The following is a 115,131-nucleotide window of genomic DNA, read 5'->3' on the forward strand; positions in this document are numbered from 1 at the left end:
CACAAAAAAAAAATATGAGCGGGAAACCTGATTTTGTTTGTGATTTGGAAAATGTTGAATTCATGTTTCAGTTTTGTGCAATATAATTTTAAACGTGTTTACATTTTTGATTCACGCTTATTACTTTTCGATCCGTGACCGCGTTGTTTGTTATTCAAATTTTTTTTGCATTTGTTTTTCAGTTTTTTGCGCTATTATTTTACACGTGCTTTTATTTTTTTATTTACGCTTATTATTTTTCAAACCATGACCACAATAGTTGTGGCGGGAATCTGATCCCATACGAGTGCTCTGGCTGCTGGGAGAGATAGCGACAGAACAACAGGCCAGAGAGTTTAGCTGGTAAACTGGCGTGTGCATATTACTACAAAAATAAACGCTTCGCGCATATAATTATATATTTTCTCATCTGGCAAGATTTGATTGATAACATCTTCAGTTTGGCGAAGGAGTAATGCTGTTGGATAAAAAATAATCTGGAATTGTGTCTGTGTGTATGTTATGTGTGTTTGTGCGTAGCCACGTGAAGGAAACCAATAAGTTACTGAAGTGAGCTGAAAGAAAATGAAATAACAGGTAAGACTTTTAAAGAGTTTTAATGGATAAGACATTTCATATACTTTATAAGATCCATTGCAGGACAAGCTGCAGCAACCAATGTCTGAGAATAACGGGGGCTTTGTGCAAAAAATGCCCTTAAAATTCAACATAAAAGGCCAAAAAATGCCCTTGAATAATACAACTAAAAGTGTTATAACTGTTACAATTAAAATGAAATGTGAATAAAGTATCTTATTACATCTGATCACTGTGCATATTTCTTTTACATGTGTTATTTACAGCGGTGAGAACCTGTCATAGTACGGCGCAAAACGTAATGGCCAATCAGAAGTTTAGATGAGTCACCGCTTGCTTATAAAAACAACAGGTCGCAGATACGATGTAAGTAGGATTCATGTATTACAATGGAAGTTTAATGCAGTCAACCTCATTCATTATAACACGAGATTATAACTGTAGTCATTTACTTTTTCAGTTATGAGTTTTTAAGTTTTGTTTATTCCCAGTTTGAAAAAAAAATGTAGCGCCCTACTCCCTTAAGGTAAATTGGAATGGGCCTTAGGTTCTTTAAGTTTTAGATCTCTCTACAATCTTATAGATATTATGGCATTTGTATTAACAAACCTTCTTGTTCTGGGATACCCTCAAGTATAGCAACTGCTAAATTACAAGTAAACCCACATGCAATAGTAAATCCAAACAGGATTTAATAAACAAATGTATAAAATAAATAATAAAGCAGAAAAATGATAATACACTACTACATGAAATACTTGGTTTTGGATTAAATAAGTAAGTAACACTAGACTGCTTATCAAACCCTCTCAAACTATATTATTTCAGCACAAACCTTGTAGTCAGTGAATCCTAAACAATACTTCAAACGTGCACACCCCACCTTTAACTGTTAGTAGGATGTGAAATAAAATGGTTACCATTTTACAGCATCTCAACAATATTCAAAACAGTGTTTAACCGTTGTATTCAAACACCCAGTAATACCAGATATACCCACGTCTCTTCTTTCAAATTCAAGCGTAACGTCCATGTAAATGTCCCAGGAGTCGCTCAATGTTCAAAAATGCAAACGAAAAATAACGTAAATGTTGCAGGCCTGATACGACGCTGGCGTGCGGTGATGCCTTACAACGTGCCGCTTCACTCAATGGGCAACATAAACAAGATGGTGGTTACCTTTGCAGATGAACGTTCAGGCCGTACACTTAACCACGTCTCCGCAGAACGAGAGCAACCCGTTCAATAAATCCAACAGCGGTTCAGCGCACATGTCCCCGAAGACAGAGGAACCACTGAGAATCTCCGGTATCTCAGGGCGTTATCTGGCTACTTATCTCCGCAGAACGTCCGGTAAGAGACTCGATACACTTTTGTGTTTCACTGCAGCGAACTCGAATGTCTCTCACGTCCTTCTCAGCTCCGTTTCGTAAAAAGCAGAATCAATTACAAATTACGTTAAGATCAACAGGAGAAATTGCTATCTCCTACATCTTACTTAATAGTTATACCAACTTTTAAGTAGTTATCTTGTCGACAACCGTAAGATTGGCACTATTTCATTACATCACAGCGTCTCTCTCTTCGCAGCTAGCTCTCGTCCCGCCCTCCGAACAGTTCAACCAATCCTGACCTTCAACAGCAGGCACGTAAATTAAAGCAACAGTACAATGTCTTCATAAACTTACACTTAATACATTTTCTCTTCAACCCCTCAAAGGAACATATACATATTTTAACCCAGGAAACAAACAATATACATTGAAAATAAATTATTGTTTGTTTAACACCCCACTGTATAAGAAGTATAGCCACACTCAGGGCAACAAAAACTTTTTATGCTACTAAAAGATGTATTTATGCAAAAACAGCAATATCACCCATAAACTATTTGTCTTTATTGTCAATAAGAATGAAGTGTAACAATGGCATGCTAAACAATTTTAACATATTATATTATTTGACAATAATCATGATTAAAATATCAACAGTAATATTAAGATAATGTTTTTAATATTTCAGTCCACTGTAAAGAGTGCCTGTTTCTAATATTTATTACATGTGATATGCTCCTCTAACTGAGTTTAAAGACAGCATCAGCCTTAAACTTTGTTTTTGTCTTTTCTTATCTTTTATCTTTTCATAATGTATTCAGATGCATTTAAAATTACATTAATCTTTATTGGGCTGTGGTGTAAATACAGTTAAATACATGTACACTGTAAAAAAATTAGACGTAAAATAATGGTGAAATGCATGGCAGCACAGGGTGCCAAAGGCTTACCATTAACAGAAATAGCGGTACACCCTGAACTGAGGTCACGTGTTTTAACTGTGAACATAAGAAAACGTTTGTGTACCATACAATAAAATAACATGTTTTCACTGTAGTATGAATTGATTCGTCTGTTAAATAAAAAAATGACTTTAATTAAAATGGTTGAATTTATATATATCGGTAAAATGAAAAAGCAACAGTATTCAAACTATAAAAGTACACTGACAAAGCTTTATGTGTGTGTTTTACTACTTTTAAACAAGTACTTTGTTAATTGAGTTGTTTACTCAACTGCTAATATTATTCTATTTTGTTTAATTGTGTACAAAGCAAGCAAAGACTATGAGGTGACAGACTGCACAACCACATGAAGACTCAAAAGTGGACAGACCATAGAGCTTTAACTCTCTTATATAGAGATGTGTTCTGTGTCATATACACAAACACAAAACACCATCAGGGTAACACACGTTACGGGACAATTATAGTATAAACATTAACTAAACAACTTATAATGTTAAAAAACACTCTAATGTACACAGCTGCTAAAACAAATATATAAAGAAACTAAGTGATTAATGAAATATGACATGTTGTGCAGAGTTAAACAGGGAATTGTGGGAAAGTCCTTTACAGTTTTTCACAGTATATATGAAGGTTATTTACAATTTAATTCTACAGAGATGTCAGTGTAAAGAAATAGTGAACTGCACGGCAGCACAGGGTGCCAAACATTGACCATCAACAGAAATAACGTCTGTACACTGTGAACTGAAGTGACGTGATCTGAACAAACTGACTGTGAAATTAACAGAGAAATTCTGTAGTTCTAACAGAAGTATTCTGGCAACCAGTGTTTTCTGTAAGAAATCCTCATTAAACTCCACAAACACCATCACCACCTTCACTTATTACAACACCATCACTTTATTTCTGTTGTGCATTTACAAAAGAACTTATTGACAATAAACACACGTTTAGATGTTGACGGTTGTTGTTTAGTCACCATTATGGAGAACAGTGTTTGCTTTACTTGGGCTCTTGACTTTACCTTCAGGTTTTCATTAGCTTTTATGGCTGAAAAAAGCTGAGAGAAAGTGTTTTCGTGTTCTTTCTGATGGTGAGAGTCATCATCTACTGGCCTGTCTCCATTCATGTATTCCCTGGTTTAAAGTGCTTTTGTGATGCTCCCAGACATTACAGTATTAAGTGATATTGTGAAGGACTTTAAAACACATCATGCACATTAAAAATGATAAACCATGAGATACACAGACATCAAGATTCAGCCTGTTCATCTCAACAATGGTGATAACTAACAAACTATTCAAATAAATGCAATGCATTCTGGGTTCCAATCATAGTACGAAACTCATCCATGATTCCCAGCATGCATTGCAACATGAAGCGTTTCATTTAAGGTCACCACTGTTGAGATTCATACATTGATTATTCATGTCTATGTGTGAAAAACCAGCTCCTGTATTTTAATGTACATTATGTTTTCAAAATCTGTTCATATGAATGTTATCACAAGAGATCTGTGCTTTCAGGCAAAGCTCATTCACACAGATATAACAAAAACCAAACAAAAACATGAATCACTTAAAACCAACACTCAACTAGATGAAGATTTAAATCATCATCAACCAGACAAATAAATCTGATCACTTTTTCTTTTGAGTGTCCTTCATTTTCCAGTCCAAAGCAAAAGCACAGTATATTAAATCAAGGGCGAAGAGCCCAACTAAAGTAAACACTGATCACATTAATGGTGACTTTAAATAACAATGAAACATCAAGTCATTCATGTCCTGTAGCATGTTGATTTGTGAAAGTCCCTGTGAAGCAGAAGTGGTGATTGTCTTCGGTTTTCTGACATATTTCACAATGAAACTAAATATCAAATGAGGAAGAATAGTGGGTGTGGCTCATGTTTTCTACTGTGATTGATTGGATGAATAAAAACAACATGTTCTGCTCAAGCCATCAAACTCACTTCATCAGAGAAAGATCACCACTAGAAGTGAATTTTCAGATTTCATGATAATTACTTTTGTTTAAAAGAAAACATAGTTTTTTTGAGTAACATGGAAAAATGTCAATTTGGTGTAAATGTATTGCGTTTTATGGAATTTTACTATTTTAATAAAAAAAATGTGAAAATACTGTTACGTTATACTGCATTTTCCCTGTAAAAATACATTTATTTTTTACAGTGTATAGATAGCATATAATTAATATTTACATTTATCACAAAGAACTGTGAATTCTACATGGTGTAAATAGAATATATAAGGCAAGTAGTACATGTAGCCGCTGCTAAATTCCACTGGGAAAATATAGACTATATTTGGTGTCAATGTGTGTTTTTTTAAATATTTTTTACAGTTATGATAAAAATGTGATATGGCTGTGAAATTCTAATGGATTTTCAGTAAAAACACACTTTATCCAACTCTGACAAAAAAATAAACATGAACATTTGTTAAAGGAAATGTCAGGTTAACAATACACAACAATGACTTTAATTTAAAGGAAATAGACGTTTTTTTTCCAGTAACATATTTAATCAGTTAAAGAACAGGCGACATGTACATTAGGTGTCAATGTATGCATTTTTATGGAATTTCACAGTTCTGATTAAAATGAGATGTTACTGTTAAATTCTACAGTTTTTTCTCTGTAAAAATACATTTATTTTTTACAGTGTACGACTTTTCCCCACATAAACTCCTAATTACTTGAATATTAATAGTTAGTAAGGTAGTTCTTAGGTTTAGGTATTGGGTAGGATTAGGGATGTTGTCAGAGCTCGGGTCTAGCACTACTGGTTTTTGTCTGTCTGGTCCTTTGTTTGTTTCTGTCGAGCATTTGACAGTTGCTATGTGCCCCAGGACCGCGTGTGGGTGGCCCCGCCCCCTTGTTACCTATCACCTACTCTTTGTTTGATTCACCTGGGTTCCTCGTTAACTCTCATTCTCCCCAACTGGTTTCTCATTTCATCTTCTGATTATCCCCCCTTTTTATTCCCTGTGTGTTCAAGCGTTCTGTGTCAGTCCGTTACAGTTTGTTTTGTGGCGATCGCTGGCTGTCTCATCCGGTGAGTCGGTCTAGTCTTGTTGTTTCCAGTTTTATTAATCACCGTGTCTTGTCCAGGCTCCAGTGCTGCTTTCACCCTGTCCTGTTCTTGCTGCTCCTGCTTTGATTATCTTCGCTACAGACATCAAGTGGCGGCTATCTGCCGAGGACGATCACCGAGGCGAGTCGAGCACTTCTTCTCCCGGGAAACCTCCGTCCTGGGATTGTATCGTTGCCATCAGCTAACGGACTGTGGCCTGGGTTCGTGACCGCTTTGTACGAATCCTCATCGGGGATTTACCATCGCTTACCTCTCTGGTTTCCCAGATGTGACTTTTTCACCGGGCAGCTAACTTTCCCTGGATGGACGGTTGTGGACTGCGCCAACTCCTTCAATCCCTGCTTGCTGCGGACGTTCAGTGGATTACAATTGGGGGTTCTCCGGTTGCTGCGGATGCTCTGTGAATTAACTTTTGTTTTTCCCCGCTTGCTGCGCACGTTCAGTGGATTACATCTTGGGGTTTCCCCGCTTGCTGCGGACACTCTGTGAATTAACTTTTGTTTTTCCCCGCTTGCTGCGGACGTTCAGTGGATTACAATTGGGGGTTCCCCGGTTGCTGCGGACACTCTGTGAATTAACTTTTGGTTTTCCCCACTTGCTGCGGACGTTCAGTGGAATTATTTTTGGGGTCTTCCCCCGCTTCCCCCTAACGGTCTATTGGCCGAGCGCTCGAGCCTTTGCCTTTTTCTTTTTTTGGATTTATTCTTTTGTCAGAGACTGTGTTCTGCCTTGTTCTTGAGTGAGGGATTGACTCATTAAAAACTTCTCGATCCTGCATCTGGCTCCAGTGTCTTACAGAACGGACTGACCAATGATGGAGTCAGCAGGATCGGACCCCCTACGCTCCGCCCTTGCCCAACAGGGCGCCTTGCTCGGGCAACAGTCCACGCGTTTAAACACCACTGTCCAGGAAATGGGGGCACTCAGCTCCCAGATGTCCGAGCTGTTTAGCCGCATGGAGGAGCTCCAGCGTGATCCCACAGCTCGTGCTATCTCTTCCGAACCATCATGCATAGCTTGGAGAACTGTGGCTTGAAACTTGGCAGGGAGTACTAGCTGGTATATTTCGGTGCCAGACATTTTTGTTATCCGCTGAAGTAATCCATCTAGCATCAACAGTCGTCCAGCTTCATGTTTCAGCGTGACTAACTCAGGGTCCACCACTTTGTGGGACCATCTTCTCTCCTTCACAGCAGCAATTGCCTGTCTCAACACTGGATCTTCATACTGAGCTTTTATCAATTCAGGTTTCGAGATCAGCTCCAATGACTTCAGCTCTAACCTTGTTGGATAAGCATAAGCCTCGGGGATAGATTCAGGTGGGGCACCTAGCTGTTCTACACACCGCTGACTTGCCTCGGTAGACAGATGGAGGCAAACTCTCTGACATATGGTTTTCACTCCAGGTGCAGGTATGTCTCTCCATTCACCAACTTTGTCATTCATGTATTTCCTGGACAGTAAATCAGCATCTGTGTTATTTCTTCCAGGCCGGTATTGAATGCTGAACTCATACGTTGCCAATTCTGCTAACCACCTGTGACCTGTGGCGTTCAACTTATAAGAATTTAAGACATACATAAGTGGGTTGTTGTCAGTTCTGACAGTGAACTTGGCTCCGTATAGATAATCGTGGTACTTGTCCACAACGGCCCATTTAAGTGCCAGAAATTCAAGTTAGTGTATGGTGTACTTCTGCTCCGAAGGTCTCAACTTTCGGCTAGCAAACGCCACAGGGCGTAGCCCCTCTGGATACTCCTGATAAAGTACTGCACCAAGGCCTGATGGCATCCACATGAAGAAAGTAGGGCTTGCTGGGGTCAGCGAATGCCAGAACAGGAGCGTTGGTAAGGCAGAGAATTATCTGATTAAATGCATTCGTATTAGCCTGGTCCCACCGTTCCCCAAACGGCTCAGACTCCTTAAGGTATGCAGTGTGCTTTTCTTTGACATGCTTCTTTCCTTTCTGTGTTGGTGCATATCCCTTGGTAAGCTCGGTCAATGGCCTTACAATTAGGGATGTAACGATTCACCATGAGCCGGTTTAAAATCGGTTATAATGAGTTACGATTCAAACCGGTTGAGGTGTGAACTGAATCGCAATACATTTTTTGAACAGCAGGGGCCGCTATTTTCACTGCAAATCTAAACGTGGACATGCTGCTATTTCTTAAATGCAAAAAATCCAAGAAAAGCTCAGACAGTATTAGTTTGTTTATATTAAAGAGAGTTTTTCTATTATTAATTTGTTATAAAATTGCAGTTTAGTTTTGTTATTTGAAATAAAACATTATTTTATTATACAAAGAAACGTGAAGCATTTAAGAAATAATGCAAGGGAAGTTGTTCATTTCTAATTTGTTTCAACTCATTTTGTAAAAATAAATCGTGAGTAAATCGTGAATAAATCGCATCGTGAGATCAGAATCGTGACTCACATCGCATCGTGAGCTGAGTGAATCGTTACATCCCTACTTACAATAGCTGAATAATTTGCAATAGATCGGCGATAATATCCACAGAAGCCAAGAAATGATCTCAGAGCCTTTAAGTTGGTTGGCTGAAGCCAACTAGTCACAGCTGCTACCTTTTCTGTGTCCGTTGCTATCCCTTCTTTAGACACAATGTGTCCAACATACTTAACACGGGGCAAGCAGAATTGACACTTATCCAGCGACACCTTTAACCCAGCCTCTTCCAGACGATCCAAGACTTTAAGAAGTCTTTCTTCGTGTTCCTCCAACGACCTCCCAAAGACTATGACATCATCCAAATAGACTAAGACTTGGAGTAGATTCATATCGCCGATGGCTTTCTCCATAAGCCGTTGAAAAGTCGCGGGAGCTCCCATGATTCCTTGTGGCATTCGTTCAAATTGGTAAAAGCCCAGTGGGCAGATAAAGCAGTCTTTTCCTTGTCCTCATTGGCCATGGCTATCTTCGCAAATCGAGGACCGAAAACCACTGACTACCAGCGTGACAGTCCAGAGCCTCATCAATCTTTGGAGTTGTGTATTGGTCAGGAACTGTTCTTGTATTAAGGGTCCTGTAATCGATACAATCCTAACAGCTCCGTTCCTCTTCCTTGCAATAACTATGGGGGATGTGTATGGACTGCGAGACTCACTGATAATACCTGCGGCATGCAGCTCTTGTAGATGCTTTCTGACATCATCTATGTCAGCGGGTGTGATCCTTCTAGAGCGCTCCCGAAAGGGTCTTGGATCAGAAAGGCGGATTCTATGCTCTACTCCTTTAGCAAGTCCTACATCCCACTCGTGACTGGAAAAGACATTTGTCCTTTTGCTCAGCTGTTTCCGCAACCTTTCCTTCCACTCCTCTGAAATCGGCGAATCCCCGAAGTTAAACAAGTTAGGGTCAAGTGTCTTGTCACAGCCCTCATTCACAGACACGGGGTTTACTGGATCAGCAGTGAACAAGTGACCAATAACAGTTCCCAAAGGTATGACCACCTCCTTTGGTGACTCATTCTGTACAGGCACAGCAAAGTTATTGTTTTTTAGTATATCACTTGATACTACTACCGACTGGACCAGAACTCCTGCTGGCAGTGAAGTTACAGAGGAGGCATCCATCATCAGAATCTCACGCCCTAATGGCTCTGTTGCTTCCACTTCACCCTTTACACAGCAACCACTCGTGGGTGGGAGAATCAAAGGGTCTGAACCTGACAACTTCACACATCCGACAGCATCATCTTCCCCACCAGAGGCATCAAGAGCTAGAGAGGAAGGTGTCTTTCCCATAACTGAGGTAGGTTTCACTTTAATACCCATGGTATGTGTGATATCGGTTCCAGTTGACTCTTTACACAATTGGGCCAAACGTGTGAACAACCTGGCATTGGTGCCAAGGATCACAGGAGTCTGATCGGGGCTCTTTGGGCCAGGACAAATCAGGGCGAGCACAGAAATGGTCTCAGAGTTTCCAGTAATCTCCGGGAATTCAACAGTTACAACAGCATATCCAAGGTATGGGTAGCTAGAGTCACTCAAACCCCACACAGCTAATCCCAACACAGGGTGAATGGGGACCTCTGATAAATATTTCTTGTACCAGTTTTCGAAGACTATGGTCATTTGAGAGCCACTATCTAGCAATGCAATGCATGGGTGGCCATTCATGCACAAATGTACAGTGGAGGGGGGACCTATAAGTCCTTCTGGAATCTGTTTTTCCATATCAGCATAAACAGCACTCTTTTTCGCTGAACAGACAGTGGTGCTCGCTTCAGGTGCTGGGTGTGATCCTTTTTGTCCACTCCTCATTTTCCGATTTGACCAAATCAATTTCTGAATTACTAGATTCTTGTTCTCGGGGTTTTGGCATTTTGTTGCTATGTGCCCTTCCTCTCCACAGTTGTAACAAACATACTCCTCTGGCCCATTACACTGTTTGGTTTTACCAGCTGATGATTGTCTGGCAGTAGAGGCATTCAGTGTAAGGGCTGAGGTGTCAACTTTGCGACTTTCCTTGTTAGCCACTTTCTGTAGACTTTTCACTTGTCTTTTCAAAGCAGAAATTTCTCCATCCTGTTGGGTGTCCCAGGAGGATCCTGTAGTATCTTGGGTGCTTTTATGATCTATCACTGTCTGTGGTTGGGCATTGGCCACCATAGTGGCAAACTGAGACTTTAACTCTTTTAATTCAGCTTTGAGGGTTAGAACTTCCTTATGCTTAACCTCCATATCCACATTAGTACAAGCCTTATGCACTCTTGCAGTCAACATTGCACGAGAAGATTCATATTCTTCTTCAGTACGAACTTCACTTAACAGATCTAGGAAGCTAGGCGGTTTGCTCTTTGTCTCCCGAAGTCTCAGTTGGAACAACATCATGTCAGCATTAACAGCCCCTCGAAGCAGTTGTTCAAGACGGACTTTATCTCTGTAGTCGCCTGGTATGCCCCCTCTCTGTACTACTTTATTCAGAGCATGTTCCAGCCTTCTTAGAAATTCTGAAAGTTTCTCCCCGGTGTGTTGCTGCATTAACCGGAAGGCAAAATAAAGATCATCTCCTGACTCGGCAGATCCAAAAGCTTGCTCGAGAGCGTGTAAGTACTCTTCTGGACTGACCTCAGCAGCCGCACCACACACAGCTTTGATGATTTCTAATGCAGGGCCTCGTAAGCTTTCAAAACTCTCCTCTTCTTCTCTTTTGCAGGGTCGTCGCTCTCCTCTACCATCAGCCAGGCCTGCTCTATCCAGTGTTCAAATTGTTCCTCACCAGCAGGAGTAGGTATAGTGCCTGAAAATACTCTCAATCTTCTGTAACCTCCACTCTCACCGATTTTGCCTGTTTTTTCTAACAGTATAATAATAGCATCAGGGGCGCTACTTTCAGTAGGAGAAGAGGTAAACAAAGCTTGTACTTTTTTGCTGAATTCTCCTGAATCCGTTGCATCCACACTAGAAACAATAATGTGCCAAAGAGTTGTTCCAGCAGCAAAGGTTACTTCAGGAGGCAGTTGTTTGGGGTCTATTTTCTCTTTGCATTCACATAGTACTAAGAAGCTATTAAGTTTGGTTTTGTACATCCTGCCTCTTACACGCACACGTCCAAGATATTTTATACACAGCATCGTGTCTTCAATTTGTGCTGTCTCCAAATCATCAGGTATGACAATCATCAGAGCGTATTCTTCTTGTAGTGCTTCTCCCTTGCACCAACCCCTGAGCTCTTCTCTAAACTGCTGCATTTTGACTCTGTACTTTTGATCTGTGTATCAACTTTTCACAAGATTGTTATATATACAATATAATCCAAAGTTTTCTTTCCAGATCCCAGCGGAGCCTCCATTTTATGTAGCGCCCTACTCCCTTAAGGTAAATTGGAATGGGCCTTAGGTTCTTTAAGTTTTAGATCTCTCTACAATCTTATAGATATTATGGCATTTGTATTAACAAACCTTCTTGTTCTGGGATACCCTCAAGTATAGCAACTGCTAAATTACAAGTAAACCCACATGCAATAGTAAATCCAAACAGGATTTAATAAACAATGTATAAAATAAATAATAAAGCAGAAAAATGATAATACACTACTACATGAAATACTTGGTTTTGGATTAAATAAGTAAGTAACACTAGACTGCTTATCAAACCCTCTCAAACTATATTATTTCAGCACAAACCTTGTAGTCAGTGAATCCTAAACAATACTTCAAACGTGCACACCCCACCTTTAACTGTTAGTAGGATGTGAAATAAAATGGTTACCATTTTACAGCATCTCAACAATATTCAAAACAGTGTTTAACCGTTGTATTCAAACACCCAGTAATTCCAGATATACCCATGTCTCTTCTTTCAAATTCAAGCTCAACGTCCATGTAAATGTCCCAGGAGTCGCTCAATGTTAAAAAATGCAACGAAAAATAAATAAATTAAAATGTTGCAGGCCTGATACGACGCTGGCGTGTGGTGAGGCCTTACAACGTGCCGCTTCACTCAATGAGCAACATAAACAAGATGGTGGTTACCTTTGCAGATGAACGTTCAGGCCGTACACTTAACCACGTCTCCGCAGAACGAGAGCAACCCGTTCAATAAATCCAACAGCGGTTCAGCGCACATGTCCCCGAAGACAGAGGAACCACTGAGAATCTCCGGTATCTCAGGGCGATATCTGGCTACTTATCTCCGCAGAACGTCCGGTAAGAGACTCGATACACTTTTGTGTTTCACTGCAGCGAACTCGAATGTCTCTCACGTCCTTCTCAGCTCCGTTTCGTAAAAAGCAGAATCAATTACAAATTACGTTAAGATCAACAGGAGAAATTGCTATCTCCTACATCTTACTTAATAGTTATACCAACTTTTAAGTAGTTATCTTGTCGACAACCGTAAGATTGGCACTATTTCATTACATCACAGCGTCTCTCTCTTCGCAGCTAGCTCTCGTCCCGCCCTCCGAACAGTTCAACCAATCCTGACCTTCAACAGCAGGCACGTAAATTAAAGCAACAGTACAATGTCTTCATAAACTTACACTTAATACATTTTCTCTTCAACCCCTCAAAGGAACATATACATATTTTAACCCAGGAAACAAACAATATACATTGAAAATAAATTATTGTTTGTTTAACACCCCACTGTATAAGAAGTATAGCCACACTCAGGGCAACAAAAACTTTTTATGCTACTAAAAGATGTATTTATGCAAAAACAGCAATATCACCCATAAACTATTTGTCTTTATTGTCAATAAGAATGAAGTGTAACAATGGCATGCTAAACAATTATCTTCAACAGATATCGAGCAATGGCATATTATCCCTGCACAACATCATAATGTCCATCAACTAAATAATCACCCGAGTACATATTAGATGATACTGTACTTAGATATATTCCGGCCATCTAGTAACAGAGTGCGCCTACCGTTTCTGAATCGAGTATTTATCTCATGTGTATGGTCCTCTAATGAGTTTAAAGACGCACCGAACTAAAGCCCTCCAACCGTACAACTCTCTGATTTCCAATAGCTCATACCATATCCTACTAATACTCTTGCCTCTCCTATCATGTAATGCATTTAATATTCTCAATTTACAGTTACTCGTTAATATTGGCATGTGAGTGAAATACAGTTAAAGTAGCAATGTACACGTGTTAGAAACAACTTAGACGTCCTAAATAGGGTGAAATAACAATCGGCAGCACCACCAGGACGGTTAGCAAAGGCGCGGACTTACCAAACAAGCGGAAGATCAGCGGGGGTAACACCGCTGACCTAGGGCGTCACATGTTTTAACTGTGAACATTAGAAGAAGATTTGGTGCTACATACAATTAATGATAAACGATGTGTGTGTCAAGAACCCCATGTAAGTGATAAGATGGCATCTCGTTGGGTTTAAATAAGAAAGAACAGATAACTTTAACCTTCCACAAATGTCGAATTTATAATATATCGCGAGTATAAAATGGAAAAAGTAAAGGCACAGTATCTTCAAACCTATGATAAGGACTGTAGCATACTCGACAAGCTTAGCCTTATAGTCGTGTGTTTTTACTAACTTTTAAACAACGTACTTGTAATTGATTGTTTACTCAACTGCGTGGTAAATCATTCTATTTGTTTAATTGGTACAAAAGCAGAACAAATACTAATGCAGGTGACAGACGCACCAACCACCATAGCAGACTCAAATCGTGGCACCCAGACCATAGAGCCTTAAGCTCTTCGTACTTATCACCTGAGAGGGAAATGTTGCTCTGTTCGTCATAATAGACAACACAAAACACCATCAAGGAACGGTCGCAGTCGTAACGCCGGTACCACCACGCTTACGGAGACAATAGTATTACATATAAAAAACATAAACTACTACAACTTAAATGTTACAAAAACCAACATCTAATGTATACACAGCTGCTTAAAACAAATATATAACAAGTGACACTAGGAGTGAAATTAATGAAATTAATGGCAACATGTTGGAGCCAGAGGATCGTGTAAACTAGGGAATGTGGGAAAGGTCCTTTATCTACAGTTGTTTCAACACCGTACTATCATGGAAGGTGAATTCATTACAATATTAATTTACAGAGAAGTCAAGGCTGTAAAGAATACCGTCAGAACTGCACGGCAGCACAGTAACAGAGCTCAGAACTCATGGCTGCCACCAACACTTGACCACACAGATGACGGAATAACAGGTCATGGTACGACTTGAACTGGCACAGTGACGTGATCTGAACAAACTGACTGTGAAATTAACAGAGAAATTCTGTAGTTCTAACAGAAGTATTCTGGCAACCAGTGTTTTCTGTAAGAAATCCTCATTAAACTCCACAAACACCATCACCACCTTCACTTATTACAACACCATCACTTTATTTCTGTTGTGCATTTACAAAAGAACTTATTGACAATAAACACACGTTTAGATGTTGACGGTTGTTGTTTAGTCACCATTATGGAGAACAGTGTTTGCTTTACTTGGGCTCTTGACTTTACCTTCAGGTTTTCATTAGCTTTTATGGCTGAAAAAAGCTGAGAGAAAGTGTTTTCGTGTTCTTTCTGATGGTGAGAGTCATCATCTACTGGCCTGTCTCCATTCATGTATTCCCTGGTTTAAAGTGCTTTTGTGATGCTCCCAGACATTACAGTATTAAGTGATATTGTGAAGGACTTTAAAACACATCATGCACATTAAAAATGATAAACCATGAGATACACAGACATCAAGATTCAGCCTGTTCATCTCAACAATGGTGATAACTAACAAACTATTCAAATAAATGCAATGCATTCTGGGTTCCAATCATAGTACGAAACTCATCCATGATTCCCAGCATGCATTGCAACATGAAGCGTTTCATTTAAGGTCACCACTGTTGAGATTCATACATTGATTATTCATGTCTATGTGTGAAAAACCAGCTCCTGTATTTTAATGTACATTATGTTTTCAAAATCTGTTCATATGAATGTTATCACAAGAGATCTGTGCTTTCAGGCAAAGCTCATTCACACAGATATAACAAAAACCAAACAAAAACATGAATCACTTAAAACCAACACTCAACTAGATGAAGATTTAAATCATCATAAAATTGCAGACTATGAATGGATGGAGTAAAAATTGTCAAATACTACTCCATTATCTTATCTTAAAATTATTGGCTGTCACTGATTGAAACAACATGTGCTTCTGTTGTCTATTTGTTCTTTCATGACTCATCTGTTGACAAGACAATTTCATGGTAATAAGTGGTCTAGTTTTTAAGGCAGTTTATGAAATTAAAATTTTTGTATAAGTTGTAATTTTTATATTGTTGCACTTTTATATTGGTGAATTGTTGTAATGATTAACTAATTGTTCTATTGATATATTGTCACAGTGCATTTATGATCTAATTTTCTATTGGTCCATTACTGTTTAAAAACAAGTTTTTTTTTATTAAAACCTGAAAAACTCAACTTGAGGCAAATTATTTGAATCGGTGATCTTATTGGTACTTTAATGGTTTCTACATAAATTCCCACAATATGTAAGTGAATCTTTAATCTTTAGATCTTAAATTTAACATTATAAAAGTCAAGAAGTACAAAAAAAATCTTGTTTAAAATTACAGTTAAAAACTGTAAAATTGTGTGTAAAATTACAGTTAAAAACTGTAAAACCTTGTGTAAAATTACAGTTAAAAACTGTATTTATAACTACGGAAAATTCCTGTAATTTAACGGATATTTTCTATTAATTTTACGGTTTTTTTCCGGCGCCCCAGCTGCCGGAAACTTTCCGTTTTTTTACGGGTTTTTTTTTTACAGTGTAGTTATCTTGTCGACAACCGTAAGATTAGCACTATTTCATTACATCACAGTGTCTCTCGCTTCCCAGCTAGCTCTCGTCCCGCTCTCCGAAAATAAAGGAAAAATAAATTATTGTTTGTTTAACACCCCACTGTATAAGAAGTATAGCCACACTCAGGCCCCCCACCCATTTAAACGTCTAGATGTCCCTATTCAGACTTTTACCTAAACTTTCCAGTCTAACGGCGGAATGGCTTTAATATCTCTCATGCCGGGAACCCTTTCCCAATCTGTATAACCACCCCTCTATGAACTATGGTTATTGGTTGACCTCTGGCTTTCCCTGGTTTATCATACGTGAGCTTAATGATTGGCTTTACTTTTCTCTTCTCTATATGTTCACTTATGTCCTCCATCTCTTCACTACTGTTCCGTGACTGCTCTGTGTCATTTTCATCAACATGACTGTTGGGGCTTGAATCATCACTTTCAACACTCTGCGAACCCACTGAGGAGCCTTCTTCATCCATATACACAGCCTCGGGTATCACTTGCTCTTCCTCAGCTGTTGGCTCTTGTAGCTTGGTCAAGGCACAACGTTTTTGTAACAGACACTCTAGGTAAGATCTGTAGGGTTTTTGCCCAACTTCACAATCAGACTGTGATGACATCTCTGAGGAGGATAAGTCTCTGTTTATAGTTCTGGGAAGAGTGGAGTTGGTTTTCCGCTTACCAATCTGATGGGTTTTTCTCTTCACAGGCTTATTCTCCAGCGCCTCCACAGTTGGCAGCCTCACCAGAATCCCTATTGGCACTTTCACCCCACCTTTCCCTGTTTCAGGTAGGACTTGGTAGACAGGCAGATTGGGAAGCTTTCTTTTGACAATGTATGGGACAGGACTCCACTTTGGTTGCAGTTTGTGTTTTCCTCTGATCCCCAGGTTCTTGATTAACACACGGTCTCCTGAGTCCACCGCTTGGAAAACCACTCTTTTGTCATAGGATCTTTTGTTACGCTGGTGAACCTTGTCAGCCTCTTTAGCAGCTAACCGGTAAGCACATTTCATGTTTTCTTTCAGCTTAGCAACATACTGTGAGTGAGTTATGTCACACATTCCATCAGGTGAGGTCCCAAAGCATATGTCCACTGGTAGTCTCGCCTCCCTACCGAACATAAGAAAGTAAGGGAAATAATTGGTGGCATAATTTCTGGTACTGTTGTATGCATGAACCAGATAAGGTATCTGCTGGCTACAGTTCCGTTTTTTTCTCAGCATTTAGTGTTCCAAGCATGGCTAGAAGGGTACGGTTAAACCGTTCTGGTTGAGGGTCACCCTGTGGATGATATGGTGATGTTCGTGACTTTTTTATACCTAGCAGGCTCAACATGTCTTTGATCAGTCTACTCTCAAAATCGCGACCTTGGTCGGAATGTATGCGCACAGGAAGTCCATAATGTATGAAGTACTTCTCAACCAGAATTTTCGCAACAGTGAGAGCTTTTTGGTGTTTACTTGGGAAAGCCTGGGTGTATCTAGTGAAATGGTCTGTGACTACTAGCACATTGCTTATACCCTTGGAGTCTGGCTCCACAGCTAAGAAATCAATACAGACCAAGTCCATAGGGCCACTACTTGCTATTTGTTGTAACGGAGCTGCTCTTTGACAGGGACTTTTGCGAGTGACACAGGGACCACAATTATTCACATATTCTTGCACATGAATAGCCATCTTTGGCCAATAAAACCGACTTCTCAAAAGATCTGTGATCCTCTCACTACCGAGGTGACCCAAGTCATCATGCATAGCTTGGAGAACTGTGGCTTGAAACTTGGCAGGGAGTACTAGCTGGTATATTTCGGTGCCAGACATTTTTGTTATCCGCTGAAGTAATCCATCTAGCATCAACAGTCGTCCAGCTTCATGTTTCAGCGTGACTAACTCAGGGTCCACCACTTTGTGGGACCATCTTCTCTCCTTCACAGCAGCAATTGCCTGTCTCAACACTGGATCTTCATACTGAGCTTTTATCAATTCAGGTTTCGAGATCAGCTCCAATGACTTCAGCTCTAACCTTGTTGGATAAGCATAAGCCTCGGGGATAGATTCAGGTGGGGCACCTAGCTGTTCTACACACCGCTGACTTGCCTCGGTAGACAGATGGAGGCAAACTCTCTGACATATGGTTTTCACTCCAGGTGCAGGTATGTCTCTCCAATCACCAACTTTGTCATCCATGTATTTCCTGGACAGTAAATCAGCATCTGTGTTATTTCTTCCAGGCCGGTATTGAATGCTGAACTCATACGTTGCCAATTCTGCTAACCACCTGTGACCTGTGGCGTTCAACTTATAAGAATTTAAGACATACATAAGTGGGTTGTTGTCAGTTCTGACAGTGAACTTTGCTCCGTATAGATAATCGTGGTACTTGTCCACAACGGCCCATTTAAGTGCCAGAAATTCAAGTTTGTGTATGGTGTACTTCTGCTCCGAAGGTCTCAACTTTCGGCTAGCAAACGCCACAGGGCGTAGCCCCTCTGGATACTCCTGATAAAGTACTGCACCAAGGCCTGATGGCATCCACATGAAGAAAGTAGGGCTTGCTGGGGTCAGCGAATGCCAGAACAGGAGCGTTGGTAAGGCAGAGAATTATCTGATTAAATGCATTCGTATTAGCCTGGTCCCACCGTTCCCCAAACGGCTCAGACTCCTTAAGGTATGCAGTGTGCTTTTCTTTGACATGCTTCTTTCCTTTCTGTGTTGGTGCATATCCCTTGGTAAGCTCGGTCAATGGCCTTACAATTAGGGATGTAACGATTCACCATGAGCCGGTTTAAAATCGGTTATAATGAGTTACGATTCAAACCGGTTGAGGTGTGAACTGAATCGCAATACATTTTTTGAACAGCAGGGGCCGCTATTTTCACTGCAAATCTAAACGTGGACATGCTGATATTTCTTAAATGCAAAAAATCCAAGAAAAGCTCAGACAGTATTAGTTTGTTTATATTAAAGAGAGTTTTTCTATTATTAATTTGTTATAAAATTGCAGTTTAGTTTTGTTATTTGAAATAAAACATTATTTTATTATACAAAGAAACGTGAAGCATTTAAGAAATAATGCAAGGGAAGTTGTTCATTTCTAATTTGTTTCAACTCATTTTGTAAAAATAAATCGTGAGTAAATCGTGAATAAATCGCATCGTGAGATCAGAATCGTGACTCACATCGCATCGTGAGCTGAGTGAATCGTTACATCCCTACTTACAATAGCTGAATAATTTGCAATAGATCGGCGATAATATCCACAGAAGCCAAGAAATGATCTCAGAGCCTTTAAGTTGGTTGGCTGAAGCCAACTAGTCACAGCTGCTACCTTTTCTGTGTCCGTTGCTATCCCTTCTTTAGACACAATGTGTCCAACATACTTAACACGGGGCAAGCAGAATTGACACTTATCCAGCGACACCTTTAACCCAGCCTCTTCCAGACGATCCAAGACTTTAAGAAGTCTTTCTTCGTGTTCCTCCAACGACCTCCCAAAGACTATGACATCATCCAAATAGACTAAGACTTGGAGTAGATTCATATCGCCGATGGCTTTCTCCATAAGCCGTTGAAAAGTCGCGGGAGCTCCCATGATTCCTTGTGGCATTCGTTCAAATTGGTAAAAGCCCAGTGGGCAGATAAAGCAGTCTTTTCCTTGTCCTCATTGGCCATGGCTATCTTCGCAAATCGAGGACCGAAAACCACTGACTACCAGCGTGACAGTCCAGAGCCTCATCAATCTTTGGAGTTGTGTATTGGTCAGGAACTGTTCTTGTATTAAGGGTCCTGTAATCGATACAATCCTAACAGCTCCGTTCCTCTTCCTTGCAATAACTATGGGGGATGTGTATGGACTGCGAGACTCACTGATAATACCTGCGGCATGCAGCTCTTGTAGATGCTTTCTGACATCATCTATGTCAGCGGGTGTGATCCTTCTAGAGCGCTCCCGAAAGGGTCTTGGATCAGAAAGGCGGATTCTATGCTCTACTCCTTTAGCAAGTCCTACATCCCACTCGTGACTGGAAAAGACATTTGTCCTTTTGCTCAGTTGTTTCTGCAATCTTTCCTTCCACTCCTCTGAAATCGGTGAATCCCCGAAGTTAAACAAGTTAGGGTCAAGTGTCTTGTCACAGCCCTCATTCACAGACACGGGGTTTACTGGATCAGCAGTGAACAAGTGACCAATAACAGTTCCCAAAGGTATGACCACCTCCTTTGGTGACTCATTCTGTACAGGCACAGCAAAGTTATTGTTTTTTAGTATATCACTTGATACTACTACCGACTGGACCAGAACTCCTGCTGGCAGTGAAGTTACAGAGGAGGCATCCATCATCAGAATCTCACGCCCTAATGGCTCTGTTGCTTCCACTTCACCCTTTACACAGCAACCACTCGTGGGTGGGAGAATCAAAGGGTCTGAACCTGACAACTTCACACATCCGACAGCATCATCTTCCCCACCAGAGGCATCAAGAGCTAGAGAGGAAGGTGTCTTTCCCATAACTGAGGTAGGTTTCACTTTAATACCCATGGTATGTGTGATATCGGTTCCAGTTGACTCTTTACACAATTGGGCCAAACGTGTGAACAACCTGGCATTGGTGCCAAGGATCACAGGAGTCTGATCGGGGCTCTTTGGGCCAGGACAAATCAGGGCGAGCACAGAAATGGTCTCAGAGTTTCCAGTAATCTCCGGGAATTCAACAGTTACAACAGCATATCCAAGGTATGGGTAGCTAGAGTCACTCAAACCCCACACAGCTAATCCCAACACAGGGTGAATGGGGACCTCTGATAAATATTTCTTGTACCAGTTTTCGAAGACTATGGTCATTTGAGAGCCACTATCTAGCAATGCAATGCATGGGTGGCCATTCATGCACAAATGTACAGTGGAGGGGGGACCTATAAGTCCTTCTGGAATCTGTTTTTCCATATCAGCATAAACAGCACTCTTTTTCGCTGAACAGACAGTGGTGCTCGCTTCAGGTGCTGGGTGTGATCCTTTTTGTCCACTCCTCATTTTCCGATTTGACCAAATCAATTTCTGAATTACTAGATTCTTGTTCTCGGGGTTTTGGCATTTTGTTGCTATGTGCCCTTCCTCTCCACAGTTGTAACAAACATACTCCTCTGGCCCATTACACTGTTTGGTTTTACCAGCTGATGATTGTCTGGCAGTAGAGGCATTCAGTGTAAGGGCTGAGGTGTCAACTTTGCGACTTTCCTTGTTAGCCACTTTCTGTAGACTTTTCACTTGTCTTTTCAAAGCAGAAATTTCTCCATCCTGTTGGGTGTCCCAGGAGGATCCTGTAGTATCTTGGGTGCTTTTATGATCTATCACTGTCTGTGGTTGGGCATTGGCCACCATAGTGGCAAACTGAGACTTTAACTCTTTTAATTCAGCTTTGAGGGTTAGAACTTCCTTATGCTTAACCTCCATATCCACATTAGTACAAGCCTTATGCACTCTTGCAGTCAACATTGCACGAGAAGATTCATATTCTTCTTCAGTACGAACTTCACTTAACAGATCTAGGAAGCTAGGCGGTTTGCTCTTTGTCTCCCGAAGTCTCAGTTGGAACATCATCATGTCAGCATTAACAGCCCCTCGAAGCAGTTGTTCAAGACGGACTTTATCTCTGTAGTCGCCTGGTATGCCCCCTCTCTGTACTACTTTATTCAGAGCATGTTCCAGCCTTCTTAGAAATTCTGAAAGTTTCTCCCCGGTGTGTTGCTGCTTTAACCGGAAGGCAAAATAAAGATCATCTCCTGACTCGGCAGATCCAAAAGCTTGCTCGAGAGCGTGTAAGTACTCTTCTGGACTGACCTCAGCAGCCGCACCACACACAGCTTTGATGATTTCTAATGCAGGGCCTCGTAAGCTTTCAAAACTCTCCTCTTCTTCTCTTTTGCAGGGTCGTCGCTCTCCTCTACCATCAGCCAGGCCTGCTCTATCCAGTGTTCAAATTGTTCCTCACCAGCAGGAGTAGGTATAGTGCCTGAAAATACTCTCAATCTTCTGTAACCTCCACTCTCACCGATTTTGCCTGTTTTTTCTAACAGTATAATAATAGCATCAGGGGCGCTACTTTCAGTAGGAGAAGAGGTAAACAAAGCTTGTACTTTTTTGCTGAATTCTCCTGAATCCGTTGCATCCACACTAGAAACAATAATGTGCCAAAGAGTTGTTCCAGCAGCAAAGGTTACTTCAGGAGGCAGTTGTTTGGGGTCTATTTTCTCTTTGCATTCACATAGTACTAAGAAGCTATTAAGTTTGGTTTTGTACATCCTGCCTCTTACACGCACACGTCCAAGATATTTTATACACAGCATCGTGTCTTCAATTTGTGCTGTCTCCAAATCATCAGGTATGACAATCATCAGAGCGTATTCTTCTTGTAGTGCTTCTCCCTTGCACCAACCCCTGAGCTCTTCTCTAATCTGCTGCATTTTGACTCTGTACTTTTGATCTGTGTATCAACTTTTCACAAGATTGTTATATATACAATATAATCCAAAGTTTTCTTTCCAGATCCCAGCGGAGCCTCCATTTTATGTAGCGCCCTACTCCCTTAAGGTAAATTGGAATGGGCCTTAGGTTCTTTAAGTTTTAGATCTCTCTACAATCTTATAGATATTATGGCATTTGTATTAACAAACCTTCTTGTTCTGGGATACCCTCAAGTATAGCAACTGCTAAATTACAAGTAAACCCACATGCAATAGTAAATCCAAACAGGATTTAATAAACAAATGTATAAAATAAATAATAAAGCAGAAAAATGATAATACACTACTACATGAAATACTTGGTTTTGGATTAAATAAGTAAGTAACACTAGACTGCTTATCAAACCCTCTCAAACTATATTATTTCAGCACAAACCTTGTAGTCAGTGAATCCTAAACAATACTTCAAACGTGCACACCCCACCTTTAACTGTTAGTAGGATGTGAAATAAAATGGTTACCATTTTACAGCATCTCAACAATATTCAAAACAGTGTTTAACCGTTGTATTCAAACACCCAGTAATACCAGATATACCCACGTCTCTTCTTTCAAATTCAAGCGTAACGTCCATGTAAATGTCCCAGGAGTCGCTCAATGTTCAAAAATGCAAACGAAAAATAACGTAAATGTTGCAGGCCTGATACGACGCTGGCGTGCGGTGATGCCTTACAACGTGCCGCTTCACTCAATGGGCAACATAAACAAGATGGTGGTTACCTTTGCAGATGAACGTTCAGGCCGTACACTTAACCACGTCTCCGCAGAACGAGAGCAACCCGTTCAATAAATCCAACAGCGGTTCAGCGCACATGTCCCCGAAGACAGAGGAACCACTGAGAATCTCCGGTATCTCAGGGCGTTATCTGGCTACTTATCTCCGCAGAACGTCCGGTAAGAGACTCGATACACTTTTGTGTTTCACTGCAGCGAACTCGAATGTCTCTCACGTCCTTCTCAGCTCCGTTTCGTAAAAAGCAGAATCAATTACAAATTACGTTAAGATCAACAGGAGAAATTGCTATCTCCTACATCTTACTTAATAGTTATACCAACTTTTAAGTAGTTATCTTGTCGACAACCGTAAGATTGGCACTATTTCATTACATCACAGCGTCTCTCTCTTCGCAGCTAGCTCTCGTCCCGCCCTCCGAACAGTTCAACCAATCCTGACCTTCAACAGCAGGCACGTAAATTAAAGCAACAGTACAATGTCTTCATAAACTTACACTTAATACATTTTCTCTTCAACCCCTCAAAGGAACATATACATATTTTAACCCAGGAAACAAACAATATACATTGAAAATAAATTATTGTTTGTTTAACACCCCACTGTATAAGAAGTATAGCCACACTCAGGGCAACAAAAACTTTTTATGCTACTAAAAGATGTATTTATGCAAAAACAGCAATATCACCCATAAACTATTTGTCTTTATTGTCAATAAGAATGAAGTGTAACAATGGCATGCTAAACAATTTTAACATATTATATTATTTGACAATAATCATGATTAAAATATCAACAGTAATATTAAGATAATGTTTTTAATATTTCAGTCCACTGTAAAGAGTGCCTGTTTCTAATATTTATTACATGTGATATGCTCCTCTAACTGAGTTTAAAGACAGCATCAGCCTTAAACTTTGTTTTTGTCTTTTCTTATCTTTTATCTTTTCATAATGTATTCAGATGCATTTAAAATTACATTAATCTTTATTGGGCTGTGGTGTAAATACAGTTAAATACATGTACACTGTAAAAAAATTAGACGTAAAATAATGGTGAAATGCATGGCAGCACAGGGTGCCAAAGGCTTACCATTAACAGAAATAGCGGTACACCCTGAACTGAGGTCACGTGTTTTAACTGTGAACATAAGAAAACGTTTGTGTACCATACAATAAAATAACATGTTTTCACTGTAGTATGAATTGATTCGTCTGTTAAATAAAAAAATGACTTTAATTAAAATGGTTGAATTTATATATATCGGTAAAATGAAAAAGCAACAGTATTCAAACTATAAAAGTACACTGACAAAGCTTTATGTGTGTGTTTTACTACTTTTAAACAAGTACTTTGTTAATTGAGTTGTTTACTCAACTGCTAATATTATTCTATTTTGTTTAATTGTGTACAAAGCAAGCAAAGACTATGAGGTGACAGACTGCACAACCACATGAAGACTCAAAAGTGGACAGACCATAGAGCTTTAACTCTCTTATATAGAGATGTGTTCTGTGTCATATACACAAACACAAAACACCATCAGGGTAACACACGTTACGGGACAATTATAGTATAAACATTAACTAAACAACTTATAATGTTAAAAAACACTCTAATGTACACAGCTGCTAAAACAAATATATAAAGAAACTAAGTGATTAATGAAATATGACATGTTGTGCAGAGTTAAACAGGGAATTGTGGGAAAGTCCTTTACAGTTTTTCACAGTATATATGAAGGTTATTTACAATTTAATTCTACAGAGATGTCAGTGTAAAGAAATAGTGAACTGCACGGCAGCACAGGGTGCCAAACATTGACCATCAACAGAAATAACGTCTGTACACTGTGAACTGAAGTGACGTGATCTGAACAAACTGACTGTGAAATTAACAGAGAAATTCTGTAGTTCTAACAGAAGTATTCTGGCAACCAGTGTTTTCTGTAAGAAATCCTCATTAAACTCCACAAACACCATCACCACCTTCACTTATTACAACACCATCACTTTATTTCTGTTGTGCATTTACAAAAGAACTTATTGACAATAAACACACGTTTAGATGTTGACGGTTGTTGTTTAGTCACCATTATGGAGAACAGTGTTTGCTTTACTTGGGCTCTTGACTTTACCTTCAGGTTTTCATTAGCTTTTATGGCTGAAAAAAGCTGAGAGAAAGTGTTTTCGTGTTCTTTCTGATGGTGAGAGTCATCATCTACTGGCCTGTCTCCATTCATGTATTCCCTGGTTTAAAGTGCTTTTGTGATGCTCCCAGACATTACAGTATTAAGTGATATTGTGAAGGACTTTAAAACACATCATGCACATTAAAAATGATAAACCATGAGATACACAGACATCAAGATTCAGCCTGTTCATCTCAACAATGGTGATAACTAACAAACTATTCAAATAAATGCAATGCATTCTGGGTTCCAATCATAGTACGAAACTCATCCATGATTCCCAGCATGCATTGCAACATGAAGCGTTTCATTTAAGGTCACCACTGTTGAGATTCATACATTGATTATTCATGTCTATGTGTGAAAAACCAGCTCCTGTATTTTAATGTACATTATGTTTTCAAAATCTGTTCATATGAATGTTATCACAAGAGATCTGTGCTTTCAGGCAAAGCTCATTCACACAGATATAACAAAAACCAAACAAAAACATGAATCACTTAAAACCAACACTCAACTAGATGAAGATTTAAATCATCATCAACCAGACAAATAAATCTGATCACTTTTTCTTTTGAGTGTCCTTCATTTTCCAGTCCAAAGCAAAAGCACAGTATATTAAATCAAGGGCGAAGAGCCCAACTAAAGTAAACACTGATCACATTAATGGTGACTTTAAATAACAATGAAACATCAAGTCATTCATGTCCTGTAGCATGTTGATTTGTGAAAGTCCCTGTGAAGCAGAAGTGGTGATTGTCTTCGGTTTTCTGACATATTTCACAATGAAACTAAATATCAAATGAGGAAGAATAGTGGGTGTGGCTCATGTTTTCTACTGTGATTGATTGGATGAATAAAAACAACATGTTCTGCTCAAGCCATCAAACTCACTTCATCAGAGAAAGATCACCACTAGAAGTGAATTTTCAGATTTCATGATAATTACTTTTGTTTAAAAGAAAACATAGTTTTTTTGAGTAACATGGAAAAATGTCAATTTGGTGTAAATGTATTGCGTTTTATGGAATTTTACTATTTTAATAAAAAAAATGTGAAAATACTGTTACGTTATACTGCATTTTCCCTGTAAAAATACATTTATTTTTTACAGTGTATAGATAGCATATAATTAATATTTACATTTATCACAAAGAACTGTGAATTCTACATGGTGTAAATAGAATATATAAGGCAAGTAGTACATGTAGCCGCTGCTAAATTCCACTGGGAAAATATAGACTATATTTGGTGTCAATGTGTGTTTTTTTAAATATTTTTTACAGTTATGATAAAAATGTGATATGGCTGTGAAATTCTAATGGATTTTCAGTAAAAATACACTTTATCCAACTCTGACAATAAAATAAACATGAACATTTGTTAAAGGATATGTCAGGTTAACAATACACAACAATGACTTTAATTTAAAGGAAATAGACGTTTTTTTTCCAGTAACATATTTAATCAGTTAAAGAACAGGCGACATGTACATTAGGTGTCAATGTATGCATTTTTATGGAATTTCACAGTTCTGATTAAAATGAGATGTTACTGTTAAATTCTACAGTTTTTTCTCTGTAAAAATACATTTATTTTTTACAGTGTACGACTTTTCCCCACATAAACTCCTAATTACTTGAATATTAATAGTTAGTAAGGTAGTTCTTAGGTTTAGGTATTGGGTAGGATTAGGGATGTTGTCAGAGCTCGGGTCTAGCACTACTGGTTTTTGTCTGTCTGGTCCTTTGTTTGTTTCTGTCGAGCATTTGACAGTTGCTATGTGCCCCAGGACCGCGTGTGGGTGGCCCCGCCCCCTTGTTACCTATCACCTACTCTTTGTTTGATTCACCTGGGTTCCTCGTTAACTCTCATTCTCCCCAACTGGTTTCTCATTTCATCTTCTGATTATCCCCCCTTTTTATTCCCTGTGTGTTCAAGCGTTCTGTGTCAGTCCGTTACTGTTTGTTTTGTGGCGATCGCTGGCTGTCTCATCCGGTGAGTCGGTCTAGTCTTGTTGTTTGTTGTTTCCAGTTTTATTAATCACCGTGTCTTGTCCAGGCTCCAGTGCTGCTTTCACCCTGTCCTGTTCTTGCTGCTCCTGCTTTGATTATCTTCGCTACAGACATCAAGTGGCGGCTATCTGCCGAGGATGATCACCGAGGCGAGTCGAGCACTTCTTCTCCCGGGAAACCTCCGTCCTGGGATTGTATCGTTGCCATCAGCTAACGGACTGTGGCCTGGGTTCGTGACCGCTTTGTACGAATCCTCATCGGGGATTTACCATCGCTTACCTCTCTGGTTTCCCAGATGTGACTTTTTCACCGGGCAGCTAACTTTCCCTGGATGGACGGTTGTGGACTGCGCCAACTCCTTCAATCCCTGCTTGCTGCGGACGTTCAGTGGATTACAATTGGGGGTTCCCCGGTTGCTGCGGACACTCTGTGAATTAACTTTTGGTTTTCCCCACTTGCTGCGGACGTTCAGTGGATTACAATTGGGGGTTCCCCGGTTGCTGCGGACACTCTGTGAATTAACTTTTGGTTTTCCCCACTTGCTGCGGACGTTCAGTGGAATTATTTTTGGGGTCTTCCCCCGCTTCCCCCTAACGGTCTATTGGCCGAGCGCTCGAGCCTTTGCCTTTTTCTTTTTTTGGATTTATTCTTTTGTCAGAGACTGTGTTCTGCCTTGTTCTTGAGTGAGGGATTGACTCATTAAAAACTTCTCGATCCTGCATCTGGCTCCAGTGTCTTACAGAACGGACTGACCAATGATGGAGTCAGCAGGATCGGACCCCCTACGCTCCGCCCTTGCCCAACAGGGCGCCTTGCTCGGGCAACAGTCCACGCGTTTAAACACCACTGTCCAGGAAATGGGGGCACTCAGCTCCCAGATGTCCGAGCTGTTTAGCCGCATGGAGGAGCTCCAGCGTGATCCCACAGCTCGTGCTATCTCTTCCGAACCCCATGCCAATAACCCCCCCCCCCCCCATTTACAGCGGCGACCCGAATTCGTGCCGAGCCTTATCAAAATGTGCTCTCGTCTTAGCGCTTCAACCACGCCGTTATGCTGATGAAGGATCCAAGGTGGCATATGTCATTACTCTCCTCTCCGGGACCGCTCGAGACTGGGCAGTGGCGGTATGGGAATCCAATGCGGCCTTCTGCTCACGATTCGAGGATTTCCGTGGAGAGTTGATCAGCCTTTTACGACCGAACAGCCCAAGGGGATGAGGCGGCCGCCGAACTGGCTCGGCTGATGCAGAAGGGACACTCGGTTACGGACTACGCCATTCGGCTCAAGACCCTCGCAGCTGCATGCGACTGGAATGACAGCGCTCTGCGTGCACGCTTCTTGGATGGGTTAGACCACACCATCGCCGATGAGCTGGCACCTCTAGATTTACCCGCAGGGCTCGACGCGCTGATTAGTCTTTCAGTACGGATTGAGAGCCGATTGTCCCGCCGCCATCAGCACAGCCTTACCAACCAACCCTGGCGCCCATCACTAGCTAGACGGACCCAAGCACCATCTGATCCTGCCCTCCCCAGGAGTCCACCTCCTGATGTGGAACCCATGCAGCTGGGCCGCCTACGCCTTACCCCAGTGCAGAAGCAGCAGCGCCTGGTCCAGGGTCTGTGTCTATACTGTGGCAAGCCGGGCCACTTCGCTGTGCAATGTCCGGTAAAAGCCGGAGCCCGCCAGTAGCCCGGAGAGTCCTGGTGGGTGCCATCTCCTCTTCAACCTCTCCCTCGAGTCGGACCCTTCTACTGTGCCGTCTCCAGTTCCAGGGGGCCATTCATTCTGGGTCTGCTCTCCTCGACTCTGGAGCAGAAGGCAACTTTATTAGCACCGCTGTGGCCAGAGAATGGAGGATTCCGACCATTCCCCTGTACCTACTGGTGGAGGCCTGGTCTTTGGCGGGTAGTCGCCTCTCCAGTATCACCCACTTCACCCCTTGTGTGAGTCTGCTTCTTTCTGGCAACCACCACGAGAATATTGTGCTGTACGTCCTGGATGCCCCGGGGAACCAGTTAGCTCTGGGGCATCCTTGGCTCGTCCAGCACAATCCTCATGTGGATTGGAAGACCAGTTCTCTATTAGCCTGGAGCCAATCGTGTCATGTGTCTTGTCTTGGTCTTGCCTAGTCTCCTGTCTCTGTGTCCTGTAATCCTCAGGTGCCGCCCGCTGACCTCTCCGGCATTCCGGTGGAATACCACGATCTCTGCACTGTGTTCTGCAAGTCCCGGGCCACCTCTCTTCCTCCGCATCGCCCATACGACTGCGCCATTGACCTCCTCCCAGGCTCTTCTCCACCCAAGGGTCGACTTTATTCCCTGTCTGCTCCTGAAAGAGAGGCCATGGACAAATATATTCAAGACTCACTCTTGGCAGGGCTCATCCGACACTCGTCTTCCCCGGTGGGTGCAGGGTTCTTCTTCGTTGAGAAGGACGGCTCCCTTCGGCCCTGTATTGATTATTGAGGTTTGAATGACATTACTGTTAAGAATAGGTATCCCCTACCTCTTATGTCTTCGGCCTTTGAACTTTTACAGGGAGCCCGGGTCTTCACTAAGTTAGACCTCCGCAACGCATACTACCTCATCCACATTCGGGAAGGGGATGAGTGGAAGACGGCCTTCAATACACCCACAGGACATTACGAGTATTTGGTTCTCCCTTTTGGTCTAACCAATGCTCCTGCTGTCTTCCAGGACCTCGTCAATAGCGTTCTGGGTGACATGATTAACAAGTTTGTCTTTGTGTACCTAGACGACATTTTAATATTTTCCCCTTCTCTCCAGGCACACACCCAGCATGTTAGACGGGTCCTCCAACGCCTACTGGAGAATCAACTATTTGTTAAGGCAGAGAAGTGCGAATTCCATGCCAAGTCTGTCACGTTCCTTGGTCACATAATTTCCTCCGACGGTATCAAGGCGGATCCTGACAAGATAAGAGCTGTCACCAAATGGCCTACCCCCGACTCTCGTAAGGACCTCCAACAGTTACTGGGTTTCGCCAATTTTTACCGGCGATTCATCGGGAACTTTGGCCTCACTGCAGCGCCCCTTACGGCTTTGACCTCCACCAAGGTGCCATTCAGGTGGAATCATGACGCCCAGGTTGCCTTTGATTATTTAAAGTCTCGGTGTGTCTCTGCCCCTGTTTTTTCTGTTCCAGATCCTGCCCACCAATTTATTGTCGAGGTCGATGCATCAGATGTCGGGGTGGGCGCAGTTCTGTCTCAACGGTCCCCAGTTGATGGGAAGGTGCACCCCTGCGCCTTCTACTCACACCGTCTCAGCCCTGCAGCACGCAATTATGACATCGGTAATCGAGAGCTGTTAGCGGTTAGACTGGCGTTGGGTGAGTGGCGTCATTGGTTGGAGGGAGCAGCGCAGCCCTTCTTGGTCTGGACGGACCATAAGAACCTTGAGTATATCCGTTCGGCCAAGAGGTTGAGCTCGCGCCAGGCCCGCTGGGCACGCTTCTTTGGCCACTTTAACTTCACCCTCTCGTACCGGCCTTGGTCCAAGAACCTTAAACCTGATGCCCTCTCGCATCTGTTCGAGACCCCCGGGAGGGAACTTGCGGCCGAAACCGTCCTTCCAAGGATGGTGGTGGTCGGGGCCCTCTCTTGGGGTATCGAGCGGCGAGTGGCAGAGGCCGGTCGAGGGGTGCAAGTGCCGGCAGAGTGCCCAGCGGGTAGGTTGCCGGTGCCGGCTGCGCTGCGTCCTGAGGTCCTTCGATGGGGCCATTCATCCAGGTTAGTCTGCCATCCAGGAGTCCGGGGAACGTCGACTGCCATCCGTCAACGTTTCTGGTGGCCGTCCCTGGCCACTGATGTCAGACAGTTCGTGTCGGCCTGCCCCACGTGTGCTCAATGTAAGCCGCTCAACCACCCTCCCGCTGGTCTGCTCCGTCCCTTGCCCATCCTTACCCGCCCTTGTCTTGTCCAGGCTCCAGTGCTGCTTTCACCCTGTCCTGTTCTTGCTGCTCCTGCTTTGATTATCTTCGCTACAGACATCAAGTGGCGGCTATCTGCCGAGGAGGATCACCGAGGCGAGTCGAGCACTTCTTTTCCCGGGAAACCTCCCGTTGAGTTCGCCTACGGATTTTTACAGCCCGAATGTGTGTATGTCGTCCTGGGATTGTATTGTTGCCATCAGCTAACGGACTGTGGCCTGGGTTCATGACTGCTTTGTACGAATCCTCATCGGGGATTTACCATCGCTTACCTCTGGTTTCCCGGATGTGACTTTTTCACCGGGCAGCTAACTTTCCCTGGATGGACGGTTGTGGACTGCGCCAACTCCTTCAATCCCCGCTTGCTGCGGACGTTCAGTGGATTACATTTGGGGGTTCCCCGGTTGCTGCGGACACTCTGTGAATTAACTTTTGGTTTTCCCCGCTTGCTGCGGACGTTCAGTGGAATTATTTTGGGGGTCTTCCCCCGCTTCCCCCTAACGGTCTATTGGCCGAGCGCTCGAGCCTTTGCCTTTTTCTTTTTTTGGATTTATTCTTTTGTCAGAGACTGTGTTCTGCCTTGTTCTTGAGTGAGGGATTGACTCATTAAAAACTTCTCGATCCTGCATCTGGCTCCAGTGTCTTGCATTACAGATGTAGAGTATCGTCATGCAGACTATGTGCTTTATAAGTACTAATAAACAGCCAATATGCCAATAATAGGCATGCTAATAACAACTAGTTAATAGTGAGAATTGCCCCCTATACTGAAGTGTTACCAAAAAAATACTGTTTGGATATATGTACATGTATTTTCAGTAACACTTACTATACGGTTCCATTTGTTAACAGTATTCATCTTAATACATTTCAACATTTGCTAATACATGTTTAAACCAATTTGCCTCTGTTCACATTAGTTTATGCACAATGAATATGTATTAACTAACATTAACACATATTATTAAAGCTAAATAATATTGTTCTTTGTTTGTTCATAGTAGCTAAAGCATTAACAAATGTTAAATAAAACCTTATAGTAAAGTTTTACTTAATTTCCTTTCATCATTCCTGCACAATTTGTACTTATTTCTATAGCTTACATATTTTGTTATATGTGTATTTTTGTGTTACAGTCTGACCATTGCTTGTTTAGCTGGATTGGGTCATTTGTTATGTTCCCAGGCAAGTCATCCCAGGTTTAGGATGTCCAGCTAGGACTGCAAGTCACGCAGTTTCTCGACTACATTTCATTGAAATGATTTAATACAAATATTTTTGATACAAACAATGCTTGTATTGCCTTTTGATTCATAATGTAATTCTGAAGTATAGTAGTTTTACAATATTAATAACTATAGATTTATATACTTAACTACAGTACTTATAATATATAATAGAAATTGTAATTATTGCAATAAGTAATAATTAGTAGTAATGTGTCTGTAGCAAAGCTCAATAAAACGGAAGGAAGGAGGCAGGAACCGGCGAACAATCAAACATATTTAATCCAAAATAAATACACAAAAAATACAAAAAGGAACAAGCCGGCAGCCCCTCGCGGACGACTACCGACAACACGAACATAAACAAAACTTAACTAATGTCCGGGCCCGGTCCTCTCTCGCCGTCTACTCCTGTCGCTCGGCCTTTTATGCTTCCGATCTCCTCCGTGGGAGATACGAGGCCGGTGTGGCGCCCAGCTGACACTCATTATCAATCGCATCACCGGCCTCGCTTCCTCCTCCCACGGCTCTCGTCACGCCTCCCTTGTCACATACCCCCATCGCCCCTCACAGGCCGGGGGGTACCCACAGTCCCAATGGCCCCAGCGCCTGGGGGTATGGACCGATGAGACAAGAGAACGGAGACGGAAGCACCAGGGGCGACAGGGGCGGGAGAGGGAAAAAAATTAGTCCGGTTCCCCGACATGCTGTCGCTCGGTCCTCAACCAGCCGAGAGGCTCTTCCTCGCAGTGCCATGCGGTGGTACTGGATGCTCCCTCGCTCCTCCTCCGCCCCCTGGCGGCCTGCGATGGTTCCTCCGGATGAGGGCAGCCGGCAGGAAGTCCCCCGCTTCCTGCTCCTCCCCTAAACGGCGGATGGCAGCAGGCTCCGGCCAATGGCAAGCGGGGCTGACTCCTCCGCTCCCTCCCAGAAGGCAGCCACCCCACCTCAGACCCAGGGGCATGGCAGCGAGGTCCTCATGTCCTGGCGGCCGGCGGTGGCTCCTCCGACCGAGGGCAGCCGGCAGCAGGTCCCCCGCTTCCTGCTCCGATCCGGCAGACGGTAGCAGGCTCCGGCCCAAGACAAGCGGGGCTGACCTCTCCGCTCCCTCTTGGACGGCAGCCACCCCACCTCGACCCAGGACACAGCGCGAGGTCTTCTCCCCACCCGGGCACACGCTCCAGCACCACCACATCCCTCGTCCGCGCTGCCTGAACTCTTTGGCACCGCGATCCCCCTCAGCGGCGAGGACTCTTTGACAGCATGTCCTTCCTCCCTCCCGGGTTTCGGCACCAATGTAGCAAAGCTCAATAAAACGGAAGGAAGGAGGCGGGAACCGGTGAACAATCAAACATATTTAATCCAAAATAAATACACAAAAAATACAAAAAGGAACAAGCAAACATAAACAAAACTTAACTAATGTCCGGGCCCGGTCCTCTCTCGCCGTCTACTCCTGTCGCTCGGCCTTTTATGCTTCCGATCTCCTCCGTGGGAGATACGAGGCCGGTGTGGCACCCAGCTGACACTCATTATCAATCGCATGACCGGCCTCGCTTCCTCCTCCCACGGCTCTCGTCACGCCTCCCTCGTCACAGTGTCAATATAGGTATTACAGTAAATTACAGTATTATAAAAATGCAGTACAAAATACAAAAAGTACCATTTTGTAGCTATACAGTAACATCTATTACATTACAGGTACTGTAAATTGAAATACAGTAACTTGCTGGCAACCGTGCTGCCAGTAACTTACTGTAAAAATACAGGGAAATCGTTAACAGTGTGTTTATATTTTTAGCTTGTTTGTTGAGGGAATTTGTTTTCACAGTCCATAAATTGACAAACACACACTTGTGAAACACAAACAGCAGCCATTACAATTAACCAAGCTACTGCGTCACAGTATCTGTGCTCATAATATACACTGTTATCAGTTCAAATTAAAAATATCAGATTGTTTGTTACTTGGTTTGATGGTTTTGTTCTCCATAAAGCTGTGTCTGCATTATTTAATTCTCTGCACAGGTCAGTGCATAACTGGTTTTCAGCATGTGTGGACCATCGACCCAAATCCCACCTCCAACCTCAGCACTTTTAAAAAGTCAAGGGTCACAAGAGAGCTCACCAGAGTCGTTACAACCTCATTACAGTGTTTTTAATGGCAACCCGAGTCAGGAACAAGCTGTAAAAGCAGGAAGTACAGTTTGTGTGTGAGAGAGGTTAGATGAAATTAATTGACTGTCAAGCAACTCTTGAATTCTAGCAAATGCACTCAGACTGTGATGACTCATATGGCAGAATGGTTTTATGAGGTCCACGTTAATTAACTATCCATTGAGAAATAATGACTACTTATAATAAAACTGAATAACACATTATTGTCTAATTATCTCCCTTTTTAAATTCAGGAAATGTTTTACTTATTAATAACACTAAAATGTATTTATTGTAACATTAAAGACCAACTTGATATTTAGCTCACAATTAATGTCTAATGACTATCCCCAGAGCCTCCTGATGCTCCTTATAGCTAACCAACACCTTATCTCACCCCAAACCCTAAAATTACAGCCGCAAAGGCAAATTTAGCTAAAAACGTGAGTTTTATGAGGTGGCAAAGCAACGATAAATGGCTACCCTAACCCTACCCCTAAACCCAACATCACAGGGGCAAAGTCAAATAATAACAAAACATACTAATAAGATCGGAATTCACACGAATGAGCCACCTTGTAAAATACAGTAGGTATGAATTCCCATCAGATTCTACTACGTATTAAAATTAGGGCTGTCAAAAGATTAATCGCGATTAATCGCATCCAGAATAAAAGTTTGTGTCTACATAATATATATCTGTGTACTGTGCATAATAAATTTGTATTTATTAACACATACACATCCATGCATATATTTAAGAAAAATCTAAAAATTAATAAGCATTTATATATCATTTCAATTATTGGTAAATATAAATAAATACATGTAAATATTTCCTAAATATGTATACTTGTGTATGTGTTTGTATTTATAAATACAAAATGAATATGCACAGTACATAGACATACACTCAAAAAAATGATTCTTTGATGCTGTTCAACTTGCATGAACAAATCACTTTCATTTAACACAATTGTATAGGTTTCTAGCTCAAACAAAAGAAGCTCTTTGGTTGAACATGATTCAATCATGGACAGTGGTTCCACATGTTTGAGTCGTGTTTTCTCAACATGAAATTAACATGTAGAGAGAACATGAATGAATCAAGTAACCTCAAATTAACATGTAGAGAGAACATGAGTGAAACATGTAAACTCAGCATGAAATTAACATCGAGAGAGAACATGGTTGAATCAAGTAAACCCAACAAGATACTCTTCTGCACAACTCCTAAAACAGACGTCACAAAAACTCTTTAAAATGCCAACACAACAGAATACTCAACTCTAATAGCCTGATAGCAAGCAACCATTAAATCAATGTAAAAAATGATTGATTTGTCAATGTTAATGGCATTGAATCAAAATAACTTTTGCACCCACAATTCATGTTGAAAAAATGAAATTTCATCAAACCATTATTGTGATCAGTGTTTGCTTTAGTTGGGACCTTGATTCTTGACATTGTTAAGTCAGGCCCTTCATTTCTCCTGTTCTCTTTCAATGCTTGCGAATGTGTTTAATGAAAGCACATGTAAAGCATAAAAAAAGTAAATAGGACAGTTATGGTTGTTAGCCTTTTTCTTGGTGTGTTATAAAAAAAGAAGCAGCATTACATTTATAATAATATTGATGATTGATTGATATGTTCTGGTCACAAACGCAAAATAAGCAAAGTTTTATCGACACGTTTAAACATCAACATTCATCATACAAACCTCAACAATGGTGACAATCATCAAACTAATTCAGATAAACAGATCAACTGCAATGCATGCTGGGAGTCATGAATGAGTTTTGAACTATGATGTTACCCAGCATGCATTGCAGCATGAAGCTTTCTTATGTTGATTGTCACCATTGTTGAGTTTCATACACCGATTCTTCATGTCTAATTGATTCAGCTATATATGACTCCACTGGAACATCACAATTTAACAATAACACAACAATCTCATGAACAGCATATCAACCCCAGTAACTTCACAATGACCTGATCCTGCTGGACCCTCGTTGTCTTTGATGCAACAAATTTATAACAAGACGATTTCAATAGGCAAAGAAAATCTAACATTAAAAGATGAATCAAGAGCCCAACTAAAGCAAACACTGATCACAATAATGGTGATTTGTTCTTCTACATGTTAATTTCATGTTGAGGTTACTTGATTCATTTATGTTCTTGCTACATGTTAATTTCATGTTGAGAAAACATGACTCAAACATGTGGAACCACTGTCCATGATTGAATCATGTTAAACCAAAGAGCCATTTTTTGAGTGTATGTTATGTAAACACAAACCTTTATTCTGGTTGCGATTAATCACGATTAATTGTTTGACAGCAATGATTCTGTGTCATAGTAGATTTCATGAAATTAATCGAGAAAACTTTACTTAATACAATTGTGTTCTTGTTTTTTAACCAAAATTTAAGTTAAAATTATAGAAAAATCTCAGAATTCTAAATAAACAAATTATTGAGTGAATTCAACTTAATTGTATCATGTTCAACCCACTTAAACTTGTATAAAGGATCTTTACTTAATTATTTAGTGGTGGGACTACATGAATTCCTTAAGTTAATTTCCCTAACTGAGTAGTGAATTTAGATTTCCCAGCTTTATTTGCACGCGACAGCATTAGGAGAGTCATTTTTGTGAAACAAGTGATATTTTATGTGCTTTACAATAAAATGAAAGACTTGGTAGTGTTTATTGTTCAGTTGTCTGTATTTAGAAGAGATTCCGTTTGTTTTGTGGTTACCATTGTTTAAAAGAGTGGTGCTTGTGCTTAGGTTATGGGAGAGATCTTGCTGTGTGGTATTTCACTCAGTGAACAGTATTGCTACTATTGCCAGTACTGAGACAACTCTCATCTTACTTGCACATCATATATGTTATAAATAATAATAAATGTAAAGTTGAAGTTAAAAAAAGATCAAGAAGTTGACTCCAATGCTCAAATGAATATTTCTTCTTGATTTTTTAAAGTGTATATATTTTTAAAGTGTATTATGTCACTGTTTAAAGTGATTAATGTGCTTAAATAATTTATGCAATTTTACTTGATTTATTCATGGATATTGCATTAAAAACTTAAAAATATTTTGTCTAATATTGACACCATAAGTTTTTAAGTAAATATTTGTGTCACTTTTTACAGTGTGGGTGACACTAGAAAAGGTCGTGCTCTGAGTCGCACGAAAAAAGAAGTAAATTTGTGTCCATTCTCGATTTTGCCGTGTCCACTCACAAAAATACTTTTGATATATTTACAGTAGGAAATTTACAAAATATCTTCCTGGAACCTGATCTTTACTTAATATCCCAATGATTTTTGGCATAAAAAAAACAATCGATAATTTTGACACATACAATGTATTGTTGGCTATTGCTTAAAATATACATGTGCTACTTATGACTGGTTTTGTGGTCACAAATATATAAATGAGTTCATTACATATGAATATATATGTATATTCTTTACAAATAACTGATTCCATAAAAAGCTAAGTAGCTCTGTTTGTACTCTTTCAAAGTAAACACATTTTTTGTATAAGAATGTTTGAGAGTCTACATGTTATTTGCCCTCCTGTTGACACAGCTGTAATGGAGGCATATTTATTGTCTTGCTTTGACTCACAGCTATCATCTTTATTGTGTGAGTCTGTGTGTGAGGCATTACATGTTCAGCTTCTCTGTTGCCAGGAAACTAAAACCTGATTCTGCCAGACATTGGGGGAGGGAAGGAATTTTGTACCTAAATACTGATAAAGATGGTACGAAAGAAAGGGCTCAGCCAGAAGAATTATGCTACTCTCAAATGAGTGAATCAGATTTTGCTAATAGCACTAAAATAATTTATAAAAAAAATAAATAAGTATAGAGCAATTAAAATCCATCACTATAAGAATGTTTCAACATTTGTACTGGAAAACAACACAAAAACAATAAAGAAATTAGTGTTTTAGAGTCTGAACCATTGCTACCATGAGCTCCGTTGTTGTTAGACCACCTTTGTAGATGAAGTGTGATATTAACTTTATTTTTAAATTGGATCGCTGCATTGATGAAGAAGGACTACAGTGGACTACAGACATCCTCTGTCCCTACACCCCTTCTAGAATATTAAGATCCAGTGACCTTAGTTTACTCAGCGTGCCTAGATCCAGACTTAAAAAACTGTAGGTCCGAAACTCTGGAACAGTCGTCCTCCTCATATTAGACTAGCCCTCTCCGTTTCTGTTTTCAAGTCTTCCTTAAAGACATATTTGTTTTCACTAGCTTTTAACACCCCCTAATCATTGTTCAATTTTGTTGTTACTGCTGTTTTAATTTTTTTTAGACTTTTTTTGGCTTAGTTTTATTTTAGTCTGTACAGCACTTTGGTCAACATGATTGTTTTAAATGTGCTTTACAAATAAATATTGTATTGTACATAAATAAGTTATTTTTATTTACATTACAATCTATACAAATAAAACCAAATTAATGTATTCACGTTTATTATTTAGCGTTAGCTCATGCTAGCGCTTTCACCAATAGACCAATAGTCTTAAGTAGCACGGGAACATTTTTAGTAAAAGACAAAAATACACTGTATGGGTCAAAATTATCAATTTTTTTAGGCCAAAAATCATTAGGATATTAAAAAAAGATCATGTTCCATGAAGATATTTTGTAAATTTACTACCTTAAATATATAAAAACTTTATTTTTGTGAGTGGATGGCCTACCACAGTGCCACTGATTAACAAATTCAAAGGCAATTTTCTCAATATTTAGATTTTTTTGCACTCTCAGATTCCAGAGTTTTAAACTGTTGTATCTCAGTCAGATATTGTCCTATTCTAACAACTCATACATCAAAAGAAAGTCTTTTCAGCTTTCAGATTATGTTAAAATCTCAATTTCGAAAAATTGACCCATAAGATTGGTTTTGTTGTCCAGGGTCACATTTGATCTTCGGTAGCTGACGTGCTGTGGCTCGATCACATCTGCACTCTTAAAGTGATGACAACAAACTGTAGTACCAGTTAATTTTAAATCCTTACATCACATGTAATAAAGTAAATCCATGCTCAGAACATGATTAAATCTCTGTGAAGCTTCATAAAACGGGACACAGCTATGCCTGAAGGAACCACGGTCACGTGTGTATTTAAAAGCTGCAGGTCATGACTAAACAAAAGTTTTGTATTATAGCACCAGTTACATGTTTACTATATAGTATTTTAACAATACGATGTATTTCACTAATCTATATTACATGTTAATTCCCCCCAAAACGAGCGCTGGTAAAGCATATTTGCTATGGGTGAATACCACCCGGAAGCTTTTCCGCCCCCTGAGATTTTACCGGAAATACGTAGGCACCACTCCGTGCATTCAGTCTATTAGATCGAAAGCAGGCACATTTGGAGAGGCTAACAATATAGAAAGCTAGCATTGAGCATAAGATCCCACCAGAGTGTTCTCTAAAGCCACGCCTATTCCAAATACACGCGCGCTATAGTGACCAACTATTCCTGCACATGCACAAAAGGTTCATAATACTGTGCACACAGTCCCTCCCCCTGAGAATCATAAGCCTTTAATGATTTATGATTGTCTCTTTTTATTGGAAAGCGAGACTTCCTTTCTTCGTGTGGTCATATTAAGCATTCTCAATTTACCTTAAGAACAGCCTAAATTCTTTATGGTATGTATTTAACAAGGTGCTAGAAACATTCCTCACACAACAGCATGACTCAGTTTCTCAGATTTGTCACTGAACATTCCTGCTGTAAATGTCTAATACATACCATATTCTCGCCATTACACCACCCTCTTGATATGAGAAAGGATGGATATATGCACGCTGACCATCTGCATGTCGTAGTAAACACTTAATATTTATTAATAAATATCTTATTCCAACCACGTAGTGCCTAGTTTAAGTGTGATTAAATGTGTCCACTGTAGCCTCAGTATCCCTTTTAAAGCTGACATTGTTGGTGTCCTGGTTCTGCCCATTTCTGTGTTCAATGTGTTGATGCATGTGGTTATGTGGGTTCCTGTTGCCTTCTTGTCAGCATGAACCAGTCTGTTCATACCAACCAGGTCTACAGAAAGGCTCCGTTGAGATTTTCTGTTTGTTGTGCATGAAAAATGAATGAAATTACTTCTCATTGTGATCCATTCTGGTCAGAAATATAAGCATTACCAATGTCTATTTATTTTTGCTGAGCTGCTGGCAGATAATTCGCTGAACAAATATTTGCATTAAAGAATATGTGTACAGGGTGTACACTTCAAGGTTGGAACTATTTAATTTAATGCATTTTTGTAGGTAAAAAAAATCTAATTTATTGATTTAATTATAAATTTGAAGTCCAAAACTTTATTTGATGAGTTGTGCTGAATTAATAATGTTAAATTTACATTAGCTATAATTTTGTGTTTAATTATACTTATATGTGTTAACGTGTTTACAACAATATTTAAGTTGCAGTAACTTAAGTATTTGATTTAAATTGCTTTTGCCTTTTAGAGTTGGGACTGCATTAATGATTGCTGAGGATTTCTATTTCCCAGCATACTTTGCTCTGGACTGGATAATGAGTAAATGTAGAAATAAAGTTTTATTTTATGGATATGAGAAGCACGAAACTTATTAATGTTCTATATTTTGGCATTTTGGCATTTACAAGGGATGGTTGCGATTATGTTAGTGGTTTTAAGATGGTCCTGAAGAGTTGAGCATTTCCTTGGGGTGACAACAAGCGCCTACACCTCTATCAAAAATCAATTGTCCTGCAGTTTAGTTCCAACCTGCTTCAACACACCTAACTGCAAGTTTATGAGATCTTATTATATTAAAATTTCAAGGCAACTCGCTGCACAGCTTTTTTGAGTTTACTCAACTTTTGGCGAAGTATTTCACCTAACTCAATTAACTGAGTAATGTCACATGACTGTCAATTGAAATAAATAGTTGAACCAACTTAAGATAAAAATACAACAATCAAGTTTCTGAGTTCACTCAACTATGGACTTAGTTGACCCAACTCAAAAGATTGTTTTATATAAAATTAATATATAATTGTTTTATTATTATTTACACACTCTTAATACTCAATTCTACTTAATTGATATGTTATATACACACTCTACTTATGTAACTGCTTAAGCTGTTTGTGTTTTAAAGATTTTAGTCGTGGACTCATTTACTTCAGAGCTCAATACTGAGCACGTGAGTCTCAATCATGTAACAATCATCAAACATCATTAAACATCATATAGTTAAAAAGGAACTCTAAATACCAAAGGTAACTTACAATGACAACAAAAACAAAAAATATAGCCAGCAAACACTAAAATAGCAATCATTTTAATAATTTATCCAGCGAATTGAAAATTCTACAATGCATGCTGGGAACTTTCAAACACTAGAATTGTTTTTTGAGATTACATAGTTTGGCAAGTTGGTCAAACTTCTTGACACGCTTTGGACAATCACTTAGATATCTAAGTACAGTCAACAAAAGAATCTTTGTTGGTACCACATTTAGACAAATTTTGTTCAGCATACTCAAAATAATACATTCTTCCTCTTCTACTATAAAACTTTGTTCAAATTACTTTGTTACCTTTGTTGGGTGAACAATTTGAAGTTGTATTTTTTACAGTGAACTCAACTCTGTTGGAAAGTAAATCTCCAGGAGTCTCATTTAGCAACAGTATACAATAATACGTATGTAGTGAGTGCGAACAATTTTGTGCAAAGTGCGGGATTTACCAACTTGTACTTATACAGTATGTAGAATTGTGTGTAAATATTAGGAAACCTCTGAGCATGCTTACACAGAAAATGTTGTGGTAGAACAGTGATACTACAAAAAGAAAGTGCCACCATGTGTTTCCTGTGACCTTTATTTGCAAATACTCAGTTTGTAAATTCATAGTTCAAGCTAGACATTTGTATAATTGGTGTGAGAAGCTACAAAAACAGATGGGAAATCATTTGAAATGTAGTAATATGTCATGGCTGATCTCACTTTGCTGGATAATTTGGCAAACCTTATTTTATTGAAAGCACAATGTAAAGACACAATTAACAGAACAATATATGAAGAAAAAAAAATTCTAACAAACTGAAAAAGAACAAAAAGAGGTAATCATTATTAATCATTATTACAAAATTATATAAATCATTTTTTTAAACATTTTATTGCTTTTCTATTACTCTATCGCTTTACCAAATCATAATGACATTGCAATTTCATCAAAAAAAGAACTGCAAATTCGATTTCTTTTCTGAACATTTAAATTTATTCAAAATAAATCTCCTATAAATAATTATGAAATTACCAATAAAAATCAAATTGAGCAAAACATGCATTGCGCAAAGAATGCATTTTCAAAGACATCTGTTTAGTGCAGAGTATATGATTCATGTGATCTATAAAGGGAGTTTCGTCACCATATTTGGTTCATTGGAGATGTTTCCGAATGCAAATGACAATGAGCTTAAAAACATGTGGGATTTATCAACAATGCGTAAGCACGTTTGATAAATACAGATTTTTTTTTGTACTTAGACACGTTCGAAATTTCATTCGTAGGACAAAATATAGAACATTTTCTGCATACTCTTGATAAATGAGGCCCCTGGAACAGAATAAATCCTTAAGAACTGTGTCAACATCTCCAAGATTCATGCAACTTACCTGAAAAGAACTGTGAAAACTACTGAGGATGAAAAATACGTCTATTCTCTACATGCAGTGCCCCTTGATGGGGCAAAAATGCAGTGTGGATTTACATCACACAAATATCAAGCGTAGCGTCAGTTCTCGCAGGTCACGTGAGTCTAGCTTGCATCAGCTGATCACATCAGGTGCAGCTAATCAAAGTTAACCAATAGTCATACAACACATACTAGACTGAGTCCTATTTAAGTTGCCTGTCTTTGCTGCTTATCAGCTGCTTAATCGTGCCGCTGCACTCTGGGTGCCCCAAAACTGTTTGGTTACAATTTTTCTTGCATTGTTCTTTGTGTTCTGTAGAACAAATACATTTACACGGGTTGTGAACAATTTGATGGTGAGCAAATGATGACACAATTGAAATTTTTGGGTGAACTGTTTCTTTGGACAACAGAATGGTATTAGATCAGGAGCTGGCGATTAGGAATAAAGTAGGAATATCCCTAAACACAGTATTTAAGATACTGAGTTTTGTGATTGTCCGAAGGCATTCAGTGTCTAGAGGAAACAGGCGTATCAGATGGGTGCAAGCCCCCTGTGTACTCACAGGAACAAATGGAGTGTGATTGGCAACAAAGCAAACAGATCAATGAACGCCTAAATCAATCTCCATCAATACAACCCATCTGACATGAGTCGCACCTTCTCTTGGACAGATAACACCACGTTTTCATCACGGCTGTTATAATGAGCATACTAGTTTAGAATCATATGAGACCTAACGTCTGCCAGACACAGTGTAATGGGGGAATGAAACCAGTTGGATAATCTCTAGAGCCATGAGAGGAAATGGCTGTGGGTTTTACCAACTGTAAATCAATATATCAGCAGTTCACGCAGTGAAAATATTGATATCCATACTCTCTAACGGGACATCTCATTTGTGATTGTATGTACTAAGTCAACACTTTTGTATGGTTGGATACTTATGGATATTTATATTACCATATTGGTATCTATAACAAAGCTTTTTACTTACACAAATCTTTTGAATCTAACAAATGTTTACAAATTCTCTATGATGATGCTTCAAATCTTAAAGCTGTCTCAAAAGCTGTTCGTACAGTATAAAAGTTAACATTATCTTCAAAGATTTGATCCAGTCATACAAAAATATATCAGTTAAATTTACGCTTAACCTTCGATCATTTACTGTTCTCTGGAATACTTGATTTTGATAACGGCTGTTAAAGCTGATCATCCACTCATCTTGACTGGCACTTGTGTGTTTAATGTATCACTCCACTGTCTCTATTCTTGTTCCAGGTTTGAATCTGTTACAAATTATCCAGATAATATGAAATAATAATATTATTTGTTACAAATGATATATAGCTCCAGATGGATATTATCCATCATAGTTCATTACCCGCCGTATACTGTAGAAATAAACTGAATATACATTGAAGTAATTGTATTTCAAGAAGCTTGGCTTTGTAAGAAATGAATGTTTAATAACATGAGAAATAACATTTTACTAATTGCAATGTCTGTAAACAATTCACCAACAAGACTTTTTGACAAAATTCACAGAGCATTTCAAACAGTAACAGAGAACATCTTGAACTGTACCACACCAAAACACACATCCATGCGCTGTGATGGGGAGAGCAGGTAAATAAATACAAAAAGGGAAATTCACATTCTGACCTTGAGAGCGTTGAGTGACACATCGACACTCCCTTCAAAAACATATACCAGGACTGATTTAGAAAACACTTAGTTTGGATCGAAACTTGGAGAACAACATAAAATACTCTTTGCACTTTTTCCACTAAATTCTTTTCCATTTCACCATGAGTAGCACAATATAACCATACAGAATGTGACCACTCAACATGCATCTGAAACATTCATTGTCCCCATGCAGTGGAAGGGCCTCCAGGTGCACGAGTTGAAAACGGCACGCCACTTTCTTCGTTGTGAGAACCAGCCATCTGGAGGTCTCTGTTCCTGGGCCTCTGGATCCCAGAGCAAAACATATTGTGCATGAATCCTGTTGTCGGTCTGAAGACGAGACCATGGACTTCCTCAGGCTATGGAGATGGTGGGGCCTTCAGGGAATTACAGGAGCCCCCCTGGCTTCCACCTCCGGTACTGTGATACTGCAAAGAGTAAAGCAGAACAAAGTCCTAGTCACCCCGGTTCTGTCACAGCTCCCTCAGGGGCTGTTTATACCTGGTATTATGATGCCTTTTTGTCAATCGGATCACAAGTGAAACATAAACATAATTTTATTGTGTGCAACTGATAAGACTACACAAAATTAAGTTCATACAACAAGATAAAAAAAATCAAACAAATTAGATTTTGTTGGAAAAATGCACTTCAATTCCGTGGAAAAGTTTTCCTTAATTTAATGAAGTTCGCTCAACATTTTTTTTTTGAGTGCATGCTTTTTGACTTTGAAATTGAAGTGTAGATTAAGGCATGCTACCCTTAGTTACCAATTAAGCAGTAAGCCTTTAAGTAACTAAAGTAACATGCTTTAATTTACATGTCTTATTTAGTAATATAATTGTTATCATTTTTCAGGGTAAAATGTGAGCCTGACAGGTCTTATACAAGTAACAATGATATACAAGTAAACCCTGACAGTGCAATACAAATCAACAATGATTAATCTGACTCAAACATTTCATTTAATATCAAAGACTTTAATATCTTATTCATGCTTGTATTATTTTCTGTTTCTAGGTGTAAGAAATGTAAGGTGGGAGTGTACGGTTAAAGATTTTGCTCATTTAAAAGACAAAAAAAGATTTCACAGCACTCTTTACCTCAGCCTTCAAAACCAACTGCTGTGGGACAGAAAAGACACACAAATTTCAAGTTTTTCACATGTGTTTTACATGTGCAAAAACACGTGAAATGTGTGTTTTTGGAACACTTTTGTGAGAATCCCATGTAAACTCCATGAAAAGTCAAACCCATGGGATCACATGTGCAATATGTGGTGACTGTGAAAAACATGTGATCACATGTGGAGACATGACACCACATATTGCACATGTGATCCCATGGGTTTTGACTTTTCATGGAATTTACATGGGATTCTCAGAAAAGTGTTCCAAAAACACACATTTCACGTGTTTCCATTTTAAGAATATATCTAAACTATGTCATATGCTGTCAATGTCAGATGCAGAGAGATTAATTTATGCATTCATGACATCAAGACTAGATTACTGTAATGCACTGTTAGGTGGTTGCCCTGCAGGCTTATTACAAAAACTCCAACTGGTCCAAAATGCGGCAGCTCGAGTTCTTACACGTACAAAAAAGTATGAACATATTAGCTCGGTTCTGTCAACCTTGCACTGGTTACCTATAAAGCATCGCATTAAGTTTAAAATCTTGCTTATTACCTATAAAGCCCTACATGGTTTAGCTCCTCAATACTTGAATGAACTCCTTTTGTATTACAGTCCTTCACGTGCATTATGCTCTCAGGCGTCCTGTCAGTTGGTAATACCTAGAATTTCAAAATCAAGTGCAGGTGGTAGATCCTTTTCCTATCTAGCGCTTAAACTTTGGAATAGTCTTCCCTGCACTGTCCGGGAGGCAGACACACTCTGTAAGTTTAAATCTAGACTAAAGATGCATCTTTTTAATCTTACATACACTACTCTTCCATAATATAAATCCTCTGAGGGTTTAGGCTGCATTAGTTAGGACAACCGGAACCAAAAACACAACTGGTGTACTTGTTGCATCAAAGAGTGCAGAACAGTACTCTACTCTCAGCCAGTCTTGTCTCATTGTTCCAAGGTTACCACAGCGAGCAGGATGCAGTTCATGGCCTGACCTGATGGAGAATGGGAAGCGGCGACCTGACAAGAGCTGAGATGATAGAGCTGGATAAAGAAGGACGCGGTCACCTGACACGTCTTCACCACAAAATTTCAAATGCTATTAGATTATTAATGATAATCTTAAAACTATAATTTACCTTATTAGTAAGATTATTTATTTTCATTTAGCATTGTTGTGCAAGCACTGTCGAGCTTGTGCAGAGGCAGCAGCTTTTGCCAGAGGGCAACTGGAATCCCTTGGTTGGGCCTGGGTTCTCCTGAGGTTTTTTTTCTCGATTGGAGTTTTGGGTTCCTCCCCACCATTTGCATACTGTTTTGCACTATTTGCCTGGCCAGGGGGGCTGCTTTAGAAGTTTTACATAATTAATATTGCATATAGGAATTTATAGTCTGTTTAATATTTGACCTGTGTTTCTTTCTCCTTTATCTTAAATGTGTGCTTTCACTGTGCGTGCGTGTCTGTGTGTGTGTGTGTGTGTGTGTGTGCGTGCGTGCGTGCGTGCGTGTGTGTGTGTGCGTGTGTGTGCATGCACATGCGTGTGCATATTGTGTGTGTGGAGCGTTCTGTATGTGAGTATGTCTTCTGTGTTTTTACCTTTTTCTTGTTTTTACAGGTATACCTTTAATTGTTTTGCTTATAGTCAATATGTCTCATGTACAGCTGCTTTGTAACAATGAAAATAGTAAAAAGCGCTATATAAATAAAGTTCAGTTGAGTTCAGTAAACACAATGTCTTGGCCATGTAAAGGTAAGCAGGTATTCTGACCTCTGTTTCTTTTGCTTTGCTTATCAGAACCATGTGTGCAAATTTAAAATCTGAACAGGGCAACTTGGCATTTGTAAAAAAACAATTCTAGAAGTGATTATATCAAAGGCTAAAAATCGGATTACAACTCTGAATTTATTTATTTTTTATGATGAGAAGGCATGGTCACATTGAGGACAGCACTGAGTGAACATTTGCAAAGCTGGAAGAAATGGAGTGTGTATTAACTCAAATGTGGACTTTGCAGTGAAACTTAAAATAGGCAAGCACTCTGTGACAAATGAAAAGCCCAAGAGACCTAGAGAAACAACTTCTTCAGATAATGAGATGTCATAGTTGACTAGCCTGACAACCTAATATGCACATCCTACAGTTTTGGTGTTAAACAACACCTCAACAGCAGTGATGGGAATAACAGCGTTATAAATAAACGGCGTTACTAACTGTGTTAGTTTTTTTCAGTAACGAGTAATCAAACGAATTACTTTTCCCCCGTTACAACACCGTTTCCGTTACTGACAAGAAAATGCAGCGTTACTATAATTGAGCTCACTGAAGCGGTTTTCATCGGAGTAGGCTGTCTCTCATCCAAAGGACCTGCAAAGTTTTTTTCTCTGCTGTGTGTGTTGATAACTGATGATGATTGGCTGATGATCAGCGTTTACCAACCAGAGGCAGAGGAGGGCGGGTTTTCACACACAAACCCACTAGCCCCATCGCACAGAGTACACCAATGCCTAAAGCCCCATTCAGACATCCAGAAACTAGCAGTGGCAGAGCGACGCAATCTCATTCATTTCAATGGAGAGCTGGCAACTTCCGGCGACACGAGCGACAGTGACAGTTAACGAAAGAAAGTGGGCGTGTCCAGCGATGGGAGTGAAGTGACAAAAGTTGAGAATTGTTCAACTTTATGCAAATGATGAGCGACTTTCGCGAGTGACTACCAATAAGAGTAAAGCAGTGGAGCTTACGTCATCCGTCTCTCGTCAGTTACTGGAGGGTTTGTTCAAACTGTTACTAGGACAACCAAAGCTAGGAATGCCTTCAAACGATCTCATAGCAAGAGACAAGCGACACACAGCGACAAAGCTGGCTGTCTGAACGAGGCTTAATAGTCAGAGAGCGATGGCAAGAGCAACAAGTTCAAAAGTAGCTTTCGCAAACTGGATATATAAGCACTACTTTCCCTCGATAAGGTGAAACACATGGAATGTGTATGTACCGTGCAACTTATTCCCTTATGCTGTTGTCATGATTCTGCCTCATCATGTCATGTCTTTCTTGGTCTTGTGGCAGAATCATGGCAGAGCCTCGTGTTTTGTGTGGAGAGAAACATATTATTGTCGGTCCGGTCTCGTCTTTGGCCCCGCCCCTCTCGTTCTCTCGTTTAGCTTCCCTTCAGTGTCTCATTACCTACACCTGCCCATTGTTATCTTCCCTTGTTAGTTACCCTATTTAATGCCCTTGTGTTTGCTGTCCTGTGCGGTTTCATTGTGTGTGTGTGTGTGTGTGCGTGCGTGTGTGTGTGTGTGTGTGTGTGTGTGTGTGTGTGCGTGCGTGCGTGCGTGCGTGCGTGCGTGCGTGCGTGTGTGTGTGTGTGTTTGCGTCCCAGCATACCTTGTGTGTATCCTGCTCTGGATTTATACCTTGCCTGTGCTAGTCATGTCTTGATGCTTTGTAGTTTTTGTCTCGTATAAATGTATAAGTATAGTTAAGTTTCCTGTTCTCCGCTTTTTTTCCTCCTTGTCCGCATTAACACAAGGGCTTACCGGGGCTTAAGCCCAGGGCCCGTCACTGCAAGGGGCCCAGCCTTTACACAAATATATTTTTTAAATTACATATTTAAATAATTATCTACGTTTCTGAGTTGTGACGTGCGGCGCAGCCAGCGGTGCAGTAGATCGTGTGAAAAAAAAGTGCTGGCTCCAGGAGCAACCCAAACTGCGAAAAGAGTGGAGGTGATTGGTGGATGCGGACATCCTTAGCGCGCCAATCATCTCATAGGTTTATGTGCAGGTCATTCAAAAATTAAAGCCATTTGATTGGTAAGATCAGATTGATCAGATTTCCAATGATTGTGTCAAATTTACATTTCATGATCTTAACCATGGGAATGATTATGCTGGGAAGTTGAAGAGCTGCTAAAATGTCGGGTTTTGCCAAAAAATGTGAGAGAGGGGCTCAAAAAAGGAAAAACTTAAGAGACAAGCAGCAGCGAAGACAGGAGTTACTTAATGAGATTCCAAAGGTATCAGGATATGACGAAGAAGGAGTTGACCGGGCCCATGAAGGGTCATCCTGCCCGCCAATTTTAGGTTAGTTTGGCTTAATGCATACTAATTTTGTATTTAAACAAACTCTATTTTATATATATTCGCTATATACAAGCCAAATTGTCTTAATGAAATGGCTAATGCGTCGATTTTTTTCGAAATCGCCCATTTCAGAGAATTTACAAAAAATTAGACAAACAAAAGTGTTGTAGCATTGCTTCAGCTACTAAGGAGAAAACAATTGCAGTCGGTGTTTCCTGTAGCTCAGTAAGAGCACGGCGTTAACAACGCCAAGGTCGTGGGTTGGATCCCAGGGGATTGCACATAGTTAGAAACAAATGTATAGGGTAATGTAAGTCGCTTTGGATAAAAGCGTCTGCCAAATGTGTAAATGTTTCCTAATGTGGACATAGCTTTCCGTATTTTCCTGACATTGCCTGTTACTAACGCCAGCGGGGAACGTTCTTTTTCCAAACTGTCTTTAGTCAAAAACAGTCTTCGTTCAACAATGTTGCAAGAACGACTGAACAATCTAGCGTTGATGTCCCTGGAATGTCATCCGATCCCTGGATTTCAGCGACATTATCAAGGACTTTTCCTACATCAAAAGCAGGAAAAAAAGTTTTTAAGATAAACTGATTTTTTTATTGGAATATTGTAGAATTGACAGCCGTTATTTTGAATGCTTGAAGTAAGGTTTTTGTCATGACTCATGTTGATCTCTTTGTGTAAGTCGGTAATTATTATTTCTTGCCATGTAGTTTGTACAGCAACTGTTTTGTTATGAATAGCGCGTCTCGAGACCCTCGCGTTTTGCTTTGTGCCTTTAAAAGACATTCCTGAGCGCTGAATTCGCATTTTTAAGTTCAGAGATGTGTTCCACGTTCTATGGGGGGCCTGTGGTAATTCAAAGCCCCGGGGCCCATGGAGGTCTTAATACGGCCCTGCTTGTGGGAAGTCTTTTGTTTCTAGTTTTGTATTTTAGTTATGTTCCTGTTTTACTCCACATTAAGGGCTTTTTGTTTGTAATTTAATAAAGTTTTAGTTTTCGTTCACCGCTGCCTGCATCTGAGTTCTCCCCCCCCTGTTCCTGACATGCTGTAACACAAAACTATAACATTCCCAAAGCGAAACTATCCTCGTGCTCCGCTGTCAAACAATAATTGCGAGTAATTAAATATTCCGTCTTCTAAAATGCAATCTAAAGTATGCACAAACTAACATTCCGCTATCATACTGGAAAGCAGTCAAAACATTAAGAGCATTTCTTGTCATTAAACTGTTTATTTTTGTAAGCAACTATGAAAAATAAGTAGTACAGTACAGTATGTCTAGCAGTTGTGAAGTTGGTACATGTCCTTAGAAGCATATATTTAGTTTTAGACCAGTTGTTGTCGTGATCTCAGTCTTGTCGTGGCTTTGTGTCTTGTGTGGGTGTGTGTTTTGTTTTGTCGAACACGTGGAGTGCCGTTTGAAAGCTCCACACGTGTTCAGTGTTTGCATCACTCGCCCCGCCCCCGTGTCTCCCTGCCAGGCTTTCCCCTGACCGGTTTCCCATCACCTCATCACTCTCACCCCTGTAGCTCGTACCTGATCAGTAGCTTCCCCTGGTCCCACATTATGTCCCACCTGCAGTTCATTCCCGCTATTTAGGTTTCCTCTATTTAATCCCTCTCGTCCTCTCGTCTTGTGTCAGACCGTTGTTTGTTGCAGTCGTTCCCTGACCTTTCCTAGTCTTGTCTAGTCATAGTAAGATTCTAGTCTTCTTGTTTTCCCCTTTAAGTTCGGGGTTAGTCTTCTAGTTAACTCTCTGGCATTATTCCCATAGTCCAAGTCTCCAGTGCCTAGTTCTCTTGTTCTCAAGCTCTGTTTTCCCATAGTTCCCATTGGCGTCCCGGACCGTCCTGCTCTCTACACTCCGGCATCTCTTCACCAGCGACCACCTCTCTTGGCAAGAATTGGCCGTGCGTTCCCTCCTTCGTGGGACAGAATCTCCCGGACTGGGTCTACTTCATATTCTTCCACGAGTGCCGTCGGGTCGAGTCCTCTCCCCGCGGACTCACGTGGTTCCCGATGCCGGTGTCTCTTGGTTGATTCTTGTGGAAACTTTTCAATAAAGACCTATTTATTTCCTGCAATTGTGTCTCAGCAGTCTCTGTTCACTCACAGTCATGACAAGTTGTTGTCTGTTCAATAAACAGTAAAAGTTCAGAACTATTCTATTGTGTTTTATTGTTCCAGTATATTAATTGTAATATTTACAAATACAATATTTACAATAATAATATATTGATATATAAAATATTGAATTTTAACAATAACAATAAAATAGTGAAGATTAGTGTCTACACTATTAGTAGACATGATTAAGCATGATTAGACAATGTTTTATACAATACTATAATAGATACTATTTAGTTAACATTTTATTCATTTAACATATTTAATATTGGGGCATCCAAGTTATTTAACATATTTGAATAATTTTTTAAAGGTAATGCAATAGTTACATTCCATGGTAATTAGTTACTTTTATAATGATGTAACTCAGTTACTAACTCAATTACTATTTGTGAGAAGTAACTAGTAACTATAACTAATTACTTTTTAAAAGTAAAGTGCCCAACACTGCTTAACAGAGACATAACGCACTGTACGGCTACATTCTAGAAAACAAGCATGTTGACTTTGCCTACACTATGTGAGGACTATTCAACGGCAATTTAAAAGTATTAGCTACTCATTTGTTATTTGATTTTAAATTGGGTTGTTATTTTTAGAATAATACGCTTGACCTGTCTTTGACCTGTCTTTAGAGGCAAGTATTAAGAGTTTTTCCCAACTGTCATATTCATTTATTCATTTATATTATAGATTTCAAAGACATAAAAATATGTAACATACTTAAATTTGAAACACCTATTTCAAAATACTACAAATACTTTTCCATATGCTGTTTTCATTTATATAATGGCTTTATGAATAAGGGTACTGTAATGTTCCCTGTGACTCAAACTCCAGACAAAATGCTCAATCAAAACAAAAAGCTTGTGGGTTTCATAAGTGTTGAAAATCATCAAAATCGGTCCTACCTCTACCAGAGGGTGCCAGTGCGCGATGGGTTTGCGTGGGTAAGTAAGCATCTCATTCCAGTGTTCTCTGCCCAAACCCTCAGCATCATTACCTACTCGACACACACCTATGACCTCATTGTGACCTACACTGTGAAAAAAGCCAAATACTCTCATTACAAATAGTTCTGTAAACAACAGTAAAATCAGACTGCAAGGAAGCAAAGCAGTTTTAAGTCATTTTAAGATACATCTCAGACGATGTTGACAGGCAATTTCACCCAAATGGGTGGACTGTATTTCTGAAAAAATATGAAACATATTGAAAAATGCTCCACAGTTTTTCTGTCCTAGGGGCCTGTTGATTGTCTTACCATCTAATGGGGGGGTGGTGGTGGGGGTGTTGTTTATAGGTATTTGTCGTCTATGTTTTTGGCACCCTTCTTTAAAGAAACTGAAAAGGTTTATTGAGAAAAAAACCTTCCTCATTTAGCATCATGGATTTACATTAAAAATGACTGACAAGGTTTTATGTGATGACAGAATTTCATTTTTGGGTGAACTATCACTTTAACGCCTAACACACTTGATCCATTAAACAGAAACAGACAAAAAAAATACATTTGAGATTTGTTCACAAAAATATACAGTATATTTACATATAGGATTGTTTTCAAACAAGCTCCATGTGAATAATTACTAAGCATTCATATATTTTATTAAAGCGGAATAACACAAATATCAATGAAATTAATTGCATTTAAAAAGTATCTGTTAAAACAATTCTGTCTCTCCATGTTGTACAGCACATTACTTCTACATTTACGGCTCCTTTTCCACCCATCAACAGAGAACAGAGAAAATAATAAAATAAAAATTATGATGTGATAAAAGTGGTTTGATTAGAAAAAAAAACTTCACATGAAGCTATTTTTCTCAATTTAAATCTTAGCTTTAAAACTAAATCTAACGTTATTTTAACCATTCAGGTTAAACTTCTGTATGTTCTGTATGCTAGACACGAAAGACAAACAGATAATTCTCACCGGTCATAGTCCATAACAGCTACTAGAAGGCTGATTTGGTCAATGTTCTCTGGAGGGACATCAAACACTATAGCCTCATTGTACACTGGGTTCAATGTGTTTCTTTTAGTAGAGGTTTTCCGCTTCTTCAGTCTGCGACCATCACACATCAAAGAAACCTTCACATACGGATCTAGAGATCAAGTGGAAAGTATATAGTGTTAGTATATTGTGAGAATGACAAACTAATGAAGCAAATAAATAATGAATTTATCGAATACATCTTCGAAGTCAACAATTATATTGCTATATAAATGAAATGTTAAGTTTAATGCAGACTGCACGAGTCAGATTTCATGCTTTTATTGTAGTTGTCTGTGCCCACTTTATTGTAAGAAAAATCTTTTGGAGCTCAAAACAAAGTAACATAAGTTTAAAACATGGGTATGAGATGTATTATATGTATAAATACTAGTAAAATCTAATGATTATAAATCATTTCTGAAAATTAGGTCAAACTTTAACATTTGAAATAACTCTGTATCATTTTTAAAATGTATTATAACACTAAGTACATTTCTGTATGCAGAAGTAAAGCTATACAAAATGCCTTAGTGCTTTAATCCTTGATTTACAGTGCCCACCTGAAGCTCCAGTGATATCCATGGCCTTCAGATTTCTTGCTTTGATCATGGTGATGGTCAGACGTCCAGCAGTAGGCAGGAAGCAAAGAGAAAACATCAAATCGCCCAGATCAACATTATCCTAAAGACAGAAACAGGCAAAGTTTACTCTAAATATAATAAATATATCTATTTTTAGAATGCATTCATTTTATGATGCATTGACTGATTTATACATTTTTACTTTTGTTCATGAATTCACTCTTTTATTGAAAATCATGCACTCGCTGAGTAGTAAACGCCCATCGTGAGTTTTACAGCACCAAAGTCAGCGTTGAAAAGTAACAGCCGTTTTATCACTTGCTCTGGAAATAACTCTGCCGAGAAAGTGAGATAAGCTTTTCAACACCTATTTATCAGAACTTCATCCAATCTGCTGAAGAAGAAAGATTCCACTGAGAAGCCACTGCCATAATGTTGAGAACTATCAGCTCTACAATGTGAACATCAACAACATGGTTTACATGGATCTAATGATGTTATGTTTCCTGGTGTCTTAAAGGGGTTTAAAATGTATAAACATAGATATTTTAAATCAAAATGTTGTGAAACAAATGATTAATTAAAATCAATATAAAATACCAACTGTACTCTATGCATATGCCATAGTACATAGTATGTTTTAATGGCCCTGTATCTTTTTGTAAAGAATTTTAGCAAGTCTATGGCTTGCAAATCTATGAGTTTCTTTTCTGACAGCATTTGAAGGTGCAGAAAACCCCAGGGGTGACGGTGAGTATGCATGTCCAACACCCGTTGTACGCCTCAGGGCTTGGGTTAAAGATAACTGGGGGTTTCTGCTTGTCATGATAGGAAAAGGTCATTCTAGTTTTGTTATAGGTTTTCTGTTATAGATCTGAGATGATAGTGTTCCCTAAATGTATTGTTATATAATAAAGAGGTTTTGTGCACTACCGGCGGCAGAGCATTTTAACCAGGGGCATTTCCCCTCGTGACCATACCCAGTGTACAGACACATTTTGAAATCGTGATTAATACTGTATAAGACCGCTCTGTAAAAAAAAACTACACAGTCTAAAGGCATCTTTACAAAATGTACAATGTACAAAATACCAAATGTGGCTCACATTCCACACCTGAAGCACAATAAAACCACGAAAATCTGTATTTATGCAGGCTGATTTATATTGTTCAGAAGCAACATACATGCGTTTAAACATTAATTAAAATAGTGCTAAATATAAAATTAGTTTTGCTAATATATTAATAAATATTTTAATAGTATAAAACGCAAAATTAAGGATGACCATAAATAACCAACAGTTGCGAATTTGGACTGATTAGTGCAGATTAATGATAAAAGTTTGTGTGTTTTATTAGACAGTTTTGAAGGTGGCAAATTTAATATTTAACCTCATACACTTTTAAGTAAAATAACTAGCAAGGACTATTGCTAAAATTAGAACAGACACTTGAGACGAGGCTTGGACTTCAGCTTGGAGACTTAAGACTTTACTTGGACTCCACTTTAGAGACTTGACTTAGACTCAAACTCAAAGACTTGAGACTTGACTTGGACCTCAGAGACTTGTGACCATGTCTGACGCTCACAGCTGAATGCCTGGTATCTAAGTCACTTTCAGAGGACAGGTCCATTGGAGGATAATCAAGAACGGCAAGTGGTGCGGAAAGAAAAGGCCAATGGCTGTGGTTGAGGCGGATGGATACAGCATGGGCTGCCAGATGACCTTGTAACAATGCGACACACACCCAGTTCTGATCAACCTGAGGTGGGCCTCCCTTGGCTGAGGGTGTCTTGTGATATAGGGCCGAAACACCCAATGAGGCTGAGGTGCACAGCTGACGATGTGTCGCATTGATGGGAAACATAGAAAGGGCATAATCAGCAGCACCTCACCAAAAGGCATCTTTCCCCCAGGATAATGGATGCGATGAAACTGGGATCGGACACACAACTCATGAGATGTCTCTCTAATAATAGCAAGGAAAGGTACATACATATGCTATGTATTTCTATAATCATTTATCCCCCAAACACAGAGGATGCCTACCCGACGAACCCAGTGAAACCTCAGACCTCCTTTCCTTTATTCATATTCTTGACTGCTCCCCCTGTCATGCATAAGGTGTGGGAAATGCCCAACTGGCCAATTCAACTGTGCTGAAATAGTGGGATTATAACACCTAGTCCTAATAAGCGAATCTGGTTGTGCCCTGGTGCCTTCTTTCCCGGATTTGCGTGAGCTCACAAAGTCGTGGAACGCCCCGTTCTCTGTGAGAGTATAAGGTTTATGGCGATGTGCCCCAGGTCGAGTGTTCTGTCACAGTGCATTTTCCAAGACGTGTAAACTTCGGCAACTCGTGTCGAAAACTTACACTGCTGCGGGTCAGGCTGCCTTCAACCTGCACGCCATGACTGTCCTGCAAGTACATAAGGCAAGGCACTCAAAGATCTGCACGTGGGGAAGAGCGACACAGAAGATGATGCAGGAGCTACGGACCTTGCACTACTATATGCCGGGCATAATGAACCTGACAGCCGATGCCCTTTCTCGGCAGGTTACACACCGCGGAGGGTGGTAGCCCCACCCCTACAAAGTTTAGCTCATTTGGGTGCTGTTTGGGCAGGTAAGGGTAGACCTGTTCTCCTCTCCGGACACCACCCATTTTCTGTTTTGGTACTTCCTGACCAAGGACCACATCAGCATGGATGCATTAGCGCACAGCTAGCTGTGTGACAAGCGGACCAGGTGGTGAACCGGCAGGCACTCCCCCTGGGGAGGGTGTAACCTCCTCGTGGGCACTGGCACAAAGCACCTCTCTGGCAGACATATGCAGAGCTGCGGAGCTTTGTGGAGCCAGTGTCAGCCCGTGTCTTGCACGGTACCAACAGGTAAGCCCAGTGGCCCGCTGGGCGCATGTCTGCGTAAACGCATTTTCCCCTTCACCAGGTGAGTGAGTGCACTATTCTAGCCTTCCCTACTTCCACCGATCGGGGTGATGTTTAGGCACTAATCACTTTTCTCTGGTAACCAGCCAGGCGAGGCCACAGCCTCGACCAGGAGATGCCTCCCAGGTTCCTCAGCACAAAACCTGAATGAATGGGCACTCCATTTGCCTTTTATACCCTGTAACAAAGTTCAATGTAGGGAAGGAAGGAGGCGGGAACGGCATCATTTAAACAATAAACTTTAATAAAAAATAAACAAACAATAACACGGAAGTAAAAGGCCGGCAGCCACCTCACGGTCGACTGCCGGCCACACAAACATAAATAAAACTTAACATTTCCGGGCCCGGTCCTCTCTCCTCGGCAGTCTTGTCGCTCGTCCTCTTATGCTCCCTAGCTCCCCCGTGAGGCATGCGGGACCGGTGCATGCACAGCTGATACTCATTATCACTCACGCCACCGGCCCCGCCTTCCTGCCCCACGGCTCTCGTCCCGCCTTCCTCGCTACATACCCGTATGTACGGGAGCCAAGTTTCTTGGCCTTTTGAAATCTACGTTCAGAGATGATAGGTTCTCAAGTTCAAAACCCTTTCTGTCTTGACACAATGTCTCGTTACCTCTATCAGCGAACAGAGGTTACAGTCGTTACCGAGACATTATATTTATAATGCTTTTATGTTCTATTTGACATTGCATTAAAGTTGACGCTCTGGAAACTTAATTACATAATGTCTTATACCAAAAAGATGCTGTTTGTGGGTGCACAACCAAAATAATAATTAAAAACAGGACCATTCACTTATGAGACACATAAAGCGCAGAATGTCAGTTATGTTGCGGTATATGGGCGGGGGTCAGAAAGCTCACAGACCTCTTAATTTGTGTTCTGAAGATAAACGGAGGTCCTAAGGTTATCATAGGACTTCAGGGTAAGTAATTCAAGACAGAATTAAAGTATCCTTTCAAGTACTGCCCACCTCTGACAAGAAGCGATTACGGTTGTATTGCCACTAGTTCGGTCAAGTTCTGTACGGGACAATTAAAAACCATTTTTGGCACTGAATTCTCTTGTTGGTAGAATGTGCGAAGTGACGCCCCAAAGTAAATCAGCCCTGATCGGCATGGAATGGATCAGCAAAAAGAGTGGTTTGACCTGAAGGTGTAAAATTGGCTAATGTGTTTTTCACATGTAAAATTCATGTGGCTGTTCTGTAAGAGAATAGTTTTGCATTACGATCACTTTGTATGGTAATTTATTTAGATTTGTGTAAAAAGGCGTTATAATATAGGCAATTATAGCAAGGAAGCACCAAATTGTTCAATGAAAGCTTAGCATTGAGATGCCTTGATTTAAGAGTAATTGCATGGTTAAAGCATCATATTTTCAGGAAATCAGAGACAGATGAGATAAACATAATTTATGCTTCCTCTGGCTCTGAAAAATGAACTGTTAATTCTCTCTCATTTACGGTTGCACTGAGCTACTGTTCCTTCGGGACAAACCCCTCATTTTCTCCAGCACTCTGAGTTTAGTGTTTGTAGAGTGTTATGACAGATCACGGTAGATCTGTCTCATTAACTAGTTCTTAGATGATCCTTACTTAAGAAAACATGGGGCTGTGAATATCAAAACGTCTCTTAGGTTCTGTTAATCTCAGATATTCGCCAGTGGCTGTATTTAGTAATCCCACTCACAGTCAGTATATTACTATGCACTGGGAAACCACTCTATTGACTGACTCCAGATTGCTATAACTGTTTCAGTGTTTTTAACACTGCACAAACGTATGAATAGAATACAAAAAAAGAACATTTATAAATGAATTTAAATGTTAAACACACATCTTTAAGATTCAATTAAATTCTATATGTCAGATAAAAAATAAATACAAATGAAAGTGGAAGTGCTTCTCGACCAGTTTTTACATCTTCCTAAGTGGTCTATACCTTCCAGGTGACTGAAGTGTTGATATGTGATTTGAATTGGGTTATGGTTTATAGATCTAGCTGAAATAGATTTGCAGATGCCTTAAACAAACTGTTTGCATTGATGCATAGGAACATGAACGAATCTGTTGGTTTTGATGAGTTTGTGCCTCATAACCAGTGAAAACTGTGCTAGATCAATATGCCATGACAGCCTTTAGTGTTTTCATAAAATTTAGCACTTAAGTGAACCCTTGTGTTGTTCCAAATACTTTTTCCTCTGGGGAACACAAAACTAATTAAAAAAAACTGGGGATCTACATAGTAAGAGCAAAAGGGACAAAAAATAGCCTATTCAACATTTTCTATGTTTAATTTCTTCTGAAATGACACACAATAGCTTTGTTTTGAAGAACAGACCAAACTTTAAGTGATTCTTACTGAATATTGTGCCTTCTACAGTTCTAAAAGATCATTCAGTATATTACATTTTGGTTATTGACACACGCAAAAGACATTTGGCATCATTGAGTGGTGCAACACTAACAGCCCCTCATCACAAAATTCTAACATTTTCTCATTCACCATCCCTATACAAATTATATATGAGGTATAATAATAACAAATATTTTTTCATTTTTCAATTTTCACTTTTCATATTTTTAAACCACCTTTTTAGCTGAACAATCACATTTCTTACAAAGAACACATTAACAAAATTATTGAGTAAGAGTTCATTTTAAGTGTGACTGAAATTTTTAATGTTTTCACTGTCTACGGTATAGATGGAGGAAACATCTTGATGGCACAAACCCGTACAGACATTTTTTTGTATGGTGAAATTCTGTTGGGTAAAGATCTGTGAAGTGGCAACATAACAGAAACAGAGAACCCAAATCCCCATTCCCACAGGTTAAACAACAGAGAGATGCAACCATCTTGTCCAATTCAAAAGCCATTCTCTCTAAACACCCAACACTATATTGCATGTGATCGCTCATCCTCATGTTCTGAGGCATATGTAGAGATAATGATGAGGGAGGAGAATGGAGGCAGAAAGACAATGAAGAAAAATGGGATACATTAAAACAAGCAGTCGAGCAAGTATAAGATGAAGATAAGAGTCGATTGGTGTCATCTATTTGGACAAAAAACAAATTACTATGAAAGTTGAGGGAGGTTTGGGAAACCTGTTTATGTGTCAATGACATCACGCTCATTTTTTGTGTCCCTGTGGTTTAATTACATTTAAAAAAGTTAAAATTTCAAAATATATTAGAAAATTACTTGTATACTTTCTCTTTGCTAGGGACCAAGACTAAAAATCTGGTTTAAATTCATTTTGAGGGAATATTTGGGGAATGTCAATGTGGTGTAACCGTAAAAACTTGATACCAAATAATTGTTTTTGTTTAAAAGAGGTGAAATTGTCAATAACAAATCATATCAGTTATCTTGGGATAATCTTAGCCCTTTTTAATAGTAAATAACAGGAAATGGAACGCCATTGTTCTGAATATTATAATTAATTTGGGGAATCATGTAAGTCAAATCAAATTCATGAAGTGTCAATGTGGGTTAACCACCATTCAATGAGTAATTTTATTAATATTGTGCAAGACGACATATGAGACAGGAAATCAAGCGTATAGCGTTAGTTCTGGCAGGTCAAGTGAGTCAAGCTTGCATCAGCTGATCCTCATCTACCTATAGAAATATGACGCTATCACAGCTTCCATTTTAAATTTCATTCAGCAGCTTATCGCGTTGCTCAGAAGCAAATTACCCTTCTCCATCCCCAGTTCCACTTCACATTTCCAATCGGGACTCGACTTCTGTTATTCTTTTTCACAATCTCAATTACTTTATTGTTTAAACTTTAAAAATGTCATTTGAAATAGTCCCATCAAGGCTATGTGTTTAGATAGGTCTCCATTCATGCCTTTCACATTTTATTTGAAAATAAACATCAATTTAAGTTACACCATTGGACTTCTTACAAACCTTTCTGTTAGGGGCCAATTTAGTCAAATATCACTAGTTAAGGACGTCATTTAAACTAAACTACTATTTGAAACTATTTTCAAGTATTTAATGTTGTATGTTTGAGAAAGTGGTGCCTTATCCACAACTTATTGAATATTGTTGTTGTTTTTGTTTTATTGTGCACAAAAAATATTCTTCTCGCTTCATTAAATGAAGGTTGAACCACTGTAGTCACATGAAATATTTTAATCATATCTCTGTACTCACTGACTTCGTCAAAACTATCTTTATTTGTGTTCTGAAAATGAAAAAAGGTCTTATGATTGTGAAACGACTTCATGATGACTAGTTCATCACAGAATTTTCATTCTAACCCTGATCTAACCCTTTAACTGAAATTACACTACGAGATATGATGATTTCTTGTTATCAGATGTTTTTTCAGTATTGAAAAAAAATAAAACCACTTCAGCTGAGCTTGTTGACCATCATGCTTGATTTTCAGTGTTAATGTATTGAACAAACAATGCCAGAAGCAACATGGTGGTGTAACTGGTTTGTGTCAATTGGCATAACCAGAATTTTCCATAAAAGTATAATTATTTAGAGGAAAACTAATGTGAAATAAAAGAGAAGCATCCAGTTTAGTGTATTACTATGTTTTCTAATAATTTTTACATAATTTCTCAAATATTATTTAAAAAACAAAGGTGTTTTCAGTATATGTCCCAATAAACATTACAAAAAGCATTACATTTAATTTTAGAGATAACCCTAATAAAATCTATTTTCGTGTGATATTTTTAAATAAATTATTAATTTTTGTGAATATGTTTACATTGCATCTAGGTAGATAAAATATATAATATTTCTCATTCTTTGCCAGTTACACCATACAATATTTTCAGGTACTTTCACTCTTAACTTTCATAAAAAATGGTGCAAATGCTATTTTAAATGACACAAAATCAAAATAAATACACTAAATTCATTTTAAAATGATGTTGTCTACAATAATACTGTCTTTGTCTACAATGTCAGACAACTAAAAATCAATACACATTTGCTACTCACCGAAGACACATACTGAATATCCCTGGAGAGTTTGGTCTCTCTGGGAAAGTCTACTAGGTCCAGAAAGTTGTCAACCACCACCTGGCCGATGATGTCATGCCGTGAAAAACGATCAAAATCGTAGACGCTGAAGTGCAGCTTTCTTGTGGGCAGATCGGCATACTCCACAGGGAAGAGGAAGACCTCATCAAACACAGGGTTTAAAGTCTTACGATGCACCTTGGTTTGATGCTTGGTTTTGCGGTCTGGTAGAAGGTAGATTTTCACATATGGGTCAGAGGTCCCAGAGAAGTCCTTGGCGGGCAAGTCTTGGGCTCGGTGGATCTTGACGATCAGCTGCTCCAGGTCACAGTCATATTTGAGGATGAAGTGGAGACGTCCACAGCTTCCCACGTGACTGCTTCGGTTATCATCGCCATCCAGGGATCGTTGTTTGTAGAGCTCTGGTTTCAGCTGGCCGAGGCTCATACCAGTCAAAGAGTCCTGCCTCTGAAACTGACTTACTGTGAAGTCAGGGTTTGATTGATTCATCTGACGCCGAATTGAACTTTGCCTGCTGACAAAAAGTTAAATATGTGATGTTAACTTGGAGAGTAAATAAATAAAAAATTGCATGTTAGAAAAGCAGAAAGATGAAAGATCAATAAGAAACAAAAAGTAGAAAATTATTGTATAATGCAAATGAGTGGCAATATGAACATGAAAAGAGATACAAAATATAATATGCCACACAGTAAGGGAGAAACATATTGAAATTATAAAAATGTTGCAGATCTGCTTATCACAATGATTTGCATTAATGAAGTGGTTTCTGTGTATAGTCAAATATTTAGTTATTGAAGACCGAAAGATTAGTGATGCTTTCTTTTCCCATAAAGAATGTGAATCATGTATGTTGGTCATACAATTTCAGCTCATAAACCTATTTTAATATAATTACATTTTTTATAGCTTTCAGCATTATCACATTGCACATTGATAGTTATTTGGCAATTTTTTTCTTCAGCATACCTAGTTCAAATGTTCATGAAGTGTACAGGCCATATTATATTATACAAATGTGAAAATATATATTAGGCAATTTAGGCCAACCAATTACCACGCAATAATTTTTAGGTATAATATGTCATAGTTTACTTTATTTTGCTATCCTCACTTACATGAATGAACTACAGTGTCCTGCACCCAAAAGTAAAAACATTAAAAAATTATATCTGGTGTCTAAATATTTTTGGGTTTGACTGTATACTGAGATGTATACCATTACTGTTAAATAAAAGATTGTGTTAATACTAGGCATCTGTCACCTTATGAGGTTGTTTTCCTCTCTTGCAGAGGTACTGATTCCTATTATCTTGTCAAGAGATAATTAAAAGTCTATTTACCTGACACAGGTTGAGGAAGGATCTGTGATTTGCCTCTGCATGTGTGTGTTGCCATTGACACCGTTCTCCTGAGTCTTGGACTCCGCCTCCAAAGGAATATCAGGTGAGGTGTGGCTTATCTTTAGGGATGCCTCAGGCACCGGCACAGCAGGAAGAGATCCCGGGGCCGCTGGAGAGACTGGAGTGGGCGGCACCGTGGTCTCTTTGACCACTGAACCTCGGGCATTATTCCGGCGGTCGAGGGTGGCATCCACCTCTGTATAGATGGACTGGGGTTGAAGTGGTGGACGGGGGTGAGGAAGCTGTGGATGCCCCTCCTTGGTGCTGGTTGAAAGGGCACGCTCTCGCCATGGAATCCAGCACAATTTCCAAGAAACAAAGAGAGAGACACCAAAAAGGGCCAAACCACAGGCAGTCACCACCAAAGACAGCAGGCTCACGGATATTTCTAAGAAGAAACAATTGAGCATACAGAGAGCGAGTGAGCGAGGATGATTTGCATCACGTTATTATGTGGCCACAGAATGGTTAGGTATTTGGTGTGATTCTGTTGGAGGTGCAATAAAAGATTCATTAGATTAATCAGCATTGCTTAACGCTGTAGATGCAATTGCCAATATTAATTTTTTGTTGAGCCCATTTGACCACATTCCCTGTAGCTAAACTAAGCAGCACAGAGGTTATGGGTTTAGTTGCAGAGAACAAACATACTAATATAAAAAAATGTACAGATAAAATGCATTGCAAGTTACTTTGGATAAAAGCATCTGACAAATGTATCTTAATCACTGTGAAAAAGTAATTCAAACTAAAACATTTGTAGATTTTTGCACTAAGAGAATGTATTTAATTAGATCACTAATGAATAGTAAGAGTACACATGTGTGTCATGATCCTGTCCTTCCTGTCAGTAGTTTCCTAGCTCTGTGGACAGGGTCGTGACTCGTGACAGGCTCTCACTAAATCCTTGGTGTTTTGAGTCAGATCCGTGGGCATGGCTTGTTGGTTTTGACTAAATACTTTGTGTTTCAAGTCTAACGAAATCTTTACCCTAACCCACACCCTAACCCTAACCTTACTCTAACCATCTAAACTACCTATGATTGTTAAAATCGCCAAAAAAAACACTGTTGCATGATGACGTCAGACTCGAAACACCAAGAATTTAGTGAGAGCCGGTCGTGACAGTACCACGCCTTTTGTGCTTGTTTTGTTATGTGTTGAAGACACGTAACCCATTGTGGTTACTTTGCGTCAGGTGTTTCTCCTGTCGCATACTTTGGCCCCGCCCCCTCGTTTCCCGGTAATCTCCCCATTAGTGTTTCATTCCCTTCACCTGCCCTGTGTAATTTGCCCTCATTAGTGTTCCCCTACTTAAGTCCCTAGTTTTCTCTGTCCCGTGCCGGTTCATTGTGTATAGTGCCTGTCTAGTTACCCTTGTCTAGAATCTTTGCCCTGCCGTGTTGTTAAGAAGTATACGTTTTTGTTTCTTTTTGATCCTTCTAGTTTATTCCCCCTCGTGGGAGGTGTTTAGTTTGTTTGATTATTATGATTTCATGTTTTGCCCCATTGTGGGTTTTGTTTTGTGTTTACATTTAAGTAAAGTATTTTTTTGGTTATTTAGCTGTCTGCGTCTTGGTCCTTCCTGTCAGTTTCATGACATGTGATTTATAGACTTCAGTGTCCTTCTAACTGCTTCTACGTGGGCCAAAAAAAGCGTAGACTACAAGATAGATTATGGGGTCACAAAAATGCAATTCATACAAAAAACAAAGACTATCCCATGGCAATGCACTATGCATCTATACATAACTTTGATCGATCTACCTTAAAAATGATTGGATTGGAAACAGTGACTGAATCTATTAGAAAAGGGTGATAGACTACACAGACTTCTGCAAAGGAAGCTTATTGGATTTATCAGTTGAAAGCAACCAGTTTTCTTGGGCTGAATGAAGAATTAGATTTAGCTTTTTATGTGAATATGTTTTGGTATGGCACCTTTCCTTGGTTGAGGTATGCTATTGAATCTTATAAAGGTTGATACCATTATAGGTGCCCGCTTACATTGGGGGGCAATGTTTTTGGTTTCTCCCAAACTTACATAGTGGCTGTGTCTGAAATAGCCCCCTATACCCTAATATAGTGCACTATTTTAGGGGACATCCATTTTTAGTTTTGTCCGAATTCATAGTGGACATTATTGAGTGCACTCTTTCAATCCCATGATGTATCATAATAACGAGTGTACAGCCATTGCACACTCACTGCTAACTGCTAGCCATCTATCGTGATGCTCACGCTGAATGAATTCCCGCATCTCGGCAGATGGCACCCATAGCATTTCCAGTTCACTGAGTTTCCAAATTTACTCACTCGTTTTCACCCGCTCCTTAAAGTGGACTATATTAGTGAACTAATGTAGGGAATAGTGAATGAGGGTATAGGGGGAGATTTTGGACACAGCCAGTGAGTAATTTTTTTCACACCTCAGAATAATCTTGTATCTGACACACTCTGAGGAAGGCTGGAAGCCGAAATGCATTAGTGTACAAAATTTTTAACTTTTTACTGTGTTTTTGTTTTTAGCCATGATGTGAATAAAGGCTTTTTATCATTTTTGTACCGGAAGAAGTGCCTTGTATTCTCTCTTGAAGTATTCATTTTAAACTACTCGTAATCAGACTACAGTTACTTTTTTATGGATTACATGATTACATATTTTAATCATATAAATATGTAAAGGACAACAGCTTTATTGGGCATTAAGATATATTAAAGTACCATAGTGTGTCTAACAGTTCAGAGAGTAATGCAAGTATGATGAAGCGATAATGTCACGAATATGCTGATTCGCACATGACGCCACCTTGCGGCATAGTCGCACAAAATCCTGTGGGAAACGCTTAATTTTATAAATTCAGTAACTGATTACAATTCATAAGTAATCTACCCAGATCTGAGAAATAACATGGCGAAGCATGCAATGGGACACGCGGTGTACGTAGATAGAAATAGCTCATTCCAAGGTAGTAAAAACATAACGCTTCATTATATAAGGTCTTAAACACACCTCTGAAGACACGGTTATGTGTCATGGACTGGTGTGGACAGAACCCAAATGCAGGCAGCAGTGGAGGTTAAGGAGTTAACAAAGACTTTTATTTGGACAAGAAACAAAACACCCCCGAGGGGGAAAACGAAACTGAGATATATATATATATATATATATATAAAACAAAAGACTTCCCACGTGGGGGTAAAACGTAAAACAAGAGAAGCAAAAAAACCTAACTCAAAAACTCGACCAAACGTCTTACAAAAAAACACGGCAGGGTAATCAAGGCAAACACACAAAACTCACGATTCACGGACAAGGCAGAGACCGGTAACAACACGAGCACACAAACAAGGTACAACAATCGAGCACAAGACAAGAAACACAAGGATCTTTTAAAGGGAAGACAAACGAAGGATAAGGACACAGGGCAGGTGAGGCTAATCTAACACGGCCGGGAAACAATACAGGAAACGAGAGGGGCGGGGCCAATGACGAAACACTGGAGAGAACGCATATTATTACCTATTACCAAAATAAAGTTGAGTATTATTTTTGCAAACTGTATTACTTTCTTAAGATTGTTTTCGACCATTCTATATTTAAAGCTACAGTTTGTAAAAACCGCCGCTAGAGGGCACACGATCAAAACAACAATAATGCGGTAGCTTGTTGACGCTTTGAAGATTTTTGGCTAAACGAGTGTTGTGTTGTGTCAATGGAAAATAGCTAAAGCCTATTTGGAAAGTTGCTAAATGTCGTTATATAACGTCACATGCAAATTAGCATATCCATAACATCATCACAACGTATCTGACTAGTGTAAGTTCTTCAGGACTGCTTTGCTTCTCTTATACTATCATAAACTGCATTTTATTAAAGGAAAATAATGCTCATTTACTTATTTTCTGTTGTCAGACAATTAACAAGGATAAAACAGTTAGTAAAAGAGACCCATTAAAACAACATGTTACGAACAATCATTAAACTGCTAAAATCCATCTCCACAAACTCTGCATATTTATAGATGTACTTTGTACTTTGTTCATAGTCACATGTCCAAACGGACAAATATGGTTTAAATTAAAAATCAAGGAGGCACAAACAAGGACAATAAGTGATTAGCACGACTCATTCACTTGTCAGGTGCAGTACTGAACAGTTGCTTCTTCCTGCCACCCACTGAAGCATGAATTTGCCTACTTCCATACTATATAGTAGTTAAAATTAGGTCATAAATATTATGTCTGAACCTAAGTATGCAAAAAACAGTAGGCGAGAAATACCCAGATGGTCTACTGCTTCCGTCGAGATTTGTGAGTGTGCATTGGACGGACACTATCACATAATACCACGGGAGCTGAGCAACTGTCAAAGTTCAAAATTAAATAAAATGAAAAATAGTGGGAACATCTTAAGGGGTGATTAACGCGAGCCAATTAACGAACTTGTGCACAACATTTTGGCCACTATTTTAACGATCTAAGCGCATAGTCTAAAGCACACGGTGCAGGTGCACTCGGGGCGTGTCCGAATCCACTTTTGCTAGTTTAACGACGGAAAAACAGTCAGCGCACCTGGGCGCATGGTCTAAACGGGTTTTCACAATTCTCTTAATGAGGGTGTGTTTTGGGCAAAACGTGCAGTAAACCAGTCAGAGTCTCATCTCCCATTCCCTTTAAGAGCCAGTTGCATTCGCGCCATGGCGGATTTGCTATTTACACCATGGAATTTGCAAGAGCAGAGACCTGGTGCTTATCCAGAGAGGAAACGCATCTGTTCGTGAGCAAGGTTAAAGCGCACGAGCAGACCATATACAGGACAGGCCGTATTTTTTATCATTATGCACACAATAATAATCTTTTACATTGTAGTCCATTTATTTTTAATATTTGGCATGTTTGTGTGCTGCTGCGCGTCCCTCTGTGTGTAATAAGCATAATGTAGGAGCAAAGGAAAAATAATAATACAGCTTGACCTAGATGGAAAAACGTGATTTGTGGAAGAGAATACTAACTATGGAGGAAAAGATACATACAAACAAAATGTTTACACTGCGTACATTTACATTTAGCAGACGCTTTTATCCAAAGCGACGTACAAAGTAGGGGAAAAACAGTAGCAGAAAGAACAACAATGCATAGGTGCAGTACAACTGGTCTCAGTCAGTCTATCACAGTGTGAGATGTATTGGGGACATTTATTGTGAAATTTGGGTTATGAGTTGAATTGAGTTGACGTGCATACGCGAGGGGAGGAGCGAGGGGTGCATAGAGATGCAGCCACCATGGAAGACGGCTCGGCTATTAAAGTAAGCTAAAAAGTTAATGTTGTCGCTCGTGATTGCCTGCCTTATCTTGTTCGAACCCTTCCGAAGAGTGTTTCCTTCTATCCACACAACAACCCCTCTTACATTAATTGGTGGCAGCGGGTTTGGAAGATGTGCTGTAGCATGTGAACAGAGTTTTTTTCGGCGGGCAGTCGGACTAACTTACATGAGATGGATGCGGCAGTACGATGTGGAGGACATCGACGTGAAGTTTAAGTTGAAAGCCTGCTGTTGTGCACGACGTATGTTTTTCGCTGTATTTTTTTACAGTGGCTCGGACTTTCGTTTGTGTTTTGCGGTGGTGTGACTATAACGGAGTTACGCAAAGGTAAACCAGCTTCATTTTCCGGACTTCCCTTTTGGAGTTTTTGAGAAAATTCACGTACTTTTATACTTTTGTTGAAGTTAAACACACTGTTTGAAGATACACTTGCCTGCAACAAGTAACATTAATGTTGCGCTGGCACAGTTTTTTCTCTTCTTACGTTTTTGCGGTAAGCCTGTAACGTTACTTTTTATTTTTGTGTGCTAAACATTCATGTGTTTGGAAAACAATGAGTGAAGAAGATGCAGAGCATGACGTGCCCGTGCACAGTACCTCACATTCAATGCATCACTTTGCTGGACATTTCCCGCCCATGTTTTTGGGGGATGGGAAAGAAGATTTTCTCTGCTGGTGCAGACGATTTGAAGTTTTTGTGGAGGCCAGCTCTGATTTCTATAATGACAGGTTATCCAAGCTTTTGCCCACTTGCCTTGGTGGTACAGCTTTTAGTTATTGGGACAGTTTGCCGAGTGAAACAAAGAAAGACTACAAACTGGTGAAAGAGAAAATGACAAGTGTTTTTGGCCAAAGAGTTTATCTGTCCACGTTTCAAAGTTATGTTAATGCTCGCACACTTATGCCTGGAGAAGCTCTTCAAGTTTTTGCTGCTGAAATTAGCCGTTTGGTGGACGAAGCTTTTCCCACTTATGAGGTTAATGCAAAGAATGGAGAAAAATTTAGGCGTTTCATTGCTGGCATTGAACCTTACCTCCAGCTCTGTATACATGAACAAGGTGTGGACACACTGGATACTGCACTTACCCTTGCTCTTCAAATTGAACAAGCACATCGAGCTAGCAAAGTTCTGCTACCATCATACTCACAACAGTGGACTTCACCACCAGCTGGATCTCTCGCCGGAGCTCCATGGAATGTACCTGCCTCTCCTTGTACTCCTGCAACCACAGCACTTCCTGCGGTTCACTCTGCTACGTCAAGTGATGTTACAAAACTACAGACGACTCTGGATCGTTTGTCAGAGAGAGTGGATCAGCTACAACTGGAGATCACCCGACAGAGGTATGCAAACAGACACAGTTCTTCGCCTGACCGACATCATCACAGCCCCACTCCGGATGGTGACAGAGGGCGCACATCTGAATGGCGCAGGTATGACAGACACTCACATAATAACTCTGACTCTTATGATCGAGGCAGATCTTCCTACGGAGACACGAGTGGTGATAGAGCATACTGGGAATCACGCAGACGTGCCGATTATGATACTCTGAGTCCCAGGAGATCACATGAACATGGACAACACATTGAAAGTCGAAATTCACCTGAGCACTCATCTCGACATGACCATGGTCAGCGAGACAGGTCGCTGGACAGTTACTCATCAAAGCGTTGGAGTCGCCGATCACCAAGCCCAGGGTGAGTGCGCTTTCAGTCTCCTTCACAGGTCAGCCAAAACCAGGGAAACTACAAGTAGTTGACAATGTGGGCCAGTTGCCAACTGCTAATGAAGTCAGGCCCTCTGGTGACACTGGTGAGCCACAAGTGATTTCAAATTCTGTTGATGTTATGACTCAGTACGTGCCACTTATAATTGAGGACACATTAGTTCATGCTTTTGTGGATAGTGGAGCTGATGTTTCTCTTATAAGTGAAGATTTCAGAATGTCTACTGCTAGTTTACGTCAAAGACCATTAGTGAAACAGTTTATACCTTTAACATCTATTTCTGGTGATAAACTGGATTCCGTGGGTACACTACCAGCAAATGTAACCTTGGGACTGCATTCAGTGTCACATTCTTTTCAAGTGATCAGAAACTGCTCAAAGCCAATTATATTAGGTTGGGACTTTTTGTCTGCTCATAAGATTGTGATGAATGCCCAGACCATGTCTCTTGAACTGAAGGGGGACTCTATTTCATTTTTGACTGTTAATCAGCAGGTTCCTAAACTTGTGGGTGTTACAGTGTCCACCACACAAGTTGTTCCTTCCTTTTCAGAGACACTAGTCTCAGCTTAACTTTCACCACCTCATAAGGGTTGCCAACTTGATGGTTACACAGGTGTATTTGAGCCTCATTATCAAGAGGACTCAAAAGTAGGATTTGCATGGACTGTTACTAAAGCAGTTCATGGTTCAATTTTTCTGAAAGTAGTAAATCCTTCTTCTGATGACATTTCTCTTCACAGCGGCACACAGATTGGAACTTTTTATTCTGTGTCAGAGGGTAAACAGGATGACTATGTGGTGATAGACAAATGTGTCAATAATGTGAACATTAAGGAAGCTTGTGTGGCTAGCACTGTTCCAATGTCAACATCCATTTCACCTGTATTTCCAGATATTTCTGATACTGACTTGTCTGATGTGCAACAAAAACGTCTAAAAGATTTGCTAACTTCTTTCTCTGATGTTTTCAGTCAGCATGCCCATGACTATGGCAGAACGAGTGTGGTCACTCACAAAATCAGAACTAAAGATGACACTCCTATGTCGCAGTGAGCGTACAGGACCTCCCCTGCTCTCAAGGCAGAAATGCACCGTCAGGTAGAACAATTGAAAGCTCAAGATGTGGTTGAGGACAGTGATAGCCCATTTTCGAGTCCGGTAGTCATGGTAAAGAAAAAAGACAATACTTACAGATTTTGCGTAGACTACCGTAAATTGAATTCTGTCACTGTCACTGATGCACACCCCTTACCTAGGGTGGATGACAGTCTTGATGCGTTATCAGGTTCTCAGTACTTTTCCATTATTGACATGTCTGCTGGCTATTGGCAGGTAGAGTTAGACCTTCAAGACAGACATAAAACTGCTTTTACCACAGGAGATGGTTTGTACCAATTTAAGGTGATGCCTATGGGTCTCAAAAATAGTCCACCGACATTTCAGAGGCTCATGGAGCTTGTCCTTAGAGGACTACATTGGACAAAGTGTGTCATTTACTTGGATGACATAATCTGTATGGGGAAAGATTTTGAGGATCATCTACAGAACCTCACAGACATTTTGGTTAGGTTTAGGGTAGTGGGTCTTAAGCTTAACCCTAGAAAATGTCAGTTTTGCAAGGCGTCTGTGACGTACATGGCTCATGTTGTCTCGAAAGATGGGTTAGCTCTGGACCCAGCTCACAGTCAGCGGGTGAGGGATTGGCCAACACCTCAGTTTCTCACAGAGGTACGAGCATTTCTTGGGTTATGTAGTTATTATAGGCGTTTTGTTCAAAATTATGCCTTTAAAGCTCATCCCTTATACAGACTTACACACAAGGAGGTTCCCTTTGAATGGACTGATGACTGCGCAGCAGCATTTCGGCAGTTGAAAGATGCTTTGACTTCGCCTCCTGTTATGGCATTTCCTAATTTCGAGAAGCCATTTGTGCTGAGTACAGATGCATCTAATGTCGCTATTGGTGCTGTTTTAGCTCAAATTCAGGATGGCAACGAACGTGTGGTGGCGTATGCTAGTCATGTACTGTTTCCTAGTGAGCGGAGATGGTCGACGTATGACAATGAATTGTGGGCGATAATTTGGTCATTCAGGCATTTTCTTCATTACTTGACTAATTGCCCTTTTACCATAGTCACAGACCACAAACCTCTTGTTGGTCTTAGGAAGTTGAAGTTTGACATTGATCCCACAGGACTCAGAGGTCGATGGGCCATGGAATTGGATCCATTTGACTGGGTGATTGTACACAAAGATGGAAAGAGACACACAAATGCAGATGTTATGTCGAGAATTCCTGTAGTGCCACAGACAACACAGGTACCTCTGAAAAAGGCGGTATGTACTCAAACAGATGACTTGAGTATCATCTCTCAGATTGCTGTTTCTGCTGGCAGTAGCTGCACAGATTGTCAGGTTAGGGCACAACCTCAGATTTGCTTAACTGAAGGTGATGTTGTCAGGAACAATGTGTCGAGGGTAAACCTATGGCATACTTCTTTGTGTACTGATGGAAAAGACATTTCCCTATACCAGAGAGAATATCTTGGGCTCTCACAGGTGTATGATTGGGTGCAGAATCAGGAGAGGCCTAGTCTTAGACGTGTACATGGGAAGATGAGACATTTATGGTGGCAGTTTCCCCGGTTGGGGTTGAATAGTGGCGTGCTCTGTCGTAAAGCTCGTCTTGCCCCAGGTAAACCTGAAGTTTATCAAGTGATTATTCCTGATGCTCTCATTTCGGACACTTTGCACTATTTACATGGTGATCCATGTTCGGGACACTATAGTGCTGAGCGCACACTCAAAAGAGCTCAGAGTTTGTGTTTTTGGCCAGGAATGAGAAAGGCTATTGAGGAATACTGTGAGTCATGTGTTGCTTGTGAATCCAGGAGAAATCCTGTTCCTCAACGTCGGGCACCTCTCCAGTCTATTATGGCTGTGAGACCTTTTCAGATGGTCTGTACAGATATTACTGAAATGCCTGTTACTTCCAAAGGACATAGGTATGTGTTGGTAGTGCAAGATCATTTCACCAAATATGTCAATGCATATCCAATGGCAGATCAGAAAGCTGGTACAGTAGCACAGTTGCTTTGTGAGCAGTACATACCAGAGCATGGTGTTCCAGAAGAACTATTTTCCGATCAGGGGCGTCAGTATGAGTCTGAGATTTTACATGACATCTGTGACAGATTAAAAATCAAAAAGAAACGGACCACCCCATACCATCCTCGTGGTAATGGAATGGTTGAGAGGTTCAACAGAACTTTAAAGGATCAGTTGGCTAAAGTTCTTTTTCACAGGGAAGGTGAATGGGATCAGTATTTACCTGCAGTGGTACTATCCTTTAATGCTACTCCTCATTCTAGCACTGGTTATTCACCGTTTTTCCTAGTTCACGGTCGAGAGCCTCGCTTGCCTGTGCATGTTCACATTGATTCTCCTGTAGGTGATACCATGGAGACTCCACAAACCTATGGTAATGCTTTAGCCGGTCGTATGGAAACTGTGTTCCAAGAAGTATTCAACAATGGGGTTGATCAGAGTCTTAGGCGTGAGTATTATTTCAACAGGCATACTAAGTTTCAGCCTTTTAAAGTTGGAGATCGGGTGTGGATGAATGATCCTACCACACAAAGAAAGAAATTAGACCCAAAATGGAAAGGACCTTATCAGGTTATTTCTGTGGATATGGATGGTATCATTTACACAGTGTTGGATCAGAGTAGGGTTAATGCAGAGCCCAAAGTTGTGCATTATGATCGCTTAAAACCCTATAGGTCAAGTTGGAAGGCACTAGTTCGCTCCTCTACAGGTGCAGGTCAGAGTGTTGATGAAGGGGGTCGAAGGGCACAACCAACGTTCACTGCCTTGTCGGGGTCTCTTCCTTTCATGTCAAAAGAGCTTGAGGTTCAGGGGAACAGGGACCAGGTCATACCCACTGTTCCTCATATGCGTAGGCCTTCAGGCCGTATGCCTGAGGTTCTTCGGTCAGTGCAACAGCCACTCCCAGTGCTTGAAAGAGCAACTTCTGCAGTGCGGGAGCACTGTTTTTCAGATGGTGCGGTAACCCGCTCAGGGCGTGTTATTAAACGGCCTAGAAAGTTTTCATGTTGAGGTTGGCATTGATATTTGATAATGTAATTGACTTATTGATTGAATTTTCTTTGCTGTATATATTTTCACATATGTTATTTTGAAAGTATTGCTGAACATGTTTTTGTTGTTGTTGTTTTTTTAAACTGTTGGTTGTTTTCATGCAGTATAGTATTGTGACAACAGGATTTGATTATTGGGTTGAAGAAAATTAATGTTTACAAAGAAAGTTGATAATTTGGTTTTGTACACAGGGTTACGAGATACAAATCTTTTGTTTTTGTTGTTGTTTTTTTCTCTGTTCTTAAAGTTTTTTTTTTTTCATTGCATTCTTCCATTGTATTAATATTTTGTTATTGACAATGTGTTGGTTTTCTCAAGGAGATTTAGTTCGGTATACTGGAAATGAGGACATTTATTTTTCTAAGGGCTGAAAAATGTGAGATGTATTGGGGACATTTATTGTGAAATTTGGGTTATGAGTTGAATTGAGTTGACGTGCATGCGCGAGGAGAGGAGCGAGGGGTGCATAGAGATGCAGCCACCATGGAAGACGGCTCGGCTATTAAAGTAAGCTAAAAAGTTAATGTTGTCGCTCGTGATTGCCTGCCTTATCTTGTTCGAACCCTTCCGAAGAGTGTTTCCTTCTATCCACACAACAACCCCTCTTACAACAGTATACAAAGCTAAGAATTTTTTGGGGGGGGATAGGAAAGTAGAAAAGAAGTAGAAGACTGTACTAATGGGTCAGATGTTGACAGAAAAGATGCGTTTTTAGCCGATTCTTAAAGACCGCTACAGAATCTGTTCATCTTGTGGCAAGAGGGAGATCATTCCAGAGTCGTGGAACACATCCGAAGAAAGTGCGTGAGAGTGATTTTTTCCCTTTGTGGGACGGCACCACAAGACATTGTTCGATTGCAGAGCGCAGGGATCGGGCGGGTACATAAATCTGAATTAGCGAGTGAAGATATGGGGAACCAGTGGTGGTTTTGTAGGCCAAGAGCAGGGATTTGAATTGGATATGAGTGACTATAGGGAGCCAGTGCAACCTAACGACAAGAGGAGTGACGTGCGCTCTCTTCGGCTCGTTGAAGTAGAAACTAGTATAATTACTATTTCCTGCAGGAAACAGCCATGGTCACAAAATTTGTTTATAATTTTGCAACCTGTCCTCCTTTTGTCATTTCCATACGACAAAAAAGTTGTTTGTTTGTTTCTTACCTTAAATACGACACATCGGACCATTCACTGAATTATCGCCTCTATCTGCAGCAGGAGAAGCTTTTGTCTACGATCATTATGAAATGATATATTGCACTATAATTTTGCAATTATGACAAATATTAGTGTAACTTTCAATTTAAACTGTCAGGATCAACTGTATTTACATTACACCATCCACGCATTTTGAGCAACGTAGCCCATTTTTTTATTATATAACATAAGACAGCATAAAAACAGTCACAATCATTTTGTTTTTTAACATACAAATATTCCAAGTTTACAGAGTTCTTTCCGAGATCGATTTTTAAGGGGAAAATACACTAATTAGGGATGCACCGAATGTTCAACAGTACATTCTTTCAGCAGTCAGTTATAGGCTTAATATCTAGGCTATTCAAGAAGGGAGAGGGCTCAATTTTTTTGTTTTAATTTAGCCTACTTGTTTTGCTCCATTTTATTTTAAGTTATATTGTATTATATTGAAAAGCAAGACAAAATATAAAAAGCACATTTTGACCATTCAGTTTGTGCAATAGTGAAAAAAATTATAAATAAGGCTAAATAAATAGAAGAAATGCAAAAGGCCATGTTCGATGTTTGGAAATCGGCCTTCGGCAAGTGTTTAATTTTTATTCAGCTTCGGCCAAGAATTTTCATTTCGGTGCATCCCTACACTAAATGGAGCACCATTCACAGTAAATCTTAACATCCCAGAACTTTCGGGTTAAACGCATGATTAAAATTACTGCCAGATGAAGTAAAACGTCAGCGTTTACTGTCGTGACGTCTACTGTTTGAATGATATCTGACTTCGTGTTGCATTCACTGACTTCGTATAAATTTATCTTATGGCTTCAATTCAGGTTTGCAATGCGAGTTGCTTTGTAACATACTGTTTGTTGGTCAATGTATGCAATAAATACCTGTGACTGTACTTTCACTCGTGTGTTGCGTTTTGAATAGTTGATAATTGTTTAGGTTTAGGGTGGGGATAGGGGCTCCAAAATATTTTTAAAACCATAAATATTCATGAAACTATTGATACTATAACAAATGTGAAGGAAGAAATAAATACATAAAGTGGACAACATAAGGGCAATGGAATAACCTGCACATTTATATGCTTTGCACCGTGACAAAAAATTCGGGTTAGGGTGCTTAAATGAGCTAAAGCTGTGGTTGACAAGTAATTTTTGGACTGGACTCCCTTTCCCCACACCAAACCCAGTGCACCAGAAATTTGGGCTTTTTATTGGACAGCAGTCTTAAATTTGATGCCGTTGTTTAATCATGTTTTTATCATCTTCGTCTTCTCACCAAAGTTAAGCCCTTTTTATCCATGAACAAATTCGAAATGGCTTTTCATGCATTTGTGTCATCTCGCTATCTCACGTCTTCAGCTAGGACAGAACGCCGCTGCCCAACTTCTTACAGGGAAGCGCAAGTACGATCATGTTAGACCCATTCTACACTGGCTCCCTATCAAATACAGGATTGATTTTAAAATGGCTCCTCAATATTTAACTGGACTCCTGTTCCCATATACCCCCCGAGAACCTTAAAATCTTATTAAAGCAATTAGATCTGAGATTGTTAATCACAACTCGGATCCGTCAGCTTCCTCTCTGTGTTTTGCCACCTTTACCCATTATGAGCCAATATCTCTTGCCTGACAGATACTGTAGGTCGGATGAAACCTACAAACTGTCCTGGTAACAGCAATCAATCAGGACTTTTTAAAAAGGCCTTTGACATTATTGGCCCCAGTATCCTATCTATTATTAATAGTAGTCTTGTTTCCGGCACGGTGCCCTTATCTCTGAAACATGCTGTAGTTCAACCTCTTCTCAAAACGCCAAATTTCAATCGGTCTGTCTTGTCGAATTTCCGACCAATTTCCAAGCTGCCATTTTTATCCAAGGCTCTTGAGAGATTGTTCTTAACCAATTACAGAGTTTTTTTGGACCACAATGCTGTGCTTGAACTATTTGAGTAAGTTTAAAAGCCAATCATAGTACAGAGTCTGCCCTCTTAAAAGTTTAAATTATATTTTTTTGTTAAGTGATTCTGGGCAATCTGTTGTTCTTATGCTTTTAGATCTTACTGCAGCCTTCGACACAACTGACCTTGACTCACGCCTTGAGAAAGTGGCAGGCATTCAAGGTGCTCTAAATTGGTTTAGATCTTTTCTGTCAAATAGAAGTTTTTCTGTTAATCTAGGCCAGACTTTTTCCTCGTCTGCTCCATTGACATGTGACCTCAAGGAGCCATTCTTGCTTCTATGTTATTTGCCTTATTCCTGCTACCACTAGGGGCAATCTTTCACAAACATGGGATTTCTTTCCACTTTTTTTGGAGATAACACGCAAATTTATTTGCCTGTGCAAGAAAATAAATAAATAAAAACAATTATGCTGGACTCCCTTATAACCTGCTTAAATGAGATTAAGGCCTGGTTGTCAAGTAATTTTTAAAATTTTAATGCAAGTAAAACTGAACTTGTTTGGTTTGGAGGGCCTGCTATGCGTGACTTGCCTAATCTAGGTGAGCTGACCCCTTTTTGTAAACCAGTGTTTACACATTTAGGGGTATTGCTAGATAATACTTTGAAGTTTGACAAACAGATAAATTCAGTTGTGAAATCTGCTTTCATTCATCTAAGACTCTTGGCTAAGGTCAAATCATTTCTATCATTCAAAGATCTGGAGAAGCTGATTCATGCTTTTGTGTTCTCTAGACTTGACTACTGTAATTCTCAGTAAGTGGTCGTATGTCAAATAACATTAAATCGGCTGCAACTAGTTCAAAATGCTGCAGCCTCTTGACAGGGATCCGCAAGTATGACCATACTTCCCCTATTTTGGCATCTTTGGGCTGGTAGCCAGTCCAAGATAGAATTGATTTTAGACTTTTAGTTTATGTTTACAAGGGCTTAAATGGCCTAGCCCCTCCCTATCTATCAGGTTTACAAGCCACTCAGGTCTTTAAGGTTTTCAGATCGAGGGGTTTTAAGTATTCTGAGGACAAAGTACAAGTGAAGGGGTGACAGGGCTTTTGCAGTTGCAGCACCTAAGAGATGGAACAGTCTACCATCCTATATTAGACTTGCTTTAAACTTGAAGTTCTTTCAAGAGTCGTCTGAAGGTGCATCTCCTTTGTGTAGCCTTTGTGAGTGAAGAGGGTTGAGCCTGTGTTTTAAATTTTTTAAATTGTCTTAAAGTGATGTTGCATGTTTTATAATTGTGCTTTACTTTTATTGTATGATTATTTAATGGTTGTACAGCACTTTGGTACAACATCCTGTTGTTTAAATAGTGTTTTATAAATAAACTGAACTGAAGTTTCCGGAGGGCGCTACTGTAAAAATGAACGTGGGTACAACTTCCGGTGAAGCGGCGGAAGTAGTGTATTGCACCTTTAACAACTTATTCTGATGACAGAAAATGAGAGTGTGATTCATATTTTTAATTGTAATACTGTTGGTTCATGTGGTAATCTATTAAAAAATAATTTCGAAAATGATGAGCAACACCTGCTCTTCGTGGCTGCACTTACAACCAGGCGAAGCTAATTTCACGTCGTAAAAAAAGAGCGCTTCACACAGAGATCTAAAGTTAAGACGGACTGCTCATGTGAGGGTTGGTACAGTTTATAAAAGACAAATTTCAAAATGTGGACCGCTTATCTCAAGCAAATATAACGACCATAAAACATCACTTAGACTGAATGTGCTATTTACCACATCTTTAAATACACAATTGACATGATGTAAAGAAATTGGTCAATAACTGAATCAATAAAGTTGCTAAATATCCGGCGTCAAGTATTCAAACCACCATCCCATTCCTCTATAAAGTAGTGGACAGGAATGATCACCACAATTGAAAGGTTTGATATCCACTAAGGTTTTGACAATTACTTAAAAAAGTGGTTGGAGCCATTTAAGACGGTGACTGAATCCAAACCTTCAGATGACACAAAAGTCATATGTTTATCTGTCCATAATTTCCTAGAACCTTATAATATGTATAATACAAATGAACATACATGGAAGCGTGGGTGAAGTGCAGCTGACGTGACAAACAACCTTCTACTGCAGGTCCGTTCACACAAAAAAAACCTTCAGTCTTGCAAATGTCAATCCTAAGCAATCTGTTAAAACATAACCATATTATATGCAAATATTGTAATTATTAATTCTATTACTCTCATGTTTCAAACTTATCAAGAGTTTTATGGAATGACACTTAGAAAACATCCCATTTACATCACTGTATTATCAGTCTCGTTGCTGTGACCACACTAGACTCTGATAGAGTCACTGAAATCACAAATGTGGCTGTCACGTTTTTTAGCCAAAAGCATGTTTCTTGTCACAGCTTCTGCTGTATATGTCTTATTCTAAGATGCTAACAGGTAGAGAGGCAGATCCCTCACTATGCAATGGTGTCATGAAATAATAGTTCTTAATGTGTCTGTTACTCCCTCGAGGTTTAATAAAAGCTCAAGTCGTTCCTTGATTTTAACAGGCATTTATTCGATGACAAGGTCTTCAAACATGTCTTTACATGTCCCCTTACTACTCATTTCACATTGCCGTCAGAACTGGTATAAATAAACACACAGAAAACGTAAATTAACCTTAAATTCTTGACATACTTGCCGACAATACTAAACGAAATCACATAGAAACTAAGAAATAAAGCATACATTTATGCCATGTAAAATAATATCTTAATTAGCTTGTTACAAACACAGTTGCGTAACACAAATAAATGACAAAGAAAGAAAAATATACCTCATTGGCCGCATAGACCCGAGTGGGTAAACTTCATCTTCACGCTTCACCAACAAACTTATGGATGACTTTACAATCTTCCACGAACTTTTAGACAGATGGCTCGCAAGCCGCAGCGCATATCTCTCTGATCCTAGCGAGTGCACCCCTACCGCGTCCCCATGCCAACAAATTATAATTTCCACACGGAACAAAAAAATAAGTTCCCACCTTTTCCACAAAGTTTTAACAAAAAGAAATAAACATGAAATTATTATTTATTAGCCATGAGACATTATTTATTTCAAACATATGATTTTTAACCTCTCATATATATTTATATTTTAACTGTGAACCATATTGAACTGAAATATATGAGTTGCCTTTGACGGCAGCTACACTCCCACTAAATCACTTGTGATTTCACCCAATGAACTATGTGTGAGCGATTACTGTAAGTTATAAAGTTATGTTAGTCAGCTTCAAGTAATGTGACTGTCTTGTGGATAGGTCTCTCCAGATAGACTGGTTTGATGAGTCTCTTTCCTTGATCATCTAGTGCTGAGTTGCTGATCAATAACTGGACCTTCCGCACACATCCATCTTCTGCTGGATACACAGTGGCGACCTTAGCCAGCTTCCATGCGTTTCTGGGTGCAGTGTCGTCTTGTACAATTACTATATCATTGACCTTCGCATTTCTCTTTGTCTTGTGCCATTTCTGTCTTTGTTGTAAACTCAATAGGTACTCCCTTTTCCATCTGTGCCAAAATTCATTTGCAAGGTATTGGACTCTACGCCATCTCTTGCGGAGGTAGAGGTCTTCCTTTACGAAGTTTCCAGGTGGAGGCAAGATTATCGAGGACTTCATTGTCAGAAGTAAGTTGGGCGTAAGAGGCTGAGGACCTGTTGGGTCACTGAGTAAGTGTGCCGTCATAGGTCGGCTGTTTATGATTGCCATCACTTCGTAAAGATAAGTCCGTAAGGATGAACTGTCGAGTGTTCGGGATGACTGATCCAGAATGGATGTTAACACACTTCTGATTGTCCGGATCTGCCTTTCCCAAACTCCGCCCATATGGCTAGCAGAAGGAGGGTTCACGACAAATTCGCATCCTAGTTGTTTAATGCATTCTTGATCCATTTCCTTTACTGCTTCCAGGAATTCACGCCTCGCTCCAACAAAATTGGTGCCTTGATCTGATTGAAGTTGGCGAACGTTTCCACGTAGGGCAATGAAAGCACGAAGTGAGTTGATGAATGCATCGGTTGATAGATCGTCGAGTAACTCTATGTGCACTGCACGAGAGCACAAACATGTGAACAATAGTCCATAACGTTTCAGCTCCTTTCGACCTTCTTTGACGTAAAATGGACCAAAACAATCCATCCCACTATACGTGAAGGGAGGAGTTGTCTCCATTCTCTCACGCGGCAGGTCTGCCATTCTCTGTTCTTCAGGGTGACGTCTAAACCTTCTGCACTTGATGCAGTGGTAGATGACTGATGACACAGCTTGACTACATCCGAGGATCCAGATGCCATTTGATCTCAACTCGTTTATGGTCATGCCACGCCCCTGATGTTGCACTTGTCTGTGATAGTGATCAATCAGTAACCTTGTTATGTGGCTGTTTTTTGGTAGGATGACTGGATGTTTGATGTGTGGATGCATGGCAGCATGCTCTAATCGACCTCCCACTCTAAGGATGCCCCTGTGGTCTAAGTAAGGATTGAGTCGGTACAACCTACTGGTTTTGTCTTTGGTCATCTCTCTTTGTGCCTCAAGATCATTGATCTCTCTGGAGAAGATTTCCCTTTGTACAATGAGCATGATGATAAGCTCCGCATCCTGTCTTTCCTCGAGACTTGTGGTTTCATTGGTTCTCTGTATTGTACCCTTAAACTCCTTGAGAAATCTTTGGAGTCTGGCGATTGCTTTCACTAGTCTTGTCCAGCTTGAAAACTTAGAAAAGCGATTAGTGAGCGAATCTGTTTTGGTTGCGATCTGGTGCACAATGACCCTGCGCACTTCTGGATCTTTGTCATCAAGTTCTCTCACCTTAACCTCACCGCTTGGAAGCCCTTCCTGCCAGAGAAACTCTGGACCACTGAACCAATTGGAAGCAATGAGATCTTTCGCCTTAAGCCCTCGTGACGCATGGTCAGCGGGATTGTCTTCTGACATCACGTATTTCCACTGGGTTGGGTTTGTACTTTCCTTGATGCGCTGTATGCGATTTGCCATGAAAACATGAAACCGTTTCGCTTCATTGTTATTGTATCCTAGGACGACGTTAGAATCTGTCCAGAAGAATTCTTGAGCATCTTCAAGCTCCAATTCTCCTCTGAGCATGTCACTTGTGCGTACTGCTACAACTGCTGCTGACAGCTCGAGTCTTGGCACCGTGGTTACCTTTGTGGGGGATACTCTGGCCTTGGCCTTGGCCATGACTAGGACGCAGTGTATCTGTCCTGTTGTGCTGGTTGCTCTTAGATAGGTACAGACTCCATACCCTGTGAGACTTGCATCTGAAAAATGGTGAACTTCATACTTGTGAGCTGTCTTGAAATCTACTGGCAGGTAGCATCGCTTAATCTTGACATCGGCCAAATCCTGCAACTCCAACAGCCAGGACTCCCACCGTGACCTTAGCTCATTTGACAGTGGCTCATCCCAGTCGATCTTCTCACGACACATCTGTTGAAGTATTTGTTTCCCTAGTAGGACGAAAGGCGCCACAAAGCCAAGTGGATCGAAGATAGAGGCTACTGTGGACAAAACTCCTCTTCTGGAGAGAGGGCGTTCATTCACGACTACTCGAAACTGGAAATAGTCTGATGCGACACACCATTTTACGCCTAGAGCTCTCTCAATCTGTTGTTCTCCAAGAGCTAGGTCTTGGTTCATTACTGTCTCTGCACAGTCTTCCTTTGGGAGGGATGCCAATACCTGTTGGCTGTTTGATATGAACTTATGAAGTCGCAACCTTCCTGTATTGCAGAGTTGTCTTACTTCGTTTACCAACTTGATAGCCTCTTCTTCGGAGTGGACACTTATTAGGCCATCATCCACATAGAAGTTTCTCTCAATGAAACGAATTGTGGCTTCACTGAAATGACCTTGCCCTCGAGCTGCGATGTACTTGAGGCCGTAATTTGCGCAACCAGGTGATGAAACGGCTCCAAACAGATGGACACGCATACGGTAGACAGAGGGGTTGGAGTAGAAGTCCCCATTGTCCCACCACAGGAAGCGGAAGTAGTCTTGTTCTTCTGGCTTAACGTGGAATTGATGAAACATGCGTTCTATGTCGCACATCACCGCTACTTGACCCTTACGAAACCGGCATAGAACACCAACCAGGGTGTTGGTCAACTCTGGCCCAGTGAGCAGAAAGTCATTTATTGACACACCTTCGTACCTTGCCGAACAGTCGAACACTACTCTTATTTTTCCAGGTTTCTGGGGGTGGTAGACTCCATGGTGAGGGATGTACCAGGAGGGCCTTTTGTCCAGTTCGTCGGGTGGAACCCTTTCCGCATCTCCACATGTTATTGTTTCATTCATGAATGTTGCATAGTCTTTATGGTATTGCATGTCTTTCTCAAATCTTTTCTTTAGACATTTGAGTCTGAGTTCGGCACAGATTTTATTGTCTGGCAGATTTGGTTTGTCCTTCTTAAAGGGCAAGGGCAACTCACAGTGACCATTCGCTTTCATTTTCACTCCTTCCTCCATTATGGAAATGAAACGCAGATCCTCTTGGGAGAAGTGAGAGTCCTTCACGCGACGTTCATTGAAATCGGACTCCAGTACCTTGATCACATCTATTGGTGTGACTAGCTCTTTGACTTGTGTACGACAGACGTACATGACTTCATTTGATAAGGGTTTTGGTGACTGAACAGAAGGTGTCACTTCTTTGACTATGACCCTGTGGCTGCTTCCTATAGCGTCACCATAGTCCACACAGGGATCAGTACCGCCGACTATAGTCCAGCCAAGGTCCGTTCTTTGAGCGAATGGTTCATTGTCCTTCCCTGACACCACTTCTCTGGGTATCAGAGCTTGCGAACAGTTGTACCCTATAAGCAGGCCGACATCGCACTCTATCATAGGAGCGATCTCTTCAGCAAGGTTCTCTAGGTGAGGCCATGCTCTTGCTGTCTTAGGTGTAGGAATATGACTTGGATTGGCAGGGATAAAGTCTCTTGTGTATGTCGTTGGGAGAGATATTCTCTTGTATGTGTAGAAGCCTCTGACTTGTAGCCCAAATAGCTTTTGACTTGCAATAACTGTGTGCCTGGATGACAGTGTGGAAAGTTTCAACTGCACTTGTTTCTTTTCTGTGACTAGAGCGTCTGCCTTTTCTTGAAGAACGAATGTGGTGTCGCTCTGACTGTCCAGAAGGGCATAGACAAGAACTTCGTGATCTGGATCACTTGTTGTGGACAACCAAACTGGAATGATTGTAGATGTGAGATCACTGTTAGTGTTTTGTACAACACGGTTGGATATTGCCTCGTTTGGTGTTTCGGTACTTGGTTGTTTGATTTCCCTTGTGTCCCTTTGTTCCTTGTCAGCATCCTGTGTCTTTTTGACTTCCTTGTCACGTTCCTGATGTAAGCACGTTGGATGCTTTCCTTTGCATGTGCTACAAACACTTCTCCTTTCACATTTCTTTGAATGATGACCAGGGCTGAGACATCCAAAACACAAGCCCTTTGTTTGTACAAACTTGACTCGGTCGGTAATTGACTTGTCCATGAACTTTCGGCAAACATGAATTCCATGGTTTGGCTTTTCACAGAAGATACACCTCTTAATGTCTGGTTTCTCTATTGAACTGCTTGCTAGCACCTTTGCGTCAACACGTCGGTTCTTTGGGAACTTTGTTTTTTCCGAGTCACTTGCCTTTAGTGCATGAAGCGACGTTACTGGATTGCACGCTATCTTGGCCTCTCTTGTGACGAAGTCGACAAAGTTGCTAAATGTTGGAAATGACCCACTTTGCTCTTGTGTCTCAATGACCTTTCTATTCCATCTTGCCGTTAACCAATCAGGAAGCTTGCTGAGCATTTTCTGATTTTCACGGCAGTCGTTGAGAACTTCAAGATTCTTCATCTGGAACATTGTTGCTTCACAGCCTCTGAGAAAGTCTGAGAACTCTCGTAATTCAGCACTATCCTTCGGTCCTATCCTTGGCCATGATGTGAGCTTATCCCTGAAGGCTTTGGCGATTACAAATGAGCTTCCATACCTTTCCTCCAAAATGTCCCATGCTGCAAAATACGCTGTGTCCGTTCCCAAAAGGAAATAGCTCTCAATTGCTTTCCTTGCTGGCCCACCAACATACCTGCGGAGGTAGTAGAGCTTTTCATTTACTGGGATGTTCTTCCTGTCTATCAGGGTTTGAAAAGACATTTTCCAATCCTTGTACTTGAGTGGGTCTCCAATGAAGACTGAAGGTTCTGGTACTGGTAAACGGCTTATGTTGATTGATTCCGCTAACACCCTGGCTAATGCAGCAGTGCTATCTTCTTGTGTAGCATTTGTTGCATGTTGCCGGCTTGTGGCCTCTTGTGGCACAGTGCGTTGTTGCAGATTAGCAGTGGGTTGTGTAAGGTGAAATTCAGGCAAACTAACCAGGTAAGGTGCAGCTTCTTTCGGCTTGGACTTGGACTGATATTTCTTCATCTGAAGTTGATTCTTGTTCGTAGACTTTCAGACGCGCTTTGGCGGCTTCCATTTTCTTGACAGTCCCTAAGCGTTCTATCTGCCTTCTCCTTTCTTCTAATGTCCTTTGTTTTTCAGCATTTTCTGGTTCTTGTTGTGCAAGTCTTTTTCTGTTTTCAACTTCAAGATTTTCAAGTTGCCTTTGCTCACGCTCCATTTCTTGCATCACTTTCAATGTGGCTTCAGTTGCTGCCAGTTCTGCTGCTGCTTCTTGTTTCTTCGCAGATGACTTGCTCGAATGACTTGAACGTGTGATTGCACTACCCGCACGTTTGGACCTGTGAGATGCTGCTGGTTGAAACACAGAGCCAGCCTCACTCCAGTGAGTTAACCTTTTAGCTGTGTATTTACCACTTTCCTCTTCTTTAAGAATCTCAGCTGCATGTTCTATTATCCTTACAGAAACAGCATGACATGTGTCTACTCGACGACGGGTATCCCTGTCAGGAGTGTCGTAACTGCGCCACTCGTGATAGGTTTGCTTTACTTCTCCTGAAGCATTTTGGACCCTTACAATGTGATCCTGTAAGCTTGCATTGCTAGGTACATCGAGTGCTCTCTTAGCTTGTTTGGCAATAACTTTCCATTTGTCATAATTGGTCTTAAAGTGACACTGAAGCTTATTCACTCTATCTGCGTGTAGAGCTTGGCCCTTTTCAGTAAGCTTTCTGGTTCTTTGGCTTTTTCTCAAGGCATCTTCTTCATCTACTTGACTTGTATTTGCCTCTTGCTGTGGGCTTAAGTCTACATTTTCTTCATCAGGACTTGCTTGCTCCTGCAATTTAACAGCTTTGCTTCCTTGGACTTCAGGCTCAGCCATTTTACTACTTGAGCTGATACATGTATATTGACTTAAAGTCAGATTTTTGTGAGGTTGTGAGATTACCTAAATTATTGTGAAGAACTACAGATACTATACTCTTTAACTGTAAATATGAACTCTGTTAGGATTAACTTGAATGTGTTAAAACACCTTAATGCAAATTATGAACTGTTTTCACCTTAGAAATGACTTTCAATGTCAAATAAACAATATGACTTGCCCTTTAAAATGCCTTAGTGCACCTTTAACTGAGCAAAGAACTTGTGATTAGACTTGCAATTAGTATAATTACCTTACAAAAATATAAACATACATTTAAACTCAAACTTGAATTGCATACACATACACTTTAACCCGATTTAACACTTTAGAGTCCCTTTAAGTTAGCAGAATTAAACTACCTCTTAACATTTAACTTGTTTAAATGTGTTACTTCTTTGTAGCTTGACCCCACGACACTTCTGGACTCTGGTTGCCACTTGTCGGGTTTTCCGTGCACGCAGTCTGTATTGTCTTTGATGCTCGCGAGCGTAGATAACGATGCAACGAGCTGATCGTTGCTGGCTCCGTTGTAACTGGCACCGCTTTCTTCTCCTCCAGCACGAAGCAGGTTGAGTTCTGACTGTTACTTCCCTCGAGGTTTAATAAAAGCTCAAGTCGTTCCTTGGTTTTAACGGGCATTTATTCGATGACAAGGTCTTCAAACATGTCTTTACATGTCCCCTTATTACTCATTTCACATTGCCGTCAGAACTGGTATAAATAAACACACAGAAAACGTAAATTAACCTTAAATTCTTGACATACTTGCTGACAATACTAAACGAAATCACATAGAAACTAAGAAATAAAGCATACATTTATGCCATGTAAAATAATATCTTAATTAGCTTGTTACAAACACTGTTGCGTAACACAAATAAATGACAAAGAAAGAAAAATATACCTCATTGGCCGCATAGACCCGAGAGGGTAAACTTCATCTTTCACGCTTCACCAACAAACTTATGGATGACTTTACAATCTTCCACGAACTTTTAGACAGATGGCTCGCAAGCCGCAGCGCATATCTCTCTGATCCTAGCGAGTGCACCCCTACCGCGTCCCCATGCCAACAAATTATAATTTCCACACGGAACAAAAAAATAAGTTCCCACCTTTTCCACAAAGTTTTAACAAAAAGAAATAAACATGAAATTATTATTTATTAGCCATGAGACATTATTTATTTCAAACATATGATTTTTAACCTCTCATATATATTTATATTTTAACTGTGAACCATATTGAACTGAAATATATGAGTTGCCTTTGACGGCAGCTACAGTGTCTCTTGCTACTTGTTCCACATTTACTCAAATTGTATGTTGGTGCATTTGCTACATGGGGACCCACATTTTGGAGAAAGGGCAAAGACCTTGATGTCTCTCTACAGATCTCATTAAATGGTTTTCAGCATTAGCCCACTATCCTTCTAATTGATTAAATGTTTCCTCACACCCTATAGCCCAGGAGTTATGACGTATGAAGTACTCAATCACTTTTCACAGTAGGTAAATGCCAAGCATCTTGGAGAGGTAGTCAGTTCTTAGGAATTCGCCCCTTAAAGTAATACCAGACTGATTTGAGGATGGTGTGATCATTGAATATGTTTTTTTTCTTCAATAAACAAATGTTGACTTATTGAAAGCAAATTCATCAGAGAAAACACAATAGTATATCAGAGTGGAAATGACTAAATTGCCATCATTTTCTTCAGTCCTTAAAAGACTAAATATTTAGCAATCATCAATTTTCAAATTTGCTTGTGTAACGTAAGAAATGTAAAAATTACAAAACATTACTTTAAAGATGTATTATGGATGATTTACTAAATATAATTGCTTAAACCATTGTTTTTTTATTGTCACATGAGGCTGTCAATAACACCTGTATAACATCAGTCGGATGATTTACCGTATGATTTTTCATGACTTCTTTATTTCTCTTCAGGGTTCAGCAGAGACAGTCGCAGCCAAATTCTATGCTGTCTCTGAGCAGACTTCACTCTGAGCAGCCCAACTTGTTTCAGTCCACAGAGTGTGTCCGTTACACTTCAAAGTAAAGCTCCACAATGGCTCGCACCTACTAACCCATAGAAACATTCCAACACACAAAGAGCTTCAAAGAGCCACGTTGCTGAGGTTCCCGCTGCACTGAAGCTGTCTGTGTGAATGCATTTGTGTTACCGTTGTATGAACACAGAGAGAATGCAAACTGATTACCCAGTTTAACAGCAGCAGTTTTTAGTACTTGACTACTACTCATCATTGGGTATGGAACATATAGAATCTAAATTGCTTAGTTCTTAAGTGAGATCTGAGAGGGTGATAATATATACAGTAGCACCATTCTATACAGTGTAAGATTGGCTATTTGCAGTTAATTAACATGTAAAATATCAGAAGGTTTGCGACACAAGATGTTGAGCACCTCGCACATCAAAAAATGGCGCTAAAGTGGCACCATGTGTGTTAATAAATGACACAGATAGGTGCTGCCTGAACATTAATATCTGACGAGTTGGCAGTGACAATGTGCTGACAGATTAAGAAAATGCATACATTCAAGGTAAAAAGTAGACATTTAAGAGTAAAAAACAACATGATTTGAAAATTTAAGAATTTCTTAAATGAGCCTAACACGTTTTTCTTTCTTTCTAAACAGCGTACCTTTGCCTAACATGGCCTTTGTGGGCGTTAAGTTGCTTTAAAAGCTTTAAATAAGCATCATGATCTCATCAGTTATGCTCAAATTGCATTTTCCTCATGCAGGACTTGCCAGAGAGGAATCTCAATGAGATCCCAGGCAACGTGAAAGAAATGGCTTTTCATTTTCCAGATTAAAACATGAATTGCTCATGTCTCTACACCTACAAATGTGTTATTATAATCACATTTAAAACTACTAGACTAGACTGTCATTCTTAAAAAAAGTACTAGACTGTCATTCACTTTAAAGGGATAGTTCACCTAAAAATGAAAATTCTGTTATGATTTACACACCCTCAAGTTGTTCCAAACCCGTATAAATGTCTGTGTTCTGTTGAACACAAAGAAATATATTTGGAAGAATGTTAGCAGCTGACAGTTATGGGGCATCATTGAATACCATAGTATAAATAACTGTTTTTTTTGTTCGGTTTAACACAAAAGGAGATAATTTGAGAAATGTAGTCAAGCAAAAAGTTCTGAGGCACCTTTGACTACTCAACTCAACTCAACTTTATTTATATAGCGCTTTTACAATTTTCATTGTTACAAAGCAGCTGTACATGAGACACATTGACTACAAGCAAAACAATCAAAGTTGTACCTGCAAAAACAAGAAAAGGTTGAAAACACAGAAGACAGACACACCCACACACAAAACACTCCACACACACAACACGCACACGCACCAACACACACAGACACAGAGACACACACACACACACACGCACACGTACGTACACAGACAAGTACGCACACACACACACGCTCAGTGAGAGCACACATTTAGGAAAAAGGAGAGAGAAGCACAGGTCAAATATAACAGATAATAAATTCCTATATGCAATATTAATTAAGTAAAACTTTAAGATTCTAAAGCAGCCCCCCCGGTCAGGCAAAAACAGTATGCAAACGGTGGCGAGGAACCCAAAACTCTAATCGAGAAAAAAAACCTCAGGAGAACCCAGGCCCAACCAGGGGATTCCAGTTCCCCTCTGGCAAAAGCTGCTGCCTCTGCACAAGCTCCAGAGAACTTGCACAACAAGGCTAAATAAAATAAATAAACTTAATAATAAAATAAATTATAGTTTAAGATTATCATTAATAATCTAATAGCACTTGAAGGCTATTGACTACCATTTTAATTTATTGTATGATAGTCAATGGTGTCCCAGAAATGTTCAAATGTTCTTTGTGTTCAAACAAATAATTGTTTTACATGTTTGGAACAACTAGAAGAATTCATGACAGAATTTTCATTTTTGGGTGAACTATCCTTTTAAAGCATCTTGTGACATACCAAAGCAGAACAGTGAAGACAGTTACAGTATGCAGTAGCACCTGATCCCATTCTTCAGTTTCCTTGAACAAGGTGTACTTGTGATTGTTAAGGGTTTCAAATGTTGATGTGCTCATGATGCGAAACATTAGGACAAAAATTTGGTCTAAAGCTGTTGAATGATTACAAAAACACACACACACAATATTGCCCCTTGTGTAATCAAGCCTGTTCTCAAAACGGTTTGGTTTTCTAACAATCAAAAAAGAAGAAAAATGCTGGCACTTACAGAAGGGCGACCATTCCAGCATAGTGTGAGGCTGGATAATGATTGTTTTGCCTTTTTTCAGTTCTCTCGGGCTTCATTTTGAGGGTCAGATCACCATAAAATGGCTCCTTAAGATATCAACTACTCGTATTTACTTTTTATGCTGTATACAACATATATTTTTTAAATTGTAAAATATTTCAATATTAAAAGGGGACAGAATAATGTTACCTTTAAATAAAACAAATTAAAATTACAGTGGATCACTGGAGAGAACGCATATTATTGTCAAAAGGACATGACAAGACAACAACAGGACTAGGGTGGGACATCAAAAATATTAAACATGGGAGGGGGTGGGGCAAAACAAGGGTTCAAAGGGGGCAGTCCAAAGGGGTTGGGGGAATGGTCCTAGTCCCCGATTGCGCTTGCGGGCACGGAGTTCTGGGGGACTTAGGGGGGGAAGTCCTGGGGGAGACCGCCGACTGGAATGTCGGCGGGACAAAGCTGGGCGCCGGCTGGAAGGCCGGCCACACAAGACTGGGAGCCGACTGCGTTGCCGGCTGAACAGGGCTGAACGCCGGCTGGAACGCCGGCAGAGCAGGGCTGAACGCCGGCTGGAACACCGGACTGGCTCCCGGCTGCACCGGGCTGGTTGCCGGCTGCACCGGGCTGGATCCCGGCTGCACCGGGCTGGATGCCGGCTGGGACGCCGGCTGGATCACTAGCTGGGACACCGGATGGATCGCCGGCTGGGACGCCGGCTGTGACGGCAGCTGGGACGCCGGCTGCACCGGACTGGACACTGGACTGGACATCGGCTGCTGCACCGGCTGGGACGTCGGCTGCACCGGCTGGGGTGGAGTCCGCGCTGCCCGCCGCTGCCTCTTTTTCTTCAGCCGAGCCACCCGCCTGGAGGATGCCGGAGATGGGTAGCTGGTAAGTGCTGAGGCCATGGACTCCGATCGTTCCGCAGCGGACAGCCACACGGCGTCGAAGTCCAACGGCCTCAACGCCCTCATCTCTGCCCGCGAAAGTGGGTCCCTGAGACCGGAGTTAAATAGCACCGCGAGTTCCTCCTCCCCGAAGACGCCATTTTCGGCGACGTCCAGAAACCTCTCCACGTACTCATCCACACTCTCGCTCCCCTGGCGAAGTCCGCAGAGGAGGCGAGCTAGGTGGGACCGCCCAGTGTTCATACTGCCTACTGGGTTCAAAACTGGCTCGTGGATTCTATCAAGGATCGGTGGACAGAAGAACCCAAGTGCAGGCAGGGTGGGGTTGAAGGGGTTAACAGATACTTTATTTAAACAATAAACAGAAACAAAACACCCACGAGGGGGTAACGATGACACGACTAATGTATAAAAAACTGAAAACAAAACACTTCCCTCGATCGGGCAAAAACAACAGGACAAAAATAACTCAAATATAACACGACACAACGTCTTACAAAGACACGGCAGGGTATGGCAAAACACAAAACTCACAATACACGAACAAGGCGAGGAACAGGACCACGGGAAACAGCATGAGCAAGAGTACAAGTTACAAGAACATACATACACCACGTAATCCACGAGCAACAAGACAATGACACATGAGGACTATTTAAGGGAAGACAAACGAAGGATAACGACACAGGGCAGGTGAGGGTAATCAAACACGGCCGGGAAACAATACAGGAAACGAGAGGGGCGGGGCCAATGACGAGACACTGGAGAGAACGCATATTATTGTCAAAAGGACAATAATATGTTTCTCTCCACACATAACCAAAGGCTTTGTCATGACTCTGCCACAGGACCAAGAAAAGCATGACTAAGTGAGGCAGAGCCATGACAGTGCGTGCGTGTGTGTTAGAGGACAAGATTTACAGTTTTACAGATTTACAGTAATATTTGATAGCCTGTGCAGATGTGCATTTTGAGAATATATTTTCTTCCAAAAATATCACTTATGTTGAGCCTTTTGTACCCCATCAAATAAATCAAATATGTCAAAATTAGTCAAATGTGGTTTAATGCTTTGTGTTTTAAATGTACTAAATACACTATGCAAAATCTTCCAAATAAGTGATCTTCAAAATGGGTCACATAATTTTAAGAGATTTAAAGGGTGGATTTAAATAAGTGGGAGCTTGTTAGTGTACACGCTATATTTTAATAATGGTTCCCTAAGACAGAGCTACGACAGGCAAAAGTGTATTTCCACTTTAAATATAGTCGCTAATTTAGAAATATAGCTGATACTTTTATCCAAAGAAATGTACAGTAACCTATGCCTACACAGGCCCGGATTAAGAATTCAGAGGCCCCTGGGCACAAGTGTTTTATGGACCCCCCCCCACATACACATGCACACGCACACAATAAAGTTTTTAATTAGCCTACCATGCGTATAAACACCTCTATCTTTTACAGGATTACATTGACACGTTACAAACTATGATCACAACCTGAAGGACTATATCAACACCTGTACACATCCTCCATCATACAGGATTTACACCTCATGATTGCAACAATGCTTTTCTGGACCAGCAACAACAATATTAAGACATTTCCCAGCATACTGTAACTCACTGGCATATGCAAGCAGCACACACTACCACACCTATCAATTCAGTTCTATCAGATTCTTCCATAATTTACACACAAACATGCAGGACATGCAAAACTGTTCTTAAGAGAAAATATAAGAACTTTCTTAAGATAAATTACAGAAGGTTTTTAAGAATATTCTTAAGTGCAATTTTCAAATATTTTCTTCTTTATTTTTCTAAGAATAAATGGGCAGTCTTTGTCAATGATTGTACTTCAAGAGTAATTTGTCTATTTGTTAAACTTTATTTGTATAACAAGCACCTTGCGACTCACGTTCTTATTTAAGCTGTAATGTGTTACAGTAAACGGCATTAACGAGTATTATAAGTATAATTCTTTAGCCTATATATTACGACATCAGTGTGCGTATGTCAACATTTTGCAATGTATGTAAAAGCACTGTGGATTATCTAATAATGAAGGCTTAATATTGGTAAAGTAGGGCAGTTACTGATCAACATTATATCAATATAAAATAATTCATAATTGGCAAGGAAGCACCACCAAATAAATGTAAAAAACGCTTACCTTTTAAGATTTAAGACAGCCCGCGAGGGTATATCAACTCATGTTTACAACAATAAATCCGTTCTCATTGACATACTGTGTTTTCAGTTTCTGTTGTCAGTTCATGACGCGACATCATCCAACTCACAATAAAAAGCGGTGATTTTGGCTAACGTTATATGATCTTTCACACAGCCTCGGTAACCATGTGCATATTTACGGATGAAATTTGTTCATGTTTATATATCCAAACAGTCGATAACAGTGACAGGTTGTTGGAAACGCTGTTTTGTACTCATTTTATTCACGAGTCACCTGTCGTACGGTGGTGCTTCTTCCTGCCTCTCACTGTACAGAGTGACGCCGAGAGAAGGGATCCCTGCGCCGGGAAAGAGAGACCTCGCGCTCGCGGGGCAGCACTGGCGACATTTTCGCACTGAATGAAAGCTAAGGTTTATCCAAGAAGTCGCTAGATTTGTCGCTATGCGCTTCTTCTGAACAAAAGCCGCTAGATGGCTCGTAAAAGTGACTAAATCAAAAGACAGATTTTCTAATTCAGAAACAATGTTTTGTGTGTGCACCTCAATGTGCGCACACAAATGAATTTGGCGTAAACGCTGTTATGTGAAATTTTCTTACCCTTGCCTGGGCCCCAAGCGCGCATGGGCCCCTGGGCCTGTGCCCATAATGCCCATTGGATAATCCGGCCCTGTGCCTACACTTGTTTCGTGATCGCGGGTTACTTGAATGGCATTTCAATGATGCATTGTGCATGGATCCATTTTGAAACATTTCAACCTACAATATTAACACTCAACATATTTAGCCACCACCATTGCCCCAATCACGTGTCCATGTGATAAAAGGAAGAAGGACTTCCACATCCAGAGTCAAATAATGCATGATAATGGAATTTATTTTAAATGCGATCGATCAAGAATCCTCAAAAATCAAACAAGACCCTATAAAAAACTCCAACTCTAACATCGTAATTTAAGTTCATCCATTAGGATTGAGGATGTTTTTAACAATGTTATTTGGATTAATAGGTAAAACTGACACTGAACAGTACACCAGCATACTAGGATTTACCTGATGGAGATAAGGGTTACACGTGTGGGAAAATCGTTGTGCAACAAGTCAATACTAAATTAAATGCGAAAACAGCCTACCACGACTCAACAAAAGATTTACGTATAAAGTTAAGATATTGGAGTCTATTCACCTCTTTTGGTTCACGATCCTGGGGAAGAAAAAGCACACGGGATTAACCGTTTCGTGACTGAGAGCACGAGCGTCGCCTACCTGAGTCCGAATACCTCGGCCTGGCAAGATCGCGGAAATAATAAATGAAATCCAAACAGTTTTCGTTTTGCACCTCCCCCTTAGAGCAAAGATCGGACAAGAGCTCGAGCGCTTTCTGACAAATCTGGTCCTCTCTGTCGACAGGCATTTCCCACCAGCATCCTTCTGACAGCGCAATCCCCTCACAGAGAAAACATCACCTCACGGACAGCATCCCGCTCTCACCTACAAAAGCCGTCAAATGTTCTTGTGAAAGTGTTCTTTTGTGTACCCTCTCACACTTCACTCGATGCGGTGAAGTTGGGACGCGATAAGAAGCCCGTGTGTGATGCGCGCGGAGCCACCGGTTGAATCCTTAAACACGAGCGAACTGAAGAAGATGTGAGAGGCGCAAGATATCCACGCGCACGCGCACAGGCGAGGGAGCGCATCGTGGTATCATTATTGTTACTCGGACTCAGTTAAATTTATCACATTTCAGTCTTTTTGTCCAAAGCACACGTTTCTATAGCTAATATATTATGCCACTTGACAACTTGGAGCAACAGAGTAGCACGAAATATCAACGTTAAATCTCTTTCTGTCACCGAACCATCTTTTACAAATTGTAAGGGTATTAACCATATAAAATGCAATTATTTAATGGAATGTATTTTTAAAAGCTTTTAAAAGCTGGCTTGAGTTGACATAATTGTGCTCTGTTTTGGTTGTGTTTGCCCTCATCTGCCAAAGATTGTGCTTTGCATCGATAGACTGATCTGACCACATGAAACAGCTGTTGTTGGTGTTCTGATAAGTGTCCACAATTTAAGATCAATCAAATATTTTATTTGAATAATGAATATTGCGGACCGTGCAGATGCACAAGTATAGTTGGGTTTGTATTGGTGTCTGATTGCTGTAATATTCAGTTACACAATAGCTGCTAAATGCAGAGTTCTTAAAAATAAAATTGCCTATTTCATTGTAATTGCGATTTCATATTTAACACAATTTGAAACACAAATCTAAATAACCCTCCAAATATAGGCCTACTAACATTTTTATTTTATTTTAATATTTAGTAGGGGTGGAACGGTTCATGTATTCGTCCCGAACCGTCACGGTCCAGGCGTCACGGTGCGGTTCATATACTCTGACGACGAATACAGTCTATGGCAAGCCATTTGGTCATTTAACCCTCACTAAAAAAAATATCGTAAAAAAACGGTCAAATCACTGGCAGCAGCGTCTGCCAAACAAAAACCATAAAATTAAGATGAAACTCCGTAAATCAAATAATGGGGAAAAACATTACATTTACGTAATTTTTCTTTAAATGTTTTACAGGGAAACAGTTATTTCACAGACTTTTCCTTAATTTTTACCATCAAACACCTTCAATAAAGTGACTGCACATAAGGTTTTACGGAAAAATAGTTATTTTATGCTTTTTTTCTGAATTATAATGATAAGCCTCCTTAAACTATGTGAAAGTACTAATGTTCTGCAGAAAATGTCACGGTTGTGGTGTGAAGAAAACCCAATTGCAGGCAGGCAGAGATCAAGGGGTTAACAAAAAACTTTTATTAAATAAAACACAAAAAAAAAGATCCACAAAGGGATTAAACACTAACAGATAAATAATACACGAACATAGACAGGAACAATAAACTGGACTGGACTAAACTAACATAACACTAGACACTAAATGACTAGACTAGACTAGACTAGACTAGACTAGACTAGACTAGACTAGACTAGACTAGACTAGACACTTACTAGGAATGGCATATACACAGCACACAGGAACACAGCAAACCTGGAGTACACCGCAAGGACACCACGCACAAACACAATGACCGAACACAGGACAAAGAAACATGAGGGTATAAATAGGGAGAGACAAACGAGGGATAAGGACACGGGGCAGGTGTGGGTAATTAAACACTCAGGGAAAGATAACGAGGAAACGAGATGGCGGGAACAGAGACGAGACACTGGAGAGAACGTATATTATTGTCAAAAGGACAATAATATGTTTCTCTCCACACATAACCAAAGGCTTTGTCATGACTCTGCTACAGGACCAAGAAAAACATGACTAAATGAATCAGGTACGACTCTCTGGCAGTGTCTTCATTTTTTAGACCCCATCTGATTAAAACAACCCAAAAGATAGACATTTTATTTTAAATATTTTGGAGTACAATTCCTAGTTTTAAATCATTCCTATACTTATATTAGGCATATTTAACTATTAAAATAGCTATAATTATCACAAATACCTGCTGTGGTGTGAGATGCAGCTTCTCAAAGGTCTCGGCACCCTCCTCCAGCAGTGCGGGCAAATCCATTTCAAGCCTGGGGCTTGCATAAAGAGAGGTCAGAGGTGTTGGCAGATCCAGTAGTACAGTATTGGGCATGTATCTGATGAAATGGCCTTCGATGACTGACAGGATTGCACTTTTTTTGGGCTCTGCTTCTTGGCCCTCACTTTGGAGCTGTTTACAACAGAACGTAAACTCATCAGCAGATGTGCAGTTTTATGTGCTGCAAATTGTCTTGAGTTGCAACAATGTGCCATCGCCACTGTCCGTTCCTCCAGCACCACTATCCATGGACAAGTTGCTTTTGTGTTCAGAGCCTAGGAATGATTGACCGTTAAGTGAAAAATGTAATATCTTGAATAATTGCTTTGACTTGTTAAACGTAATAGCTAATGAGCCTGTTCAAATATCTAACGATATGACAATTTAACTTGTGGGCTTTTCTGTTGTTTTGATCATTAGAATAGGCAAATGGCCATCATCAGCTGAGTTTGCATTCAATTGTCGATTATAAGAAAGTGAATTAACACGTTATTTGTATAGAATATATGGTTGAAGGAAACATGTTAATTTGCATTTAAATTCGCGTTTGTTGCAATTTCTTAACTCTATTATCCAAAACTGATCTCGCATACCACTCGGAACATGTGCTGTTGCGCCCCAGGTTGAATATAAACCCAATCGATATGAAACGTCACACACCTGTTTCAAAAACAATTAAACACAACTAACATTAAGGGTACGTTTACACTTGGCATTAACATGCGACCTGTATCTGGATGTTGTCCACATACACATTGAAAAGACAAGTGTAAACGCGCTTCTGATCGGAATGTCATCCGATCAGCGTGTCCTGATCCAGAGGTAGTCGAGGACGCATTGTGATCGGATCTCAGTGTAATGTAAACGCAATCCAGACAGTTTATCTACATTTACCGGTACAATTTCACAGAAAACCCCGCCCGCTATCATTATTCTCTCGTCTGTCCGAAACCTGTCAGACTGCGGAGCAGCAGAGGCGTATTAAGACCTCATGGTGCCCCTGGGCAACAGCCCCAGAGGTGCCCCCCCATCAACCCACACGCAAGAATCCACTCATTAAAAGATTTATATATTAAAAGATTTTATAAGAATGAAACTCAGCAATTTACAATATACTATTTTACAAGAATTATACATTAACATGACACTTTTGTAGAATAGAACACAAAAAACAACTCTTTTCCATTAAGTATTTTTAACAATTAGGCCTACTGTAGTTAAGGGGCACCTGCTTTCTGTTGTAATGTTACATTTCAGGTTTTGATGTAGTTTAAAAAAATCACTAACATTTTTTTAACAGGTGTAAATGTTGTGCGTGCCACAAAATGGGGGTACAGGGACACACACACACACACCCACTATAGTTTGCATGTATGTATTCACATTAGGGGGACAATGGAACAATGTACAGGTTTTCAGGACATTGGGACTTTAATTCACCAAAGTGGCATTCACCAGATTACAATGTATAGCAAGGTTATTCATCAAAATAACATGAAACGTTATTGTTACTATTTTAACTGCTATACAGCTATTCAAACGCTCTATTTAAGCACAGTATGTGTATATTCTTCTTACTAAACGATCACATAAGTACTAAGATAAAAGTGTACTCCACTAAAAAGGACACATATGAATTGATTGCTATAGTGATGACACCGACCGTTCTTCACTTTCACTTTAAAACCCAGGTTTGGATCTTCAATAGTGGCCTTACTTCCACGTACTATTATTAGCATACATTATCGGCACTATAACATCTTATTTCTGACGCATGCCATGTATATATATCTTTATTAATCAGTGCTAATCCCCGCATTTTAGTCTCCGCTACAACAATGCGCTATGCATCGTTCCCGCTTCCATCTGTTTGAAGATTAAAGTGTAGGCTACAAGAAAGACGACTCGCCTCATAGCAGTCACTTGTGATTGGCTGAATGTTAATTCACTCAAATCTATATGTAACTAACCAGATAACATGGGCGGGAATTTTGGCGGAGGTGTGTCGAAAAAGTGCGGAGGACAGAACCATTTTTATCTGAAAGTGGGGGTATTCCCGCACATGGTGCCACGCCTATTTAGCGCAGATGCGTGACTTAAGTCTTAAAAAAACAAGTGCTTATGTACATTTATAAAAAATATATATTTTGTATTGCGGGTTTATTTGGTGCCCCTAAAGTCTTGGTGCCCCTGGGCACTTGCCCAATTGCCCATATGGTTAATCCGCCTCTGCGGAGCAGCTGACAAATACAGCGGAAAGTTTACTCTTGCTCCCGAACGTTGCACAGTCGTTCATTTTCCAACGAAATTATCATGGATACTTTAACCTACAGGGGATTTATGTCAAATCACACGAGATGTTTTGACCACTTCAGCTGTATCATCGCTGTATTTGTGACTGCCATGAATGGCGTTGACTCGCACACACAGCGCCTGCTTAAAACGCATCATTTGTTTATTTTCATGTCACAGACACGAATGGCAACACTATACCAGCTTGTTTCTAACATACGCGTGTGTGTTTACTGTAGCCTATACGGCGTAATCAACTCGGCTTCTGCCGCTTGTGTCTCGTACGGCTCTCATTAAATCCTTGGTGTTTCGAGTCTGACGTCATCACCCAAACGTGTTTTTTCATCAATTTTAACAATCATATGTAGTTTAGATGGTTAGAGTAAGGTTAGGGTGTGGGTTAGGGTAAAGGTTTCGTAAGACTTGAAACACCAAAGATTTAGTCAAAACCAACAAGCCACGCCCACGGATCTGACTCGAAAGTACCGTCCCCGGATGACAGATTAAGCGGCAGACGGGTAGTTTGAATGTCAGGAAGCACGCTATTTAGGGCGCAGACCAAAGAAACGACGCGCTGTCACTTTCAGCCGAACCAACCCAAATACACGAAAACGATGTAAGTGGTCGCTTTTGATCATAGTAACTTAGGCATACTTATGTGATTATTTTATGTGTCTGTGACATGAATAAACAAATGATGTATTTAAAACACCGTTAGAGTCTGTGTGTGTGTGCGCGCGCTAGTGAAACCCGCCACAGCTCAAGTACAAAAGCTTGTCATTTTACAAACGTCCTCTGCTTATACTTTCACATATAAGATCATTAATCGTTTTAAACGCGGTTTACTTCCCACCGCTGCCTCGAGTTCAACATGGCTGCGTATCAAATCTGTAACATGCTCATCCTCCCGTTATACGTGTTGTGTGAAATCTCCCCGCACCGAGGCTATATTTTTAAATTGCAGGCTTATTAAAATAATGGGCGGGAAACTATAGAGATCCGATTGGTTATCGAGATGTGGAAGCCACTTGTTGACAAGTGTAAACGCGCTGTGTCCTGATTGTCTGAAGATCCGACCTGCTTGTTCGGATCACCGAGATCGCATGTTAATGCCAATTGTAAACGCACCCTAAGTCTAACGTTAGTTGACTTCGATCTAGACTAGAGTAACAGTTACTAATGTTAGCTTCCCGGCATGTTAGCCCTTTAGCTGATAACTCGCTCATGTTAGCTAGCATGACAACAATAACACCCAAAATAACACGTTTGATAATCGTTGTTTATTCACTTACCTGTCCTGTTTTCACAAATATATGTTTTGTCTCCAGATACCACATATTGGTGTGGTTCACACACCCTGCAACGACGTATTGAGATGCATGATTTCTCTCTCCGCTGTTTTGCGATAGCGATAGATTATGTACAAGATATTAATGTCCGGAAAAGTATAGCCAGACGCGTCGCAGATTGTAAGGGACAAAACACAATTGGAGGTAGCCTAAGAAAATTAGTATCACAACTAATAATATATGTTTTTCCCAAATATCGAGTTATTTTAGTCTCATTTAGATGTGTTGTTAACTACCATGTCGGACACAAATATGGCAACAAGCATGGCGTAAGTGCTGCTTCGATACCCAAGGATACGTTGCATTAGTATGTAACTCTGATTGGATTACTGAGAGGGGGGTACTCATGTTTATGCAATAATGTGTTTGAATCAAGATATCTCCAAACCCATTCTTACTAGTTCCTTTTAAGGCGGAAGATATCTTCAAATGAATACGTACTAGTAGTTATTCTGTTTTTGATATCAGTTACTAATTTCTGACTAGTACGTAGTACAATAATGACTAGTATCTTTTCAATACTACTAGTATATATTCAGTAAATGCTAGTACTTATTATTAAATACTGGATTTGTATTCAATGTATACTAGTACCTATTTAATAGGCACTAGTAGTAATTAATTAAGTACTAGTACTTATATATTAGACACTAGTTTCTTTTACGGTTGTTACTAGTGACATTTCTTATCTTACTGGTCACAATTGTTTTTTTACCTGTCATATGTAATGACTAGTCAGAATTGCCATTGTAGAGTTCAATCGCAAATCTTACTAGTAAAATAAAATATCTTACTAGTCACTATTGAAAAAAGGTACTAGTATCTTGTGAATAGCTACTAGTATAAATCTAATAAGTACTAGTAGCTGATAAACACGTATACATTTCTCATAAACAAGTACTAGTATCTAAGGAATAAGTACTAGTATAAATATAATAAATACTAGTATATATTTAATAGGTACTAGTATCCAATGAATAAGTGCTAGTATCTAAAAAATAAGCATTGGTATCTGTTTGGCGGGCTCTAGTATCTTGAAAATAAGTACTAGTACCTAATAAATAAGTATCAGTACCTTATGAATAAATGCTAGTACCTAATAAGTAGGTACTAGTGACTATAGGAAGACACGCTAGTCAGAACTGAATAGTTGATATCTAAATGACAGATCTCCATAGAAGTCAATGGCAAAAATCTGAAATGTGTTACTAGTAACAATGGAATAATTACTAGTCACTGATGTAATAAGTAGTATCAAATAAATAAGGACTAGTATCTATTTAATAAGTACTAGTATCTAATGATTAAATACTAGTATCTAATGAATAAGTACTAGTATCTAATGATTAAGTACAAATCATCATTGACTCCACACACCCAGCACACAAACTCTTTGATCTGCTGCCCTCTGGCCGGCGCTTTAGAGCACCGAACACCAGGACTTCCAGACACAGAAGCAGCTTCTTCCCCCAGGCAATCTCCCTCCTAAACAGATAACTGCTCCTTAAGAGCAATATTCCACTTCCACTACTCCTATAGTGTGCACTATAGTGCCTTATTATATCTACATCTTATGTATACATGTATATAACACTACCTCTACTTACTAAATTATCCATTTGCACAAGTGTACATACAATCTGTTAATATGTTTATTCTACTATATACTACCCTGTACAATGTCTCTTATATGTTATTATCCCCCATTTTCTGTAAAATATAGTCTTTATTTTATATATGCACAATTTAGAATCTTTTAGACTGTAAATCGTATTATATTGTATTGTCATTGTGTTGAATGTCTGTACTAGAAGCTTCCAACACCAAAGAAAATTCCTTGTGTGTGCAAACACACTTGGCAATAAAGCTCTTCTGATTCTGATTCTGATTCTGATCTAATGAATAAGTACTAGTATCTAATGATTAAGTACTAGTATCTATTGAATAAGAACTAGTATCTAATAAATAAGCACTAGTATCTAATTTTTAGGTACTAGTGTCTAATGAATAAGTACTAGTATCTAATGGAATAGTTACTAGTAACTAAACAATAAGTACTAGTAGCCTAAAAATAGATACTAGTAAACGTCAAGGGTTAAATGACAAAATGGCTTGCCATATACAGTCAGTCACAGGCGCCCAGAAGGGGGCGCGCATGATAATGCAACAACAACTAACTAACCAACTAACTGTCACAACAGGGAAAAGCAGAAGATATCTGCTATACATCGAAAATAAGAATGGCAAGTTCAGACAGCATGCAAGAGCTCGAAGACCCGCCTGCTTGTTTTAAATCCGTAGTGTGGGAAAGTTTCGGGTTTCCTGTGAAGTACGGCAGTAAAGGAGAGCGAGTCGTCGATAGGACGACGACGGTGTGTCGGCGTTGTAAGGCAACTGTACGGTAAGTGAGTGGAAATACGACCAATATGCTAACACATATCAGACGATATCATCCAGATGTGCCAGTCACTGGAGTTAAGGTCTTTGCACATACAGTCCGAAATTGTCGTATACGTTTTTTCGTATTTGGCTCTCGTTTGTACGGTGTCTCTGATTGGTTAAAAAAGGCCACTCAAAATGCTTGACGGATGCGAAAAACGCAGAAAATCTAAACCGGTCCGAATTTTTTTATGACGGACGAAAATATCGGAGGCAGTGTGTAAATGTGATTGACACAACGTGAGGTTGTGTTTATTTTTTAACGTGCGGAAATTTCGGACGCAAATTTCGGACTACATGTGCAATGGGCTTTAGGCAAAAAAGACTACAGTAGTGCAACAACTAATCCCTGCAGCTTTTAAGCAGCCTTTAGATGTGAGATCAGACAGGACCAAAGCTATTACGGAGGCTATTGGCATATACATTTCATCTGCAATGTGCCCATATACAGTAGTAGAGGATCCCGGCTTCAAGTATTTATTAAATGTGCTCGAGCCACGTTACACTGTCCCATCTCGTGCGCACATAAGGCAGTCCGTGGTCCCTTCTCTATACACACGCATGAGAGCATTGATTGAACATGACTTGTCCACTGCACCTGCTGTTGCATTAACAACAAATTTAATTGAATGTTTTTCTGTTGTTTTAGGAGAGGGTTGGTCTTAACCTTTGAAAGTTTAATATATAGTCTCCTAATTAAAAAGTTTTTCTTTTCATTATTATATTTGTTTTGTACTTTCATATTTTCAGTTCTGTAGCTGATTGTGACAAAAACACTACTGCCTGTTCAAAATAAACAGAAAAAAGCAAGCACTGGGGATTTGTTGCTTATTCCTGTTGTACCGAACCCGTATCGAACCGTGACCCCAAAATCGAGGTACGTACCGAACCGTGACTTCTGTGTACTGTTCCACCCCTAATATTTAGCTTTTTTGTCATGACAACTGATGAGAACAGTCAAATGCATATTCAATTACATTTTGCCCCCCCAAAAAAAATATAAAAATAATGAATAAATACATAAATAATAATATAATAAATACATGAATAAATAAGTAAAAACAAGAACAAAGTGTATACATGTTAAGGATTTATACAAACCACTACATCTTTATACTTCACACAACCTTAAATATACAGAACATTTAAGACAATCAATTTTCCGATTTCTCAATCAATGCAAGAAAAGAGCCCCATATTTTCATATATACATCAAATCATCCTGAAACACTAAACATCACACGTTCATAGCTAAATCAGACATGAGGTAGATTTTCAATGTCTAAGAATGATTCTACATCCACACACCATAGCTACGGCAGTGGCACCATTGTCTTTGTTGATGGGAAAGGCACTTGTAGTATGCCCAACATACAGAGGGCAGGGTTCTTGTATAGTGTTATATTAAAGGTGTCATTAACCAATTGTACAATCTTTTCCCACATTCCTTTGACCTTGTCATCAACTTATATCAATACTACATTGCCAGCACAGATCATCATCCCTTAATTTAAGTCTAGCCATCTCTTTCCCATGTCATTTTAAGACCACGTAAATTAGGTGCATTAACATCTCTAACTAAGTTGTAGAAAACTGAACAACTTCTTGTTTTATACCCGCTAGTGGCAGAGATTTGTTGTATATTTCGGTTAATGGGTCAGGACCCATTTTTTATTATCGAAAGGAGGCAATGTCTTACAGTTTTTTACAATCGTTTTTGCACTAATAACAGAACCTTCATGTCATTTTTCAAAACTCTACACTGTAAAAATAAAAGGTGCCTCAAATATCCTGTTGTGTACTCAAAGAACCTTAAACCTTATTTTAAGTGCTTCAAAGCTCCTTTTCTCATAATAGGGTTATTGGTGGAACCATTTATAGTCTTTGTGGTTCTTCCAGGAACCTAGTAGATTCTTGAATAACCCCACATTCAGTTGTGAAGTTCTGGAGTCACCTTTTCACTACACTGGGACCTCAAAGTGCTTTGCGGGTTATTGAAGGTACTCACATTCTAAAAAATGGTTCTTGTAAGATCTGTTAACTTGTAAGTGGTTCCTGGAGAATCTCTCTTGTACAAGACAGTATCTAGAGGAACCCCCCCAAAATTCTGCATGAAATGGGGATTTTTAGACTGATCATTTTGATGCTTTATAAGAATAGGCCAAAGTTTGGTTTGTGGTCCCTGCTATGTGAACACACATTTTAAAATCATGCACACGATTAGAAAAGGCTAAATGTTATTTTGAAAAAAATCAGCAAGCTTTTAATTCTTTTATATTTATTAATATTGATATTATATTAATTGGAGACAAAACTATCATTCAATAACTATTCATTCCATAACATCCTAAATCACTGAAATCTTTTGAAAATGTAATGTTGTTGTGTTTCCATTCAAACAAACTGCAGCTGCTCTGTGTGTTTGTTGTGCAGTCTCGCCCTCCACAGTATTGTGGCGCTGTTGGCCCAATGTCGCAGCGTCAATGCCTGTGGCGCTTTCGTTAGTTTAACTTTTTCCAGCTCTGCGCAGACCGATCACCTTATGACAAAACGCATACGGTATTAGAATAGCATTTCTAAAGCATACAGGGCAGTCAGTTCACAAATAGCTCTCACTGTGCTTTGATGTCATACGCCGTTCCGTCTGCGATCAAACATCTGACTGGCATGCACGAGGTGTTCGAGTTTTCACCGGTGTCCCCTCGCGCCACAGACGGGAATTCAAAATAACGGATGGCAACAACCTCTCGACTATCCCATTGGAGTTAAGTAAAGTAAAAATATATAAATAACTGAAATATATTAACTATATACTATTTATACAAATGTGTACTCTGACACGTCTAATTGTATGGCCGTTTTTGGCTGTTTAAACCGTTTACTTATTTTATACAGTGTAGACAGCGCTTGTTTTAGCCGAGATGGTAACGAATATAAGTTAATGATGAAGCTTGTGGGGCTAACGTTAAATTGGTGTTAAATGACTAACAATGACTTTTAGCCACTTTTAGCTGTTATGTTCACTTTTAGTGAATGTATAGCTCTTTTTTTCTTGTTGTTTGTGTTGAATGGTTTCCCCACCCATGTTACATAAATTGCCTGTAATTAAATATTTTTATCATATTCAGTTCTGTTTTTATCCTTTTTCCTCAGAATTTTCAGTATTTTCCAGTTGAGTAGACAAAAAAAGTAAGTATTATATTTATTATGATATTTTTATTGTTATGTTATTTGTTATATTTGCACATGTAAAAACACTCACTGACTAGGGTTGTCACGGTACCATAAACATGTCTTACGATACTATACCAGCTGAAGTATCTCGATACCAAGTAGTATCACGATGCTGTGCCATATAATTCAAATCTATACACAAAAACACAGATTTAGATTTAACATTTTGTATTTACTATAGTAAACTGTATTATACTTTGCACTAGAATATGTTGTTGTATTAACTGTAGTAATTTGATAAATTGTAGCAAATACATTTACATTTAGTCATTTGTAAATACTGTAGTATACTTAAATATTTACTATGATAAGACTCAAAAACACTAGTATCTATGAGTTTTAGTAGTTTACTGTAGTAAATACTAAAGTACACTAGATCATTTTTCACGTAGGAACTAATTCAAATGTTGGACAAATTTAATTGATACAGCAGTCTTTATAAAGGGAAATATTAGGCTTACTTCAAATGCAGAACTAAAACGGCCAGTAGGTGGCGTCAATTTTCCACTGAGTTAGTGAATCATTTAACCAACTCGTTCAAATCGCCAATTTGAATCATCAACTCGCCCGAGACATTTAAAACACACATTCATTTAGGAGATAAACACCGCAAAAAGGCAGATGTAAGTGTTCAAATAAATATTAATGCGCATATGCAACATTAACTACGGTACTACGATACTACGGTATTTTGAAGCTTTAGCATCGCGATGCTACCGTAGCACCGGAACACCGTGCAACCCTATCACTGACAATGAAAAAATCGGAATAAAGTGGATTGTTGATATAAATAGCCTACTGTACTCCTTAACCATAGACCAAAGCAGTGACTAACAGGCATTGTAATATTTTGTTTGTTACATTTGTAAACCAATTTGTGATGTGCTAAATGAATAAATGTAATGTTTTGAGACGTTATCTTAATCCCTCTTTTTTGTATCCATGTCTTATTCAGGGACACCCAAGGCCAACAGACCCAGCTCCAGCCCGCCCTGATGCTCATCCTTGCACTGCCTAGGACACCTAAGGCCAACAGCCACAGCTCCTGTTCTGTTTTTGCCATAAATACATATCTACTTTAGCAATACAAAATTGTGAAATTATGAAATTTTGTGCCTTGAAGCACCCAAGATGGTTCCAGACCATCTTAATAAAAGGGATCCCCAAGAAGCCTTGAGGGTTCCTCAGAGAACCGCCCTTCGTGAAGTGGTGCCTTGAGTTTCCCCTGAGGGTTCTGCCCGTGTGGCAATGTGAAGAACCCCAAATGGTTCCTCAAAGAACCTTTTATTTTTACAGTGTAGACACATAATTCACAACCAATGATCAAATTGCACATTTTTCAAAACACTTAACACTTTTTTTCAAATGCTTGGATACAATACATGTAAGCCAAAGATCATTTGTTCATTGAACTAAAATCACCAGTTCAAAATGACACAACTTAATATCAAAGTATTACTATTTCAAAATGCAACTCACACATTATATCTGAGTTGAGTGTGTATTCATTTCATTACAAAGATTGAACTATCAATTGATACAACTGCTTAAAATGATAAGTAACTGTTGCATTACTCTTGAAGCATAGCTTTTATGGACATTGATGAACAATTGAGTCCATGTTTAGATTCTGACAGTTTCAGGATGGATCATTTGACACCAATTACCACAGAATATGACCCAGATGGACTACATTATCTATGGATGTCATATTTCATTCTTTATCAGATATGGTTTCTATGGTCCCATGTACCTCTTTTACAGAACACATTTTAATATTCAACATTACTGTATGCAAGATGTCACTTGTGCGTAATTGCTTTAGTGGTTTTAATGAGTTAATGGCTCATTACTGCTGATTGATTTCACATATTTGTACGCATATACAAGTAAGATAAGTGGTATCCTAGTAGCCTATATAGTGGGCTATATAGGCTATATAGCCTATATCAATATAGTGAGGACATGGAGCCAGAAGTGGAAGGTGAAAGGCTAGGATTACATGGTGGTCAAAGGAATAGAAGGGGACAAGCACCCCTTTCGAGAGGTAGCCGTGGGCCTCGTCATAGAGGAGGGCTTAGGCCTCACCAGAGAGGTGGCCATGGGCCTCGTTTGAAAGGTGTGGGTGAACGTGGTAGAGGACAAGACCACAGACCTAGACACCGGCAGCAACAGCAAAGGGTGTCGAATGAAATCAGAGCTATGTTTGTAGACTACGCCATAAATCATGGCATGACAATGAGTGCAGCAGCTACAATGTTTCAACCAAACCTCAGAAGATCATCTGTGGCCTCAATCATCAGAACTTCCCGCAATGAAAACCGGTAAGTCTTCAGAATCCACTAAACTTTAAGCTACTTGAAACTGTTACAGTGAATTAGTGTGTACAGCATGGCAGTGTGTACCACAGAGTGTAATGTGATTTCTGTAAATTTGTTCTTACTGTGACTTTCTCCCTGCAGAATAGAGACTAGTCCAAATAGGGGAGACAGAAGCAAAATTCTGACTGACCAACAAGAGCAGACTGTGGTCAATATGGTTTGGGTCAGAAATGATATTCGCCTTAGAGAAATCCGGCAGCACATCTTGGACAATGAAGATATATTCAGAAATGTTGAAGCCATAAGTTTGCCGACTACTGCAGGGGTGCTGAAAAGACATCAGGTGTCTTTAAAACAACTATACCATGTGCCTTTTGAAAGAAATACAGATAGAGTGAAGCAACTGAGGAATGAGTATGTTCAGGTATGATCAATTTGCCTGTTTTTGGGGGAGAAAAAATCCCCAAACATTCTATGTCATTGTAATCAGTAGTTGTTTTTGTCTTTTTAGAGGGTGATGGAGCTGGATGCTTATGAAAACCATCACAAATTCTTATTTTTGGATGAGGCAGGCTTTAACCTAACCAAGACAAGGAGGAGAGGTCTGAATTTAATTGGCCAGCGGGCAACTGTCACAGTACCTGGACAACGTGGAGCCAATATCATCATGTGTGCAGCTATATCAGAAGATGGAGTGGTTGGACGCAGACCTCGTGTTGGGTCATTTAATTCAGCTCTCGTCATAGCCTTCCTTGATGAGCTAAATTAGGTATGTAGAGCTGATGGTGTGACCTACGTAATAGTTTGGGATAATGTTCAGTTTCATCATGCTCGAATGGTCCAAGCATGGTTTCAGGCCCATCCACAATTTCTCACCCTGTATTTACCTCCATACTCCACTTTCCTTAATCCAATTGAGGAGTTTTTCTCCACATGGAGGTGGAAGGTCTATGATAGGCACCCTCACGAACAAGTCACTCTTCTCCAGGCCATGGATGATGCATGCAATGACATCACAGCAGATCATTGTCAGGCCTGGATTCGCCATGCCAGAAGATTCTTTCCAAGATGTTTAGCGACTGAAAACATCCATTGTGATGTAGATGAGAACCTGTGGCCAAATCCACAAGACCGGGTTAATGGAAACATAGATGCATAGTGCAGTGAGGAACACTTCAGTTCACAGTATACTGTTTTTTTTTTTTTTAATCAAATGTTGTGATTTATTTCATCAGTAAGTTCCACATTACAGTATTTCAATGATACCATTGTGTCTGTACTATTCTCTCTAGTCTACAGTAAAATAATGAAACCTGAATCACATATTTTGTGCAACTATATTTAATGATTGTACTAACAAATACACAGTGAAACTATGGGTATCTTGTGTATGGGTGATCTAAAGTAATGTTCCTATGCTATTTCATAATAAATTTGTTTTTTGAAACAATGCTTCTGCAAATGCAAGGCTTCTTTAAAGATATGAACGCAATATGCAACGTTTTGAACACTGGACAGCCTGTGTTACAAATAATGACTGTTTTGAAAAATGACATGAATGTTCTGTTATTAGTGCAAAAAAGATATTTCCAAAAGTCATTATATAACAGGTTATACCTCTGTTTCAAGTGACTAAATGAGACCATATGTTCTCCTTCATATAGGTTATCTAAAAAACAAATCCCTTTTTGGCCCACTGTCTCCAAAAAAAAGGTTTTATGTCTATTTGTAATCTAGTATTATACCAGATTGAGGCTCTAGGAGTCAGCCACAGATTTTGTTTGGTTTTGGTGACACAATTTACAACTATCTCTACCAAATCTAAGAACAGGATTCTGGTCAGGTATTGGCTGAGCGAACTGTGTCAGAAAGGCCTCTTCTGTAAAAGGGGCCAGTAAATCCCTTTAATCCACTTAATTTTAGTCAGCTGTGAGAGTGAAAACGACCAGTGGTACCAGTCAATTCTGGGCAGAGACAGCCCCCGAGTTTTTAGCAGAATACAATTTGGTGCGATTAAAAAGGCGCATTTTCCCTTGCCAGATATAGGATTCCACGCTATTATTGTACTCTATCAGATGTGAAGGAGGTAATGCAAGGGGCAGCATATATAAAAAATAATTAATTTTGGGGATAATTATCATTTTGATAAGGTTACTGCGGCCTAAAATAGACATTGTAAGTTTACCCCAGTTCTGTAACAGATTTGGATCTCGAATAACTGATTGAAAATTAACCTGTATAATTTTTTTCTAAACCAGGTACAAGTTTAATTCCCAGATAGACTAACCCAGATGGGATCCATTTAAATGGCCACTTTTCTTTTAGCATATAGAACTTTTAGACAGAGGCATCACTTCAGATTTACTCCAGTTTATTTTATATCCCGATATTTGAGAAAAGTCTTCAATTAAGGAGCACATTGTGGGCACAGTTGTTTGTGGGTTGCTAGAAATAAGTAAGATATTGTCAGCATATAGAAGTATCTTAAGTTCCTTCTGGTGGGCCCGAACACGTTTAATATGTTGCTGCGTATAGATCTGGCTAATGGTTCTAAGACCAGCGGAAAGGGGTGAAGGGGGAATCTTTGCTTTGTGCCTCTGTATAACTTAAATTGCGATGTTGCGATTGTGTGCGCATGCAAGTCCTTTTTGTCACCACCGTCTCCTGAAGACTGTCTCAAAGTGACAGAGGGACATATGCCCATATGTAGATATAGATATAGATCAGTGGTTCTAATGCGTTCTATTGTTTTTTGTCAGGTGTATATACGAGCTACAAGCTGAATTTTGGTTTGCTTCGTGGACTTCCGGGGTTGCATGCTTCGTAGACCGAGACCTCAGAAGGTCGCAGCCTTCGAATAGGGAAACAGCTACGGTGTTAGATTGCACTATAGCACTGCAACATAAAAAATCCAGATGAGAACTTCATCCATTTATCCAGATGAGAACTTGCTTCAAGTAACTGCTGTATGGACCGTGCTGCTGTTTTGCTGCCTTTGCTGTTGCTCAGTCTGTTATTTAAAAAAAATGTTTTAATTATTTTGTCACACTAACGCTGCATGGTGGCTGAGTAAAGTAGCGATCTTGTTTACTGTCGAATGTGTTTCCAGCTTGGTCTATGGGCTTTTTTGTAATATCGCCACCGGCTGCGTGTGAGTACAGTTGATCTCCTCTCTTTGTTCACAGTGCTGTCTTTTAGGCATTCAGTTATAAGGCCTGAGAGCTGTTTGTCACGATCTGCAAGGAAAGAACCCAAATGCAGGCAGCGGTAAGGGGTAACAAAAACAAGACTTTAATAACATAACAAAAACTCCCGCGATGAGGAAAAAACAGGGAAACTGTCACGGGTGAGGTGCAAGAGAACCCAAATGCAGGCAGGCGGGGATGAAGGGGTTAACAGATAAGTTTATTTTACAAAATAACAACAGAACACAAAACAAAAACCCACGATGGGGGCAAAACACAGGAACAAGAAAATCACACAAGTAACAGGGACGAAAACTGACTAAACACTAGACTCACATAAACTTAGACAAGGAATAAACTAAACTAACACTTACTACAAAAGCCAAAACAGGAACAGTCGATACAGCTGGACATGACACGAGTACACAACGCAATGACCGACACAGGACAATGACACATGAGGGTATTATATAGGGAAGACAGACAAAGGATAACGACACGGGGCAGGTGTGGGTAATTAAACACTCAGGGAAAGATAACGAGGAAACGAGATGGCGGGAACAGAGACGAGACACTGGAGAGAACGTATATTATTGTCAAAAGGACAATAATATGTTTCTCTCCACACATAACCAAA

General features: G+C 39.9%; 1 protein-coding gene across 2 annotated transcripts; it reads right to left on the minus strand.

Moving 5' to 3' along the window:
* Positions 1-43,437: 43,437 nt before the first annotated feature.
* syt9a (synaptotagmin IXa) lies at positions 43,438-97,745 on the minus strand. 2 transcript variants are annotated; one of them, XM_057347819.1, is made up of 7 exons: positions 97,324-97,745; positions 64,822-65,269; positions 63,437-63,989; positions 55,480-55,600; positions 54,857-55,028; positions 53,832-53,961; positions 43,438-45,986 (listed from the first exon to the last, which is right to left on the minus strand). In XM_057347819.1, the coding sequence occupies exons 1-7, from the start codon at positions 97,469-97,471 to the stop codon at positions 45,918-45,920; spliced, it is 1,641 nt and encodes a 546-aa protein (XP_057203802.1). In that variant the 5' UTR covers positions 97,472-97,745; the 3' UTR covers positions 43,438-45,917. The 2 variants fall into 2 exon arrangements, with proteins under 2 accessions (XP_057203802.1, XP_057203801.1); XM_057347818.1 differs by having other exon boundaries at positions 43,440-45,986; positions 63,437-63,992; positions 97,324-97,744.
* Between the last annotated feature and the right edge of the window lie 17,386 nt (positions 97,746-115,131).

This window comes from Triplophysa rosa, linkage group LG12 (assembly GCF_024868665.1).
Source record: "Triplophysa rosa linkage group LG12, Trosa_1v2, whole genome shotgun sequence".
NCBI classification, from domain to species: domain Eukaryota; kingdom Metazoa; phylum Chordata; class Actinopteri; order Cypriniformes; family Nemacheilidae; genus Triplophysa; species Triplophysa rosa.

What these genes read in the sequence shown, in the direction of transcription:
- syt9a (XM_057347818.1), bottom strand. Translation starts at nt 97,471, where the DNA reads ATGCCTGTCGACAGAGAGGACCAGATTTGTCAGAAAGCGCTCGAGCTC. An exon ending in GCTGTTATGGACTATGACCG is followed by an intron (nt 53,962 to 54,856) that starts GTGAGAATTATC and finishes CTTTTTTCACAG; the next exon opens with TGTAGGTCACAATGAGGTCA. An exon ending in ACTGGCACCCTCTGGTAGAG is followed by an intron (nt 45,987 to 53,831) that starts GTAGGACCGATT and finishes TACTCTTTGCAG; the next exon opens with TATCACAGTACCGGAGGTGG.